Source organism: Lontra canadensis, unplaced genomic scaffold (assembly GCF_010015895.1).
Source record: "Lontra canadensis isolate GAN:19392208 unplaced genomic scaffold, GSC_riverotter_1.0 scaffold3, whole genome shotgun sequence".
Lineage (NCBI taxonomy): Eukaryota > Metazoa > Chordata > Mammalia > Carnivora > Mustelidae > Lontra > Lontra canadensis.
In genome coordinates, this window is record NW_022630997.1 from 38246995 (window position 1) to 38391173 (window position 144179).

The 144179-nt window shown below is 47.8% G+C and overlaps 1 non-coding gene and 1 pseudogene across 1 annotated transcript; one reads left to right on the forward strand and one right to left on the reverse strand.

The window, feature by feature from the left end:
- Window positions 1–21902: 21902 nt before the first annotated feature.
- LOC116858324 lies at window positions 21903–108135 on the forward strand (annotated as a pseudogene).
- Window positions 83899–84002, reverse strand: LOC116858691. Its single transcript, XR_004380990.1, has one exon. It is a non-coding gene; the product is annotated as a U6 spliceosomal RNA (small nuclear RNA).
- Window positions 108136–144179: the final 36044 nt, after the last annotated feature.

The window sequence follows — 144179 nt, forward strand, 5'->3', positions numbered from 1 at the left end:
ACTGCCTTAGGAGTCCCATTTACAGACACAGAAACTGAGGCCCATGAAGGTCTAGAGGGTTAGCCAAGCTCGTAGTGTGACCCAGTAGCCAAGTCAGCACAGACGCCAGATGCTGTGCCAGCATCCCTGAGGGGGGCCAGGCCCTCTACACAAGCGCCCCCTGCCTCTCCCTTCACTTCAGTCCCAGCTTCCCCCAGCTTACCTAACTAGGCCTCGCCATGTCCACAGCAGGGCTCTGGAGCCCACCTGCCACCTCTGTCTCCACCTCCAGGAGGGGACATCAAACCTCAGGGGTCATAGCAGCAACCCGTGGGGCCCGAGGCCCCAGAATCCATGGGGGCCACTTTCTCCCCCAAGGAGCAAGGCTCAGTCTGGGCCTGCACGGGCTGCATTTGGGGCCGCCTCCTCCCTGTTCTCTGTCCTCAGGCTGCTACTTAACATGCGCACGGGAACCTCAACGCTGAGCGTATAGATTTCTCTTTGTCTTTGGTGGTAATTATTAGCTGTCTCGGCGGGTGAATGCAGGCAGAAACAAAGGCAGCAAGGGTTGTAAAACCTTTTATCTCGATCAGGCCGCATTATTTGATAAGGTGCTAAGCTAATAGCAACGCATGTCAAATTGTGTTTAGACAGATCGAGGGGCTGGGAATGGAGGGTATATTTGTCTCCGGAAACCTGCACCTGCAAGGATAAGAAGGCAAGCACGCTGATATTCACAGCCCCATGCAAAACACAGACGGCCCTGCTTCTGGGGCTCCCAGCACAGAGGCTCCTGGGAAAGGGGGCAAAACAAGAGGCCGGGAGGGGAGAGAGTGGGTCCACGTTGTGCTCATTTCCATTCAAGACTCTCTCTGGATCTTTGCCCTGAGCCCCACAGTTCCCCACAGGGGTCAGCTGCAAAGGTAGGATTCAAATCCAGGTTCCCTGGTTCCCAAGCCAGAGCTCTTACCACAAGCATTAACTAAATCCCAAGTATGTAAATCTGTCCTTTATAAGGTTGACTCTTACAGATAGAATCCCTACCCCCAGGGACGGCATGGACCATATAGAATTAGTAGTGAATCATGGGCAGCCTTGAGAAGAGGTTCACAAGGGCTGGATCAATCAAGGAAGGCTTTCTGGAAGAGGCAGAGTTTCATATGGGCCTTGCAGGATGAGAAGGGTTTGGAACACAAATCTGGGGAGAAGCACCCCTAACCACCAAGCTCTGAACCCCTTACTGAGAACTCCCAGGTGGACATCTGCTTGTCTTCCTGGATCCTGCCAGGTGCTTCCTCTGGTTTGCCTTCCCAGACCCTCCAAGAGAGCCTCCCTGCATCTCTGTATGTCCACAGCACCCCCACGGCTGACCAGTCCGTGCCCTGGAAGGTAGGCGGGAAGGTGGTGTCAGAGCAACAAGAGAAGGTGAGGATGCACATGTCGCAAATAGTTACCAAAGCCTTAAAACAAAAGTGCACAACCATTGACACAGTGGCTTTGTGTCTAGGGATAGCCCCTAGGGAAATCATGGAGAATGCATACAGCTCTCAAGCCTTCAGGATGTCCACCACAGGACTGTTTACATTAGCAAAATATTGGAAGTAACCTGTAATTGTCCAACAATGCAGAATCAGCTGAAAGAAACACTCGGGACATTCTCGGGAAGCCATTATGAAGTAATCATTGATCAGAGTCCTCGCTGGGGTTCTCCCTGGAGCAGACCCAGGGCTCAAATGCAGGAAGGTGGAGGCAGAGGAGTGGGGAGGTGACACAGGAAGGCAGGCAGGCAGTCACGGCTATGTTTCAAACCAGCTACCAGGGTGGACGATCGGAGCCTAAGTCCTCTGGATAAACTGTTGGGACCAGTGTAACACACTTGCCTTGATGTACCACACTTGTCCCTGGGGGGAGGGAGTTGGGGTATCTAACACAAGCTTTCTTCAGTCGTGGACAGAGAGCTGTTGGGGGCAGGAGAGGCCAGTGTTGGTTGCCCAGCACTTGCAGCCCGCCACCAGGAAGCCAAGAAGGCTCCGGCGGCAAGAGAAAGCCCTCAGCAAACAAAACCCAGGTGCAGGCAGGTGGACTAGGGAGCAGCAGTGCACTGAAGTGGAAGGGCCAAGGGCACGTGGGCGTGGCGCTGCCTCTTCTGCTACAGTCTGTGCTTCCTACAGCTCTCAAACTGGGAAAAGCCAGGCTGGATAGACAACTTATTTCTTCGCTTCAGGACGCCCGTTGGCGCACCGATGCGCACTGGTGAACTTTCGAGCCCTCGACTATACACTGGGTCGGCGATACACCTGCCCTGAATTTTCCTCCTGAGGCGCACCCGTTAGTGGCTCTGGGGACATCGCTACCATCCAGAACAGAGCTGGGGAAATGCTGTCACAGCTGCCTTCTTAGTAACATGGAGAAATGGAGAAGGCAGTTGGTGCAAGAGGCTCCCATTTTCTTAATGTGTGTGAAAAGAAACTGACCAGCAATTTCTCTTCTCAGCTTTGATCCAGGATAAGTATCCTCACCCAAGGAGGCCTGTCCAAGAGCATCGAAGGCAGCACTGGAATAGTGCTGGGAGAAAAAAAAAATGCAGAAGCAATCTAAAAGCCCATCACCAGAAGATAGCTAAATAAACTCTGATGTATCTATGTACGGAATTCCACCCAGCAGTAAGAATGAATGACTCACAGCTCTAAGTACTGACATGGAGAAAACCCCAAGACTAATAGTTAGGTGACAAAATCAAAGTACAGAACAATACATACTGTGTGATACCATTTCTGTTGAAGAAAAAACATCCAAACACACTAAAAATAAAGCCGTGTATCTCTATAGGTACAGATAGAAATGTGTGTGTGCCCTTCGAGCAAGATCAGGAATGATACGCATCAAACCCGCAGCCGTGGTTCCCTCAGCGGGAGAGGGACAGAAGACCCTAGCCTGGTCCATATCGTGCTAACAAGAATGCATTCCTATACTGTGTGTGTAATTAAAAATAAATGAAAATGTTTTCAAGAAGGAAAAGAGAAAGCCTGGCAGTATCTCCACCAAAATACCAAAATATTTACAGGGTTTATCTCTGAGTGCTGGGATTAGGGGTGTTTTTAATTTTCTTCTGTTCGCTTATCAGTATTTTTAAATTTTCTACAAAGAGCATGCATGTTTTTGTAATAAGAGGAAGAAAACCTGAAGTAACATTTAATTAAGGACCCGCTACATCAGCCTCTGGTAGGAAGCCATCCCCTCCTCCAAGCAGAGTCTGTGTCTGCTGTTTCCTCGCACCCTCCCGAGCTGCTTTCGATTTCCACCCCAGGCTTCCTAGACATTACATTCTGGGTTGGACACTCCAAGAACCGAGGTGCTGGCTTTCCTGATCATGGCTGTGATTCTCTGCCTGTGCAATCTTGGGTCACACAACACCCTCTCTGGGCCTCAGTGCCATCTTCTACTGACAGGAATTCTAGAACCCGCACAGCCTTCTCCACACTGTGCCTGGAAGGCCTGGGAAATGATAGCTGAGCTTGTCTTGTATAGAAGGCCCTACTTGTGTACAACTCACGCAAGGAAGACAGCCTGACCAGGAGCCACCACCACCGGCCAAGTCCCGGGACCCCAGCCCCCACCGAGAAGGTTTCAGGTCAGCTCCAGAGAATCCACTGGAATTCAAAGTCAAGCTGTGCACAGAAACGTGAGTGATGCACATCAGGCCACGTGAGCAACGCGGGAAGCTGGGTCTCCCTTGAAGCAGGGCTCTGAGTGTCAGATTTTCCACTCTATTTCTCTGTAGCATGTTCTGCACATCCCAGTGCTAAAAATAACTGTGGTATGTGGGGGTGGGGGGTGCTGGGTGGCTCCAACTGTCTTTGGAGCCGGTTTGGCACAGCAGCCTCCCTTCATCTGGGCAGGACAGGACCCAGCTCCACAAAACCCTCTCCACCCCGCTCTCCTCGCCCACCCTTACTCTCCTGTCCATAACTTCACCTTCTGCCTTGGGACTCTGGGGACCATGGGAGGTGGCAGCCTAGAAATCACAGGGATGGAAAATCCCTAAAGAGGTCATCTCTTCCACTGCCTGGGAGGAGCACCGTCACCCGTAAGTCCTTAAGGATGACAGAGAAGACCCCTACATCTAAGACAGTTCCCTGAAATCTAATCCATCAAACAGCCCACCTTCGTCTCTTTGTGGAAAGTCATTCCCGAGCCTGGCTGGGATCTCTGCCGCTCCAACGGAGGCCAGTTCCTACAATTCTCCCCCTACAGGGACCTAAGAGAGAAGTGATGGCTCCAGTTCAAATCAAACTGAACACAAAGGCAGAGGCGCAGAGCAAGGGTGATGTCTACTGTCCTCAGTGTCGGGTCCTTCCCCACAGGGGAAACTCCAGGCACGCCAGCTGGATGCAAGGTAGCAAAGTGTCTACCCCACCCCTCCACTTTCCCTGGTGCCCCTATCCACCAATGCAGCCCTGATGCTGGATCCTGCATGGATCCATGCCCAGCCCAGGAGGCGGTCAGGAGACCTGGAGGACACCTGCGGCCTTGAAGAGCTTACCTTTAGTGCAGGGCTCAAGACAGGGGCACGAAAAGGCAACTAAAACGGTATATAACCTGTGGCAGAGGGAGGCATGGCCATCAGAGCATGGTCTCCCCGGAGGAGTGAGTTGTGAGCTCTGAACAGAGGCAGGGAGGTCTGAGGCCACAGGTCCCGTGGACACCAGGGAATGCTACGGAGGAGGACTCTCTGGGATCCAAAAGAGATAAAACTGAAAATGGGATTGAGATCCTATAAGGAAGCCCCACCTTTGCAGGCCAAGAGCAGAGATTTGGACTTCACTCCCTAGGCTACATTTCTTAGAAAGTATTCAAAAAGCGCCTGTTAAAAAGTGATTCTGTGAAAGGAAACGTGTGGTGTGTGGTGTGCAGAAAGCCAGCAGGGAGTGGGCCGCCCCAGAGGAGAAAGGGCAGCAGGCACGTGGCCCGGGAGGAGTCAGAAGAGCTGCCCGGCAACTCTGGGAGCTGCAGGAGCCAGGCCACTTCCCAGAGCCTCGGTTTCCCATCCTGTGGAATGGGGTGGCAGCCCTGGGGTGGGGGGCTGCTGGGAGGAGTCTGGCGCTGGTTCCATCCCAGCTCTCAGGAGGGGGCGCTGGATTCAGAGTGGTAGGATGGAGACAGATTGCCCTGTGAAGAAGCCAGCGGACAGTGATATGAGCCTGGGAGTCCCATCCCAGCACATGTAACCGAGAACTTGAGACAGGACAACATCCCTCCAACCTCTCATCCTTGTATTCTGCCTTCCCAGCCCCTTCCACTCTTCTCCTGACAACACAGAGCCTCCATGGGAACAGAGTACGGAATGGGGAGGGAGAAGGCGGGTGTTCCAGGCCTAGCTACAGCATTTCCAAACCGTGTGGCTCTGGGCAAGTTCCTTAACTTCTCTGAGGCTGTTTCCTCCTCTGTGAGGGGACGAGAAGGATGACGAGAAGGATGACGACAACAGTGACGCATATGAGGTTTTATCACATGCCAAGCCATGCTTTACAACTCCCTGTGGGGAGCTCTGCCATGATCATCCTATTTCATGCACACAAACTGACACAGAGAAGGCAAGAGAGCTGCCCGAGATCACACAGCAAGTGAAGAAGCCCGGACAGATCTACCGAAGAAGGTGCTGAGAGGATTGAAGAGGACGGAGAAGAAATGCTCTTGACACTGGAATTTGCTAGGTATCTTCCAACATTATCACGATGCCGTGGCAGGCCGCACTTTCAAAGGTGGCCACGACACCATTCCCATCCGCCAGGCTCTTTGACCACAAGACATTGCTCTCCTCCATAAGGAAGTGGGTTCTGTTTTGCTTCCTTCTTGAATCTGGTGGGCCCATGACAGCTCTGGGTCCATAGAAGGTGGCAAAATGGCAACCCCGGTTCAAGGTGCAGCCCAGCCCTTACCTAGCCCAGCTGCCTCCACTTTCTGTGTCCCGGGAGCCAGCTGCCATATGAAAAGTGCAATCACCCTGAGCCCACTGTGCTGGGAGAGACCCAAGTCATGCAGAGGGCCCTGGAGAAGGAGACACTGCCCAGAGAGAGGCCAAGGACACTGAGGGGCAAGGCATGGGAGGCGAGTGACCATCCCTTGGGTGACTTGCAACCGAGCCCACTGCCCAGCAGAGCCCAGTCACCCCATAGGAGAAGGCACCATAAGAATACATCGTTGAAGCCCTGAGCTGGGGGATGATTATCGCACATGAGTACAGAACCAGAACAGATGCCTCCCTCCCTCCTCTTCCAGTTTTAAGAGAGAAGGTCATTACGAAGAGATAAGGAAGAGGGAAGACAGAGACGGTGGGCCTCAGGGTTACCAGCAGCTGCTCTGCCTCTGGGTCCCAGCCAGGGGTCAGCCTGCCCAAGCGCCCTCAGACACTGGCCTATGAGTCAGGGGCCTGCACGCCAGGCACTGAATAGCACCGGCTCCTCTGATCTGCCCTCTCCCCTTCTGCTAAGTGAGAAACTGAAACAGCTTTTGCCTCTCCAGTCCCTCCACCATGGGGCTCATTCCAGACTGGGCCTGTCTGGCAGAGCCAGGACACTGTGCACCTGCTCAGACCTCAGAAGCCCTCAGGAGGCCCACACCCTACCCCAGGCCTCTAAGCCCCTGAGAAGAGAACCACTGCAAGCCCCTGGGTCCAGCCGACCCAGCCCCACTGCCAGCCAGTGCAGCTGGACAGAAGAGGCAGTGCCCTCCCAACCCTCACGCTGACACATGGTGGCTCTGTACCTCATGGGCTAACTGTGCCTGGTGCCGTGACAGGCCCTTGACATCCTCCCAGGCATCCAGAGAGGTAGAGATTGCTATGGACTCATTCTGCTGATGCAGAATCTGAGGCTCAGAGATGGTAAATGACTCGGTTAAAATGACACAGCTGTAAATTCACACACAGTTTAAACCTGGAGGCCTGATTCCCCGGCTCCCCCGCTTGTCCACAATACTAAGCTGCTGCGAGTGAGAGCATGTGTGAAACCACAGATACGTCACTCTGTGCTCCCCCAGCAACCTGTCTCTACATGGTCACCACACTTGCAGCCACGCACACACATAGGCACAGACCAGGGAGTCCAGCACGGACAGGTGCACAGGTAGAGACAGGCCTTACATTGGTCCACACTGATCCATATTTGAAAACCCACGTTCACACGGAGGCACACAAACACACCCCCAGGCACACGTTCCAGCATTCTTACACACAGACACAGACGCTCATGGTCTCGGCATGTGCTCACACACACACACCTACACTTCTAGCCCCATGGACTCACGTGCAGATATCTGCATTCATACATCCTCATCACACACACACACACACACACACACACACACACACTGCACCTTGTTTAATGATGCCCGGGAAATGAGAGTCATTATTTTTATTTAAAAAAAAAAAAAAAGGAAGAAGAAGTCTCTCAAATGCCAATAGATTCTGTATGTTTTTTCAGTGCTAAAAGGTTTCACAAGCAAAAGTCGCCCAACAGTGCCACCTGCTGAAGGCTGGCTGTTCTCCATCCTCGCCCCTTATGCTCTCCTGCCCTCAGAAGAGACCCTTCCTCAGTTTCCCTCAAAGTGCTCAGGACTCGGAAGATGGGTGGGGGAGCAGGGGCGGGGGAGTGAATGCAGATGGGGAGACAGGAGATACTGAGGCAGAGAGAAACGTGGAGAAGGGGAGAGGGAAGCCGACTTCCAAACCCAGGCAAGGAGAGAAAGAGGGAGGGAGAGCAGCCCTGTAGGGAGTCAGGGGTGGGGGGGTAGGACAGGAACAGAGGGAGGAGGCCAGCAGGACACAGGCAATTCGAGACAGAGAGCACAGAAAGAACCATACCTAAAGGATGAGTCAGGCATACCAGGAAAATAGATACGGGAGAGACGGGGAGAGAGCACGGCATGCAGGACAAGCTGTCAGCCACTTCCATGGGGTCCCCATGTGCAGCAAGCCTCACTGTGAGCCCCAGCCAGCCTCCCTCTAGAGGACAGTAGGGAATGGGAGGTGCAGTGTCCTTCCGGAGACCGGGATACCCATGACACCCTCAGCCCCTCAAAATGCTTGTCCAGCAGCCTCTGTCCCAAAATAGCTCAGCTCTCCCCGTCCCTGAGTCGGGATGGGCTGACTCTCCCTGAGGAAGGCTTCTCCTACAGAAGGGCTGGGCTGTTTGAGGAATATTGTGGAGGGGACTTGTCCAAGGTCACATGGCACAGTGAGAAGAGTAGGCCCTGGAAACTTCCATGGGCCAGGCACTGACCTCCACCTCCACTGTTGTGTGAGACCATGACAAAACCTGAGGGAAAACAGAGTTTGGGATAGAAAACTCCTTTGGGTCATGTCCCCAGCTTTGACTTGCTGTTCTCGGTGGGCCCAGGACAGTCCATTCACGGCAGCTCCTCAGCACTGCTCAAGGTGTAGCAGGCAGGGGGCTGGGCCCCAAGTGCCCTGTGAGAAGAGTCAGCCTCACCACCACCAAGTCAGTCATCAACCCTCTGGGGCTTAAGTGGAGTCAGAGCTGAACAAACAGCAGAAAACCCTTAAACAGACCCTCAAACCACAGGACATTTGTTCTGGAAGATGCTCTAAATCCCAGTGGTCCCTTCCTGAGAGGACACTGCCCAGAGGACTGGGTGTGCAGAAGCAATGGGAATTCCAGCCCTCTCAGGCCAGCCTGCCATGCCAAAATCTTGGCATCTTTGAAAACCAAGTCATCGAAATTCTAAGCCGGGGGCTCCCTGCAGGTGGCTATCTTGGGAGCTTCCTCCTGCCCTTTGAGGCCCTCCACACTGGGCCTTCCCTTCCCTCTCCCAGTGGGACACTGTCTCCAACAGAAAGGCCCCTGACAGGGCAAGTCGTGGGGCAATTTCCCTGCTAAGCAGCCTCCTGCGTGTCCCATAGCTCGGCCCAGGCTACAGGAGACACGTCTCTCACCTTTGTTAAAATGCACGGGACCCTCCCTGCAGCAGAAAGCCGCCCGCCAAGCACGGCACAGAGCAGGTGCTGGCTGGCATCTAATTTGCATGGGATTTGCATATGCTTCCTGACTTCTCAAAATACCAGGAAACCCTCCTCCACCTTATAACTTCTCAGCATTCAGAATCCCTCCTGACTTCGAATCATTTCAGTGCCATGGACTTCCATTTGCTTAGCTAGTGGTTAAGGGGTTCACTCAGAAACCAGGGAGACTCTAAAGTCCTTCAAAGGTGAGTCCTGGCTCCAACCTGGCTTTCCAAAGGGTCATGGCCCCCAGCCACTTTGGCTGCCCCTTCCCCTCCTGTTGGGCCAAAGCACACAGCCCCTTAAGGCACTCTGCTCTCCCACATCTATAGGACCTGGCTATAGTCCTATAGGATGCTGTTCCCAGACCCAGAATGCCCTTTCCTCTACATAAAAAACTATTTACCCTCAAGACCCAGTTCAAATGGACCTTCTGCAAAGCTCCTCCATGTCATCTTCCCTACCTCCATGCCTCTGAGCAGAATTATTGCCACTCAGTGAGTCCCAGCACTTTAGCTCATTAACAGCCAACAATTAAGGGGATGATTTATTATGTAACAGAGGGGTGTTATCTAGCACATATCTTTCCTATTAGACTGTGGACTCACTGAAGGCAGGAACTGTGGGAGAGGCAGCCACCACTGCACGCCTACAGCTCCTCGCCAAACACACTCTGATTTTCCCTCCTTAATGACTAGCCTAGACTGCATTAAATAGCACTGATACCCCACTCAGGGCTTTATAACATGCAACAGCACAAAACAGAGGGTCCTCAGAGACTCCGCTCCCTAGAGAGTCCTGTTTACTGTGGAGCACCCAACTCGTCACAGACAAAACCCCCAGTTGGGGGTACAACCCCAGCTAGAGCCTTGTGCCCACAGGTGAGTGAGGCAAGGGGACCAAGGCTGCTATTTAAGAAGCAAATAACCAAGCAGGGAAATTTACAGTCAGATAATTGGCAGCTCTGGTGCATAGTCAAATGCAGTAAATTAAGTGTTTTCCTGTAAATCAAGTTTATGATTTGCACTGGAGATGTAATTGTTAAAACTGTTCATTTTACCCGCAAATAGCAGTTGAAAGAAACCAATTTAGGAGTGACAGATTGGTTTTGATTCTAAATGTAGTGCTAAAACAGTTAATTTTAATAACATCCATTGGACAGGAGTCTGCCTGTTACTTAATATCATAGTCAACAATTTGAAAACTGCGCGATCAGCCACTGCTGCTTCCGCTAAAAATTAATCCAATTTTTCCCCCAAATGGAGGCATTTCTCAGCAGGAAGTAGCATCTCCACGCAGGAGGGCTTTCCTTATTCGCCAGGTTACGGCCTTCCCATGCTGCGGAAGGAGGGCCACAAGAAGGTCAGCCATAGCTGGAACAAAAGGCACACACCCCAGAATATTGGGACGGAAAGGGACCCTTCCCGGTGTCACAGTGCCCTGGATGGTGAGCAGGATCTCGGTCCTCTGCTTGTGCCTGCATGCCTCTGGTGAGGGAGTGTTCACTCTCATCCATGCCTCCTTTCCCCCCAGGGCATCTCTGAAACTGCGGAGATGTCAACTCCAGTAAATGGAAGACAGTCCCCAGGTGTCCACCACTCCCGTGTGGCTCTTTTCCTCCCCTGGGTCGTACCAGCCTGGCCCTCCCCAAGGCAGCGTGCTGTGACAGAGGGTCTTGGACAACAATGGGTAGTTAGTGGGTCTTTCTCAATGAACAGGACAAAATTTTATCTTCTACACCTGTCATCATCCTTGTCATCTCAAGACACACACACCCATCTGTCAATGTCCAGCGTTGGTTTGTGGTGTCCAAGATTGGCCCTGCTATTTTTGTTATAAGCTAATTTGGGTCCAAAGCACATGGTGGGCCTCCAGCTTCCCAGGACCTCCCTGTTTGGTTAAGGGGAGCCTATGAATTGCTTTAGGGGCTCAGTCTAATCACGAGCCGGGCTCTGCTCCTAAGGAGTCAAGTCTCCTCAAACTTCAGTGTGCATCAGAACTATCTGGAGAGCTAATAAAAGTGGAGTGCTGGGCCCCCACCCGCCCCCCAGAGTTCCAGTTCAGTAGGCCTGGACAGAACCAGGGAATCTGCATGTCTAGCAAGCTCTCAGGTGCACTGATGCTGTTAGCCCTCACTCTGAGTGGCACCTATGTAAGGGGTCCGTATTACCGTCAACACTACCAGCCTGCCACAGAGGAGGAAGCTGGGGCCCAGACAAGTGAGAGACAGAGGCGAGCACAAACAGCCCCCCCACACCCCCATGCAGCAGCTTCCTCAACAACTCGTTCTCTCCCAAGGCATTCCCAGAGCTCCAGATTCCCAGCAAGAAAGATGCACAAATCAGCCCATTTACCCAGCTTTCGTTCAATAATTTCAAGAGGTATTAAAAAAGAGAAACTTCCGTAAAAGAAGGAAAAGCCTGTTCATTTTCATGGCCACCACTTGGAGGAATGGTTTTCTGGAGTCTAGGCAACCGCTTGTAAGAGTCTATTATAAAGGGAGGTCTAAATCACATTTATGGCTCATACTGTAAGGCAAATGTAGGTATTAAAATTGTTCCTTTTAAATGATAAACACCCGCTGAAATGGCGCAATAGAGTCACATCAGAGACTGTTTTCACCCAAAACAAACTGACTCAGGAAAGGCAGTAAATAGCAAATTTGACTGCAGACCCCATCGCCGCTGTTGATCTAAGGAGTGAGGAGGGACGGGGCTATGCAGAGAAGCTACCTCGCCGTCCCCGTCTTCTCCAAGGCCTGAGAGGTAGGATTTCTCCCCAGAAGGGACACTGGCTCCTTGCTTTCTTGCCTGGTTTTAGAGACCAGGGCCTCCATTCTACTGTGCATATCACAATTGTTGTGGTTTTGATTTCGAGAGGGAAGTAATGGAAAAAATAGTTAATCACCCATTCATAATCTCTTAAACATTATTTTCAAGCTGATAGTTGCAAAACAAAATGCAATCTTTCTAGCATCTTCAAGCAATTACTTGTCATTTTCCAGTTTCCATAATAAAAGGAAATTAGGCTGGGGGGGTGAGGGGGAGGGAGCAAACTCCTGACTTTGACTTTTGAGAAGATGAAGGACAGACTTCAAGTCAGTCCTGCCCAGGTTTTCCTATCACAAAAGGCGGCAAATGCCAAGCCAGTCCAAGTGATGGGAACCGGGGTGGGGGCTTCTCTTGGCCTATCCCACCCACTCCCAAACTAAATGTAATGTGGGTCTAATTACCTGTACTTTGTTAAGCAAACTTGCTTCTGCCCACCCACTGAGGGAATTCAGGGGACACATCCACCTCTCTCTCCTGCCCTAAAAAGACTGAATAAATGAGGAGTGTTAGCCAGGACCCAATTTACCTCTTCTGAGCATCATAGTGAGAGCTTAATTCATAATAGATGGTTGGATGGAGGGATGGATGCATGCATGCATGCATGCATCTATGATTGGACGGATGGTTGGATGGTTGGGTGGATGGATGGATGGATGGATGGATGGATCCACAGACGAATGGATGGATGGATCGAAGGATGAATGGATAGACAGACAAATGGACAAATAAAAAATGAAAATAGACACTCTTTCTTGAGATTTCTTCCATGATGAGACAAAGCTTCCCAAACTCAGTGTGAAAACACATTTTTGATTTCCAATCAATTCATTCTCTAGTCTGTTAAAGATATTTTTTGTTTAAGATTCTTTTATAAAACAAGCTAAAATGTCATGGTAATGCCATGTTGCTGAACAAGTTTCTAACTCTTCCTCTCAATTTCTGTAATCAATAGTGTGAGGACGGTGCTGTTCCCCTGTGTCCAGCGCCAGGCTTGGAGAACTGCCCTTGGGCTCACCTTGAAGCAAGTCACACATGCTAATTCCCCATTTCCTCCAGCCACTCTCTAAGGTGGATGCTTCTAGCCCTACATTCCAGATGGGGAACCTGCGGCCCAGGGAGGGTTAGTGAGTTACCTAATTTCCAAAAGCTAACAGCTAGAAAGCTAAGCGTTATACCCAGATCTGTCGGGCTCCAAGCCTTTGTATTTGCCTGACTCGGGGCTCCAGAGATGCCTCCCAGCTAGGATGTGGGGAGGGACACTGTTAGGAGTTAGGAGAGGGGAGAGATGCTAGGCAGGAGGCAGGACCCCCAGGATCCAGAGGCAGGAGTGTGTGTGGTGTGGGACAAGGACCATGGGGGAGCCAGAGCAGGTGGGGAGAGGGGACAGGAGCCTCCCCCAGGCTGGCCTGGTGGCTCCTGTCCCTGGGCAGCTGGGCAGACAGTGACCCTCAGCCCAGAGAAGGGAGTGGGGAAAGAAGCAGGCACCGAGTCACTCCCTGCACTTGATCCTCGCCGTGGAGCCTGGGTTTCCCCATTTTGAAACACATGGAGAAGCAGTCGGCATTAAAAAAAAAATGTAAATCTGACAGAAGACACTCCCGTCATAGTATTTCTCCTTTACAAGAGTTTTAGAGACTAGAGGGGTCAGAACAGCTCCTGCTCCTGCTGAGCTGCTTCTGTGAAGCTTTGAGCACAGAGGGCCAAGGGCGCAGGGCAGCATGTTCACAGAGGCCGGAATGAAAGGGAGGATCAGGGAGGACGTGCCAGCAGCCCCAGCCCGCGCCGGCCATGCTCCCGGGAGCCCAGAGCACGGAGCAAGACGCAGCAGGGCACACGGAGGCCTCCAGTAAGATGCACAGACAGGATCGGGATGGAAACACAACTTAAATCTCACCATTCTCAGAGGGGGAGCAGCTCATCCCTCTCCTCCTGGACACCCATCCAGCTCTGTCATTTAAAGATCCTCCAAGGAGGGGCCTCACAGACCCAGAAACTCTTCCTGGCCCCCCAGGAGAATGCCCTGATCCAAAAGTCCAGAATCTCCTCCCGTTCTCTAACGGCAGGACAGTTCAACTCATATGAGTGAGGTCTCTAACCAGGGTCTGGGCTAGGGATGGAAATTCCAAGATGGAAGACATCCATCACCGGCCCCCAGAATGCTCCCAATCTGGGCAAAACCAGTTGCACAACAGAGAGATGAATATTTTGATAGAGGGAAGTCCAAGGTTATATGGGTACCCAGAAGAGAGGCCCCGACTCAAACAGGAAGGGTGGTCAAGGAAGGCTTCCTGGAGGAAGGCATACCTGAAGCGAGCCCTCTCTGAGCAAAGGAGGGAAGGTGGCAAACACATAGGTAACAGTAACAGCAACACCTTGGAATGAAAGATTCCATTTTGCTTTCCTGATCAAGAGAAAGAGATTTTCATAGTTTCTTGGAGCTGGAGTCCAAGCCCCTTATTTCTGAGTAAGGAGACTGAGGTTCAGAGAGGTGAGGTGCTAGGCCTGAGGTCACACAGCGAACTGGGAGGGGTGGGGGAGGGGTGGCTCAGAGGCTCTCCTGGCAGCCAGGCCAGCTCCTTTCTGCCCCACATCGTGTGACTTGAGCTATGCTCTTCCCCAGCCAGGCATTCCTTGCAGAAACTAGAGAGAGGGCTGCGGAGGGAGTAGAGGGACCACTCTACTCTCCACCTGCTGGACTCTCTCCCAGGAGCTCCTCTGAGGGAAGGCAACTCAAGGGGGCTGACCAGTCCCCCAAGATTCCCCAGGAGCACATCTGCCTCATGGGACACAGTGAAGCAGGGCAGAAGCAAGGCACGATCTTAAGGCCCTCATGGAAACAGGAGGCTCTGACATCCCAACATCACCCCCCAACTCGCCTGCCCCCCTTCTTTACAGCCACGCCCAGGGGCCAAAAGGGCACAGCTGACTCCCACTGGGCTCTCCTTTCCCCTCAGAAAATCCCAGCACATGACCTATTTGTAAACTCTGGCCGCTGGGCCCGCCTCAGAGGCAAACTGGCTGGACGCAAGCATCAGGTGACCCATTCCAGCCAGGACGCCCCACTTCTCTGGGCTGTCTGGCCCTGGGGGCTTTAGTGATCACAGCAACCAGAGTCCAGCAATAGCTGCAGCTAACTCACAGCCCTAAGAAGCTGCCTTCAGATGGCAATGCACCTGACCCCTACAACCCCGCCAGGCAGGTGCCGCTGGCACTGTCCCCATGGCACAGAAGTGGACACTGAGGCTCAGAGACGGGAGGTCACGCCTGAGGCCCCAGAGGTGGGGAGTGGCAGAGCTGGGAATCAAACCCAGCATTTTAACCCTCTCAATCTCAGTTCCCTGTCCCTGAAGAATGGGACCAATCACCTCCTGGGGCTGGGGAGGTAAGGGGCCTGGTCCAGACACTCGTGCCCTTGGGGAACCAAAGCTGGGGAGAGACAGGAGCACCTATGCTGGAGAGAAAGAAGGGAAGGCCCCGACAGCAGTGGGGTGAGAGCAGATAGTAGCTAGGGGTGGGAAGGCCATCACCACGGGGCACCAGGCCCGCAGGGACACCCGGAGGAAAGAGCACTCAATTTGAGGTAATTCTGAGAAGTAGAGCAGTCCAGTACGGCTGAGCCTTGAAGGGCAGGCAGGTGGGTCCAACCCACAGGGGCTGCGGTGGACAGCACAGGCCAGAGACTGCACGTGCACGGGCTTGGGGATGAGACCTCCAGCTGTACAAAGCACCTTATCTTTGGGGCTCCTGGCACCAGGATAAGGGCAGTGACACTGGAAAGGTGAAAAAGCAATGGCCGCACTTCCAGAACACGTACGTGCTAGGCACTGTGCTGGGTACTTGCCATGCACGGTGTCATTTAGTCCCCACCTGGACAAGAGGGAGGCTGGGTGGCTTGCACCATCTGACTGGGGAGGAGCCCAAAGCTCATAGAGCTGGGCAGCCTGCCCCCCGGTCACACAGCTGGTCAGGGCTGGGGCAGGACTTGGACCTAGGCTGTAGGGCTCTGCGTCTGGCTCTCCTCACCATCACGCTGTCCCCCCTCCACCCCAAAAGCTACACTGAAGCACATTGGTTGGAGCAGAGAAACCAAGGCACAGAGAAGGGAAGGGACTGGCCCAAGGGCACACGGTCAATGAGTGCAGCATCTAGGCCCCTCACCCAGGGTGGTGGAGAGAAGGGCTTCCTACATGCCTGTCTGAGGTTCGATGAAAGTGTGGGGAGCAAGCTGGATGCAGGCAGCGGGGGGCACCCTCGGTATCCGTGGGGGCCATGGTGAGTGGTGCAACCAGATTGGCCAGAGATTTGGAAAAAGGACCCATTCCTGCAAAAGCGAGATGCTGCACCTCTGTCTGGACACTCCATCCCTGCCAGCACAATTTGGTCTGTTCGGGAAGGAAGGGGTCCCACAGAGGAAGGGTGGCCAGGGGCCCTGTGTTGGGTAGAGCAACTAAATCATTCATCAGCTGCCACCTTTGGAGGCTCTGCTCTTTGCTGGCCCCGGGCCCACTAGCTGTGCAGCCTCATCCAAGCGCCTGCCTTCTCTGGTCTTGGTGAAAGGGCTGGGCCAGACCACCTCATTCAGTGACTCCCAAAGGGCAGCCTCGACCACAAGACCCAGGCCCTGCTCTCAGACACATATTGCACCAGTGCGATGCCAATACTCATTCCCAGCATGCTGGACGATCACAAACAGGGTGGTTCCAAACAACAGAAATGTATTCTCCTGTAGAGTTCTGGGGCCAGAAGTCTGAAATCAAGGTGTTGGCAGGGCTTTGTTCCCTCCAAGGCTCTGAGGAAGAACCTTGGCTTCTGCTGGCTTCTGGTCGTGCCCACCAATGCCCGGGCTCCCTTGGCTTCAGCAGCACAACCACCAAATCTGCCTCCACCTCCACGTGGAATTCATTCCTGCGCACCACCTCCTCCCATGGCTTCAACTCTCTCTCTCCTTATGACAACACCAGGCCTCGGATTTACGGCCCCTCCTGGCCCACTATGGCCTCCCCCTCATCCAGGAGGACTTCATCTCCATTTGCTTCCATCTCCGAAGACCCTGATTTCCACACCACCAGGTACCGGGGGGTTAGGACTGCAACATATCTCCCATTTTGGAGGAGGTGAAGGGAAACAATTCAACCAACAACACTGAGGCTCCATCCTGGCCCCAAGAGTCTCAGCTTCCTGGTGTGATGGATGGAGTCCACCTTGGGGGTCCAGAGACCTGGCTTCCTGATCCCACTGTCCCCAGTTTCCCACATGACCTTATTTATTCAGTCATTTAACTAACACTGACTACGTACCTACAACGTACTAGAGACTGTCCTGAGCCCTAAGGCATGCTAGTCCACAACACACCATTCCTAGAGCCTGCCTCCCTACAGCCAATGACCGAGTGGGAAGGCCAACTATAAAGAAATTAACAAGCAATCTGTCCTCCAAGCCTCAGTTTCCCAAACCTTATCCTGAGCCATTCTCTGATGGAACGGATGAAGCCCATACTATGTAGCAGAACAAAGTGATGCCAGAAGTTAAGAGATCTTCTGTGCCCCTAGCTGGATGTGTGATCTTGGGAAAGGTACTTCACTTCTCTGTGCCTGTTTTTGAATGTGGTTAATGGAAATGTCATGTCCAGCTTAAAAATATATCATCTATTTTTTATCACCTGAGAACATGCATGAGTTTGAGTGCGTGAGGTCTGGGCCCACTGTAAGTACTTTTAAGGACCCTCTGCTCCTCTGTGTCTCTAAAATATGATGCCATACCCTTCCTATCAGCTTTCCTGCCTCAGGACACTTGCACAAGCTGGTCCTTCCACGCAGAATTATCATCTCTGTCTCTTTTCTTTGTCTGGGAGATCTTTTATAATCTCTTCAGTTAACTCTCTCAGCTCCTACTTTAACTCTGGACAGAAATAGCTTCCTCCTCTGTGGGGTGTGTGTGTGTGTTTAACTGATTTTTGAATAGAAGTAAAAATGCCTCTTTAAAATTTTTGAACTGTTCATAAATGTAGGAAATAAAAAGGAAGTTTTACCTCCCACACAGACCCTCCTCAATATCCAAACTAGCCTCTGCTAACATTTCGTGTGTTCTTCCAAAAACTATATATATCTATATATATATATATATATATATATATATATATGCATAATCATCATAATAATAAGGACTTACTCTGGGCCCAGTCCTATTCATGTTTTATGTTTTAACACAGTGAATCCTCACAACAACCCTATGATCAGGTGCTATTATTAGCTCCTTTTGACAGCTGAGTAACTACATCCAGAGAGGCTGAGTGACTTTCCCAAGTCACAGAGCTGCTGAGTGACAGAGCAGAAATTCACACTCAGGTGGGCTATGCTCAAGGCCATGCTTTCAACCATCCTTTTTTATACACACAAGTGTGTTCTTATATACACTGCTCTGCTCATGCTTTATTTTGCTGAAAAAGCATCTCTGAATCTCTCCATATCAGCACAAAACCAGCTCCTCCATTCTCTCCTGTAGCCACTTGGCATGGAAGCGATATGTCTTCTGCCCCCAGGCCCCTGATGGACGTGTTGGTGGCCCCTAGTTGCTGCTAAAAACGTTTCTGCATTAACTCGAGCTTACGTCCTCTCTCCCTCAGGATACGTTTGCAAGCACATCTGTGGAAAGGGGCCCAGGGACAGCTGAACCAGAGGGCATAGGCTTTTCAAATGTAAATAGACGCAGCGGCCCTGTCACCCTCCAGAGGGTGAGGCAAGTTTGCTCTCTCACCAAGGCGGCCATGCCCACAGTGCCATGCCCCCACTTCTCCAAGCACACCTGAAGCAGGTGTCGGTCCATCAGCCTCCCTCCCCAATGTGGGCTCCCTTGGCGGTGAGGGGTGGGGAGTTGGGGGGACCTTGGACCAAGTTGTGGAAATGTTGAAGGAAAAACAGGACCTTTTAAGCAAAACCATTTAGAGTCTGTTTCATTCAACAAACTCTAAGAATTTTGTTCGCTTCTATTATATGCTCTGTCTGGGTACGGGAAGCAGAGACTAAGGGACCCGGCAGGCTGCATTGAGGAGGGACTTGGGCTCAGTGAAGGTGATGCTAGGGAGAGTGGCCAGAACACCAGGCTGTGAGCCAGGTCTTATGATTTTTCCAGAAAGCCAGAAACCTGGATTTTTGAGTGAATTTGCCCTGATGCTGAGCAGAACACCTGGCCCTTGAAGATTTCATATTTCTTAAGTGAATAAAGAAAAGAATGAAGGAATTTAAAGCTTGTCTTCTTCTGCAGCTCAGCCTGGAAGAGGGACCTTCCTCTCCAGTAAGATGTGCAAGACCCTGGGCTTACTCTGGACAGGTGGGCAGGGCAAGGCAGCGGCATCCTCCGGCAACCAATACACCTGCCCCAACACCGGCGCCCTCCCCCACCCCGCCTCGAGTAGATAGGCATCTCCCTGAAGGCTGCAGAGGGAGGCAACTCTTCCCTGTTTTGCGAGGTAACTTTTGGGTGTATAATCAGTTTTGTTCCGCAAAGCCCTGACCTGCCCTGCTCGCGCTCAGACCTCCTGCCTTGCTGAATTCCTCCACCACCCCCAGCAAGGGTACAGAGACCTGAGTAAGTGAACTGAAAGAATCAGCCACTATAAGTTGAGGGACAGTCACCTTGTCTCCCATCCTACCTTCAGAAGGCTTCAAGAAGGCAGGGATCAGACCTTACTCTAATTATGTATCAGTCAGTAAGACTAATTAATTAGTGCTCAGTGTGTGTTCCTAATCTCTGTGTACATGCTATAAGACTGATGGGGCAGGGGGTACAGTAGCTCATGGCCAGGGTGGGCTATGGATAAGTTTGCTGACCCTTCCTCAGGAGTCATCATGCCAGGAAGCAGGGGACAGGAACAAGCTGTGCCCCTAAGGCTTGCCTTTCTAAGGGGCACCCAGAAGCTCTTGGAGTAGAAGGCACAAGAAAAGGCAGGGGCTGGACAAGTTGAGGCTGAGAGGAGGCAAGTAGCATTAGACACATTCTGAAAGGAAAACACCTGGGCTGAGAACAGGAGCACAGGGTGCGTGGGGTGTGACTTCTATGGGCCTCAGTTTCCTCACCTATAGAGTAAAGGGCATATTTCCATTGTGACATCATTTACCTCACAAACTGGGAAACTGTGTTTAGATATAACCATATGAGATTGCTACGTTGTAGGTCAAAAAATAGATGGATATTGGCAATGCCTCCTGATCCTAATTCAGAATAATGACTGCAGGACCCTGGGCACAAAGCAAACTGGGACACGCAGTCAGCCACCCCATGGCTCATGACCACACTGACTGTTTCTCCCCACTTACTTGTAATACAAGACCCCTCCCGCCCCCCAGCCCCTCTGTCATTAGGCTGAGGTATAAAGATTAAGTTAATGGCGGGCGGAGAAAATCAGCTTTGTTGGCAAATTGTCTCTGATATTTATTTTGAACATTAAAACGAATCATTCCGACTAAAGAGGGCTGTAGTGCGCGGCCCATTAAAATGCATGCATTATGTATAACTCTCCCGGCTTCACCTCCAAGTATTATCAGCCTAAAAAGCAAACATGGTTTTTAAAGCCCCTTGTTTACGACATCCCGTGACAGCTGATTAATGGCCACAGTTTCCAGATCTGAAAGCTTAGTAACCCAAGCTAGAAAATTCAATCTTATTCTAATATAGGCAGGGGGTGGGGGGTGCGCAGCCAAATGGGAACAGAGCACAGCTCCTCAAAGGCGTCCTCACCGTGGGTTGTAACCACCACGGCAACATCAGCTGGGGTTTCTTGGGGGCACTGTCTTAGTTTCCTGGGGCTGCCGCAGCAAATGACCACAAACTGGGTGGCTTTTAACACAGCAGAAATGCATTCTCCCACAGTTTTGGAGGCCAGAAGCCTGAAACTAACATATTGGCAGGGCCGAGCTCCCTCCGAAGTCTCTAGGGGGTGATTTGGCCTCGCCTCTCCCAGCTTCCGGTGGCTCCCGGCGTTCTTTGGCTTGTGGGTTCATCCCTCCAATCTCAGCCACTGTCTTCACATGGCAGGTTTCTGGGTTGCTCTGCCTCTGAGAGGATCCTTGTCATGGGATTTAGGGTCTAGTCTAATTCAGAATGATCTCACCTTGAGACCCGTACCCTAACCACACCTACAAAGACCCTTAATTCAAATACAATCACAATCTGTGGTTCCAGGTAGACCTGTCTTTTGTTACAGGACACCTTTCAACCTGCTACAGGTCTCTTCCTTCTTCCAGAGTGTCCCCTTTCTCCTTAGGAATGTTGCAAGATCAACCCCACCTGCAGATCCAAAAGGGATCCCAGGAAGCTATCAGAACTGTCCACGGTGATGTTCTCCAGCTGCCACCCACCCTCCCGGGTCCTCTGCTGGGACCCTGCTGCCTCACCCACCCCTCTGTGTGTTCCCTGCCAGAGCACTCCCTCTCGAGAGCCCTGCTGACCCTGTCACTCCTCCCCTTGGCCCTCAGGGGCCCCCCAGGACCAATAAGTGTCCTCGTCATGGTCAGGAGCCCCTGTCCAATCTGCTCTCCGACCATCCTGCCCACCTTACTCACAGGATGCATCCCTTCTGGGTGGGTTTCAGCCACACTGTCCCACTTCCAGCAGGAGTGATGCACCCTAGTGTCCCTGCCTAGTTGCCTGAAGATCTCAACTCAATGTCACCTCCTCTGACAGAGTCAAGTCCCCCACAACCACTACCATGACATCCTTCACTTCTTCTTAGCATTCAGCACACTTACATCATTTATGAGTGGATCTTCTTAACTTTTCAACACTCCAACATGCAAATGTTGTGACTGGCCAGCCCAAAACTCTTCATGTAGCACTTACAAAAGCTCCAATCACAATGGGTCCCAACTACCATCTGCCTTCTCTCCTCTCTCCTCCCACTTGATCACTCATGGGGCTCCAGCCATAGCAGCTTCCTTCTGTCCCTCCGGAGCTTAAGCCGCAGCTTACCTTGGGACTTTTGCACATGCTCTACCTGAAATAAACTTCCTTCAGATCTTCCTGATCTGGTCCGTTTGCACCAAGTAGGACTCAATTCAAATAGTGCCTGTCACATGGTTATGGTCCATGCAGTGGAGCAGCAGATACAGAAGCTTCTGGAGGAGATCCAGGTGGGCATGAATTACTTTGACCTCCTGCCGCAGCCCATCACACGCACCAGAGATGCCATCGCGGCCAGACAGAACTGGATGTGTGGCAACGCCAAGTCCCCCCAACACTGTGAGCTGATGGCGGGCCACCTCCAGAACCACATCCCAGGTGACAAGGTGCACTTCAAGCTTGGCTGCACCTCATTGGCTGCCTCCCTGGGCCTTGACGTGCGGAAGTCTCTCCCTCACGGCCAGCACAAGCAGGCAGGGAGTAGCCGGGCACCCTGCAGAAAGGCCTGGTGCCCATCTATTGCACCAGCTTCTTGGCTGTGGAGGAGAACAAGCAGCTAAGGGCCACATGGCTCCCACAGCTCGGGAATGTTGACGGCTCCGTCACCCAGCAGCTCCAGAGCCCAGCCCTGGGGCTCAGCCAGTACCAGCGGACACTCATCAGAGAGTCCTCCCTGGTGGTCCAGCTAGTGCAGCTGGCCTTCCAGCCGCAGATCCAGACCCTCAAGATGCAGCACAAGGAGTCTGTCGATAGCCTAGCCCGGCAGCAGCAGCAGCGGTGGCAAATCTAAATGCCGCAAATGGAAGCCAAAGTCAAGTCCGTCCCACAACCACCAGTCCCACCTCCAACCCCCACACCCACACACACACACATGATCCCACCAAACACCCATCCAAATGCCTGGCTTCCCTGGGTATGGCACCTGTAGGGGAGACCAAGTTCCTGCCACTGTCAGCCAACCTGGGCCCTGGGCCCCATAATCAGATCCCACCTAAGAAGCCCCCATGGTTGGATCAGCCTCATTCCATTGCTCCTTGGGGCCAATGGCACCCTCCCAAGCAGGCCCCCTAACCCTACCATCAGGGCAGACTACCTCACTGCCCACTCGGGAACAATAGCCATGAGGGCCTGTGGGGCAAGCAGCACAAGGACCCTGGCTAGAACGGTCACCATGATGCCCCCTGGAACAGCCAGCCTGACCACAGCTGGTACAGCCAGTTCAAGGGCCCCTGGAACAGTGGCACGAGGGGCTGCTGGGGGGCAGAGGCCAGCAGTGCAAGACGCCCTTCCAAATGCGGCGGTTGCCACCCTCCAGAGGGCCCGTCCCGCCCCAACAGCAGCACCCACAGTTCAACCAGCTGTCACACCCCCACAAGTTGAACCACTCCCCACCCTGCTTCATGCAGGAAGACTCCATCCCTGGTACCCGTTGTAGTGGCTATCCAAGCCTCACCACTTTGGCTCCCCACAGTGGGACTTCCCTGCTGAGATGGGACCCCTTCACCGTCACCCAGGCCACCTTGTGCCTCTTCCTGGGATCAACAAGCACCCACCTCAAGCCCCAGCACCCTGACTTTAGCCCTCCTCCCCATGGTTTCAAGGGGCAGTCCCCCCACATACAGTGACAGGGTCCTTCCCACGTAACCACAATGACCCCAGCCTGGTCCCCAGCATGCCTTAGTTCCATCTCCCTACCAGGCTAAAGGTCCCACTCATGAAAAAAAGAAAAAAGAGACAAATTCACCAGTCAAGAGAAGCCTTCCCCTTTCCAAAATATCCCAGACAGACTACTCTTCCCTCCTTCGTTGTTTTCATAGAAATTATTAGCAAAAGTCCTCTCCCTGTTTTGGGGTTGTTTTTGCTTTCTGACTTATTCTCTGTGTTCCCCAACTAGGAAGGAAGTTCTCTAAGGACAGGGACCTTGACTGTCTCGTTCACTGACGTATCCCCAAGGCCTAGGACGCTCCTGCCCGGTTCCCACCACTTGTTGGATAAACAAGTGACCCAGAGCCCAGCACAGAGCACAGGACAGAACAAGCCTTAGCGAATTCACTCCCTGTGGCTTTCTGTGTGTTGTGGGGGAAGAATGTGTCCTTCCTAGAACTCCTAAGGTCATCTAGGTCTTGATCTAAGGGCAGCATGGCCAACTTCACACACACACACACACACACACACACACACACACACACACACAGAGGCATGAAATGCTTGGACAGCTCCCAGATTTATTCATTTGCTACTTCTTTTGTTCATTCATTCATTCATTCTGCATTCTGCAAACATTTACTGAGCCCTCGCTGTGAGCCAGGCACTGTTCTGGCCCTGGAGGTATGGTGGAAACAAGCTCTGAGCTGACATTCTGTTGGAGGCATCCCTATTCTCTCCGAGCCTATCCTAAGTGATCTACAGCAGAGGAGCAGAGCCCACTCTTTCTGAGTCTCAGTTTTCTCATCTGCCCAATAGGTAGCAAGATCTAGCCCACTGGCCTGAAAGTCTTAGTAAGCGAGGACAGAGAAACACTCTTTGGTTATGGGGTATGGCCCATAGTGCCCCTGGACTGTCCCTTCTCCCCCTGGTCTCCCTGCTGCTCACCAACCATGCCCACTCCCTCCTCTGCCCATGATCTGCAGTCCCCCTGGCCTGCCCAGGAGCATGGCCCTGGGCCTTAGACAACCTGAGCTCCAACTCAGCCCTGTGCGTGACCATGGAAAATCATCTAACCTGGAGAAGCCGGAATTTGCTCACCTGCAAGACGGTGACACTAATGTGTACAAACCACTGGTGGGAGGACAGAAAAGGATACGCTTCCTCAAGACCCTGCACTCCCCAGGCACTGAAGGATGTCTGTGATTCCCCCTGAAATGTCCCAGTTCTTCCCAGCTGCCTGCCTAACTCCTGTCTGTTCCCACAACGCAGGCCAAGTGCCCAGAGTCCCTCACACGCCCACCCTCTGTCCAGACTGCTCCCTTCTGTTGGCCCCTCTTGGGTTTCCTCCTGGGCACACACTTGGGGCAAGGACCAGACCCATCCTCAGGATTCTCGCAGTGCCCAACACGGCAGGCCCCACAACACTGGCTCAGCCAAGAGTCTGAGTTACTGCCTGTTCCAAGGCCACCTACTCCCCACTGGCCCTGTACCAGGTTCTGAGGGGACAACCATCACATAGCTCCCAGGCTGGAGGTATCCAAGAACACAGGTGCAGAAGCAAACACCTCCCACACAGAGCCATAAGCAGGAGGGCGGCATGTAGAGAATTCGGGGACCTCCCTGGAAGAGCTGGGCCTTAAAGGGGCTGCCCTTCTTGCCTGAGTGGAAACGTTTGCTTGATGAGTGTGTTCCTGGAAAGGCTCACAGGGGTTGGCATCCCCACTGGCATCTATGTCCGTCTACCAGGCCTAAGTCCTGATATATGACGACACCCTTAACTGGCGATGGCTGACTTTTGGTTGTTCTCTTCCCAGTTCTTGCTCATCTAATTAAAGATCTGTGAACCAATACACAAACAGGGTGAGATCAGAGGCCTCCTCTTCAGGGACTCTTTGATGTGGGGAGGAGGGTGACTGGCCTCAATCTTCCCTTCCACACTAAGTTTGTTTTGACAGACTATAAGTTTATTGCTTATAAATTTTCCAAAACACTCAAAAGACAGAACATTTATATTGAAAGCTCTTTCTTATCCAATATCAAAACATTTGATTATCACAATAGATGTCACTTTCCCTGTTTGTTAGAGAGGAAAACTGAGGCTCAGAGAACAACACTGGGCCCACGTTCCCTTGGTGCATCCGTGCGGGGCCGGGACTAGAACCCCGGCTCCCGCACCCAGAACACGGTCCTGCCTAGGGCCTCTGGGCCTCACTCCTGTGTCCCTGAGAGAGGTTACCCTTGCCCTGGGCAGGAGTCCTAAATGACCTCCCCCCTCCCTTCCCTACAGGAGAGCCTTTCCTGTCCCAGCAGATGGGGGTGGCGGGGGAACACCCCTTCTACCTTCCAAAGGCCAGGGAGGAAGGCCAGTGGAGCCAAGCATATAAGCCGAGCTCCCAGTGAGGTCTGAGAAGTGAGGGCAGCTTGGGGACCCCCCCACACGCTGCAGAGGTGGTCATTTAACTTAATAACTGTGAATTTGGGACAGTGGCTAAGATCTTAGCAGGGACACCCCCAGACACACACACTCTTTGTGTCAAGAACAACAGTTGCCTGCTTTCCATGTCTGTTCTTATCTAGTTGCTCAAACTTGGATCCTAGCGGTCATCTCACGGTATCCACCTGGGAATTCGGAGGGTGGGGGGCATTTGCACCAACCCCTGCTGGTCTCTGCAGGCCCCAGGCTGTGCCCGATTAGGGCATGCTGCCATGCTAACCAAGCCCAGAGCATCTGCAGTTGTAGGGCCTCACACACAGTCTGCCCTGCAGAAGAATGCAAACAGCCAGGCCCTCGGATGGCATGAGATCCAACCTCCCAGGCTGGCGCTCCAGGCTCTACGATCCTCCAACAGCAGCCTGGCTTCCAGCAATCCTGGCCAGGCTGTTCCTCATGTCTAAAATCCCATTCCCCTCTCCTTTCTCTGCATAACCAAGCCCTCTGTCAAATCCTAACACGCAGAGTTCCCCCTCTATCAAGAAGCCTGCCAAGATTTCCTCAGTCCCCCACGCCAAATCTCATTAATGGCTATAAGGTTCCATTCTCTTCTACTCACTTCACACTTACAAGTTTCTTATACTAACTCCATTGGTTACATTTTCATGTCGGCCCATTGTGTGAGTCCCTGAGCTATGAGCTCCCAGGAAGCAGGAGCTCTTTTATCAGTCTCTGAGTCCCTAGGGGATAGCCTGTTGCCAGTCACAATGCAGTTCTCAATCCATATTTGTTCTATGCCTCTAATTGGGCAGTCAGCTCTTGGCGATTTAGACTCAAAAGAGGAAGCTCGAATTAGGGCCTCAACTGGATTCCAGGATGGAAAGAAAATGCAGGTCCTGCCTTTAGTGAGCCACGTGTGGTAGAGCTTGAACATTGGGCCTCTGGCCAAAATTCCCTTTCTGCCCCTCCACCTACAGAATTCCCACCAGTCCTCAATGCCCAGCTCACATGTTACCCTCCCTGGAAGCCTCGAGGCAGACTCTTCATGCCCTTCTCACAACTTTCCAATATCCCGGGTTTGGACTGTTATGGGTTGACTTGCAGCCCCCAAAAGATGCCGACGTCCTAGTTCCCAGGACCTGTGAGTATGACCGTATTCAGGAAGAGGATCCTGCAGATGATCGAGTTAAGATGTGATCACTGGGCTGAGCCCTACTCCCCTATGGCTGGTGTCCTTACAGAAGGAGGAAATTTGGACACACACAGAAGGAAGACCAGATGAACACACAAGAATGCTACCTGTAAGCCAAGTGGCACCTGAGGTTACCAACAGCTAGCAGACAGGCAGCCTCTCTCTCCTGGACCCCAGAGGGACCAATCCTGGCAACGAATAAAGTGTACTATCTCACACGCTCAAGGCCAGCTTTGATTTCGGACTTCCAGCCTCCAGATCCACTGTGAAACAATCAGTTCCTGTTGTGGAAGCAACCTAGTGTGTAGTGCTTTGTTAGGGCAGCCCTAGCAAATTCTGACTCCGCCTCTCACTGGCTGGTTGGCCTCAGGCCAGCTAGTTAAAGCGGAGTCTCAGCGTCTTCCTCTTTAGAATGGGCACAACCCATCGACTGCAAACCCCTTTGCATCATCCGTCCCCTGTCTTCACACGTCCAGGCTACCTTCCCAGCTCTGCCCCGTGGACCGTGGGTGGGAGTGAAATGCCCGAGCAGACCCAGAAACCCCTCCCGCGGTCCTCCACACTCACTCCCCTCCCCTTCTGCCAGCAGACAGTGGTGGGGCCCTGGGAGGTGACAGAGCCACCAGATGGAAAGAACCTGAGTTCCTGCCAGACTACCAGGAGGCCCTACCTTGGAACATGCCTTAAACGTGCAGTACAGGAAAAGTTGAGGGGGTTCACATGCAGTGACCTACCCTGACTCATAGAAACACTGGTCACATAGTACTTCATGAGGATTAGAAATATTGTGGTAGGAAGTTAATAGTAAGTTCTAATAGCATTACACTCTTTCTAACTGCCCCACCACCTAACACAGAGCCTGGCATAAGTAAGGAAACAAATAAGCCAAAAACAAAACAAAACAAAAAAACACTGTATTGTTTCAATTAAAGAGCACTGACGTCAAGAGTGTTTGGCTCTAGCTCTGCCTCAACTTTAGGCAAAAAGCTCAAACCTCTGGGCCTCAGTTTAATTTAACTTAATTTAATTTAAAATGGGATTTTTTTAAAATATGCTACAGCTCACTCAGAATGAAAGCTTGTTTTGCCCCGATCCAAGACTGCCTCAGAATCCTTCTCAACACAGAGCCAGGGACAGGCCCTCCAGGTGAGCTATCCTGACCCACCTGCGATGTGATTCTGGAACTGACTTACTTTACTATCTGTTCTGAGGACAAGAATCTCAGTCCCCAGACTCAAGCTTATAGGAAACATCATTTAACCTCTCCTATAGATTATTTTCATTTTGAATTCTGAAGCCTTTTTCATTTTGAATTCTGGAGCCCTGATCCTGCTGGCTAGAAAGGTCACCCAGTCACTTAGACCAGGAGTTCTTCCCTCCCAGGCAGATTTCCCTGGGTCTACACAAGGTATGGGCTCAGGGAACCCCTCCAGGCCTCAGCAGGTCTGCACTCTGCAGCTAGAGCCCCTGTACCCAGCTTCGGCCCCTTCAGGTGTACAGCATTCTGCCTGCGTCCCACCCTGGGATTGGAAACCTCAGGGAGGCTGAAAATCACCCAGCTATCCCTCCTGAGCCTCTGCAGGGAAAGGCCCTACAGCAGCCACCCTCCACTCTGGTCTGAAGACACATCCTGGGAAGTGGGGGACCTCCCTTCCTTTCTTTCCGTGTTTCTCTAGGGGCTCTCCCATCCTCCTCCTTCCTCTCTCACCTCCCAACACCACTGCCTCAGGGTGCCTTGAGAAAGGAAAGCCTGACAGGATTGTCTCCCACACAGTTTCTCTTTCCTCCTGGCCACAGCGACCCCTGAAGGCAGAAAGCCCCAAGCGGCTGCCTGAGCTGGGGAGAGGGAAGGCAGATATATCTGGGACCGTAAACTGCATAGCCCCTGAGAACCTGCAAAACTGGGTTCTGGTGAAGGCCGGAGGCCGTTGGGGCAGAGTATGCACGGAGCTCTAACTTCTCTGAAATGCCACTGAGGGGCAGAACCAAACACAGTGTGTGGCAAGTGTTTTGTGTTGCAAGCTCTGGTGTCACATCTCAAGGGGCAGCCCACTCAGGTGGGATGTGAATCACAGTCATTTTATAATAAATGCCGACGTTTATGCATGAGTCACCTCCCTTACAAATGTCAGTCTCGCTCCCATTCTGACACACTCTCCTGAGAGGGAGTAAAAGGGTTAATGGTGTCTTACAGGCACTCACAGGGAAATTCCACAGGACCCAGCCTTAGAGACCCAGCAGTGTCAAAGTCAAGTGCCTCCAGGGCCCAGTTAGATTCTAAATGTATCCAGGGCTGGGGGTGGGGAGGCACACACCTATCACAGGGCCGACCACCATGCTGCCCCCGACCACAAGCTGGTTGCCGCAGGGACTTCCATTTTTCTAGAGAAGGCAAAAAATACGGACTTTTTAATACGCAACTTCCTGACTTTTAAATTGTTGTAGCTAGCTCAGAGGTTTTTTTAAGGCTGTGAGCCAAACAGAATCTAGTTGGGGTCAGCTTTGACCCATGACTTGTTTTGATGGCTGCTGTCAGGACTGAGGGAGTACAGGTGCAGTTGAAACTCCTGGGCCTGGCAGGGAGCTGGATGGATGGTCTGGTGCTGTGTATGTGGGCACTGGTGTGTGGGCAAGACTGTAAGGCTTAGGTGAGAACAGGTGATAGTGGCGGGTAGGGTTCTTTAAGATGCTAGGAAAATGTCACCTCCTCCTTGAAGCCTCCCTGCAGCGCACAGCCACATCTTCGTTAACCATGGGTCAGTGAGCACATGGAGGACAGCAGAGATGAATGAATGCCAACGAACAAACATGTGAATTCTAAGTGGACCATCTACGAGAGGCAAGAGCCCCACTTGCCCCTCTGTGCACCTGCTCCTGGTTGTGGTAGGCACTGCACACTCAGGGCGACGTGGCTGACCAGTGTGCTGAGGCAGGTGGGACCAGGCCTGGTGGTAACAGAGCCATTTCCCACTCCTTTGTGCAGAATGACCTCCCTGAAAGGTGAAGGAGAAGAAGGCTTTCTCCTAACTCCGTTCTACACGACGTGAGCCCTGGCAGGGCCGAGGAGCAGGCTTTATGAGGCCCAAACAGCTGGCTCTCCTGGCCGTCCTGGGGCAGCACTGCAGGGATGGAAGCTGGCCCACAGTCAGACAGAAGGAGGAGGCTAATGTCCCCTCACCGCCACTCAGCCTCGCCGGCAGATGTCACCCCCTAGCGTCAAGTGTCCTACAAGCTCTGTGCCTCAGCTTTCTCATCTGTAGACTGAGGGTGATTTAGGAACTTTAAAGCCAATGTGAACATGAAGTCAGACTGTCTCTACAGTACTTGGTCGAGGCCTGACGTATAGTAGGTGCTCAATAAAATGTACCGTTAGGAGTCTTAAGGTTCTAACTCTTCACACACTGTGTCTTTGACCCGGAAAGGACGTGAGGCAGCACCATCACCCATTTTAGAGATATGTCAACTGAGGCTAGGGGAGAGGGCCACCCCGGGCTGCCCAGCACTTCACCTGGTTCTGCTGAGCCAGTGTTTGCCACCTCCCATTGCTGCCCGGCCACTTTCTCCCACCCCTGCTAACACACAGTGGCACCCCATCTCCTGTGGCCCCTGAATGCTCCCTGGGGGTCGGTCAGCCTTGCCCCGACCCCCAGCTCTCTGACTGTTCCCCCATCCACCCCTCACCACACTCACTGTCTCCACATTGCTCGCCATGCAGCGGGCCACTGCAGGATACGGCAGCACCCACAAAGATTCACTGATGGGCCACATTCCCCACATTCCATCCTTAGGACAAGATTTCTCGATTTTTCTGATTCAGTAGGCCTGAGCTGAGGAGGTCGCATCTCCAGCAAGTTCCTCGGAGGGGGCTGAGAGCAATGCTGGGGGGCCACGTGGCTGCACCACAGGCAAAGTCACCTCCACATTTCACCCACGTGGGGTGTGTCCCTCTCTGCACCTGTCGTTGCAGGTGATTACTCCCTGCTTGGGGGGGGGGATGTCCTGTGCATTGTAGGAGGGGTTAGCAGTGTCCCACGGCCACTATCCACTGAACACCAGGAGCAATCAGATATGTCTCCAGCATTGCCACATGTCCCTGGGGGACCAAATTGCCCTGGGGTAGAGACCAATTACTCTGGAGTAGCAGTACTCCCCTTTAGCTGCACAACAAAATCACCTAGGGAGCTTTAAAAACTACACACTCATGCCTGGGACCTCCCCAAGACAATGACTTCATTGGTCAAGGGAGCAGCCTGGGCACGGGGGTGTATAAACCCTCCCGAACAGGTTCAACCGGGTGGCCTTTGACTCTCACTGGGGATGCCAGTGGTTATGGGGACAGGAGAGAGGCAGAAACTGAGGGGCTGTGATGGGCTGTGCTAAAAAAGACGGTCAATTCTGCAAACTGGTGATGTAAGGGACCCATGAGAGCCAGGCCAGGGACAGGCTATGATCTGCCCCCAGGGTGTCAGCCTCCATTAGAACACAAAGTATCCTAAGATTCTGGACAGTGACTGAGCTCTGCTTTCTTTCAGTTAACCCAGTTCCCAGATGAACCAGAGTTAACCCAACAGGACAGGGGTTCTGGTTAAAATAACCAACTTGGCCCTGCTGAGACCATCTCTTCACCTTTGAAACAGGAGGCCAAACCAGATTTAGGTGACATCAGGTCTCCTGGGCTTGTTCCCTGAGGCTCTTAGTCGGTGAAGACACTTTGACTAGCCACTGAAGAGTTCAATGGGGCCCATTTTTCAGCTGCTAGAAGCTCTCCCCATTTGGTCTCTACAAGGCTCACAGGCAGGTGACACAACAATCTAGGTGAGAATGGTGCAGAGGAAAATGTCCCCAGCCAGAGCTGGCCAGGAGCCAGTGTTTGGCCAGTGTCTGCCCAGCAGATGGACCACAGGCCCAAGGACCCACAAGCTTCTGGTTGGGGAGCAGGGGCTAAGTGTGGCCTGGAGGCAAATGAAGAAAGAGGTTGTGCCCTTGTTCTCATGGAATCACAGCATCTTAGAGCCAGACAGATAACCCAGTCCAACAAATGCAGACTGTGGAAAACCAAGTGCTGGAACCCCTGCCTCAGGACCACCTGGGAGCTCACTAAAGAGAGTCCTTAGCCTCACCCCCAGAAATTCTGATTCTAGAGGCCTGGAGTGATGCCTGGGAATCTGATTTTTCAAACTCTTGGATGCTTCCGATAGGGGGTTTAGGAAGAGCTGAACTCTAATATACCCTTCCCAAAGAAAAACTATTTTGGCCTCAACATACCCAGGGTGCTGGCAGCCTGTGCTCGAGCCCCGCTCTACCCGTGCAGACCTCTGGGTAGCACAGCATCTCATTTTCCCTGCACACAGAAGCCCTCTCTGTCCATAAGGACTATGCTGTCTTCACCTGGCTCAGAGAGCATGAGCCACTTGTCCAGCAAAGTAGATGAAGAGTCGGGACCAGAAGCCCAGTCCCCCTTTCTCCCAGGCCAGCCCAGCGCAGTTCCCCCAGCAGGGTAGGAGCCCCTGGCCCGCGCCCGGGGCCTGAAACGGCCCGGCTGGCTCCGAAGCGCACGAGGCTGTTTATGCAAGCTGACAGCTCTGATCCACCAAAGGCGCCTGCTTCCAGCTCAGCCTCTAATAATAGCTCTTCCTCGGAATCCCTCCCGTCTTGGTGGGAGCGGAATATTTAGACATATCAAAGATTCCTTCCCCTTCTTTCATCGAGCCAACAGTGATATGAAAGGAGTACAATGAAAAGACGGGTCTCTATGACAAGCTTCAGAGAGCAGCCAATTCCCTGACATCCCTCAAGACTGCAATTGACTCCACGCTCCTCAGATGGGAGTCAGTGTGGTTACATAATAATAACACCTTCCATCTCTCTGGCGCTATTATGGGCCTTCTGCCAAAGTGCTTTCACAGGCATTAGCTTTTGAGCCCACAAAGTATCCGGGAGGTGGGCAGGGCAGGGATCCTTCTCCTCCGATTACAAATAAGAAAATTGCTATGTGGAGGGGTTAAATGACTTGCCTAAGGTCATACAGCAAGTTAGTGGCTCAGCGCAGAGTCCTCAGGCAAGCAGGGAGGGAATCTGGAGAGCACTGAATTCTAAATGGCATTCCCTGAAAGACACAGAAGGGCCTTTGCTGGCTGGCAAATGGGCCCCACCTGCCTCCATGTCCTCTTTCCCTCACATTCCCTCCCTACCTGCACTCTAGTGACACAGGATTCCTCTCCGGGCCTCCAGACCCACCAACCTTTTAACACTTCGGTGTCTGGGCACATTCTGTCCGGGCCACCTGGCACATCCCCTTCCCCTGTCCCTAGGACTACTCCTTCTCATCCTCCTGCATCTAGCTCCAGCACTCCCGCCTCCTCCAGGGAACCTCCCCTGATCCCCACCTGGCAGAACCAGGTGCTTTCTCCCTGTGCATACCCCCACTCCGTCCCATATTGTGCTGCATTATAACTAGCAACCAGAGCATCTCTGGCACCAAAACTGTAAGCCCCCAAATTAGTCTACTTGGGCTGACTTCACCAAGTCCCACAGACCGAGTGGCTTAAACAAGAGCTATTTTGCTCACAGCTCTGGAGGCCAGAAGTCCAAGATCAACTTGCAATCAGGGTTGGTTTCCAGTAAGGGCTCTCTCCCCGGCTTGTAGGTGACCACGTACTCCTTCTCACATGGTCTCTTCTCTGTGTGTTCTTGGGGAGGGAGGTCTCTGGTGTCTATGCCTCTTTTTTGTAAGGACACCAATCCCGTTGGATTAGAGTCCCATGCTTATAACCTCATTGAATCTTAATTACCATCTTCAAGGCCTCATCCCCAAACACAGTCACTTTGAGGGTTAACATATGAACTTGGGGAGACACAATGCAGTCCTTTACACCTCTCAAGGACAAGAAGCAGGTCTGGCTATCTTTTAAGGAGACAGTATCTAGCCAGCCTGCTCCACAGCAGGGCTGGACAAATGTCCCATGCAGGAATCCCTTTTACAAGTCCCGGGCACGTCACCCACCATCTGCTTGACACCCCGAGAACAGGGAGCCTGCCATTCATTCTTAGATAAGGAGATAACAACTTAAAAGTCCCAACACCTAAATACAAAGCCCAGATGTTCCTACTGAAATCATCAAAAGAATCCATCCCTCATTCCCATTATTTGAAAATAACATCATTCTTCCCCTCAGTCTCTGCTTTCCTAGGCTCCTCACCCCAGCCACCCAGCTGCCCAGCAAGTGTCTACTCCAATCACCCTCTCATCCCTCTCCCAGACCAGTGTGCAGAGCTTGGATAGAACCAGATAGAACCACCACCACACCAGAGACCCTTCTTCCTCACTGCCAGGAACAGACTGCAGGACCTCTTAGGCTCTTAAAGGTTTATGCAAGGCTAGACCTTGGAGATGACCTGTCCACTTGTTCAATGACTGCCTGGTGCAAAGGGTCAACACAGATGCCACCTCCTCCAGGAAGTGCTCCTGATTCCTTCTTCAATGCTCCCAGGACACCAGCACTCCCTTCTCCCACATAGCACATACCCCCACGCCAGAGTACATTTTCCTGATCACCTCCTCCACCACAGGAGGGTAGAGAGTATGTCACATTCATCTCTCTGCCACGGGCACCCAGCCCAGCTGAGAGGTCTTTGTACCCACGTCCCAGGAACCACACAGCTGCACACAGGGCCTCACCACTTACTCACTGCTGAATTTTAACAAACACTCCAAGAGATAATGGTTAATTTCACAGAGCCACGAGTGGAGGCTGTTAAAATGTTAATATTATTTAAATTGTTTTACATCTTCGACAGTTTGAGCTGCAAATATAAATGTTTTCCTTGCTTTCCACAGAGCTGAGCTCACAGAAATGATTGATGAGGCGCCCAATGTGGAATTTCCCACTTTAAATTAAGAAATGCAACGTGAAGGTGATGAGAAAAATACTCCACACCCACGTGTTAATAGCTGGTGGCTCTGGGGCCCCAACTCCCTGGCTTGTGGCCGCGCTGGGTCAGTTGTCCCCCTGGCCCACAGTGGTCATGTGGGCGATGCTCCTCACTTCACCCTCCACCTTGCTAGGGCTAACGTCATCATATGGAGTCGGGGATAATAAGATCTGCCCCAACCTTCTGCAGCGGGCTTGCATGCAGGGGTGCTGGGAGTTTCCTCTGCAACGTGGTCCCAGAGCTCACTGCAATTGTTGCGAGGGTACCATCTCATACCCATTTTATACAATAACATGCACAGTCACACACCCAGAGCTGGGGGAGCCTATCTGACATTAAAGCCAGGGCTTTGAATCACCATATTTGTTTCAAGACTTTATTTATTTATTTGAGAGAGAGAGAAAGAGAACATGAGCAGGGTGGGGGGCAGAGGACACAGGGCTCGATCCCAGGATCCTGAGATCATGACCCAAGCAGATAACCGACTGAGCCACCCAGGCTCCCCTCTGAATCACCATATTAAGTAGATGACAAAGTGCCTGCTTCACGGGACGCATGGATGATTCAGTTGGTTAAGCATCCAACTCTTGATTTAGGCTCAGGTCAAGAGATCAAGCCCCGCATGGGGCTCTGCTCTAAGCATGGAGTTTGCTTAATATATTCTCTCTCCCTGCCTTGGGATGGTTGGGTGTCTCAGTCAGTTAAGAGTCCAACTCCTGGTTTCAGCTCAGGTCATGATGTCATGGAGCCCTGAGTCTTTCCCTCTCCCTCTGCCCCTCCCACTGCACGCGCGTGCACACTCTCTTTCTCTCTCTCTCTCTCCCTCTCAAATAAATAAAATCTTTTAAAAAGAAAAACAATCTCTCTCTCTCCCTCTGCCCCTCCCCACACAAAGAAAGTGCCTGCCTCACAAGAGTGGTAACTAATACGTGGTGTTTTGCCTCCCCACCCCCCCACCTCCCATCCTCCACACCCTGATGCTCCAAAAGCTGGGTGAGATTCCTCACTTCCCCGGCCTCTGCCTCACCACACTGGGAAATCTCCATGCCTGCCAGTTCTAACACTGGCCAAATGGTGAGAGCCCAGCCCCGAAGGCAAGCCTTCAGGCAGGGTGGGGAGCTGTATGCTTTGGGTCTCCATCTTTCCCTCTCCCTCTGGCCCCAGGCCTCAAGGCCCTCCAGACTGGATAGCACAGGTTCACCATCAGGCCTCATACCCAGGGGGGGAGACCTGGGCTCCCTGCTCAGTCCCCAGAGGGGGCCCTAACTTACCTCTCTGGGTCCGGCATGGGACTAGGTACCGCACATGAATCCTTCCCAGGGCCTGTCTCCACATGTTCTCTGCAAAGGAGGTACTATTAGCACTGAGTGGCATATGAGCCAACCGAGGCTCGGAGAGGCCAGGCCAAAGGACACACAGCTTGTGAGCAGTGCGGTCTGGTCTTAAACCTAGTTGCTCAGAACTCCAAAAAGCACACGGTTCCTCCTGCAGGGAGCCGCCTGGATTGGAGCCTTGACCCCTGTCACTCCTTCAGGACTTCATCTCTACCTTCTAAGTCATCATTCATTCATCCCATCAGTCATTCATTCGTGCAGCGCCCACTCTGGAACAGGTCCTATGCTAAACCCTGGAGGAATGGGGGTCGGGGGACACACTCATGGCCTCCCTGGGGCTGACAAGTCAGTAGAGGGTGACAAGCAGGGAAGCAAGTGGAGACAGTGTGGTTTGTGCCATGAGGGAGGGAAGCACAGATGAGGGCCCTCTAAGCCCAGCCTGGCATATCAGGGAAGGCTCCCTGGAAGAGCTTACATCTAAGTCTGAATGACAAGCAGAAGTTAGCCAGGCGAGGGGTAAGATGGTGATTCTTCTGAGAGCAAAGCAGGGAAGCACCAGGCAGGGATGAGGAGCAAAGGAGGCCTGGAAAGGAGAGAAGCCCTATAAGACAGGCCACAGAAGACCTGTGGGCTTTACCGCAAGTGAGGGGTCACGGTTTTCCAGCAGAGGCGTGAGCAAGCAGATGTGGCCTCTGGAACCGTCCCTTTGGCTACAGTGCAGAGAGGAAACAGAACAGGGGTGCTAGGGCAGTCCTCTGTGAGCAGACCACAGCAGGGGATTTAAGAACAGTCAGCAGGGAGAGCTAAGAGACTGGCCACTCAGTGAGTGGGAGACTGAGGGAGTGGGAGGTGCCAGGAGAAGCAACTGGACGGGACCCACCACCTATGGCCAGCTGTCCTGTGGCTCATCCTCCGCGGGAGCCCTCAGCCCTGTCCTGGCCAGGGCCATCCTCCCCTGGGCACTGTGACCACCAAGTGCGCTGGGAGTCTGGGGTTCCACCTCCACCTCCCTGCTGAGCTCCTGTCCTCCCCACCCCATCCCAGAGTGCAGAGGGCTGAGGGGGTCCTGACCTCACACACCCAAGCTCAGTGTGGCTCTAGCACCTTCAGAGGGACTGTGGGCAACGGAACAAACTTTTTCGAATGTCGGGCTCCGCACCTATCAAATGCAACAGTCACTGCACCTGTCGGTCGTCTGGGGGTCCAAGGAGATAAGACACGAAAGGCCTTCCAGTCTGCCCAGAACACACCAAGACTTCACTGAGTGGTGCTCTTGTTACTATCATGGCTCAGCCAAGCCTGCAGCGCCTTCTCAGACTCCCGCCCAGGGGAAGGGAGCAGCTCCTGGGGCCCGTGGCAGGGTCCGTGGCATCCCCTCTCCTGCCCCCTGCTTGCCAAGTGCCAGCGAGCACAGGTGGAGGCCTGCTCTCTGGAGTAGGTCAGGAAGGAGGGCGGAGGGGGGTGGCCGTGATGGATGGCTTTCGGCAGTTCTACGATGCGTCAAACGTTTAATGGAAGTCAGCGGAGTGAGCTGGCGCTTCCTGCACTGCGGGGCGCGGGTCTGGGGGCCCTCTTCTCCTATCTTGCTGATGTTCCCTGACGTTCTGGGAGCGTGGAAGGCACTTAGGTGCTTTGCTGAGAAGGAAGAGAATACCAAATGAAGCTGAGACCTCCTTTCCTCGTCTCTGACAAGGACACGTTGTTTCAGAAAAGGAGAGAGAAGTGGGCCAAGCACCCTCAGAGGCAAGACGGCAGAAGGGCTCCAGCGCCAGGAGCCGAGGCTTTTCCTGGCTGCGTGACCTCAGCAAGACTCAAAATGACTCCGGGCCTCAGCTTCTTCGTCCCTAAATAGGGATCATAACAACAATCCCTCCTTCACAGGGCTACCGTAAGCTTCAACAGGGCAATGTGCACATACAAAGAGCTGGAAGAGAGCTGGGCACACAGCAGGCACGCAGTAGCTAGCTGCAGTAACAGGGGAAGGAAACAGGTATGAGGCCCTCTGGGCTGCCGTCCTGCCCCACTGCTAACTAGCTGGGGTCACACCCAAGTGCAGTGTGGCTTTCCCAGAGAACCTTCTCAAGGCTGGTCGCCTCAAAGCCAAATTCATCCTGAGACGAGCAATGATGCCCAGATAATTGAAAGCAACATAGACAGGAGGGGTTGGCTTCCATCACCTCCCCTCCTACTTTCCTTTGTCTCCCCTGCACGGCAGTCCCCACAGGCTGGCTTCCCTGACCCTCCCCTTCTGCTCATCCTTACCTCCAAGTCTTTTCTTTACTCCCCTCCTTCGCCTACTCCCCAAATCCTTCCCGCCCCCCAAGCCCAGTTCAATCCACGCCTCCTCCCGGCAGCCTTCCAGCTCCACTTCCTGGGGAAGCACAGACCAGCAGCATCACATACCTTGGAAAGAACACAATCACGTGGAACGAATTGGGCCGAACAAGACGAGGCAAAATGGGTGGAGCTGTTGACCAGATATGCCATGCCTGAACTGGAGCAGGGCACCACACCCGACAAGCCATGGGTTACCCCAGTTTAGTAATACCCATCCTGTGGGGGCACAGTCTGGCTGCCAGGCACTACTCCTTAGGACCCATTTTGCAGATAAAGAAAACTGAGGCTCTGGCTGGGCAAGTGACACATGGATTAGAAAGTCAGTGAGTAGCAGTACCTGGATTCCCACAGATCCTGACCATCAAGTCGAGAGCCCACACCATTACCCCAGTCACAGGCTTTTGGGGCTCCCCATCCAGAATCCACAGAAAGGGAAGGCTGGAGCTCAGAAACACAGCTGGTCGGGGAAGAAGCCCTGGGCTCTTGCAGGGAAGACTTAGGCAAGTCACCCCAGCCTGCTCCGCACAAGGCCCTGTTTTATTAGGGACATCCCCTCCCCTGGGTCTTGACAATACTCGGCCTCTGACCAATCCTGCTACAATGATGGAACTCAGTAGGCCCTCAAAAGGATGTTTCCAGATAGGTGACAGTCAAGCCTCAGGCTGCCGGAAGGCCTCCTGGGCCCAGGCAGGCACACCCCAGAGCATCGCCCTGGGTGGAGGTGGTTCTCTGAGACCTCATGGGCTGTCCCGCCTCCTCCCAGCACGTGGGGTGGGGTTCACCCCTTGAGCTGCTCACAGCCTGGATTTCTAACAGCCCACTTCAATTCCCTCCCCTCCCTTGCCAGCACCGCTCTCTCCCCCAGTAAATAGCCCCCAACTGGCTGTCCTGAGAAACTGGGGCTTTGGGGACTTTCTTCAAGTGCCTTGTAAATGGAAGCGTCTCAGGCCAACAGCTCTCAGTGTTCAATGAGATTATATTTCTTATTTAAATAGCTGATTGGAGGATTGGTTTCAAAGTAAGGCGCTGTATGCCCATGGCCTCCTCTGGGCTCCCGGGGAGAAGCAATAGAGTGCGGCATTGTGCACCAGAGCCTCTCCTAGCCGCTCCGGCTCCCGTTCAGATGCCTCCGGGATGGGGGGAGCCAGTCGGGGTGGGGGATAAAAGCCGCCTCCCCTCTTGGTTTGGGGAACCGGAGATTATGCCTTTCATTCAAGAGCGCCTTCTCCGGGGCTCCCCACCACGCTCTGCACCAGTTGTCTCCCCTCTCAAAGCAACGAGGAGATAAAAGGCAATGTGTTCGCTTCATCCCACCTCCGGGGAGAGCTCAAATCGGTCTTTTGTCAGCGAAGGATAAGCGCCACCATTTTAGGAAGGGCCGTTGTTCAGCGTGCTCTGTCGGAAGGTTTTGTGCCAGCTCTTTCCCCCCACCCGTTTGTGCCGTCGTTTCCCTGGCCCCGTGCTGGGCCCTGGGCAGGCTGGTGCATGCTTTCTGATTCAGAACCCACACCCGGCCCTGAGAGAGGTGGCATCATTGTGGGTAGCAGGTGACCCCTGGCCCTTTGGGAAGGACGAGGTTTGCATGGGACCCAATTCCACCTGAACAGTGCCACGCAGCCCTTGGAAGGGCCCGAACTCTTTGCTTAAAGCAAAATTGCAATTAATTGTGTGTCAAAATAACATATTAGCAACAGCAGCATTGGACCATGTGCAATCCCTCTCCTTTCAAGCTTTTGTCTGCCCAGGACCAGAGGGGCTTGTCAGGGCATCTTTGAGACAGGCTGGCGGCCCCCGTCAAAAGCAGCTCCAGAATCTAGGTGACTGTCCCAGAGCCCTGGACAAGATAAAAAGCCAGTGGTGGCCTCACAGGATGTCCGGCTCTGTTTACAGGGCCGGGCGGGGCCGGCGAGCTTGGCTCCTGGCAACTGCGGCGCAGGGGCGGGTGGTTTGGTATGCCAGGCACATCCAGTGCCTCGTGCATCCAGGGACTGCAATCAGGTAGCTGATGGGGATGCAAGTCACATCGCCTGGACCATTGCCGCAGTGAACTGATTCATGCTGCTACTTTGAGGCAGGGAGAAGGGACAGCGGGGCCCGGAGACGAACCAGCCTGGCTTTATTATACAGCTGCTGTTTTCAAGCTGGAATATTCCAGCCTCTCCTGCTCCCTCTCTTTCTGCAGAGCCGGCGCTGGCTGCCTACCTGCAAAGACAGTGCTCATTCTGGCCCCTGGCTCTGTCTAAACAATGGCATTATGCAATGCATAAAGAGTACCCGGGCAACGGAGACAGGCATGGCTTAATTCGCTCAGTGCCCAGTGGCTTTTGAACGCCCCTGCATTCAGCCTTTATCCTGAGCGGCCCCAGGCCTCCCCTACCCTTTATTCCCCATCCCTCCCCATCACAAGCTTCCCTACACAGGCCTGCAATGGAGCTGATGGCCATGAAATGAGGGACACAAAGGCAAGGGGAGACAAGAGCGCTCTGTAACTGGGAAAGACTCTGGCTCTGGGTAAGGGGACCTAGCCATCAACTCACCAGGTGGCCTTAGCCCGTCCCTTCCCAGCTCGGAGTTCCAGGTCCTGTCTGCAAATGAGAGATGAGAACCAAGTCCCAGAAGGGCTTTTGCAAACCCAACGTCTATAATCTGGATAGACACAGCTTGAAGCCATTGTTCTGGCCTCACTATGGATCGTGTAGGTCCTCCAGTGTATCAGTGATATTCACCTTGACTGTGACCTAGGGCCAGGCCACAGGTCAGGACAGTAAGTGCCCAGTGATGCCCGTGGCATGCTGGTGCCTGCCTGGCCTGTCTGCAGCAGTCCCCATGGCTCAGCTGCAGCTTGCAGTTGCCCTGGAGGACTAAGAAGTCCAGTTCTGTGAGGTCCTCCAATTCTTAAAAGGAAAGAAAAGAAAACTTTATGCCAAGTCTCACAATTTTAAACGTTCATCCAATTTCTTGCAAACACTGTCAACTCAAACAAAACCTATCAGGGACCTTATCTGCTCAACAAGCTTTCAGATTACAAAGCCAGGACCCTACAGGGATACCGGGTGTCTGGACTCCAGGGGCACAATGCTATAGAAGCCTAGAGTTGGGTCACAAGTGTTCCTGGGACTGGACAAGTTCTAGAGGGCAAGGGTGCCCCATTAGGCTTTGAGAAGAGAAGAGGAAAGGAGGGGAGGGGAGATAGGGGAGAGAGAAACAAAAACTGGTCCCAATGTCGGGGCTAACTGGATGGCCCCCTTTCCAGAAGTAAGGGAAATATTCCTGTGGAGCCTGCTGGCTCTCACCTCCTCAATGCCCCTGCCACTTGACCAAACAGGGCCAGATGACAAGCCTGGCTCCCTCACCCCCGTGTGGCTGAGAAAGTGATTCTACCATGTAAGTTACCACCTGCCACCCAGACCCTGGCTCCCTACACGTCAGGCCTCAGTCTCCAAATCCTGCCCTCCTGATGCAAGCCCTCCCAGCAGAGGGCATTTGCAGGAACTTTCCTGTAAAGATCCCAAGACAAACATGAGAGCTTCAAGCAGATATCTGCCCACAGAATCACAAACCAGCAGCAATGTCCCATCAGCCCAGCTTATAAAAACATATCCTAAAGAAGAGAAGCCACATCTTACTAATATACCTGCCAAGTCTCTGAAGCCACAAGTTCATATTATTTCAACAAGAACTGAACAACTAATATTTACCAGCAGGGAGGGAAAGTATTAGGTATGAGAAGCTCCTTAAGGGCCAGGAGAAAGGACATACTCATATACACTTTCAGTTAGATAAAAAGGAGGGAGAAGGCAGTCTGGGGCTAAAAGCAACCATCTTTTGTACTGATTTAGGGATCACTATATTACAGCACCAGACTTACTGTCAAAAACATCTTCACAGACACAGCATTAATACAGGAGGCATGAGGCTAACTCCCTACTCATCACTGTTATACAAAATCAAAATCCTCTGTAGGATGTAGATCAGATTGCCACGGTAGTGGAGAGGAGAAAGAGGTGATATATAATCTGTCCTCTAAACACACATGTGGAGATCCAGGAAGGGTGTCCCTCCCCTCCAAATAAAGGGGAAGGGCATGCATGAAAAAAAAGAGGGAAGTTTGCAGAGGGCGGGAGGGATAGCCTGCTGAGTGAGTGGAAAATCAGCTGGGCAAGTGGTTCCCAACTCCAGGGAAATTCCGGCTGGCTACAGTCCAGGGGACATGCGAGGAGACAGTTGGAAAAAGATGGGAGAGGTTGACCAAAGGCCAATGATGATGAGCCCTCGGCAGACGGAAGTTTATGCTTTATTTTATAAGCACTAGGGAGCCACTGGATGTTCACGGAGAGAGGGATTCTGTGAAAACTGAGTTTCAGAATGAGCCTCCGCTGGCTACGCGGTGAGCAGACTGAGAGCTGGAGAGTGACCAGGAGACAGGAACAAGGGTTTTGGGGAGATGACGGCCTGAACCAGAGCAGGGGCGATGGGGTGGCAGGGAGGAGACAGACATCGTAATCAGCATGAAGAGTCTAAACAGCTTGGTAAGCGATTGGCTACCAGCCGTCAATGATGGAAGCCTCCTGCCGGGAGGACGAACAGGCTGGGAGGGGAAGAAGACGGTCTCAGAATCATGCTCTGAGTGGACAACCAGTCGAAAACCAATAAGCAACCCTGGTCTTGGCTGTGTGGGTTGGAGGGTCCTGGCACAGGTGAGGGGGTTGTGGAGCTGGGGGATACGAGGCAGCCAAATTCCAAAGGAGGCTCTGCGGAGGAGCCACGAGTCCACCAACACGCCCCAGAGCCCCACCCACCGGGCCAGAGGCTGGGCCGTGAGCTCCAGCCTCTAGGTCCTGGGAGGCCCTGAGTGCCTTATGGGGACTACAGATATTTGCCTGGTTTAGAGCCCTAACTGGGGACTCGACAACAGTTTCTCCACTGTGGTAATTGACACATCTTTCATGGCGGCTTAAGGAGGGAAACCGTCTCAAGTGATGGCACTTCACACTCAGTACTTGACATTTCCGAGGCACTCCACAGGCATTAGCTAATTAATCCTTGAGTCTGTTTAGCCCCCAAAAGAACTCCCAGAGGCTGCACTTGTACCCCATGGACAGGAGTTTCCCACCCTCCCGAGGCTCAGGATACCAGGCGTTGGGGTGGCAGCCTTGGAAATAGCCACTCGCCCGCTCCCTCCCCAGACTGCAGACTGCCAGCAAGGGAGCCTGAGAGAAGAGGCCTCCATGGTGCAGGTGTTTCCTGGGAAAGAGATGAGAAGGTGGGTCGAGGGCCAGGAGACTGACACGCACTCAGCCCAACCAGGTGCGGCCCCACTGCGCACTTTACTTTTCGCTGATCATTTTTAGTGACTACTCATTTCACCCTCAAAACGATCCTTGTCTTAGGTTGGATTCCCCCAGGAGGAGCCCTGAGACAAGGATTCAAGGTCAAGCAGGGTTTTAAGGATGCAATCCCAGGAAGCACAAGCTGGGGAGGGGAAAGAGAGACAAAGAAAGGACAGAAGCCCACGCAGGATGTGTTGTGGGGTGCAGGCAGGTCCCCCCACACTGCGCCCTGGAGGTTTACAGAGCGCGCCTCAGGAAGCTCCCGCCAACCACAGGTTGAGGGTTGCGAGCGGAGCATTAACTCCCTCCACCTGCCCGTGCCACCTGTGCCTTCAGATCCACCAGAAAGCCCTTCAACAAATATCCCCAGGTGCGTGCTTCAGACACCGCCAGGACGGAGAGGCCAGGAACTGTCAGAGCACAGAGACACGGACAGAGCTCCAGCAGCGTTGCACACAACAGCACTACTCCTATTTCCAAACAGGAGGCTCCTGAGGCTGCAAGCTGGGACCTGTGACCAAACTCACACCAGGAAGTGGTGAAGCTTGCGACCCAAGTCCCTTTGCCTCCAAAGCCTGGGATCTTTCCACTATGTCCCACTGTCTTCCAGGCCTGGCTTCTCCTCTCCTCCCTCCTTTCTCCTTGTCCTAGACCCACAAAACAAGGGACAGGTGTCTGCTAAAGATGTCGGCTCCCCCCCAGATCAGTGTCTCAGAACCGGACTCTTGAGCAGGTTTCCCTGAAATAAAGACTTAAAGACAAATCTGTCTGTTGACAAGGTCTGGAACCAAGCAGGTAATCCTTCCTCCGCAGCAGCGATTCCTCCACTCGCAAATCCCATTTTTTTACTTGGCCCTTTAATTCATTTGATAACTTTGTGAAGTGCAGATCTGCAGGGTTTCAAAGAGCTGTAAATTCTCCATCCCAACGCCACAGCTCCCGGCGCTGGGTTTGTGCTTTGTTTTTGCTTGCACAAGCTGGTGGTAAGCACTTATCGCTGGTTGGAGAATTGAATTTGGCAGGAGAGATTTCTGTGCATTTGGGGGATTAATTTGCCAAGCACCTTCCCCAGCAGAAATTCTAAAGACAACAGCCAAGTGTAGAGGGGTGCAGGCAGCCTGGCAATCACGAGCCAAACCCTGTTCTGTAGGTGGCTCTCTCCAGCCCTGAGAAGAAATGCAACATTTCCCTGCTTTTCACATCCCAGAAGGCACTGTCTCCTCCTCCACCAATGAGTACTGTCCCATCAGAGCCCAGCTCAGGAGGGAAAGTGAGGGTCAAGGAGGTGGTCGGGTGTCCAGGTGGAAAAGGGAAAGGTCCTGGGACAAGGTCCCCAACAGTGCAGCACATAATTAGCCCAGCTACCAGGACTGGAAAACTCACAGGTAAGCAGGTGTGGCAGTAAGTGAAGATGGCCAGCCATGAGCATCAGTAGGAGCAGCTACAGGCAATAAGCAAGAGAGTGACTTGAAGTCTTGGAAAGGTAAATAGGCAGAGATCTGACAGGTAGATTGGCAGCCATAATGTTGAGGGTGTGCTGGAGGGGCCCCTGGGTGGCACAGCTGGTTAAGCATCTGACTCTTGGTTTCAGCTCAGGTTATGATCTCAGAGTTGTGAGATCAAGCCCTGTGATGGGCTCTGCACTGAGCGCAGAGTCCACTTGAGAGTCTCTCCCTCTTCCCCTGCCCCTCCCACTCATGCTTGCTCTCTCTCTTTCTCAAATAAACAAACAAATCTTCAAAGGTGTGCTAGAAATGGCTTACACAGCCCTCAAAACGCAACTGTTACATTTCCAGAACATCTACAAGTAGTTGTTAAACACAGCCATTATTAAAAATTAAATTATATAAGCTTACCATTAAATGATCTATATTAAGAACAGAGTTTAAAAAAAAAAGCACTCAAAACTTATTACTTCCCAATTTTTCTCCTACATCTTACTATTGTCTATACTGTTGAGTGTACGTACATCTGTTGTGTCTGTACGATGGAGATTCTTCATCCTTAGGGCTGTTGCGCGTCTCCCAAAGTTGACCGTGTTGGTAGTATTTACACCATGGAAATTGGCAAACACTAAACACTTGGACTTCATTTTCTCCCCCTAGAAAACCCATGTTTAGTAGCATTTACTAGTACAATACTGGAAATTGCCGCCCTAAATCAACCCCTTTCCTCTCCCGGCACCACGGGTGTGCCTCATGCTTATTACATTACAGCTCAGGCGCCACACACCTGTATGGCACACCAGTTAGTAAAATACTGATGGACTTCCAGTTTGGTGGGCAAATAGCTACTGTCCCAATGCCCCTATGAAAAGGACATCCTTTCTCCAGCCACACAGCCCTCCCCCCAGTGCCATTAACGGTTAGTGCCTGAGCCCGTTTGAGCGTCAGCGGAAGCCAGTGTTCATGCAGTACACGTTGTCAATATGTGTACCATTACCTCTTATAGCTATCCTACGAGTTAGGTTTTATCATCATCCCCATCCTACAGAGAAGGAAACTGAGGATCTGAGGGAAAAACAACCCTCACCAGAGTCACACAGCTAACAAAAAAACAGAGCAGGGATGACCCCAAAGTTGGCCTGAGCCCAGCCAGTGTCCCCAGCCATGGGGCCACGCCATTTCTCACTGGCCTGGAGGTCTGAGGGCTAGTGGCAGTGGCTGGGCTCCAAGCCCTGGGAGATGAATCGAGTGAGGTGAGCGTCAGCTCAGGCTAGCTGAGTAGGGCCCTGGGCTTGAGGGGACGGGCATGAGAAGGGCTCACTTTGTCAAACAGTTACGCTTGTCTCATGAACAAGGCAAGCCCTGGGTAGAACAGCCTGATGGCACACCAGAGAGGGCCCAACAGCAAAGATATCCTGGGGGCAGAAGCACTGAGATCCAGCCTAGGAATCCTGAGGTCTCAAAATGAGAATGGCCCATGAGGGTCCCACGTGGTTCAAGAGTCCTGACAGCTGAGCCGCTAGAAGGGGGCCCTCCCTTCTCCTCCCCTTCCTTTCTATGCCTTTCTGAGTCCTTGAACAGTGAAGTATAAAACTCTAAGTCTCTCCTCAAGAAGCCTACAATCTGCACTAAGGAGAAGCTGCATGACCATATGAACAATATAAATACTAAGTATTTGATTAATGTAACACAAGTGAGGTCACAAAGCAGGTGTCATGGCCAAGAGAAAGCTTCCAAAACCAAGACAGATGCCCTCCTCTATAAGACATGCTATCTATTGGAAAACACAAAGGTTTTCCTATCACTATAATTCCCAGACATAGCGTGTGCCATTGTAAGACAGAATCATGAAGTTAGCAGTTTTCTGGAGGAAAAATACTGCTGCATAAAATTTGCAAGATTATAAGAGCCATCCTGATTTCAGAAATACTCATTTTAAGACAGAAAAATAAATCCTCATGTTCCAAGGTCACTAGGACAAGGGATATGTCAAAAAGCCAGTACCCTCAAAGCTTCCCTTTAGAGTCAGTCAGTCATTCAGTCATTCAACAAACAGGCATTGAGAAACCAGTGCTGGGGACACAGCACAGAGCAGTAAATGCAGACTTGCTCCCTGCTCTCCTAGAGCTCCCAACTGAGTGGAGGAGGTGATCACTGCCTTAGTACACACTTACAAATATGTACACAGTTACAAATATGTACACACTTACAAATACATACACACAAATATGTACACACAAATATTTACATGCTTACAAATACGTACACACTTGCAAAGATGTACACACAAATATGTACACACTTACAAATGCGTACACACAAATACATAGACACTTACAAATACGTGCACACTTACAAACAGGAGCATTTGCTACAGCTGTGCTGGAAGCTGCAAGAAGCTTAGAGAGAAAGGACTCTCTTTAAACAAGCGGTCAGGGAAGTCCTCTCTGAAGAAGGCCCTCTACAGAGGAGGGTGGGGCAGGGAGGGGGCTCCAGGGAAGGGGAAGGCATCAGCCCAGTGGGTGCAGAGGGTACAAAGGGAGCGTAGCACAGAACCAAGTCAGAGAGATCAGCAGAAGTCAGACCAGGCACAGCCATGTAGGCCATGGCAATGGGTTTGGCTCTAATCTGAGCTCAAGTGGGAGACCGTGGATAAAACTTTCATGAAGGGAAGTGACACATGCTGATGTAGGTCTTGAAGGATCCCTCTGGATGCTGGGTTGAGAATAGACCAATTGGGGGTGGTGGGAAGAGAGATATAGGGAAACCAGCGACAGGGCTACTGGAGGGAAGCAGGCATGCAGTGGTATCAGCTGGACTAGGGTCGTGGCCATAGAGAAGGAGAAAGTAAACTGATTCAGGATTTGGAGAGAGCCAAGACTATGTTGCGACTGACTGAGGATGGGGGAGAGGGGTGCTTTCATGGGTGATGCACTTGGGTAGGTGGAGGTGCTGTTAACAAGAGACAGTAGTATATGCACACCACTATCTGACTCAGGAAGAGACGGAAAAGCACCAGGACCAAAGTCACCACTTAATGAAGCCTTGAGGGGACCTGAGAGAGCAAGTTCTAATGCTAGACCAAACCCTTCTTAATTTATCTGTCTCCGAATCAGCAAGACACACAATGATCTGAGTAACAACATGCAAATAAATGCTGCACAAACATGTGAGATGGAAAAAACATAAGTCAGGTGTGGCCCTGGAGGCTTCATGGAGGAGATGATTTCTCCTCTAGATCAAGAAAGACAAGTAGCGGGATGCCTGGGTGGCTCAGTTGGTTGAGCATCTGCCTTTGGCTCAGGTCATGATCCCAAATGGGGATTCCTGCTCGGTGGGGAGCCTGCTTCTCCCTCTCCTGCTCTGCCTATTCTGCCTGCAGCTCTCTGTACTGCTGTGCTCTCTCTGACAAATAAATAAAATCTAAAAAAAAAAAAAAAAAATCTAGAAAATTTAAAAAAAAAGAGAAAGAGAGAGAAAGAAAGAAAGACAAGTAGCATCTAAACAGGTGAGGAGAACTGAGAAGACATGCCCTGGCAGAGGGGGCAGTGAGGCCAAAGTGGACAAATACAAACAGAGGAAGACATGGGAGCCAGGAGCCTATTCCATCTCTCCCCTCCCCTGGGCAGGACAGCAACTTTCTTGGGGTACCTCATCTGGTCCAAGGGTTGCTGGTAGAACCATGTCTTCCATTTCTTTTTAAAACAGCATTATTAAGACATAACAGACATACAATGAACTGCACATAACTAAAATGTACATTCCAAGAAGTTTTGATATATATAGACACCCATGAAACCATCATTGCAAGTGAGATAATGAACATATCCATCACCTTCAGAAATTTCCTGCTGCCCCTCCCTGAAAGCCCCCTGCCCTCAGTCCCCAACAAGCACTGATCTGCTTCCTGTCACTATCCATTAGTTTGCATTTTCTAGAATTTTATATAAATAAAGTCATACAGTATTACTCTTTTTTTTCCTGGCTTCTTTCACTCAAGACAATTATTTTGAGATTCATCCATGTTAGAGCATGTATCAATAATTTCTATTACTGAGTAATATTCTGTTGTACATCAACGCTACTGTTTGTGTATCCATTCATCTGCTGAAAAGCACTGAAGTTGTTTCCAGCTTGGGGCTACTACAAATAAAGCTGCTATTAACATTTGTGTGCATGGCTTTGGGTGGACATATGTTTTCTTTCTTCTTGGGGAAAGAGCTGGCTGTGGGCTGGCTGGATCATATGGTAGGTGTGTGATTAACTTTCTAAGAAACTGCCCAACTGTTTTCCACAGTGTTGTAGCAATTTACTTCCCACCCACAGAGCATTCCAGGTCCTCCATATCCTCACCAACATGTGGTGTGGTCAGTCTTTAATTTCAGCTACTCTGAGAGGACATGTAACAGGATCTCATTATAGTTTTAATTCATATTTCCCCAGTGATTCATATGTTGAGCACCTTTTCATGTTTATTAGCTATTTGTGTATCTTCTTTAGTGAAATATCTATTTAAATCTTTTGCCCACTTTTAATTAGTTTGTCTTATTATTATTATTATTTCAATTTCTTGCTATATTGGGATACAAATTCTTCATCAGATATACAGTGTACACTATTTTCCCCACTGGGGGCTTGCCTTTTTAATTCCCTTGATAGTATCATTCAAAAAGCAGAAGTTCTACATTTTTGTGAAGTCCAAATTCTATTTTTTTTTATGGATTATGCTTTTGGTGTCATATTTAAGAACTCTGCCTAAAAAAAGCTCACAGAGTTTTTCTTCTGTTTTCTTCTCAAAGTCTTACAGTTTTATGTTTTACATTTAGGGTTATCATCCATTTTGAGTTCCTTTTGTATACGGCTCAAGTTTTGGATCCAAGTTTATTTTTCTGGCATATGACTATCCCACTATTCAAGCCATTTGTTTAAAAAAGACTATACTTTCTGTGCCGAATTGTCTCTGCACCTTTGTCAAAAATCAGTTGTCCATATATGCATTGGTCTACTTCTGCACCCCCAAATCCACTCCATTGTTCTCTTTGTCTATCATGATGCCAATGCCACACTGTCTTGATTACTGTAGCTTAACAGTAAGCCTTAAAATCAGGCAGTATTAGTCCTCCAACTTTGTTCATTTTCAAAATTGTTTTGGTTATTCTAGGTCCCTTTCATTTCCATATGAATTGCAGAATCAGCTTGCCAATTTCTACAATTTTTATGCTGCGGCACACCCCCTTCTTTCTACTTGGAGCATTTGACAAGAAAACAAATAGGGAAAATCTGAGCTGGGGTTGGTACCGCAACTCTGAGCCAAGTAAGTACTCAGGAAGACTGAACTGAACTGAAGGAATTCATCTCCACCTCCAAGATGGAACAAGGGTGGTTTCGTACTTCTAACAAAGCATCCCAGGGCCAAAGGTGATGAATACATAAGGCCTCAGCAAGCTAGTACCCTGACTCTGGGCATGGAGCATTGTCTCTTGCTCCAACATTAAAACATACTCTCTTCCACTATGCTCTTTCTTGGCCGTTGGGTATAGTTCCTACCCATAAGGAGATCCCCTACTGTATCTGTATCTTCTATATCTGGGTAACCACAGAGCCCAGGACAGAAAAAATCCAGCCCTCAGTAGACGTCACAGGGGGAGCAGAGATAAAAGGAAAAGGAAATAGGCATGCCCACTGGGAAATCCAATGGAATATCAATTGCTGGCCATTGCTTTTGTAGTTTAAAAGCTGTTCGGTGGGTTTTCTAGAAATAATTATAGCTCCCATATAGATGCTAGGCTATGTGCTAAGCTCTGCTCTGTGTGAATTTTCTCATTCAGTCCTCAAAAGCATTCAGTGAGTGAGGAGTATAATTAAACCCATTTTCCAGATGAACTGAAGCCTACAGAGGTTGAATGACCTGCCCAGGTCATTGCCAGCAAATGGCAGAACCAGAACAAGAATCCAGGTGTGTCTGATCCCAAAGCCCACACTCTGGACTGAATCCCAGGATGATTCTGCCTTTAGGGATGGGAAATGTAAAAGCTCCATAAATGTGGGCAGTCAGATTATCAACACGACTTAATAAGCTGCTGCTATTAGCCAGGATCAGCCTCAGGACCCCTCTGACATATTCACATGTGATTCAACACTCAGGGAAGATGCCTGACTCTCTTCTCACCAGCTTGGGAAGCCACATCCTGATGAGAGGGAGAAGGCCTTCAGTGATGGATTTGATTACAGAAAGGAAAGACCTGGAGTGCCAGTTTCTGTGGTAAGAGATCACCTGACAGAATCTTAACTCCTAGAAGGTTCTCGAACTTGCTTAGGCACAAAAGAGAATTTATGGGCTCTGGTACCAAGTGGCCAGAGACAGTGGAGCACGGGGCCGAAGGAAGTCATGCTCAGCAGCTTCTCTCCAGGTGGCCCCTTTATGACCACGCACACTTCCAGAGTTACATTTCTCTTACTTAAAACTTTTCTTACAGAGAGTTCCATCAAAAAGCTCAAGCCAGACTCTTACTGTCTCAAGTAGGCCATTCCAGAACCCATCCATGAGACTACTGGGCCAGACCCAAGTTACACATCACTTCTGGAGTCAGAGGATGGCAGCTGGCCCAGTGAAACTCCCCTGCCAGAGAGCAGGCGAATGGTGGATCCCCAGAAGAAAACGGAGGGCTCAGGAGGCAGAACAACAGACGAACCCTGAATTCTGACTACGATCTGCAGGGCAGACCCACCCAGTCCACAAAGCATTAACTGATAATGCTGACTGCTTTGTCGGGCTCTGTGTTAGGGGCCCAGAGCTAGTGTATGAAGTTAAGAATATGCAGATCACAGCCTGCTGAAGGAGGAGGCAAAGCCACTCACATAGGGTCAGCTGGTAGCTCCTTTGGCATCTGATCTCTTGCTGCGGAGAAGCGAAAACCGCAAGACCTCAGTACACTCAAGAAGGAAATAAAGTCACAAGATTTATTATTTACAAATCCTAGAAATGGGGAGGTGAAAAAGGCAGGGGGAAGGGTGGTCTTCCGTGCCAGGGCAAGAGTGAGAACTTTTCATGGGCTCAACCGTAAGCTGTTGTTTTAAAAGGTGCCCTGAGAAAAGCAATGCGAGCCCTTGGGGCAAGAATCCTCAGCTCTGGTCCCCACCTAAGTGTCCAGACTTGGGGCGTTAGCAGGACTGTCATTCTGCCAAATGCCTAGGAAGCAACTCAAAACAGCTGTCTTCTCATCACACTCTTCTGATGTTGATCCTCACGAACTCAGAGACATGTGTCTGCTTCCAACACTGGCTCCTCCTCTGTCCTCTGCTAGTCAGTGCATCTGAAGGCCTGGCACCCAGCCCGTGCCTGCGGAGGGCACGGGCTTCCTTCTGCTCCAGCAGCGGTGCTCTTTTAGATTTATACGTTCCTGGGTGTTCTTCCCCAGAATCTGGGTCTATATTTAGATATGTACCACTAGGGACAACGAAAAGGGCAGGTGGAAGTGGAAGTGTCCCCATGCACCTGGACTGTATGGTCACCATACTCACTATCCTCTATCACGCAGCATGTGAACGAGGTCAGGAGACAATGCTTGGGCTGGCAACTGTACCCTCTCCCTGGGTGCCCTTGCAGAATGACACCTTGTCTCAGGTCCCAGTAGGGCAGAGGGGCTACTACAAAAGCTATTGTTGGCTCTAATTAACTGGGCAATTTAACACAGGACAGATGAGATGCCCACCGGCACATCCAGGATACATGACTTGGCCCCAAGCTCCCAGGTCTCCTCTGGCCCACCGATGTCCAACCCCAAACAGGGTAAGGCAGACCCCGCTTTTCGAGGGAGTTACTGGGCTGCCAGATGTTTCACAATGCAGCAGCAGCAGCCACTGCAGCAAAAAAGGCAAGTTCAAAGGTAATTGGACGAGGAATTTTAAGCACCACTGTTCCCGTGGCAAACTGCTTCATGAATACCCATCGGGATCTGTCCATATGGACAGCAGAAGGGCTCCTGCTGTTCTTTTGCTAATAAAAACTGTTGTGATTACATTTCCAATCCTCTCGGAACAGGGTCTCCGTGGGGCCGCAACACGGCGTGCCGAAAATGTGTCTTCCAGGCTGATAGGCAGCTCCCCTCCCTGCTACAGAGGGGTGCAAAGATCAGCAACCCCCGATGTGGAGGGAGCGTCCTTATGGGAGCTGGGGCTGAACAGGTGTGTGAGTGTATCTCTGACTGTGTAGTTTCACACATACACTACACACACACACACACACACACACACACACACACAGGAAAACCTTAATTAATGGAACAATCTTCCATAAGTGGTTCCAGTTACTAGCATTTTCCGGTTAATTAGAGGTTAACCTGCAATCACTTTTTTATTTCAACCTCCTTGTTGAAGTACATTAGTCTAATTTCACCCCTACCCTTGTGCCTGAGTTCCAGCCATTGTCTGTATAAGGAATCCCCTACCTGGCACCCATTACTTGTCAATCAAAATCCTACCCAATATTTCTTTCCCATGACAATTCAAACATTGCCTCCTCCATGAGGCTTTCCCTGATTCCCAGCCTGGGAGAAAATTTCCCTCCTGAATTTTCCTAGCGCTCTGGGGCTTCCTCTTATAAAACACTTACAATTCCTATCTCTTCCCCTAGGAATGGCCAGAATCCAGCAGGTCACCATCACAGACTTGCCTCTGAAACCCCAGTGCCAAAAGCACAGGACCTAGGTCTCAGTAAGTGCATGATAGCTGTTCATTAAACAAACAAATTAATGTAACCTAAAGGTTTAGGAGATTGGGATGGATCAAAATTCAAGACTTCTAGAATAATGAAAATTTTATAGTTTTAAAAAAACAAATTCCTGCTCTTCTGTATTTTCTTTGTCTCATAAAAGGACTAAAAAATATTACAAAGCTCCATTAATTGGAGGAATGGATAAAGAAGATGCAGTATATAGAGAAAGAATGGAATATTACTTAGCCATCAAAAAGAATGAAATCTTGACATTTGCAATTATGTAGCTGGAACTAGAGGGTATTGTACCAAGTGAAATAAGTCAGTCAGAGAAAGATAATTATCATATGATTTCAGTCATATGTGGATTTAAGAAACAAAACAAGACGAACATAGGGGAAGGGAAGGAAATATAAAATAAGATGAAAATTGCAAGGGAGGCAAACCATAAGAGACACTGAACTCTAGGTTTACTGCTTGTTCATAAAGCCAACTTGAGTCTGAGGCAGGCTCTGCTCCACATAGTAACTCGGGGACCCTGGCTGACAGTTTCTACCACCTTAAATCTGCAGCACCTAAAACTCCTGGCCTCCTCCACCACTGCAACAAGGAGATGGCTGTAGGGTTGCACACCAGATCTCCTATGCTTCATCCCAGAAGTAACCCCCTCACTCCTGTTCATAGCCATTGGCCAGAGGAGCACATGGTCCTGGGGGAGAAGATAGATCCTTGGTGAGATGGCTACCAGTGTCTCTGCCACATTTTAAGATGCTCCTCACTCCTACTCTTCCATCTAGTTATGGTAAATCCAGGCTCCTCTCCGTGAAACTGTCCTCCATAAGAAAGCCAACAGGACATCAGTGTTCCCACGCACAGGGCCAGTATTGCCAGCCCTCGCCATAGACCAAAGTAGCTCTCTCTCTGTGGCAAAAGAGCCTGGTTGGTGCCAATTCAGAAGTGAGCCAACCCAGCCATCTCCAGGCTCCAGAGCAGCCCCAACCGCCACTGCCATGGAACTGACATGGTTAGGCCCAGCTAAGCATTCTCTACTTCTCGGCTGATCAAGTCACCCTAATACGAAGAGCTATCCCAGCCAAACCATTACTCCAGCCCCTGCTATCCCTGCCAACAGCCAGCCTCTGCCCACTGTGGGCCTTTGTGCCTCCCAGCTCACGATGGCCGTCCCTCTGCCTCAGATGGCATCTTCCTAGGACAGATCCTCCTCACAGGCCACCAAGACCCTCCCTCTTGTGTAGTCCCCATTCTTCAGCCCCCAGTGCTGGTGTAGCAGGGAACAGCTGGAAAGAGAGACACATTCAGAGCCCATAAGTTCTTTGGGGGAGTTTCTGAAATATATTTTTATTCTTCCTACTTCACTGATCCATCTAGAGGCCACATTCCTCAAGTTCACAATAAAGAAAGCCTGAAGGGAAATGACTGACTTCATCAATAAAGTAGAGGATCTCCCCCTGCCCCACCTTCTCCAGCCAGAGGACAGCTTTGATCATGAGACAGGGAAGAAATGGAGTAGCTCCCACCCTTTTCTGATGCCCCCAGGTGAGTTATGTCAACTCTGAATGGTAAGAGAATGAGTGAATGAATGAATAAAGGTCACATGACAAATGCTTAATGAACATCCTTTCATGTATTCTTCATAGTGTTAGCTGATGTCACATGGCAGCAGATCTTGGTCTTTCCAAGAGAATTAGTCAAGATTGCTGAGTAAAGAACAAGAGATCTCCTCCCTTAATTTTTTTAATCATTCCTTATGCACCAGAATGTACAATACACATGGTCTTTATTTTCATTAGCTCTTTTGATCCTTACAACAACCTTACAAAATAGATTATTCTTTTTTTTAAGTTTATTTATTTATTTATTTGACACAGAGAGAGAGAGCACAAGCAGGTAGAGAGGCAGGCAGAGAGAGAGAGAGAGAAGAGGAAGCAGGCTCCCAGCTGAGCAGAGAGCCCGATGCGGGGCTCAATCCCAGCACCCTGAGACCATGACCTGAGCCTAAGGCAGAGGCTCAACCCACTAAGCCACCCAGGCACTGAAAATAGATTATTCTTACATTATTATGATTATCATTCCTATGATATATTATTCCTATGATTATTCCTACATTACATATTGAGCAAACTGGGCCTAAAGATGATTATAAGAATAGCCTAGCTCATCCAGCTTACAAAGGGCAGAGCCAGGCTCTGAGTTCAAAGGTCTGTTTGATGTCAAACATTGCTCAGGCTCTAAGAAATGTCCAGTTCTAGAATCTGATTGGAATTCAGTTCAATCAGAACTTCATAGGCACCTCTATGGATGAGCTCCTAGATGTGGGGAATATGGATGAGGGAATATGGATGAGTCATGATTCCTGTCCTAAAGGAGCTGTGATCCAGCAGAGGAGGTAAGATGAGGCCCTTAAGAACTGTGCCAAACTACATCCCCTCCCCATTGCATTCTGCACAGCATGGTGAAATGTTTATGTATTCATGTTCATCCAGAGGAATAAGAGGGGGTTTCCCAGAGAAGGGAGGCATTTAAGCCAAGTGCTGGGCCTCAAAGGAGAAATAGGATTTGTGCAGGCAGAAAATGGGGCAGAATAGAGCAGGGGCTATGAGATTGCAAAATCAGGACAACAATGATGGCTTAACAAAGAATCCTGATCTTGGAAGTCCACAGCCTGAGTTCATGTCCTTACTCACACAGCAACTCTAAGCAACTCCCTGTGTTCTTAGAGCCTCAGTGTCCTTAGCTATTGATATTGACGATGATGCCACACTCCAAACCCATCTAGAAGATGCTGTAGGTGACAGCTATAAAAGCACTGGGTAAATGGGGAAATGCTGAACAAAAGTTGCCATGGCTACACAAAGGGCACCCAGGGAAGCCATGAGCATCACAATGAGGCAAAAACCTCATTGTGGTGGATTGCCCCCTCTTGCCACCCTCCTCTCAGAGAGTTCAAGACAAAGGTTGAGTAAGGAGGGCCTGCTGCTCCTAGGGGATCCACAGACAACAAACAAACACAGTTGAGGCAAAAGTGGTGTCTTCTCTCCCAACATGATGACTAAGACCCAGTGACATGAAGGTACATGCTGTGTCTCCTAAAGATAGCCTGACTTCAGCCCCCCATGGAGCCAGGAGCCTGAGCCATCTTCCAGTGGTGGCTCTGAAAATAAAGCTGCAAACAGGCCTCCTACTCCCCTTGGCTGCTCTGGGCCCACAGGTGGGGTATCTGCACCTGAAGCATTGGTAGGGAGGGTGGAAATGAGGCAGTGGGCCAGGGGCTGACTTTACAGCCCCTGAGACCCTTCTGGAACCCATACTTGGAACATGTGGTTGTGTCTCAAGAGCACAACTGGGGAATGAATCAATGTCACTGACTTCAGGAAGTTTGCTTCATGATTTGGCTAAGTGCTGGCAAAATATCTCAGTTCAACCAAAGTATTCATTATTCCCACTTTCCAGATGAAAAAACCAAAGCTACTCAGATAGGAACATGATTGGGCCACAGTCACACAAATGGTAAATAGCAGACTCAGGATATCATGGCATCTTTCTACATCAGACCCACTAATATGGGGCTGGCTTCACCCTCAGCCCCCTCTTTCTTCACTGCCTCCATCAGCAGTACTTGCCTCTCCTTGAGCTTCTCTTCCCACCCCCACCAGAGTCCCAGGTGCCACCCCAGTCCTCCCAAAACAGGCAAAGGAGAGTGTGGAGTGTAGGATCCACGAGGGATGGGATTATATCTACTTTATGCTTCACTATTCCTTCAGCCTCTAGAATAATGCAGGATAGAGAAGGCACTCAATTCATATCTGTTGAATAAATAGCTCCTTTTCTTTCTCCCATAGCCCAGATCCAATCCATTAAAATTCCACAGGATCCACATTTCCAGAGCATATCCAGAATATTTATCTGAATGGCCCAAATGAAAAAAGACTAACCATACCAAGCGTTGGTGAAAACATGAGGAATCGAAACTCTCAAACAATACTAGATGGAAAACAGTTCGGCCATTTCCTACAAAATTAAACATACACCTAGCATAGGATCCAGGTGGCCCACAGCCAGCCATTTTACCCAACAGAAAAGGAAGCATTTGTCCATACAAAGGTCTGTACACACACTTTCATCACAGCTCAATGTGTGACAGCCAAAAACTAGGAACAGGCCAAAAGTCCATAAGCAGGTGAATGGGTCCACAAACTGTGGTATCGTGGAGTTCGACTCTGTAAGGAGGGGGATGAACATGCAACGACGGGAATGAGTCTCAAAATAATTATGAGTGAGAACAGTAAAAACAAAGAAAAGAGTACATATTTTTTGTATGACTTCATCTATACAAAATTCTAGAAAGCGTCAATCAACCTGTCATGGCAGCAGGATCAGTGGTTGTCTGGGATATGAGGGCTGGTGGACCAGGGGTGGGGAGAAGGAGCAGGAGGGAGGGTCGTCAAGGGCCACAATGAAGCTTTTGGGCATCAGGGACATGTTCATTGTCTTCATTATTAGATGGTTGCAGGGAGGTATACATCTGCCAAGACACAAGCAATGGTACACCGTACACGCAGTTTTCTGTGCATCAATTCTATCTCAGTAAGCTGTTTGCTGTTCTAAAAAAAATACATCCGAAATCCAACCAGCTCTTACCACCTCCACTGCTAACCACCCTGGTCCAAGGGCTACCACCTGGATGTGAACCAGCCCTGCTGAAATTTCTCCTGTGCCAGAATATTCCATCCTCTCTGCAGGAGATGTGGCTGTTCCTGCTCGCCAGGCCCACCCACCCCCAGCTGCTCTGCTAGTTGGCTGACAGCAATTCAGAGCTGCCTCTCCTCCAGAGCATTGCTCTTGGCTGACAGAAGTCACCTTGCTAAGGAGGTTACACCCCCATTGCAGGAACACCAACAGCCAGTAGCTTGCTGACTGACGTAGGGTACAAAAATCTAATCCCCTTCCTTCAAAAGCAGATGGCTTTGCAGTGTGGTTTATACTCCAGAGTCCCACCATCGAGGGTCAGGCCAAAGCTAGACTTTATCTGCAACCACATTCTTGCTTGGCTCCTTCCCCTCCCTTGTCCTAATTTATTCCCTTTCTCTATAGGTTTGTTGTTGTTGGTGGTGGTGGTGGTGGTAGTGGTGGTGTTTTAAGCAGGCTTCATGCTCAGCGTGGAGCCCAATGTGGAGCCCGATCCAGGGCTTGAACTCACAACCCTGACATCAAGATCTGAGCTGAGATCAAGAGTCAAGACACTTAGGTGACTCAGCCACCCAGGTTCACCCCCACCACTACCACAGGTTTTTCCTAAAGGAACCTCCCCCAGTAAATCCTGGAAACCTGAATACTTTCTCAGGCTCTGGGAACCCAACCTAAGACAGTCAGTACCAGTGTGGACCCAGGCAGCGATCTGAACATAGGATCTGGAGGGGATCCCCTGTGGGCCCTGTGGCCATCCGGAATAAGTGGTGGCAGTGCAGTTGCTAAGCCTTCCCCCTGGGGAGACAGCGGGAGGGAGGGAGGGAGAAGGCTACCTACTCATGCAGTATCTCTGGAGTTTGAGAGAAACAGGAGAAAAAGCATAAGGACTGGCAAACTGGTGGCTACTGCCGAACACCAATGCTTTGAGGAGAGAAAATGACAAGCTTGGGACAAGCAAGCATTAATTTAAAGCAACTGTGAGAGGCAGGGGACTTCTTCAACAGCATTTAAAGAGCCTCACTTCCAGCAGTTAGCAGAGTGGAGACTAAAACCAGGACAGAATTGTAAGAGAAGACTTCTCAGCCCCAGCAATTTGGATAGGCCAGATCAAAGCCCTGAGAGGAAGAAGTAGGGCCCTGCGATTTGGGATAGAGATATCCAAGTAGATACTCTTGAATCCCCAATTCTCCTGAACCCCTGGGCCTGCTGAAAAGGCCCAACCCCCACCCCCTTGCTTTAAGTCTGAATAGAAGCCTCAGCTGAGGGGAGATGCCTTTGAGGATAATGCTGGCCCTCTCCATGATGCTCCCCAACTCCTTTCCTGGCCACCAGAGCCATAACCAGGGCCAGACTGCAGTGCGGATTCACCAGCAAATGCTCAGTCTGCTAGGGGAGAGAGAGGTCGTGCGCTGAAGGAACAGTTAAGATCCAGCTCATAGGAACCAGGAGAGCATGTATGGAATTGGATGCTGAAAGAGGGAAGCGGAATCTCAAGCTGGATCAAGAAATGTCTATCAAGGAACACCTGGGTGGCTCAGTTGGTTAAGTGTCTGCCTTTGGCTTGGGTCATGATCCCAGGGTCCTGGGATGGAGTCCCACATTGGCTCCCTGCTCAGCCGGGAGCCGGCTTCTCCCTCTGCCTGCAGCTCTCCCTGATTGTGCTTGCTCTCTTTCTCTCTCTCTCTCTCTGACAAATAGGTAAAATCTTTAAAGGAAAAAAAAAAGAAAGAAAAGAAATGTCTATCAATATGGAGGCACCCTCTACATTGCAGGATTCAACACCCTGGCGAAGGAGCCCTGGATGGTGGCCTTCTATACGGCTGGTATGGCTATAGGAAGCTGCTGTCAAAGACTGTGAGGAAAGGGGTCCAAAGACGCAAATTGAAAATTTCAATTCAATTAATGTTGAAGGACCATGTGGCCCTTAAAGCCTAAGATATTTACTGTCTGGTGCTTTACAGAAAAACTCTGTTGACCTCTGATGGCTGGACGTGACTAATAATAACATCATGTCCTCAGGGACGCCTGGCTGGCTCAGTCAGAGGAGCAGGTGACTCCTGACCTCTGGATCATGAGTTCAAGCCCCGAATTGGATATAGAGGTTACTAAAAAAATAAATAAAAACTTTTTAAAAAATAACATTGTGCCCTTAAGAGTCAATATGGTATGATCTATGTATAGAGTCAAACAAGGTGAAGCGTGAGCAGAAGCCTGAGATTAGATACCCCAATGGAAAATCAGTCCTTTATTCAATTTCTAGACTTGACCCAGTTCTCAAACCCAGAACCCCAACTGATAAAGAGAACTGGTCCCCATAAGGTAGTACCTTGCAACAGTATATTAAGTATGGGTAGTAGTCATTCCCAACTGGAACTACTTTCATTTGCTCAAGGGAACAGAGAATTACCATATGGAAATGGAATGTGCAAAGCTTTTAAAGGACATTAGAGGGCATAAGCTAGTATAGATACCCCAAGACCCAAAGTCCCATTATGGCTCCTTCATTAGAGTAGAGGTATATGAGGGTTCAGATAAACAATGGTCATCGCCCAGTATCAGTGGTCATTTCTCAATTCCCAAATACATAATTGGAATATATCTGCTTAGCAATGGGGCAGAACTTCAGAATGATTCTTCGTCTAATAGAATGAGCTCTTCTAGCACAAAAGGCTATGTGGAGCTGAAGCTGCCCCCTTCCCTGGACCCAGATGGTAAATCAAAAATATTAACACTTCCTGGGGAATGGAAGAGATTATCATCATCCCCAAAGACTTAAAAAATGTGGAGGAGTTGGTCCCTCTGTCCTGTCTCCCATTTAACACAATAGTCTGACCTCTGTCATGGCAGACAACAATGAACGATGACAAACTTTACCAAGTAGAAGCCCCATTTGCAACTTCTGAGCTGGATGTGGTATCTTTTTTTTTTTTTTTTAATTTTATTTACTTGAGAGAGAGCATGCATGCATGGGAGTCAGGGAGGGGCAGGGGAGAGAGAGAGAATCTCAGGTAGACTCTGTGCTGAAAGCAGAGCCCAACATGGGCCCAATCTCACAAAATCATGACAAAATCATGACAAAAATCATGGCCAAAATCACCTAACTGACTGGGCCACCCAGGCACCCCTGGATGTGGTATATTACCTAGAACAAATTAACATAGTTGCAGGTAAGTGATATGTGGCTATTGATCTGGCAATTGCTTTCTTTTCCATAACCAGCAGAGAGGAGGACCCAAAGCAGTGGGACGAAGAGCAGTATTCATTCACAACCCTCTGTTCAGGACCCTTCTCATTTTCCTTCATTTTGTCAAAATATATCCATAGGGGACTAGACCATCTAGGCATTCCACAGAACTTACTTGTTCACTATACTGATGACATCATGTAAATCAGACCTTTAAGAGTAAATAGTAACAAGCACGACAACAAGTAAAGATCTAGAGGGTAGGACATAAACCCTACGAAGATTCAGAAGCCTTCCAGAATCACTGTTTTTAGAGATTTCGTGGTCTTGGGGGATATTGGGACATCCCTTCCAAAATGAATAGCAAGTTATTGTATCTTGTCCCTGGAGACTGAGACTTTCTTTTGGCTGTGTCTTCTGTGTCACTGAAGTCTCAGCACCCAGCACCACGACGCCTACCACACTAATAAATGCGTGCATGAACGAATGGAACTAAAGCAGCCCGGAAGTCAAAGCCTTGGCCAACACCATCCACATCACAAGCAGCCAAACCTGGAATTTGCCTCTTTTGAGGCCAAACCCTGGTACAGTTAAGTCTGAATAAATGAATAAATAGGAGAAGCAATTCATGCTTCCAGGTCATTCTCTATAAAGAATCATTTCAGGTTCCTCAGGTTCCTATGACCAACTCATACAGATGACTCTAAGTCGTGAAGGCTTTTAATGGGAAACAGAAACAATACCTTTGAACTGTCATGTGTTAGACACTATGTGCATCACATTATTTCATTTTAATAGTTCTCTCAGATTTTACTAACATCCCCACTGTACAGATGTTTAAGAGGTTCCCAATAAGCAGGAATCTCAGACCCAGCTGCCTACAAGGATGAGTAGGTAGAAAATGAGCAAGGTGTCCCCAGTCACAGGCACCTGGGAGATGTGGAGATGGTGACAAACTGGAAAGTGTGTGTCCTGTCACAATAACCAACACATGAGGTGAAAATTTCTCCTGATGATTGTTCAAAAGAAGCTAGAAATCACAACTTTGGGGGGAAATCTCCTCATTGGTGACTGCTAACAATTAATTCAACAAATTACAAAAACCTGTGAGGGCCAAACAAAATGCATGTCAGAGCCTTCTACGACCCCTGGGCCATCAGTTTTCAACTTCAGTGGTCAAGGATCCAAGCATCAGGAGATATTAGAATAAAACCCCTAAGGTCCTTCATACCCAATATTCTGCCATCCTGTGGCTCCAAAGCCCTTCAGTGCTCTGATCACCAGGTCTGTGGGGAGAGGCCTTCTCCTCCCCTTCCCCAGGCATGATCTCCCCCAACCCCATCATTTCTGTGTCCACCCGTCTAAGAGACAGCCTCAAGCCTTCCGGGTGGGCAGGTTAACTCAGAGCTTTAAGGATCTAGTTCTACTTTATCCAGGGATGGTGAGAGCAGAGCATTCCAGCCCAAAGGAGGAAAGATTCCTAACATCTGACCCTGTCATTGTTCCTCATGCCTTTCAAACTTCCACACACTCTGGTCTCTTTTGTCCCTCAGCATGGCAAGGTGGATGTTACTACCTATCTGATAGGTACAAGAACTGAGGCTCAGGAAAATTCAAGTTTGCCCAAGGTAACACAACAATGTTGCTGGGACCAGACTTGAGTTTCCTGAGATGCTTTTCTAGGGCTCTTTTCACACAGCCACTTCATCCAAGACAACAGATGCCCCTGGACAGGCCTGGAACAGCCACATGGAGCCTTCCAGCCCAGGGTCGTCTAGCCAGCATCGTCCACCATGTATGCCTAGGAGCCACAGATGGTTCTGCCGACCCTCCTGCCCACACCCTGGGTCCTCTGGGAAGCTCCCCACCCCCAATAATATAGCCCCCAACGTGCTGGCTTCCACTGCAGCCATGCTATCTGTCCCCAGTCCCCAGCCTGTGCTGAGAGGTTCATTTGCCTACTGAAACCCTGGGCATTAAAAGGGTCAAGGAGGATTTTGTAACCACTGACTGCTGCTGTTGCTAAGAAACAGGTCCTTTAAATTCAATTTACAAAAAAGATAGAGTAAGTGAGCGAGAGCAAGGAAGAGATGCTCGAACATCTGGTTATCTTCCCTGGCTGTCTCCGGTGACTATGAAAATGAGATAAGTACCTTCTGAGACGCATGCCGACCCTCTTCAAGCCACTTGCTAACTTTCCTCTGAGCTAATATTTTACATCAGCAGTGGGACAGGGGGCAGGAGGAGGGGATGGCAGTGGGGGAGGGGGCCCTTGCTGGAAACTTGGTGGGTTTAAGACAATTCCAGCCACCTTTTCCCCTCCAGGCATGACTCAGTTGCCTAAGACAGTGAGCTCCCTGGTTCTTGAGGCCAGTGCCCCTCACCCCTACTTCTACTGTCAGAATAAATTCTGCACATAAGCCCAATCTTCTTTGCTTTAGGATTTCCACACAGGTTATGTTAGCTCTTATGCAGTAAATATACTTTCCCACATCACAGATGAGGAGGGGAAGAACATGGTAGTTGGAAAATGCACCTGTATCAGGAGTGGAAGGGGTATGAGCCACAACTGCCAAAAGCAGGTTCAGCCACTCACTTCCCTCTTCAGGCTCACACAACTCAGCCATCTGCTGCAAAGTAGAGTTGGAACATGACTTCCCACAGTGTGTACCACATACAAAGAGTGTTTCAGGGGAAGTTACTAGGTGTTTGGTTAAAAAAAAAAAAAAAGAGTTATCTGGCCAAAAAAGTTTGGAAAACAAGGGCTAAAGTGAAATAGGCCTCCCAACTAGGAAATTTCTCGGAGCCTTTCATGCTTTAATGTGCTATAGGAATCTCTGAGCAGTTCGCTATCTCGATTTGGCTCCCACCAGAAGCAGGCTATGATACAAGGGTTTGAGCACAAGTAGTTGATTTGGAAGGTGATCCCGGGGAACCCTGGTAGGGAAATAAAGAAGAGAGGCAGGGAAAGGAAGGTGGCCATGATGGAGGAGTTATCAAGTAAGTCACCTCTGCGGGCAATGGGAGCTTTGTCCAGGGAGCTCTCTGGGAGATGGCATGGGATGCATGTCTCAGAGTTATCCCACCTGAAAGCAAGGGAGCTGGAGTATTCATACTCCAGCTGTGGCCGGTCATTGGTCGAAGCCTGCTCTTGCCAGGCTGGGGAAGGGCATTAGTAATCCTCATCAATTGTCAGGCACTTCCTGTCATTCCCCGGGCATGAGCAGAAAGACCTCAGGCAGAACTGGCAGTTGGAAGTCCAGCCCAGTGCCCTAGCCTGGCAGCAACTGGGAGAGACAGGAGAGACCCGGACAGTGTCTGCTATGGACAAGGGAGAGAGCTGTCCTTTCTAAGGCTTAATGACCACAAGACTCTTTAGAGATCAGCTCCCAGAACTCATGGTCCGTGGAAGAGTTCATCAACCTAGGAGCTTTCTGAGGGCAAGGCACCTCAACGAGTCTGAGGCAATAATCTCACAATGGTCAAAGAGATACATTTGCTCACCATTTCCCAAAAGCTGGACAGATGAATTCTCACAAACATGAGGCAAGTTTGGCTCTGATCTGCTCCCAGTTCACCTTTTCTGCCCCATTTCTGAGACCCTGCTCCCTGACCTAGGTTCCAATCTGACGATCCCAGCATGACCTCGTACCCGTAAGGTAAACTTCTGCTACAGCAAGTCTATCATATTCTTAGGGCCCCCCACCCCAGGTCACTACCTCCTTCTGAGGTCCTTAAGTTAGCCAAAAACAGAGAAACTATCCTAGAGTGCCTCCTCCACTCACCCCTCTCCTTTCACTGGTCACCCGGACCTGCAGCCTTGTTTTTGAAAATAAATAACTATAGTAATCCCAAGAGAGGCAATAGCAGGATGGTTAAGAGCTTAGGTACCTGAAATCAAATTGTACCTCCACTACTCACTACCGGCATGGCCTTGAGCAAGTTATTCGATCTCCTTGTGCCTCAGGTTTCTATAAAACAGAAATAATAACAATACTTCCATCAAAGAGTTATTACAACTTCTTAGTTATTATTAGAATGCAATGCACAGTGCCTGAGGACAGTAAGTACTCAAGAATGATGTTATCAGGAACAAAAATGACAGCACCTAATGTGTATTGAGGGTTATCAAGTGCCAGATACTATGACAAGCACTTTGTATGCATTAAATCACTGAATCCCAATTATCTACCTACCTGCCTACCTATGTTATCATTCTCCTTCTCTCTATGTAGAAATGAGGCTCAGAGCAGTCATGCCACTGGCCCAAAGTCACTATGTGGGTAAACAACCAGGAATGCTTGTCTGATGGTGGAAGCTCAGAAATGCAAAACAAGGTTTGCTGCTGCTCAAAGACTACTACTAGGTTTGTCTTCTAGGCAAGGATCTTTCTCTTTCCTCATCCCAGAAAGCTATAGAAAATGAATGGCTTCCCTTGGGCCCCAAGATAAATACCTGATCTTTGGAAGTAGAAGCTTTTTACCTATATCCTCTCTGCCAATCAAAGCCTGTCCCATGCCATTAGATTCCCTTTTTCCCAGGAAGTCTTCCATGATCCTTCCCACACCCAACCACAAGGAGGTCTCCCTCTCCCTAGGTAGAATACTATCTATATGTGACATCCCTTTGGTATGTTGACCTCCTGTTATCTTTGTGTAGGTCTCTGCAGATTTGATCTTACGAGAAGATATGGCTGCCCATAGAGGCAGAGGCATTGCCTTAAACCCCAGGCTACATTCCTGAGTCCAAGTGTGTCTGGTACTCAGTAAAGAGCCACACATCCCAGCACTGAGAGAGAGATGAGAAATTATCAAGCACTCTCATCCCTTCCCTGCATTTTACAGAGAGGGACAATAATCTGCTTCAGTCACCCAACCAGGCAATGGAAGAACCAGACTCAAACCCAGGATTCCTGACTCTCAGGCTACAGCTCTCACTCTGAGGATGCAGAAGACTGTTTCCAGCATGATTCATGATCTTGAATTAATCTCTAATATTTCTAGCAAGGAACTTACATCACCCTGCCTCCCTACCACCATCACCCATCAGAAAGGGGACACTGAGTCCGCCTCTCATCTCCCTGGCCCACTTGCTCCTCCTCTCCTTGTGACTTCTCTGCAATTATAGCCCAGTGTCTGGAGGCTTATATCCCCCCCACCCCTGAGACACTGGTATGTCAGCCATTAGTCTCCATTCTCTGCACTCTCAAATGAGAGAACCAAGATTAATGAAGCATTTTCTCTCAATCAAGAAGCCATTTCAGGCTGTGCTTTTAAGCCCAGTGAGTTGTGCAGATGAATTAACACCATTTGACCTTTTTATTTTCCACGGGAAGATTTGTGGTGCTCCCTTCTACCCCCACCCCATCTGAAGAACAAGCATGCTCCCAGCCACTTACATTCAGCAGCCTCAAGTGTGGGCCCAGAGGGAGGGTATCCTGTCCCAGCACTGCAATCAGATTACTCCTCAGAGTGGCTGGGAGAGGGCGAAATCAGTGGATGTCATTTCTGGGGGCTCCTCAAACTCAACATACCCACATCTAACAAAATGCAAGAGACCCTCCTCTCTCAACAGGCAGACAGAACCTGGGAAGGGGCCCCAAAAGGCAGCTCTTGCCAAGCCAAGTCCTCGACATGCAGTGGGGGAACCAGAACTGAGTCTGAAGCTAAGTCAGAGCAATATTTGAAAGAGCTAACAACAAAGCATAGCATGCACACTAACCTACCAGAGCAGACACCTGCCATAAACCACCATAATGCCACCCAGGCACATCCCAGGGGCTACTGGCTGCAAACAGAGCATTTCCTCTTCCCAAGAAATAGGAAGGGTTGGGGTGTTGATCCAGAAAGAGAGAGAACATGCAAAGAGAGAGGAAGACCAAGTAACATGGCAGAAGGCTAGAATCCAAGTCATAGAAACAGTCAAGGGGCATTAAAAAAATAAAAATGTCTTGTCTTAAATTTTAAGTTATGTTTTTGCAAAATAAATCACTCCTTCACAAGCTTTCAATGGAGGTTTCTAAACACTCAAGTGCCTGAGAGAATGGGGTATGTGTGTGTCTTTGTGTGATGTAGCAGGGGTGGGAGTAATGGGGAAAGGGCTGAAGTCTATATCTGACCCCCCACATTTCTGGACAAGAATGGCGCATAAGGGTCCCTAAGTCATCACTAGACTAAACTAATTCAGCAGAAGCTCAAAGCAAGAGATGACCATGAGCAATGCAGGCTTTTTTAAAACTCTTGGGGTCACATTTGCTTCTAACAAATCTATTCAAGGTTCAAGGAACAGTCCAAGAAAATCTTATTCGGATCTAAACAAGCAGAGTAATCCAAAGTGACATCTGAGTTATACAAGCAAGATTGAAGTCACCCTTTCTACTACCAGCATCTGCCCATACCCCCATTATGTGGCTAAATGCCACCCCAAACCAGGAGGGCCAAACCCTGGAGTCATCCTTGACCTGTGCCCTCACTGCTAGTGACCAATGCTATTAGATGCCTTCCCAATATCTATTCCCCACTTTTTCCCAACTAATAGAGCCATAATTTGGTTTGGGGACAATGTGCCCAGTCCTAGAAAATGGATAGCAATCAGTCTGAGCTAATTGTGTAATTGTGACAATCCATTTCTCATATTCCCTGCTTCCCTTGCATCTAAGAGTGGCCATGTGAGTCAGGTCCAGCCAACATAGCCTAAGCAGAAGTCTGTTGAGGATGATTCTGAGCATTTAGTTGGCTCTTCTGATAGAAGGAACTGATGGGGCACTGTCTTCCTCTACGTCTGGGGGAGGGAATGTAGAAGAGATGTCTGGAATTCTAGTAGCCATCTCGTGACCACAGTGAGAAAGCCCAAAGAACATCATAAAAGTAGGTTCTGACAGTACACACAACTGAACCCTGCCTACAACCACCAAGACTCAGAGATATTCTGATATGAGAAAATGAACTCTACTTTTGTAAGTTAAAAGTAATCAAGTGTTCTGTGTCTTGTACCTGAACACATCCTAAGTGATCCACTCCCCTTTTCACATATCCAAATTGTCACCAAATCCTATTCCCTCCGTCTCCTGAGCACATTTCCCTGCAAGCACCTGGTCTTCACCTCTGCTCAGCCCAAGTCCTTTATGAGGACACTAAAGGAGTCTTCCTAAAACATAGATCACTGTGAAGCCCAGCTCTTGTTACTTTAAGAGAAGCTTAAATTCAAGGTTCCTTATGACATTTCCCCACCTGCCTTCGAGCAGGTGATTTGTAACTTAATAAATATTTGTCTCCTTTTTTCAAAAAAAATGGCATTTAGAGCCCAGAGCAAGTTAGAGAAGTATAGGGACAGATGAGCCACAAAAAAGGAGGCATTTTTGGGCTGTGCCTATGGCCTGCCAGAGCCGTGTTAAGGACTGTGGACTTAATTCAATATGAAGCCATTGAAGGACTTTATTCAATATGAGCCTGCAGACGAAGGAATGGAAGGCAGAGGCAGGGAAGGCTATAAAGACAGCCACCTGTTCCCCAAGACAGCTCCCTGTTCCACTCCTTGTTTCCAGGGCCCCCAGTGCACATGCCGCCCTCCCATGCAGACGTCCGCATTTGGGCTGTGTGAGGGCCAGGAGACATATGACTCACATAAGATCATCCTTCTCCTCATTGTTTCCCTTTTCCAATAAGGAAAAAAAAAATGACTTTGGTCTCTGCCCACAGCTGTGCCACTCATGACATTCATCCCAGTGTGACAAGAGAGGCCGCATTGGCCAGAAGTGGAAGGACAGAACCATCTGGACACCTGCCTGAGCTCATGCCTGGGCAAGCTTGGCATTTCCCAACAGACATGGCAAAGCATCTCCTGGGGAGTGGGTCAGCTCAGAAAACTCCCTGTACAGAAAACAAAGCTTCGAAACCCCATCAGCAGGAGCTAAAATCCATTCCTAAAATAAACAGAACCCAGCCACTCACTGTGTCTCCACAGCTAACTCACAACTGAAACAGCCAATCAAAGTATCTTTTTTTATTTGGTGCTTCTTTCATAGCTTGTCAATAAATATTTTCAGTTTAAAAAAAATGTTTTGACTTCCTTGCAGGAATATGTACTCTCCTTATATCAAAAAACTTCTAAAGCTTTATGATCAAATTTTTTAGCAAACGGATAGAAATCCAAAGGGGAAATACATTGTGAAATATGCAAAACAAGCCTTCCCACTCTCCATTAAAAAAAAAAAAAAACAACACAGCAGCACACATGCAACTCTCCAACTCATTCTCCAGAGCCCCAGAAACCTCCTTGCCCTTGGCAGCCAGGCCGTGGAGAGCCCCCCCAAATCCCCACCATCTGGCATTTTTGTCTGCAAAGCACAGGCCCTTCTACCCTGGGCTGCCTGCCCACTCTGCGGATGGAGGCCAGGCGCTGGCGGGGACTGCCTGGGCTCTGCCTCCCTGCTGGGTACATGCACAAGCACATACACACACACACACACACACACACACACACACACACACACGCACGCTCTAACACTAACACTCTCAGCTCTGCTTCTTCCTGGCCCTGAATGGTGTGCTCAGGCCAGGCCTGCCACTCTGTCCTGATTCCGCCTTCCCCACACATCAGCCAAGGGGGTCCAAATGTCAGAGAGAGGATGAGGGAGGAAGCAGCTAGACTGGAGGGGGAAGAGCAAGGCCCTGGGGGGGGTAAGTGGGCAGGTGGTAGAGAGGGCTTCATTTGCTGAACCATCTGTCAGAAGCAAAGGAAAGGCACCCAGCTCCACAGCCCAGGACCCGCATGCACACACATTCGCACACACTCACACGTGCACATGCCCACACGCACAATACACAACCACATGCATACACACATAGACATCCACACATGTGCACGTACCCACAGAATCCCACACATAATGATAGACTCAAACAGGGCCGCCTAGGTGGCTCAGTCAATAGGCATCTGCCTTTGGCTCAGGTCATGAGCCCAGGGTCCTGGGGTCAAGCCCCGCATTGGGCTCCCTGCTGGGCAAGAAGCCTGCTTCTCTCTCCCACTCCCCCTGCTTGTGTTCCCTCTCTCACTGTGTCTCTCTGTCAAAAAAATAAATACAATCTTTAAAAAAAAAAAAATACACTCAAACACACATCCTCGTCGACATGTGCACACATAAATGTACATAAATGGGCACCTACACACATATACACAAGCATATGCACAAATAAATATATCACCTATGGAGTCATACACACACTCACACTCACGCATACAACCGTGCACACAGACACAACCATATGCATGCATATTAAACCAACACCCATATGTAGTCAAACACACATGAACATACTTACACACATGATCACACACTCCCACACTCATCCATTCTCTCTCACATGCATCCTTATACACCATGCATAAGTAAACAATTATGTATACATACACATGCCCGCAGACACACAGTACACATGCACAAAGGCACATGCACACACATATATTCCTGCCCATGCTCTGCCACTGCCACCCAATATGGACATACCCCTATCCACAGACAATCTCTCACATGCACACCCAAGTACGCAAATGCTTGCATACACAGGGACATAAATACACAACGATGTTGTCCTAGTGAGGTCAGGCTGCTTTAATCAAATACCACCGACTGGGTGGCTTCAACAATAAGCACTTGTTTCTCACAGTTCTGGAGGCTGAGAAGTCCAAGGTCAAGGCACTGGCCGACTGGGTGTCTGGTGAGGACTGTCTTTCTAGCCTGTGAACAGCCGCCATCTAGCTACATCCCCACATGGCAGAGGGAGCGCTTTCGGGTCTCTTGCTTTCTTTATAAGGGCGTCCATGCCATCATGACCTCATCTAACCTTATTTACCTTGCAAAGATCCCACCTCCAAACACCATCACACTGGGGGTTAGGGTTTCAATGTATGAATTTGGGAGGTTGAGCATACATTCAGTCCATAGCATATATACACACACACAAACATACATGCACACCCACACACAGTCACACACATGCACATACCCCTGCACATTTGTGTAGGTAATCATACATGCATATGCTTATACCAACACAAAGACTCACGTATACAGCCAAAACAGACACATTCACACAATTGTCTACTAACACATACACACCCACACCCTATACATGTACACATGCTCACAAATACAGACACAGATATATGTCTACTCATGCAAACATATCCGTATAATCCCACATGCAGAAATACACTGATGCACACATATACCTCCTCACATGCACACATATATCCACACACATTTCTGCAATTACATAAGTGCATACATGAGCACACAAACACTTAATCACATGCACACACATATATGCCCATTATCCCTCTCTCTCTCTCTCTCTCTCTCATACACAGACACAGACAGCCTGCTGGCCATCTTTTCTTCCCATTAGGAAAAATCACATTCACTGCCAATATGCAGAAGACTCTGATATGGTCACACCACTAGGTCTCCAGGAGTGAGAACAGCTGCCACCATTCCCCACTATCCCCAACATGAACCCACACTTACCCTCCCCCGCCTTTACCACCTCAGCACCATCTGCTGTCCCCCAGGGGGACACCTGGTTCAGTGGCCTCATAGCAGAATCACTCAGCACTGTCCATCAATACTGACCCTGGGACCCTGATTCAATTGATCTAAGGTGGGACCTGGGTACTGAGTTGGGATTTTTAAGTTCTACAGCCTCTCTGGCATAAATCCCCATCCCAGCTCCATAACTTCAGAGTACGTAAGCAGGAATTACCTTCTCCATCTCTAAAATGGGAGAAACAATAATGCCTATTTTATAGGTTGTTCTATGGATTAAATCAGATAATCCATCCAAATCACAGAGTGCATAAATGTTAGCTATTGCTACTATTACTAGTTTTAATAAGACCACAGTATATTCCTGGGAACTGTTGAGTCCAAATTTAAAAAAAAAAAAAAACTGAAAGTAACCCCTGAAATTTGTATGACCCAGAAACCATCTGAGCCCATCTGGTCAACCTCCTTCTGACCCCTATCTCCTGCAGGACCAACAGTGCATTGGTACTTCTACCATCCAGAAGTCAGCCTGAGGGACTAAGCATCACCCTCTTCCTGATTGTTGTTTTCTTCTCCTCCTATTTTCTTTAGTACAATAATGACAAAAACATCCTCCTACACATGCCTGAGGCTGCACAATCTAGAGCGGGTTCCCATCATGCAGGTCTGCCACCCCCCTGACATGTCAGAATTATCCAGTCCCCACTGTTGTGATGAGAAAGCAGAGCCACAGAGAGCTTAGCAATGTGTCCCAAATTAGTCACCAAGCAGCAGATGTGTCTGGTTCCATGTCCAGAGTTTTCTCCACTGATATCCTACCAGGCCATTACTCCTCCACCTCCATTCTCTGTGCCCCCTTCAAACTCTGTACTCCCTTTCCCTCCACTCAGAGGTCCTTCACAGCCAGGGTGGCCTGCCACTCTCGTCAGGAGAACAGGGGTGTCACAGACTTGATGGGTAAGCGTTTAACACCATGGTGAGAAGTAGTTGATTATAGCCCTATTCCAGAAATGCTTAAAATGGAGGGAGGAAGAGAAGACAATCAATATTGGTCAATGGACCTCGACTCACACTACTAAAAGCAGGACCTAGGGGAACCTGGGTGACTCAATCAGTTAAGCAGCTGCCTTCGGCTCAGGTCATGATCCCAGGGTCCTGGGATGGAGCTCTGCATCAGGCTCCCTGCTCAGCGGGGAGCCTGCTTCCCCACCCCCCGGACCCCCACCTGCCGCTCTGCCTACTTGTGCTCTCTCTCTACCTCTCTCAAATAAATAAACAAAATCTTTTAAAAATAAGATAAAATAAAAGCAGGACCTAGACAAGAAGGAAGAAGGGGACAAGACCAGTATTTCTGACTACCTCCTAGGCCAGAAGGACTGTGAAGACATAACTTGATATTGTAGGGAACATAAAAGAAAATGTGGGTTCAGAGTACCAAGTTGGCTTGAGTTCCAGCTGCACCATGTCCTAGCTATGTGATCTTACTGTTGTAGCTTCTTTAAAGGGTACAGTGGGGTCTGATGAGGTCAGACCTAGAATATATGATCGTCTGGTGCTGGAACACCCGAAGAACTCAATAAACCTTGGCTATTTCAATCTTATTAACTATTATCCATATTTCAAAGCTTTATTAAAGAATCATGGTCCAAGTGAGGACTCCAGATTATTTCAAAATATATTCTATTTTGAGTGAACTAACATGGTGTCCACTGGCTGGACTCTGTTATCAGGCGTGAACTCCCAGTGTTATCTCATTCTGTTCCCCACATATAACCATGGAGATGGCACAGCTCCTCTTCCCAAGGAGTTTAGAGGCTCCTAGAGAAGAAAAAAAAGTTTAGGGGGGCGCCTGGGTGGCTCAGTCAGTTAAGCAGCTGCCTTCAGCTCAGGTTGTGATCCCAAGGTCCTGGGATCGAGCCCCTCGTCCGGCACCCTGCTCAGTAGGAAGCCTGCTTCTCCCTCTCCCACTCCCACTCCCCCTGCTTGTGTTGCCTCTCTCGCTGTCTCTCTCTCTGCCAAATAAATAAGTAAAAATCTTTATTAAAAAAAAAAAGTTTAGGAAGAAACAATATAAGGAACTAGATGAAAAATGAATAAAATGATCCATGCCCACATACAAATAAGGAAAATGAGATTCGGAGAAGCAAAATAATTTGCCTGAGGACATGCAGCTGATAAAGGGGAGGGCAGGGCCTGCAACTCAGGCAGGTCCCGATGCCAAATCTCAAATCTAATGCTCTTTGCACCAAACATAAGAGCTCTGGGGACTTGATTTTTAGAACAAATAGAAACTGTGGCAGACTGAGTGGTGGGTTCTGATAGAAAGAGTGATTTAAACCCCTGAGGGACTCAAACTTGAAAACAAGGAGTCTTGGAGAATGACTAACAAGAATCAAATGGGAAGTTTTGAAACTCCCATCCATAAACACAGCAAAATACATAAGCCATCCAGGAGTGACCCTCAAGGAGATAACATGGCATTTTCAGAGAGTCCTCCAAGAGCTAAACAAACAAACGCACCGTATTTCTACATTTGAAGAGGGCCTATTGAGAAAATGTTTATTTTTCCAACTTAGTGCATGACTTTAACTGATTCTAATCAAAATCCTAAGGGAATTTTCTTTAAAAACTATAAAAATGCCTCTAAGTTTCATCTGGAAGAATGAACAGAGTTGGGCAAGAAAATATTGAAAAAAGAAACCCAGGGACAGCTAGGTATACTGGCTACGAAAACTCAGTCATACATGTACGAAGTTCAACATGGGTATTGGTGCAATACCACACAGATCAACATGACAGAATATGTAGCCAGAAACACACTGGCAAATGCAAGAACCTTGTGAAGCTTCACAAACCAGTGAGAACAGGAGGGATTGCTCAATAAGCAGAGTTGAAAAAACTGGACACCTGGGGAAAAAATCCTGTTAGAGCCTCACCTCACAGCATTATACCTTTAAACACACACACACATACACACACACACACACACAGAAAATGTAGTTGAATATCGATCTGGCATCTCTCTAAATATAAACATCAACATTAGGATGAACTACAATGGAAAACATCAAGATTCAACTATGTACAAATTTGAAACTTCTGAAAGTCAAAAATCAATATATGACAATGGTTAAAGCTGGGGGATGGGTACGGGGGTGATGGGTTTAAATTACACTGTCTGGAAAGCCTGGGTGGCTCGTTGGTTAAGTAACTGCCTTCAGCTCAGGTGCTGATCCTGGAGTCCTAGGATCCGGGATCAGGCTCCCTGCTACTCAGCAGGGAGTCTGCTTCTCCCTCTGCTTGCTGCTTCCTCCTCTAGTGTGCTTTCCGTCTCTCTCTCTCTGTCTCATTCTCTCTCTCTCAAATAAATAAATAAAATATTTTTAAAATTAATTAATCAATTAATTAATTAAAAGTACACCTATAAGTACTAATTTTAAAAAAATTACATTGTTGGCTCTGCTTTTGCATATGTTTAAAAACATCCACAAATAAATAAAAATATTTTTTAAAAAGGAGGGGGATGCCTGGGTGGCTCAGTGGGTTAAGCGTCTGCCTTTGGCTCAGGTCATTATCCTGGGGTCCTGGGATCAAGCCTCACATTGGGCTCCCTGCTCAGCAAGGAGCCTGTTTCTACCTCTGCCTGCCTCTCCCCCTGTTCATGTGCTCTCTCTCTCTCTTTGACAAATGAATAAATAAAAATCTTTAAAAAAAAGTCCACGGTTATAAAGAAGATGTGGCATATATATGTTTATATTTATATATAATGGAATATATATTGTATACTTATATAATGAAATACTATGTAGCCATAAAAAGAAGAATGGAACCTTGCCATTTGCAACAACATGGATGGATCTAGAGGGTACTATGCAAAGTGACATAAGTCAGAGAAGGGCAAATACCATATGATTTCACTTACATGTTGAACATAAAAATAATGAACAAACACAAAAAAGCAGAAACAGATCCATAAATACAGAGAACAAACAGATGATTGACAGAGGTGAGGTGTGTAGGGGGATGAACAAAATGGGTGAAGGGTAATGGGAGGTATAGGCTTCCAGTTATGGAATGAATAAGTCACAGGGATGAAAGGTAAAGCACAGGGAATACAGTCAATGATATTGTAATACCATTGTATGGTGACAGGTGGTAGCTATACTTTTGCAAGCACAGCAAAATGTCTAGAGTTGTCAAATCACTATACGGCACACCAGAAACTAACACCAGAAATTAATGGAATGCTGTGTGCCAATTATGATTCAATTTTTTAAAAAAGTCCATGGTTACAAATTAAAGTATTTAAAAGTTTAAAAATTTAACATAAATTTAAAAGGCAAACAACCACCAATATAGCATATAAACCATTATTATTTTTAAGGTGTAAAGAGCTCCTCCAATGACTAATACTCACTAAAGCATCAGTAGGTAAGAAGTGACCATTAGTGAATTACCCCTTCATATCCAATTCCCCTTCCTGCTTCCTCATGGGCTTTGATTTCCATTGAAAGACCCACAAGGTTCTGGGGAGGCTGACTCCATCCCCCATATTAAGGAGATCATGTGACTTGGCCACCCCAATCAGTGCATCTCATTCCCCAGCCATTGTGATTGACTAAGGAAGAGGCATGTGAGCAAGCCAGGCCCAAGAGAATCAATCTGAGTTTCTGAGATTAGGGACAAGGAAGCTCTTTCTTTCCCCCATGGACCTCAGTAGAGCTCTGGGAGCTTCTGGGAGAATGTTGGTATCTGCAGGAAGCACCATCACCAACCCCAGAATAAAGCCAACACTAGGAAGGAGAGCCAAGAAGTCAGTAGAAAGAGAGAGAGGGGCTCCATGACTATTTTTTGGTTTTGTTTTGTTTATTAAATTCAGGACCGAGTTTCATGTAAAGCTGAATGTACTCCTGTTTAAATGTATTGAACAAAAATCCCATTTTTTTTTCTGGGTTTCTGTTACTTGCAAACGAAAGCAATCAAACAAAAATGAGCTAACTAAGCCTGAACGTGTAAAGATCTCAAGCATGCCCCCAAGCAGAATGCAGAAAGCAGAATTCTCACATGGCCCCTAGGTGGTCAGGGAGGCCCAGGGAGGGCCAGTGTGGACACTGGACACCCTCCCTCAGACGCCAAGTAGTAGTAGAGACTCATCTGAGCTCTGATTGCTGCTCTGACTCATCTCCTGTCTTCCCACAGCCCCCTTCTCTCTCATCTCCAGTTTTCCTCTGAGGGAATAGACTCAAGGGTCACTTGGGCCCCTGGAATCCCCATGTCAAGGCATACCTCCCTCAGTGCCATGAATTGTCTGCCCAGGAAGACAGTGAGACACCTGGGGGCAAGTGTGTTGGTTGAGACCCAGACTCTCCAATCTGAAGGTCCTTTCTCCTGGCCTAAGATTGGAAAGCAGATTGGGGAATCTTCCAGCACATGCAGCCTCACTGGGAGTGGTCAAGAGTGGAGGCTACCTTCACCAGCCATCTGAGTATGGCCTTTTCAATCTGACCAGGCCAAAATGGGACCTTCTCCTGTCACCCAGACAGGACCAAATTCTCAGTCACAGATCATTAAATCGGAACACCAAATGAACAAACCCAACAGCCAATGCATTCATCCACAGTGGTAGCCTTCCCTCTGTAGACCGTGCCCATACGCATGATCCCTCCAGGTATCTCAGTCCCTGAAATGGTCTAATAAGCATGATATTGGGGCCAATGAGGACTCAGATCCTCCCCCAGGCATGGGGGTGCCTGGTGATCTGAGCTGCCCCTGCTCACTGCCTGTCCCTTCTCTTCCAGTCCCCTGAACTCGGCCCCCAAAATGTATTTTGTCAAGTTTGATTCTAGAAATCCTGTTTTTCTAAGGCAACTCTTTTTCATAATCACTTTTCCCTATTTTTTAATTATTTCCTTTCCTAGTTGTTATTTTTACATCTTAACTATATTTTGAGCATATTTGATAGAGAATAGAAAGGATAAATGCAACAAATTTAAGTTAAAATATACACTAAAATGACCACCCCTCAACTCACCATTCAACTAAGAGCTAGAACCTCACCAATAACTTGTATCTGCCTCTCCCATCCACATCATTCCACTGCAAAATAGCCACATCTTGCATTTTTGTGTTTTTTCATTCCTTTATGATTCTTTGCACTGTTTGCACATATGAATGAATTATACAATTAGAGTTACACTCTGCATAGTCTTCTACAGACTGGCATATTTCACTTAATATTGTTTATAAGACATATTCATGTTGTTCCAAATTGCTGAGGTTTGTCCATTTTAATTGCTGCATGTTATTCCTCCATATAAAAGTGTATCCTGCTGTCTATGTCCCTCCGCCTGTCTACAGACACTGACGTTGTCAAAGATCTTGAGGGCTTTGCACCATACTAAACGTGCTTCTATAAACATTTCTGCACACTTCTCCATACATGTAATGCCTAGACACAAGAGGCTCTCTGGGGTCTATACCTGGGAAGGGCATGGCTGGGTCAATGGATAGCCAAATATTCAATTTCACAAGAAAATGTCTAGCTGTGTTCCCACAGTCTCTCTATATGTGGTTGCCAATATTACTGTACCCAATTATTCACTCCCCAACCTGTGAGGGGATTGATAATAAACCTCTACTCCTGCCTGTAGCGCGCAGTGTCTCGCTGTGGATGGAGCATAACTTCCTGCCATGTGACTTGCACATACCAACAGAATATGACAAGAAGTGACAAGTACCTTGTCTAAGCAGGAACTTGAAGAGCCACCACAAGGATCTGCCTTTGTTCTTTTTCCCCTCTGCTGTGAAATGATCATGCCCTAGATGGAAGCTCTTCCCCGACTCTGGATCCTTGGATGAAGATACGTGGAGCAGAACTGTAGCCATCCTCAGTGACAAAAATTATGAAAGAAAAATAAACCATTGTTATAAGCCACTGAGTGCAGGGGCTGTTTGTTACTGCATCATAATACAGCAAAACCTGCCTGATACAAGATACTCAACAAATATTTACTGAGCATCTCCCACATGCCGGGCATGGTGCTGGGTTCTGTGAAAGCAATGATGGCCAAGATAAACAAGGTCATGGCTTCCTGGGGTTCACACTCTATACAAGCAGCAGGTCCCAAAGGCCCTCAAGATTTTCACATATAACTCCCAGGAACAAACTCATCAGTTAAGACTCCTTCTGTCAGAAGTGATGCACTTGATAAAGAAATATGGAAATTTGTGGATATTTTTTTTAAGATTTTATTCATTTATTTGCCAGGCAGAGATCACAAGTAGGCAGAGAGGCAGGCAGATAGAGAGAGAGGTGGAAGCAGGCTCCCTGCTGAGCAGAGAGACCGATGCAGGACTCGATCCCAGGACCCTGAAATCATGACCCGAGCCGAAAGCAGAGGCTTTAACCCACTGAGCCACCCAGGCACTGCAAATCTGTGGATTCTTATAAACAGAAAGTCCAGGCATTAAGCTTGAAGTAGGGATGGATCCAGGAGCAAATGATATTCATTGGGGCCCATGGTTGCATTCTCTTTCTCTCTCATTCTTTCTCTTTCTGCTGTTTTCCTATGTGTTTGTCTCCATGGCCAGACCCAAGGCAATCCAGGCTACACTTCCCTAGCTCTAAGACCACCAATTCAAACAAAGTCCTGGGCCTGACTCTCAGAGCTAGATCAGCCCACAAGCCCATCCCTGAACCAATCAATGTCCAGGGAGATGGGATACACTGATTGGTCCAGACCTGGGTCACATGCCACCCCTGGAGCTGGTGAGGAGGTCACCCTACCCAAATCCCATGGGCCAAGAAGAGAGTAGGTGGTAGATACCTTCAGGAAAAATCACGGCACTCTTACCAGAAGGGAAAACAGATTCTAGACAGGCAAACCATCAGTTGTCCCTACCAATGATACACTGAAGCTGGCTCCCAACAGCTCATTTAAAGACGATAGTACACATCCCTTCCAAACTCTGCATTCAGTGACATCACATTGGTGGTATGAAATCAGTCACTGTGGGGTGTTTACACCAAAGGAATAGGCAGGCACTGTACCTCAGGGCTGTAATTTCCCTAGAGAGCCAGTTGTTCTGCATTTACCAGCACACCACTGGCCCTAACTCTGTTGCAACCTGAAAGGGGTGTGTGGATGTGTGTGCAAGCGTGCACACACACGCATGCTTGCAAGTTTAAATTTGCTTTCTCTGCATCAGAAATCACAAAAGCAGGCATTGGTTATAAACTCCAATATAATTTGGTGAGCTGTACCTCTTCACTTGGGCTATTAAATCATTTCTCCTCCAAAGGTACACATGTTGCGGCATAAGGAGCAAACTGTTGACAGATGGTGGAGAAACTTCACAGGCCCATAATTGAGACTTATTTTCATACATTTGTGCCAGTTTGAAATCTAATTGCCAATAAAACAATACTGTGATACTGCCACATCTAATACCTCTGCCACTCTCCAAAGTTACACTTGAATCCACTAGTAAATTCTAATCTCCCAGAGAAAAATATTTCCCCCTCTCCATCGGAGAAGCAGAGCTATAAATCCACGTACAGTGGTTCATTTTCAAATACGAACCTCCTTTCCCCGATCCCCAAAGAGCCCTCACTCGGCTAATGTTAGTGCCTGCCTGAGAGCAGTAGATATTCTTTGTTTACTTGACAGAAGCACAGATGTGGCTTAGTGAGTCTGGGATGAGGTCTTTTCGAAAAGAAATGCTTGAATGGGCTAAGTTACCCTCCCTCTTTGGAGTGACCCAGTGCCATGTCTGGAGATATTTCGCCTTGATCATAAAAAAGTGGCCAGAGGCCCATCACTTTTCACTGAGTAAGGGAAGGTGGAGGAAACCAGAAACCCCCACCCCCGCCACCCTTGCTTTTCTGTTTTCACTCTCCTGATGAAAAGGTTTGACAATAGATCAGTCCAGATCAATTGAGACTGTAAATAAAAAACGGGCTTTCAGTGAGATGGAGAGCAGGGGCTGGGTTCATTTGTGTCTACTGAAAAACACAACCTGTCACCTCAAACCACAAGCCTGCTACTAGTAGTCACGGCCATCGTTCACAAGTCAGAGCTTTGCCCAGTTCACAAAGAAATCATTATTGCGGGCTGAGTCTGTACCAGGTCTGTCCCAAGGCCAGAGATGGTGCAGTGAATATAGCAAATATGGCCCTTGCCTCCACGGTCTTCATGTAAGCCCTGGGGCGGGGGGGAGTATTATTTTCCCTATCACACAGACAGTAAGCTGAGGCTCAAAGTGGTCAAATAATTCTTCCTCCAGGATGCACAGTGAGTAGGAGAGGAGAGACTCAGCAGATGCAGATCATCTGATTTACCTCCCGGTCCAGCTGTGTTGATACAGGGATTCAGTGAGAGGGGCACCTGGGTGGCTCAATTGGTTAAGCATCCAACTCTTGCTTTCAGCTCAGGTCATGATCTCAGGGTCATGAGATCAAGCCCCGCATGGGCTCTGTGCTTAGTGCAGAGTCCACTTGAGATTCTCTCCCTCTGCCCTTCCAACCCCTGCTTTCTCTCTCTCTCTCTCTCAAATAAATTAATAAATATTTTTTAAAAGGATTCAGGGAAATAGTTAACTATGGAATATTTAAAAAGTTGGGTTTCCTTTCTCCCATTTCAGCCCCACCTCCACCTGTGGTCTTCACTCTTCCATCTGGGACTGCATCTCCCTCACCAGCCACACACAAGCCTTTAAACAAGGGAAGGTCGTTATACAGCTTCCTGGAGCCTTCCCTTTTCCATGCAAAATAATCATCAGTTGCTTCAGACATTCCCCAAACCATAGCCCAACACCTAACCACTGCTTCTCAAACTGTAGTGAGCACAGAAATCATCCAGAGAATTTGAAATGCAAACCTCAGCTCGGGAGATCTGGATGGCACCACCACCCCACCCCCCACCCCACCCCCACCCTAGACTTGCATCTCTAACCAGCTCCCCTGGGGAGTACGGATGCTGCTGGTACACAGACCACATTTGGAGGAGTAACCTCAGCGCACAGACCTGCTCTGTCCGATATTGGTAGCCACTGGCCACATGTGGCTACGGAGCATTTGAGGTGTTGCCAGTGCAAGTGAGGAGCTCAGTGTTTATTCATTTAATTGTAATTATTTTAAATTAATTTTAAAAATCTAAATTTAAAAAAAAAATTTTAAACTAAAACATTATAATTAAATTTAATTAAAATTAAAGTATTAAATATTTTCCCATTAAACACAATTTACTGTTTTGGTAGGACTCTATTTGATTCTAACCATTGAAATTTAGCATGTGAATTGAGATGGGCTGGAAGTGTGAAAAACATACTGGATTTCAAAGACTGAGCACTTACAGGGAAAGTTTCCACTATGTCACTAATAATTTATTTACATGGGTTAATACTGAAATGAACATGTTTTTAATATATTGGGTTACCTAAAATCTATTATTGGCTACTAGAAATGTTTTAATTTTGGTAGATGATAGATAGAGTGAGTGAGTGAGCTCATATTGTATTTCTATTGAACCGCCGGGTCTAGATCATTCGTCAGCCTGAACACCTTCTGTTTGTCTGAGCTCCAGCTGATCTACAACCAACTGATCCATGGTCTGGACGCTGTACTCAAACCGATGCATCCTGAAGTTATTGGGTTGTTTTGCATGAGTTTGAGGGGCAAACACATCACATCAACCCCACTGTCTTTTTGTCCCCTGATATACATCAGCTCTCCCCTAATGCCCACATAAAGCGGTCTAGCTTTGTGAGCTGTTGCCATTATTCAGACAGTAGAGTTTGCCCTAGTCAGTTTCTCATGCTTGTTTCAGCCCATTCTTCCTGCCAGTCGGGGTCTCCCCTGCATCTCAACTCCATCATTCAACATCTCTCTCTCAACTTCACAGCTTCCTCCTGTTTGATAAGTTTGCCCTCGTGTCTTCAGTGGGGCCAGCAATTACATTGCTGAAGGGGACAGGCCACATCTAGAATAGATAATAGTAAGGAACAACTAACACGCTGTCTACACTCAGGAACTGTTTAAAACAGAGTCTGGTAAGTCCTTCCGTTGGAATGACCTACAGGCATTTTTTTTCAAATGGTGTTACAGAAAAACATTTAATGACGCAGAACATTGCCCTTAATGTATTTAAGTGCTAAATGCATGTAACATAACAGTATATAAAGAATACTATTTTCAAGTATTTATTTACGTAAGTGGAAAGAAGACTGGTATACAAATATATCAAAATGGTATACACAGTTCTCTCTAGATGATGGGACTGAAATCACTTTCATTTTCCTTGCAGAATGTTCTGCTTGCATTGTCTTATTTAATACGTAATTTAATATTTGGGGTCACTGGCATTTTATTTTATTTTATTTTTTTAATATGGAATGCATCACAAATTTGCATGTCATCTCTGTGCAGGGGCCATGCTAATCTCTGTATTGTTCCAATTGGAGTAAATGTGCTGCCAAAGAGAGCATAATGGGATCATTGGCAGTTTACAAGCGGTGGAAACTGAGTCTCAGAGAGGTTACCCCATCTGTCCTTGGCCCCTCTGCTGAAGCACGGGACCATGGGGGGCTCTAGTCTCCCACAGGCAAAGACTCAGGCTCTTCCCCCAGACCTGCTGCTGCCCTCCTAGGCGGTGGGGCCCAAGAGGGTCCTGTAAGTACAGGATATCCGGACTTCAGCAAAACGTCTAATTATAGCCTATCTTCCCAGTTGTGCTTTAACTCCACCCCCTTGACTAGTTGAGGACATGGCTTCAGCTCTCCTTCCTCTCTCTCCCACAGAATCATGTTCCTCCTCTCTACAGGATCACCCCTGTCAGCATACAAACAAGCTCTTTAAAGAAAAAAACATAGCCTTTTCTAACCCTCTTTTTCCCTCCAGAGACCATCCCACTTCTCGCCTTCCTTTTACAACAAAAATCCCTGAGAAAGGAATATACGGGAGTATTCAACAAATGGTAGCAATCACTAGGTGCCCCCATCAAACATGGCAATGAGTTGATGGAGTGGTCAGCATTGCTCAGAGCCCATGTATCAATGCACAGAGCATTCTGCCATTTTACATCACACCCCTATGGCAAGTAAGAGCTAGAATGGCAGGAGCAGCTTCAAACCCATGGCTCCTTGTTCCCAGAGGAAATCTACATAAAGAATACAATGAGACCCTCAGGAACCAAGCCCCAGCATATATCCCATCTCTTTAAGAAGAACAGCAACAGAACTAGTCAGAAAACAAAGTCAAAGATACAAGAGAAGACAATCTTCTAAAATAAAGAAAGACCCGAAATTGCAGATCAAAGGAAATTTGTCCTCTCAGATTAATTCACTAAGAAGTCAATATTCGAATGGGCAGAGAAATAGAGTCAGCTACATGGGGACACAGTCAGGCTGCCTCCATGGTATTCTTTGCAACAATCAATGTCAAGAAATAGAAAAACAACCCTTACAGAAATCAAGGGGTGGGGGCACACAGAATGTGAATCAAAATTTTTATTAACCCAGCAGAGGTGTCATTGTATATAAAGACAACAGAGCAGTTCTCAGAAAGGTAGTACCCATCAAACCCTTCCTAGTGATAAAATCTAGCCAACCCATAAATGAATCCAAAAGAGGTAAAAAGAAGAATTTGTGAGTACAAGGCCTGTGCTGTACAAGACTTGGCAGGGAAAAAAAAAAAAAAAAAAAAAAAAACTGATTGCAGTTAACTACAGAGCAAAATCTAGGGAATGTGACAAACTGAGGTTACAAGAGAACTTGATCTAGTATAGGCCATGACAATGCCAGCGAACAAACATAACATAACCAACAAAAATCAGAAGGCACAGGGAAAGGAGGGAAAGATGGAGGAATTCTGAGTATCCAGAATCCCTGCTGGGTGATGGGAGGAGTCAGTCCTTCTACTGTGGCTGAGCTCTGTTGGTAGTTTCCTAAACATTGTGCCATCAACTCCTCAGGCTCTCCTGGTCCCAGAGTCCTCCAGATTCAGCTTTACCCACAGGCATTTAAACGACTTATCTACACTTCTCTCGAGAAGCCAATTTCCCCAAATCCAGTTCAGTGGCCACATTCTGATTAAAATGCTAGACCTAAACAAGCTGGCTAAAAGAGCTTCAAGCATCCTAAGAGAAGGGGGCAGGGGGTGTCTCCCCCCAGCGCTAGTCTTGTCCCACCTGAGATCTTATCCTCCCCTCAACTCTGGGCACCCTGCCCATTCAAGCCCTACCATTCTGCTCAAGAGACAGCTTTGCCAGTTCTGCACTCCTCAACAGCCCCCTCTCCCCACCTTCCCTTATGCCTCTGACTCTAGGTTGAGGAGAAGGGGCCCATTCCTCAGTGCCTGCAGCCACCTGGAGACCACTGTCCCCTGCAAACATTCCAGAAAGTCTCTTCTATCAGTCCCCAACCTCAGCACCATCCTCTTCTACCATGTTTCCCAAAACGTGGTCCACAGATACTAATCTCACAAAATGCTCCATTGAATAAGGGCACCATAGTCCCATATATTTGGGAATCATAGGTCCTATACCTCTGTCCTGAGAAACACTATGTACAAAAGTGTGTTAAAAGTGAGAAAAATCACATAGTATAGATACTGGCATTTCCCAGACTTCCTCCTCCACAGAACTCTTGTCACAAAACATTTGCTTGAATTGGCAATCAGTGGGACACACTTTGGGAAACTGTTCTATCACCCTCCATGACACTCTCACTCACCTAGTAGCCTCACCACCTGACACAGGGTCTCTTCCTGCTTGCCTGCCTTCTCCACAGTCCTTTTCCACTTTGTCCATTCCGCTGGTATAGAGGAAATTTCTGCTTGCCCAGTATCCTTTATCCTTCCTCTAGTAAAAACATCTCACCTTTTTTTTGGTACCATCCTACCCTCAGACCATGTGATTCAGCTCTAAAGGTTAAGTGAGACTCAGGCCTGGCCAACGACTGCACTGAATTCTCCTGGCCACAGTAGTCAGGTCACTGATGGGCTGGGAACAGCAGTTAGGCCAGTAAGAACCAGCTCCAAAGCCCTTAGCTGGAGCTTTCAGGGAAAAGGTGCTCTATCTTCTGCTGGCATCGCCCAGCTAATAGGATGTAAGCACAGAGAAGCTGGTGGTCATCTTCCAGATAGCCTGCCTGAGAAGTAAACCAACACAGAAGAAAGTGAAGTCTCAAGATATTCCAGAGAATAAAATGGATCCGCCAATGCCTGGTTTCTTATACTTCTCACTTATAGGAGTCAATAAATCCTTCCTTTATCCTAATCTAGCTATATTGAGTTTCTGTTCACCGCAACAAACTCAATCATAGTAATAGCTAATATTTATCTAATATTTATTATGTTCCAGGCACTGTTGTAAACGCTTGACACAGATTTTCTCATTTAATCCTAACAAATATTAAGAAATAGGCATTGATATCACTGTGTTTCCTACAGATGAAGAAATCAAGACACAAAGAAGTTGAGTAATTTGCCAAAGCCCACACAACCAGTAAATGGCAGACCCAGGATTCAGATCCATGCATCTGCCCCTGAGCCCACCTCAACCACAAAGCCATCCATTTCCATCATTAAGGATTCCAACCAGTGAGGCGTACTCAGCCCAAACACCACACCCAATCCTTTCCTTAATCAGGAGAGAGTTCAGTAGCTGATTAATTCAGGAGAAGTTGGCCTCAAGTAATCTCAGGCTCAGCTGAATTCCCTCACTGTTCCTCCAAAAACCCTTTCAACCTACTTCTTGTCAATTCCCAACCAAATTCCCCGCCTCAGCTGTTCTAAATTTTCTCTCTTACTTTACAGAGGCCCTCTGACATGATGTTCTTCAACAGCAACCTTCTCAAACTCAAAATTTTTCTTCAATTATCCTTCACTTGTCCTCCAACACAACTCCCCAAATGAGGTCTGGCACTAACCTGGATGGGGGTCCTTGTCCTTCTACTGTCCCCTTCCCTGGGATCTCACTCTCTCAGTTTAATCATCCCAAATGGAAAAATGACTTACTACATACACAGTGAGATACAATGAGATAGATACAATGAGACATTCTAATTATAGGATTCTATCATTATTACATGATGCTATCAACATGAGGAAATAATATGCAGTGTAAAAAGCAGACAACAAAGTTGTGCATGAAGTAGACTCTAATATGTAGAGATAAACGGGTAAAGAATAAAGACTGAGAGAAAACCCACAAAAACACTATTAATGCTGTCCATTCTCAGCAGAACAATGGGTGATTTTTTTTGTCTTTCTGCACTTCTTTATTTTTCCAATTTTCAACTTGTATTACTTTTAAGTGAAAAAATATTTCAAATATATAAAGAGACTATAAACAATTTAATTAATCAAAACTCCTTTCGATTACTATTCTTTATTTCCTAAGCCCCCAAATTTTTCGAGAAAAGACATCTGTACTGATGCCCCCACCTTCCTCTCTCCTAAAACTCCCTCACTTCTCCCCCTTTGTTTTCTGGCTTTTCTTCACAGCATTCTCTGAAGAAACCCCTCCTCCCCCGGGACTGTGCCAGGTTAACTGGCACATTTCTGAACCTCTGCATCAGGTAATACTGCTAATCACCATTCACTGTGTCAAGGGCATTTTTTTCTTTTTAGTAGTGACACTAGTATAACGAAGCCCCTGAACCCAGCCCCCAGCGTTCACCATTACTGACTTACACAAACCCAGTTCAAATCATCTTAACTGGTTCACGGGATGAGGAAATACAGAGTGCCATAGCTTCAGAGACATGGCTGTTTCTAGGAATTCAAACAATGTCACCTGGACCACAAAGTGGGTGAGCGGGGGCGGGGAGATGAGAACTCTAGCTGCACCATCCACTACAAATAGCCAGAAGCAAGACGATGGCCCACATTCCCTCTACTCAAAATAATCACACTGGATGTTTTGGTATATTTGTTTCATTTCTTTCCCTTATGCACATTTTACCCTGCTCACATGCAGGTGTTCAACGAAGCCAAGTACTGCATCCTGTAAGGTGCCAATACAGACACAGATTTTCATCAGCTTCATCCCAAGAAGTGACCAGTGCACCGACACATCATCTACAATCCCCGCAGGAAGATGTCTAGGAGGGTGTGCAGTGCCTGCCCCAGTTCTCTGCAGCTACAATTCTGCAACAACAGGGCTGTCCAGCAGAACTCTCTGCAATGACTCATGCTGTACAATATGGTAGCCATAAGCCACATATGGCTATGAGCCCTTACAATATGGTTCATGTGACTAACCACACTGTTAATTTTATTTAGTTTTAAGTAATTTGAAATGTCTAACAGCTTTATTGACCTACTATAACATTCAACTTTTTAAAGTGTACAATCAGTGGGTTTTAGTATATTCACATAGTTCTATAATTATCACCACTATCCAATTATATTTTTAATGTAATATTTTTTTTTTCTTAAGTAAGCTCTATACTCAACATGAGGCTTGAACTCATGACCCTGAGATGAAGAGTCACATGCTCTACTAATTCAGCCAGCCGGCTGCCCCACCACTATCTAATTTTAAAACATTTTCATCACTGCCCCCAAAAGAAACCCTTTACCTGTTATCAGTCATTCCCCTTTCTCCCCTCCACCTAGCCCTTGATAAACACCAATCTACTTTCTGTCTCTATGGATTTGTCTATCTGGACATTTAATATCAATGACATCATACAATTTGTGACCTTAAGTAACGGACTGCTTCCATTTAGCATAATGTTTTCAAGATTCATCCATGTGGTAGCATATATCCACTCTTTATTCCTTTTAACTGCCAAATAACATGCCATTGTATGGATATACCACTTTTGTTCAATGATAGACATTTCAGATGCTTCCATCTTTTGGCTATTATGAATAATTCTGCCACTATGAACTTTCAAGAGGATGTACTCTTGGATATATGACTAAGAGTAGAATTTCTTGGTCATATGGTAACTCCATGTGTAATATTTTTGAGGAAGTGTACAACTGTGTTTTCCAAAGCAGCTGTGCCATTTTACAATCCCACCAAAATGTATGAAGATTCCAATTTCTCCAGATCCTTGCAGACGCTCGTTATTGTCTGTCTTCTTTATTACAATCATTCTAGTGGGTGTGAAGTGGTGTCTCGTGATTTTAATATGCTTTTCCTTAAGAATGAATGATGTTCAGCATCTTTTTATGTGCTTATTGGACACTTGTATATCTTCTTAAGTGTCTTTGCATATCTTTTCCCCATTTTTAAACTCAGTTATTTATCTTTTTATTACTGAGTTATAATAGTTCTTTCTCTATCCTGGACACAAGTCCTTTATCAAGTCTATGATTTGTAAATATTTCCTCCCATTCTGTGGGTTGCTTTCATTTACTTATTGATGCCCTTGGAAGCACAAAGCTCTTTTATTTTTTATTATGGCCAATGTATCTGTTGCTTGTGTTTTAGCATCCTACCCATGTAACTATTGCCTAACCTAATATCACAAATATTTAATTTTGTTTTATTCTAAGAGTTGTAGTAACTTTTGTAAGTGTTATCAGGTAGGGGGTCTAACCACTCTTCTGCATGTGGATATTCCATTTCCCAGAACCATTTGTTGAGAAGAATATTCTTTCCCCAGTTGAATTATTTTGGCACCTTTGTCAAAAATCAATTGACTGTAAATGTGAGGGTTTATTTCTGGACTCTCAATTCTATTCCATTGATCTATATGTCTACACTAGTACCACACATTCTTGATTACTGTAAGTCTGTAGTACATTTTAAAACCAGGAATTGTGAGTCCTCTAACTTTGTCCTTCTTTTTCAAGATCTTTTTGTCTATGCTGGGTTCCTGGCATTTGCACATGAATTTTAAAATCAATTTGTCAATTGGTGGTAAGGAGAAGCCAGCTGGGATTTTGACAGGGATTATGTGGAAGTTATGGGTCAGTTTGGGATGTACTGCCATTTTAACATTTCTAACAACCTTGAACATGGGAAGTCAGTCCATTTATTTCGGTCTTATTTAATTTCTTCCTATAACATCTTGAAGTTTTAGTTGTACAAGCCTTACATTTCTTTGGTTAAATTTATTCCTAAATATTTTGTTCATTTTGACTCTATTATAAATGGAATTGCTTTCTCAATTTCATTTTCAGATTGTCCACAGCTAGTGTATAGAAATTAACTGATTTTTGTGTTTTGATCTTATAGCTTGCATTCTTGCTAAAGGCAAGAAATCCTCTCTTGCCTCTTCCCACTTTCGATGATCACAGGCACTCTGTGGCTTATGGTTGCACCACTCCAATTTCTGCCTCCATCTTCACATGGCCTTCTTCCCTGTGTCTCTGTGTCTTTTCTATCTCTTAGCAGGACATTGGATTTGGGGTCCACTTGAATAATCCAGGATGATCTCATCTTTAGATCCTTAATTAAATCTGCAAAAAAATAGATTTAATTTTTCCATATAAAGTAACAATCACAAGTTCTGGAATATGGACACATTGGGGAGGGCAATCTTCAACTCCCTACATCTTTTTTTCTTTTTTAAAGATTTACTTATTTATTTACTTATCTGGGAGAGAGGGAGAGGGATGGAGTACACAAGTGGGAGGGGCAGAGGGACAGGAAGAGAGAATCCCAAGCATAATCCATGCCCAGCACAGAACCCAATGCAGGCCTTAATCCCAGGATCCCAAGACCATGAGCTGAGCCAAAACCAAGAGTGAGACACCCAACCAACTGCACCACCCAAGAGCACCTTGACCCACTACATCTTCTATTCCTAGTTCGTTGAGTGATTTTAATTTATAAAAGTGTGTTGGATTTTGTCGAGTGCTTTTTCTGTGTCTACTGAGCTGATCATGTGGTTTTTGTCTTTTCATTCTATCGATAAAATACACCGGTTGATTTTTCAGATATTTAACCAACCTTGCATTCCTGGGATAAATCCCACTTGATCATTTATATGATCCTTTGTATGTGTAGCTGGACTTAATTTACTAGAATTGTGTTTAAGATTTTTGCATCTGTATTTATAAGGGATACTGGTATGTTGTTTTATTTTGATGTGACATATTTGCCTGGCTTTTGCATCCACATATTATGATATCTGGCTTTATAAAATATGCCAGGAGTGTTCCCTCCTCTCTTCCTACTTGAAAGAGATTGTGATATAGGTATTAATTTTTCTTCAAATATTTGGTAGAATTCACTAGTAATGCAATTTGGGACTATTATATTCTCTGTGGGAAGTTTAATTACTAACTCAATCTTTTTACTTGTTATAGATCTGTTCAGATTTTCTATTTCTCTTGAGTCAGTATTGGTAGTTTCTGTGTTTCTAGGAATTTGTCCATTTCATCTAGATCATCAAATTTGTTGATGTACAGTTGTTCATAATGCAGTTATAATCTAGTTTCTGAAAAATCCATCAGGATCTTATTCTCCTATAATCTATTTATTTCTGTAAGATCAGTGGCGACATTCCTTTTTCATTTTTCACTATAGGCACTTGATTCTTTCCCTTTTTACTCAGTCCTAGCTAAAATTTTGTCAATTTCATTGATCTTTTCAAAGAGCCAACTTTTTGTTTCATTGACGTTCTCTACTTTTCTATTTTTTCTATTAAGCTTACTGAGATATGTTTCATGGTCTAAAAAATATTCTAAACTGGAGAATGTTTCATATGCACTTGAGAAGAACATGTATTTTGTTTTTGTTGGATTGGAGTATTCTGTAGATAGTTCCTTATTGATTTCTGCCTCATTCTATCTGTTATTGAAAGTGGGGTATCGGAGTTTCCAACTGTTACTTTTGAATTGTCTATTTCTCCCTTTACTTCAGTCACCTTTTTGTATTTGAGGTTCTATTGTTAGGGGCATATATTTTTATAATTGTTATACCTTCCTATCCTTTTATCATTATTAAATGTCCTTCTTTGTTCCCTGTAATTTCCATCTTAAAGTCTCTTTTGTGTGATAATACTATCACTAACCCAGCTGTCTTTAGTTTACTGTTTGCATAGTCTATCTTTTTCCATCCTTTACGTTCAACCTATGTGGTTATCTTTCAATCTAAAGTGTGTCTCCTTTAAGATAGCCCACCAGTTTGCTTTATTTTTTCTTTAAGATTTTATTTATTTATTTGACAGACAGAGATCACAAGTAGGCATAAAGGCAGGCGGGGGGGGAGGGGAAGCAGGCTCCCTGATGTGGGGCTCGATCCCAGGACCCTGGGATCATGACCTGAGCCGAAGGCAGAGGCTATAACCCACTGAGCCACCCAGGCACCCTACCAATTTGTTTTAAAGCAAATACCAAACATGAGATCATTTCACAATACCATTACCACACCTAAAAACTCATGAAGGCACTTAATACCACCAAATTCCCAATCAGCATTCAGCATTTATTTTTAATTTCCACCTCATGGGCTCCTAGTCTTCTAGGTGTCTAGGTGTCCTCCTGGTCTTCTGCTATATCTCAAAGCACTCTCCTTTCTCAGGTGCTACTCTAGCCCAAACCTCCCAAACCTGTCTCTTTTCCCCAGAGGCACTGTTCTAGGCAATCTGTCCTCACATTCCCTCAGGCATCTCATCCTGTCCTAGGCTCTCTAGGCTCAACACAGGAGACAGACCAGATTTGCTCAGAGCCAGGGGTTTCACACTTCTAACTGACTGATGGAACATCTGCATGGGAGCCTCCACCCTCCAAACTTCACATTTTCCCAATTTTAATGCCTCATCTGGCCCCCAACTATGCTCCCCTCACAACTACTCCATCCTGGTCATTCACATCATCCTCCCAAAAAGCTACACTCAAAACTCCTGTCACATTGGTCACTCGCCTTCTACCTCCACATGTGACCATCCTGCCAATTCCACCACTACCTGCAACTGCCAAAGTCTCTCTGGTAGGTCCTTGGGGTTTCAGGACTCATGATCCATCCATCCTGCAAGAAATTCCTATCCTCAGACTAATGCTCGGCTTGCCTCATCAGCAATGTCCTCAATGAAAACTTACTTTCACTGGACCTTAGGTTTGTGCAGGGTTTGGTATATCCTATTTGAGTCACAAAATGCACAAAAGGAAGTGATGGCCCAGAGAAGTTAATTTAGTTACCCAAGGACACATAGCCATCAACTGGGGGAGTTGAAACCTCAACCAGGTCTACCCATCTCCAGGTTGTTCCATCTAGGTTAGCAATGTAAAAAACTTCACCAGGCTTCTGGAGAGAACGAAGACAGCTAAGCCATGGTCCCTGCTTTCCAGGGATTTATGAGTCTGATGGGAACCAAGACACAAACAGGAGAAAAGTATATTTTGTTAAAAGTATTAAAGCTCAGCAAGACAGCAACAAAACAGACAAAGGTTTCCCCAGGTGCCTGAGGGTACCATTCGCTATAACATAATTATCAATGATGGGCCTGGGGGCTATGTCGAAGAGCTGTTCCAATCAGCCATGGAGAAGCAGGACCAGGAGACCAGCCTATAAGGATATGGCTTGGATAGGGCAAGAGGGGAAGGAGTCTGAGGCAACAGTAAGAAAGGTTAGGGGAGTGTGGTAGATTCACACTGGGGAGGCTTGTGCTGCCAGGATAAACCTTTTGTACTTAATTTAGCAATGGTTGTGTTTCCATTTGTTTAGAAACTTCATATAGTATAAGTTCATAAAAAAGGATTGGTGCAGGGGCTCTAGGGTGGCTCAGTCGGTTAAGCATCTGCCTTTAGCACAGGTCATGATCCCAGGGTCCTGGGATGGAGTCCCCGATCAGGATCCCTGCTCAGCGGGAAGCCTGCTTCTCCCTCTCCCTCTGTCTGCTGCTCCCCCTGCTTGTGCTCTGTCAAATAAATAAAATTTTTTAAATCATTTTTAAAAAGAAGGGCTGGAAGATAAAGTCAGGGAAATTCTCCATATGGTAAACCAAAGAATAGGTACAAAAATAGTTGAATTAGAAATATAGTGATTAATCTATGGGCCCCAACATTTGAAGAACAGGAGTTCAAAAAAGAGAAAAGAGAAGGGAGGGAATCCTCCACAGCGATGTCATCTGGTAAGGAAGGACAGGCATTCCGGGCAGAGGAAACAGCATGTGTCTGCCTAAGAGAGCATGAGCTATTTAGGGAACAACAAGCAGTTCTGTGTGACAGGACAGGATTCCTGAGAGGAAGGGCAGGGAGATGAGATCTCAGAGGTACCCCCAGAAAGGCCTTGCATACCACACAAAGGTGTTTGATCTTTAACCAGCAGGCTTTTGAGGAATTTTTAAGCAAAAAAGTAAGATGATCGGGTTTGCAGTAAGAAAAGTTTGGTCTATAGTCCAAAATATGGAATATACTCTGTTCTGGTCAATTGACATGTAACAAATCACCCCTAACTTAGTAGCTTAAAACAGCAATAGTCTTCTTTTTGCTTATCAATCTACCATTTAGAAAGGTTTCAGTGGGGACAGCTGTCTCTGCTCCACGTAGCACCAGCTGGGGAGGCTCAAACTCTGGAACTGACTCAATGGATTGCAGGCTGGAATCACAAAATGGCTGCCGCAGCTCCTACCTCACACCCCTTTGGGAAAAGTTACAGAATGGCCTTCCCTAGGTTCCCATCAAATGTCTCATTGAGTCTTGGGGTATCTGATTTATCTGATTGGGTCACACAGGTACATCTGTGAGCCAATCACTGTGGCCCAGAAGATGCAGTTCACTGATTGGCCCAGCTTTGGTCACATGACCTCCCAACCAACTTGAGCTAGGGAGGAGCCCCACCCTAGCATAGACTGAGAGTGGCGAAGGGGAACCTCTCCAAATGATAAGCTGTGGAGAAAGAGGGATGGAAGCTGGAAAGGCAAGCATCAGGTAGAAGAGGGATGGAAGCGGGAAAGGCAAACATCAGGTATGCATGCTTTCCCCCTCCACCCCCCCCCCCCCCCCCCCCCCACCCCCCGGCTCCTGGTTCCTCCCCTCCCCCTCTGCCTGTTCTTCCATGGAAAGAAGCTCACTGTTCCCATGTCTTGCTGGGTGGAAGGAAAGCTAATTCCCCTAACTGGAGAGCTCTGTACTCAGAAGGGCCATTTACACTCTGCTCAATACGACTGATGAAGCATAAACTAATTAATTCTTAGAGTGAGAGCATCCCTATCAGGTTTTTCCCAAATAGTAATGAATCATTATCAGCCAAAACCTTAACATCTGCTTACTCAATCAACCTACTGCTAGTCACATGCTATTAATGTCGTTTGCCATGTTCTGCATCCCCAGACCCCAGAGTCTCATTAGGCTGTGTAGCCAAAGGACCTCAGGCTGGCAAGGGGGTGAGGATTTTACTCTGGGCACTGGGGTACAGCTTGTTGGGATGGCTGAGGAACCAGTGAAAGAATGACCTATTCCCAACTCTTAGAAAATCTCAGAACCAAAGGGATCTTTGAGCCAAATGATCCTTCAGTCTTTTCTTACACACCTCTGACGGCAGTGAGCTCATAACCTCCCAAGGCAGCATATTACATTGTTCTGCTCATCTGACTTGCATTTCGTGGTCTGTACCCAATTAGTTAGAGATTAGTTACTTAAATCCAAATTTGAGGCAGCTTGAATGAAGATGTCAAATGCTGAAAGAGAACATGATCAGCAAAGGGACAAAAAGGCAGGAAAAAAACAAAGGGCTAAGATGAGCATGCAGAAATGCAAACCATCCCATTTTACAGAGCCACAAATTTGACATTAGACTTTCTTGTGGCCAAAAGGAAGAGGGGACTATGATTAATTATAAATTCACATCAGTAAGAGATAGATAAATGACAGAAAGATACAGACCTCAAAAAAAAAAAAAAGTTATAACAACTTGTTGCAGAAGTCTATTTTTCCTGAAAGCCTTTGCTCATATTTAACCAAAATCTAATTTCCCTTCAATCTCTAGACATCAGTTCAACTCAGAAACACTTAAGAAATCCCAAGGACCGGGACACCTGGATGGCTCAGTTGGTTAAGCCGCTGCCTTCAGCTCAGGTCATGATCCCAGGGTGTTGGGATCAAGTCCCGCATCGTTCTCCTTGCTTGGCAGGGAGCCTGCTTCTCTCGATGCCTCTGCCTGCGCCTCTGCCTGCTTGCTTGTACTCTCTCTCTCTCTCTCTCTGGCAAATAAATAAAATGTTTAAAAAGAAAAAAAATCCCAAGGACCGCCTCATTCCAGAGACTTCCAGTGTGTGCTGGTGATGGACAAGACATTGGACTACGTGTTCTATAGAGTTCATCTTCCCCACCTTACCCATGTGACCTTAAGCACAGCCTGAGCCTCTGTCTCCTCATCACAAGAGAAACAAATAACCCTGGAATATCTACTTTACAGGACAGGGAGATGTAAATGATGCAGAGCCCACCTTCATCCCCCAACCCCCCAGTGGATTTTGTGCCACTCTACCCTTCCAACTGTATTGTTAACCACCCCCTTTCACAAACGCTCTGCTCAAGGTCAAATTGCCTGGTGTATCCCGTTTCCAGCTTCTCAGTCTTACTTTGCTCAAGCTGGGCAGTCTATCTGGAATGGCTTTCTCCCTACTCTTACACCCACCTCGATCTCTAAATCCTGCCCACCCTTCACATCCCAGCTCAGGTGCCAGCTCCTACAGGAAGTCTGCGGTGAGTCCTGCAGCTGCACATTATATTTACCTTCCCCAAACCTGCTAGCTTGTATCTGCACCTCCCTCAAGACCAAGGTCTCCATTCAGAAACTTCCTGTGCTTTCTCAGGAAATTTAAATATTCCTCCAAATCTCAACTCCTGAGAAAAAACAACGAAGAAAACCAAGAAAAGTATCATATTCTCCTGTGAGAATCAAATCCTATCAGTACAGAGGCATTACTAGTTTGAAGGAATCTGCCAATGTCAAGTCAAAGCAAGAGCAGGAAAGACTGACAGGCAGAGTTGAAGGTTAAGGTTGACATGAGTCAGTCTTGCTCAAGGCTGTTGTGTTATCAGTGTGTGTTTGATGCCCTTTTTGCTGCTAATGGTGAGTTATTCTTGCAAATAAAATAAATATTAATAAGTTTATATGCACAATATATTTTACATAAATCCTATGAGTGGTGTTCCAAGAAATAAATTTTGGAAGACAAGGAATTCCTTAGTGTTTTTAACCTTGCTAGGAGATCTCAATGTGACATTATTCAGACACTACCCAATTATGTTCACTGGCATTTTCCATGTTTTAATACACACTCTAGGCTACAGTTCTACTCTACTAACTTAATATCTCTTATTTCTTCATCAGAAAGTTTAGTTATATATAAAAACGTATAAAGAGAATGAAGAACATTGGAAGTCTTTTTTTTTTTTTTTAAGATTTTATTTATTTGACAGCCAAGTAGGCAGAGAGGCGGGCAGGGGGTGGAGGGGAGGAAGGGGGGAGGGGAAGCAGGCCCCCTGCTGAGCAGAGTCCCAAGACCCTGAGATCATGACCTGAGCCAAAGGCAGAGGCTTTAACCCACTGAGCCACCCAGGCACCCCAGAACATTGGAAGTCTTAAGAATAACTTAGGATTTTGCAAAGTCCCTGAAATTCTCATGGTTTGGCCCCTGTATCCCAAAGATTCACATCACTACATGTAGATGCTCCTCCGTTCTCCTTTGCATTACAGTTATCTACACAGCGTCAGCTCCTCTAATGGGCTGCTGGGTTGGATAACAAGATTCACACCTGGTCAGTGCTCATCTTCTCTCCACCTCCTGCACTGCTCAGCAGGGACCCCACACACAGGAAACCAAGACAGTTTCTCAGAATACAAAGAGTGGGGGCTTTGGGGAGGGTTGAATGTCAGCTTTGTCACCTTCTCATTGTCTGGACTTAATATGTGGCTTACATGTTCTAAACTTCAGCTTCCTCATTGGAAAAAAATGAGGGTATTAATAATGCACACCTCAAAGGGCTGCAGTAGGAATCCAATAAGATAATGTATATGGAACACACCCAGTGCATATTTTACCTTTCTTTGAAATAAATGTTCAGAGCTCAAAGAATCCATGACTGGGTGGATGGATGGCTAGCCTAGTGACAGAAACATCAAGTGCTTCCCATACCACATTCCCCACTCCTACCCCGAACTCCTTCCCCCATCACCAGAGGGAGAGTCTAAACCGAAAGAATTTAATGAAAGGCAGTGACATTCCCTGGGTTGCAGAGAAAGCAGCCCTCAAAAGCTTAGAGTGCTTTTTGTGATGCCACAGGCCCCAGGAGGGACAAAAATAAATCCCACATTCCTCAGCAAAACTGAGGAGATCTGCTGTATCTCACACAGCAGGACCACAGACCAGCTAACAGAGGTAATGTTGCTTTTCAAATTCTTCTGTATAGGTTTAGACTGTGCTTTGGAAGGAAAGAAGGAAGGAAGGAAAGAAGGAAGTGAGGGAGAAAGGGAGAAAAAAGGAAGAAAAGAAAAAAGGAAAGAATTAAACAGTGGGCTCACTTAATAGTTCCTCACCCCATGAGGAGACCCACAGCCCCACAGCTCTCACTCATGGGAAGAGAGAGTAAATGGGTGACCTGTGCCGTGTCTTTTCTTCTTTGGCATGGAACTCCTACTCAGCTACACACAAGCCTGCAAGGCTGGGCCAAGTCAGACATTGGATTAGTCATGACTCCTTCAGTTGCAAGTGACAGGAATCCAGCTCAAAATGGCTTCAGCAAAAATAAATAAATTTATTGTCTCCAGTAGTATCCATGGTAGACCTCGCTTCAGCCTAAATGGAATACAGGAGCTCAGATCTTTTCTTCAGAGCTCTCTCCCTCTCCCTATCTCTCTCTGTCTCACTGTTTCTTCTCCCAGCTTTCAGCTCTTCTCTCCTCTGTTTTGAATTCACTCTCAGGGAGACTACCTCCCCATGATGTCTCTTGCATGACTCACCTCCCACCAGCTTAGCAGACACTAAAAAGAGAACATCTACACTAGGCACTGGAAAATGAAATTTTTTTAAATACCTTTATAATAGCATCATGAAATATAAAATACTTGGTAATGAACATAAAAGACTTCTACAGTGAGAACAAAACATTGCTGAGAGGAATGAAAGAAGAACTTAAAAAAAAAAAAAAAAAAGGTTAGGGGGGAAGATATACCATACTCATGGTTTGGAAGATTCAATATGGATAAGATGTCAACTTTCTCCAAATTGAGCTACAGATTCATTGACGTTCCAATCAAAATCCCAGCATGTTGTATTGAACAATTGGAAGGGTAATTCTAAAAATTATATAAAAATTCAAAGAACTTAACTAACAAAAACAGTCTTAAAAAAGAACAAAATTAAAAACATTTATACTGCCTAACTCCAAGGCAATATACCAAGGTACTGTGATGTTGGATTAAGTATAGGCAAGTGGATAAGTGAAACAGAATGAAAAAGCCAAAATGGAAAGTAGAACAGGAAAAGTAATCTATAATGATAAAAGTCAGAATAATGATTGTCTTTACTATGTGTACTGGGAAGAGAGTGGTATTGACTGGAAAGGGACAAGAAGAGTATTTCTGGGATTGACTGGAAAAGGGCCTGAGGGAACTTCTGAGGGTGATGGGAATGATCTATACCTTTATCTGGGTGCTATTTACACAAATGTGCATACATTTGTCAAAACTCTTCACATTAAACACCAAAGACCAGTGCATTTCCCTCTATATGAATTATATCTCATTGTTAAAATTTTTAAAGGAGCTTCTCTGTCCTAAGTTGGGGGTTTTTTTAAAGATTTTATATATTTATTTGAGAGTGAGAAAGAGCACAAGCAGCGGGGAGAGGGAGAAGCAGGCTCCCTGTCCAGCAGGGAGCCCTACATGGGGCTCGATCCCAGGACCCCTGGGATCATGACCTGAGCTGAAGGCAGACACTTAACAGACTAAGCCACCCATGGCCCCTGTCGTAAGTTGTTTTTTTCTTTTTTTGAAGATTTATTTATTTACTTGAGAGAGAAAGAACAGGGGGAGGGGCAGAGGGGCAGAGGGAGAGGGACAAGCGCAGGGCCCAAAGCAGGGCTCAGTCTCATGACCTGAGCTGAAATCATGAATTGGATACTTAACCCTCTAAACCAACAGGCACTCCTCTGTTATAAGTTCTAATAAGTTCCCAGAGCTATCTCTCATTGCACAAATGTGGTCACATGTCCATCCCTGAACCAGTCACTGGCCATGAGAAGAGAATGGTGTGGTTATCCAGGCCTTAGTTATCTGTCTCTGGAGTTTAGGCATGAAGTCAGTACCCTTGAACCACATGATTTGTGGTGCCGTATTTCCCCAAAGTAAAAGTCAGGATGTTCATCCCTTCACATTTACAAAGCTGTGAGAACAAAAGATGGGAGGGACACTCAGGCCATTGCATTCTACCTTCCCCCTCTAACTGCAGTCTCACATTGAAGAGAGAAATTAGGTCGAGGATAAAGCCAAAGTCAACCAAAGAAGTAAAGGCCCACTCACTTCACATGTCTACTAGCAAGAGTTTTTCTCTAAGAAAAGCCATTCAAAATCTCTCCAACATGGCAGAGTGTGGTGGCACAGCAGCAACTGTAGGAAGTGGCCAGAGGACTGATTCAGGCAGAATCCCTGACCCTCCACCAAAGAGGCGATCAAAGGAGGGCACACAAAGGTACTGAGAGGGCAGAGGCCTAGCATCAAGAGAAAGAGGACATCGTGGACAGGAACTTCTTTGTGATCTAAAGGCAAATGGCCAAAACCACAGACTCCACTAGCACATCACCCAGAAGGCCGGAAGAGATAAGTCACACCTTCGTGGCCACCAGTCCAGGGAGCAGACCAGACTACTAGCTCCTGGATATGGAAGACACCATGCAAATCCAAAGCCCGTCCCTCTGTTATCCGGAGAATGCAATAAAGCCCTCAAATACCTGGGTGCCATCTTGGAGAGAAGAGAAAGAAGTGAAAACTCTGAAAGACCATTTACTTAAAGAGTTATTCATTAATCCCAAAGGAACTATTTAAGCCAGCTCTGAGAGGAAAATAGGAATGAAGAATGGGAACATTTTCACTGAAAGCTGATTGAATAGGCTAGTGGAGCCTGTCAGCTGATGTGAGGTTTCCCTGCCCCCCTGTAGGAAAGGGGCTCCTCAAGGCGGCCAGACACAGACATTAAAGGGGCTACATTTTGAAGCATGTTAAAGTGAGGAAATCTGCACGTTCTCTCACAGAGCTCATTTAATCTCAATGTCATCAAAGCAAAATTATGTGCCCAGGGTCACAGGGCTGAGACCTGAAAGAGGTCTATCATGTGCCAAAGCCACAATCTTTCCTCTGCCTTATGTACCCTCCATATCTCAGTGCCTTCTGTTGCCCTGTCCCACTGTATCTGAAATCTTCCCCCCACCCCAACCCTGACCACGCTTTGTCTTGGCAATGTTTCTGCCTAAACTGTCCCTTTCTTGCTGTGTACCTACTGGGGTGGGGGGGCAGGGGGGAATGGCAGAAAGTCCCAGAAACCCCACACTCCAGGCTTCCTATTCTTCCTCCAAAGGTACACTAGACCTCACTGCAAATAATCTCCCATGGCCTGAGAAAACGAAGCCAAACTCCTCAACCATACATTCCCAAACAACCCCCACCTGACTCCAAACTGCTTTTCCTCCTGTTTCCACTGTTCTCACACACTCTCTGTGTCAGACCTGCCTACTCTTGGCCCCGAGCTCTCTCTCGTCCGTGCACCTTCACTTGTCACCCTCCCTCTTTCCATTGCATCCTCTTGACCTGGAGGCCTTCCTCAAGACTGTCTCACCCTCAAAACTCCTTTCACTGGGAAATTGCTGCTGGATAGAAAGAGTTTTGAAGAGTTTAAAAGTTTAAAGAGTTTAAAAATCAGGCAGAACTGGATTCAAATCTTGCCTATTACTTGTTTGACATTCGGCAAGTCAAGTCATCTCTTTATGGCTCAGTTTGGCTCATCTGCTAAAGTCGAATGGAATGGCTTACCTTATGAAGTTACCCTGGGAGTTCAATTGAGATAATGTGTGCCAAGTACATGGCAGGGTCTGGCACATGGTAGGTGTCCCAGAAACGTCCATTTTCTCTGGCTACATCCTGAGGATCTTTCTAATTTTTACCTTCCTGCCCACAAAGGGCTAACTCACAGTGTGAGTGAGTCTCTCTTGGTCCATTCCAGAAGTAGTAGTACTCTACTTACATCAGAGTAGTGTGACAGAGTACAGCAAGTACGGCTTTTAAAAGTGTACTTGGAACCAGACAAATCTGAGTTTGAGTTTTGGCTAGCTGCTGAAGCTGTGTGCCACTAGGCACATTTCTTATCCTCTCTGAGCCTCAGTTTTATGATATGTAAAATGAAGGTAACAGGGACTGACTCGAAGGATCATTTTTAGGATTAAATGCATGCATAGTTGGATTCAGTAGAGTATGATACTAGCCGCACATTTAAAAAAAAAAAAAACAGCTTTCAAAGTACTGCCTTCATCCATGCCCTGATGAATTTCACATTCCTGTTTTATAATGACATCACAGGAAGACCCCTCAGTCTCCTTTCATTTTCAGTATCTAAGTGGAAATGTCAGTCTGGTTTAAAATCTCAATCACCAAGGCACCTGGGTGGCTCCTTTGGTTAAGCGTCTGCCTTTGGCTCTGGTCATGATCTCGGGATCCTGGGATTGAGCCCCATGTAGGTCTCCCTGCTCAGCAGGGAGTTGGCCTCTCCCTCTGCCTCTGCCCCCTACTCATGCTTGTTCTTTCTCTCTCCATCAAATAAATAAATAAAGTCTAAAACAAACAAACAAAAAAAAAACCTCAATTGCCTATCTCATTTAGCACTCACATGCTTCCCATACCACCCAGGCAAGACCTTTGGTCTGCTCTTCCATCCTCCTCCCTCTTCCTCTCCTGGGGCCCTTTCTCCTTGGGAGCTCTTCAGGAGGCCCCACCAGAGGGAGAACTCTCCATTACACACCCCCAAGGGCTGCTCCAAGTTGACATCCTCCACTTCCCCTCAACTACCACCCTTGGTGGTCTACCTGAAAGCCTCTAGCTGCTAAGCTTCCTTCCCTCCATCCAGGGTCTAAGCAAAATGGCTGAAGCCTGGCTGTGTTCCAAAAGCTCCACTCAACTCAAGAGCAACTCATGCAGTTTTATTTTGCCAAAACACTATACTCTCTCCAACCCAGTGTCTCTCTATATTTGCTTCCTATTGCTGCCATAATGAATTACCACAAACAGTGGCTTAACACAACACAGATGGATTGTCTTACACTTCTGTAGGTCAGACATCCAGCACAGATCTCCTGGGCTAAAATCAAGGTATCAGCAGGGCTGTGTTCCTTTCTAGAGACTTTAGGAGAGAATCTGTTTCCTTACTATTCCCAGCATCTAGAGGCCACCTGCATTGCTTGGATCATGGCCCCTTCCTCCATATTCAAAGCCAGCAGTAGCAAACCAAACCTCTTTCACACCTCTTATTTTTCCTGCCTCTTCTTCCATCATCCCAGTCATACCATCTCTCTCTGATGGCCAGAAAGGCTCTCCAACTTCCAGAACTCAGATTAGGCCCAACTGGATAATCTAAAATAATCTCCCTGTCTCAAGGTCTTAACTTCATGACAACTGCAAAGTCCCTTTCACCATATAAGGTAATTCAAAGGGTGCTGGGATTAGGACATAGACACCTTGGGGTGAGATGTGGGGCATTTTTCTGCCTACCACACTCTCCGATTATCTTTTCCTCCTGTTCAAATAAGCACAGGGAGCAGATCAGCAATTCCCCTGCTAAGAAGCAGCTAAGCCAAGAATTAAAATGTCAATCTTCTTTTATCCAGGACCCTTCTATCTCTGTGAGTGATTCTCTTAGAATCCCTTATATGGAGTGGGGACAAATGCCCCTCTAGCCTCCCGCGTGAGAAATGGGAGGAAGAAAGCCACATTACTACCCTCCTAGTACACCCCACTCCCATTAGAAAAATTATTCAAATATTTAAATATTCTTGAAATAATTTACATATTTCTATTTCCAATAGAAATACAATGTAAGACTACGTAACTTTAAATTTCCTACTATTCAAATCAAAATAAGCCAAAAGAGGTGCCTGGCTGGCTCAGTTGGAAAAGTGGACAACTCTTGATCTTGGGGTTGTAAGTTTGAGCCCCGCGGTGAGTATAGAGATTACTTAAATAAGTAAAACTTTTCCAAATGAGCCAAAAGAAACAGGTGAAATTAATTTTAATATTCTATTTCACTTAACTCAATATATCCAAAATATTACAACATGTAATCATATAAAAAGTTACTGAGATACTTTACATTCTTTCATTGTGTTAAGTCTTTGCAATCCAGTGTGTATTTTACACTTACAGCACATCTCAGTCTGGAATAGCCACATTCCAAATGTTTGTTTATTTTATAAACTTTAAGATTGTATTTATTTATTTAACAGAGAGAGACACAGCAAGAGAGGGAACACAAGCAGGGGAAGAGGGAGAAGCAGGCTTCCCGCCAAGCGGAGAGCCTGATGCAGAGCTTGATACCAGGACCCCAGGATTATGACCTGAGCCAAAGGCAGACACTTAATAACTGAGGCACCCAGGCGCCCCTGCCACATTCCAAGGGTTTAATAGCCATCTGGGGCTGGCAGCTACCATACTGAACAGTGCCACATCTGGACTTTCATCTCTCTAGGCTGGGACAGTGTGAAGCCAGGGCCTGGGCCGCAGTAATGGATGGAGGTAGAAAAGCCCATGCAGTAGCTTCTGGGGAAAGTCTATACCTCTCTGCTTTTGATGTTCTTTATAACACAGGTGTTTTCTGCCTCTTATCCCTACATTTACTTGGCCCATTCCCAAGCAATGGGAAAGTCTCATTCACTGTGCTCTTAAATACTGAAGTGATTAGTACATTGTTTGTATTCATAAATGTTACTATTATCCTACATAATGTTGAGTACAGGGACAGACACACAGTAGATACCCCCAAAAGAAGCTGTTGAAAGAATCAGCTTTTATTCATTCCCCAAGTGTTATTTCCCACATTCCATGAAGTCAAGCCAATACCAGGCCCAGTACCAAGCACAAAGTGAACTCAATAAGTATATTCCACACCACCCCCAACAGGGCCCAGTCCTGAGCACTGACCACAGCAGATGCTCAGTAACAGTGTACTTTCACTCCACAAAGAAGTTAGAAGAGAGGGTTACAGTCTAGAAATGGAAGCTAGACTTCCTTCCTGAAAGTACGAAGCCATAGCCAGCCAGTCAGGGAACTTAGAAAGTGGATGGTGATGTGGAATGTCAAAGCTAAAATAAGGGGGTCTGAAGGGTTATCTCATCAGCCCCTTTGTTGTACAGACAAGGAAGCTTAGGCCTAGAAATGGAAAGGGACTTGCAAAGCCAGGAGAGCAACCCAAGTCTCCCACCACGGAACCTAGGGCTCAGTTCTGGACTAAACACTCCGAAATGCTCCCCATGGCTTTTAGTGCAGACAAAAAATAATGTTCTGATTTGGGGGATAAAGCGGTAATGAGAAGTGGGTCTGAAAGTTACATTGACTCTGCCTCCAATTTCCCGTTTGGTCTTGAGAAAGCCCCTTCCCTTTGGGGTTCCCATCTAGACGGCAAGGAATAAAATCCAAGCAAATGACACACTGCTGAACTTCTACCAAGATTTCATAAAATCACACAGACCACCCAACACAAGACCCATTTTTCAGATGGGAAAACTAAGGCCCAGAGATGGAGAAAAGTCTTGTGTAAGATCCACTAAATAGCAGCAGATCTTCACTTAGGGATCTTTCTTCTCTGCCAGGAAGTGTCTCCCCCAATGAGGGCACTCCTACCTCTTTACTCCTGATTTCCATAGCAGAGGCAACTACCTTTGAAAGGCAGAAGAGGAGAAAGAGGCATCTGGAGGAAAGGGAGGCAGTCAACTGACTTTTCTAAGCAGGGCTCTGACTCTGGGGATAAAAAAGAGAGTTCAAGAGCCAGGCTGAGGTGAAAGCTGACAGCCAACAATCAGACCTAGAGAAAAATGCAAATGAGAGAAAAACGCAGCCAAGGAGGAGAAATGCAGAGACCCAAGGCTGGTTACACTAAGCGTGCATGCGCATGCACACACACACACACACACACACACACACACACACGCTCAGCCTCGCATCCCGCGTCATTCAATTCCCCTGCGTGTTCTAAACCTAGATGATCAGATAATAAGAGGTTGAGTGGTATGCATAACATCAAGTTGATTAAATTTGTTTACTGATAATTCTTTCAGGTTCCCATGAATATCGTGTAATTTCCTTGCTGTATTTCAAACAGATTTGGGCTAATGCATTATTGACAGCACCCTTGCAGACCATCTCGACAATGTCATTCAGGATAATTATTTCACAACAGATTTCCAGAGCCCCTGGTTCCTGTTGGGATTCACTTGGGCATAAATTACAGAGCCGAATATTTAATCAGTGTCCCCATTAGAACCCCGCGGCTTATTTTTAGGAATGGAGGAGGGAGAGCGGGTGGGGGAGAGGGTATTTGTCTTATTACAGCATGAATACATTTCTTCTGTTCCGGGTGGGTAGGGTTTTTTTTTTTTTCCCCCCAAAGCTCAACCAAGCTGAAAAGCAGCCTGAAGCATCCTTGCCTTTTTTAGAAATAAACACAAGCATTAATCTTTTGACTGCATTAAATTAAATATTAATGTTAACGGATCACATAATGTGAAGTTAAAAAAGCGATTAACATTTATATCACATTCTCTCTCCGTGACTTTTCCATTACACAAATTAGTCCCTCTCTTAAGCATTAACACCTAAGCAATGGTACCTTGGAAAGGTAGGAGCAGGAGGCAGGGGGCTGTGTGACTGTTTCTGGCATTTCTTGAAGAGAACGGTGGCGGGGGCAGGGCGGGGGGTGGGGGGATGTCAATGAGCAGCTGCTGACCAGACCGGCCTCCTCGCTTGCTTGCTCAGCCAGAACCAAGGTGTGATGTAGTTGCTTCCTTGCAAGGAATAATCTCAGGGCTAATTAGCAATGCCAAGGGACGCTGTGCTGGACCCAGCAGTGTTTACATTTCCGGCTGTTTGTGTTGTTCCAGCAGCAGAATCAATCAAGCAGCCAGCCTGTGCGGAGTGCCCACTCCTAACCCATGCCTCGGCTGCCGGCTTCCCACTGCAGTCTGGCTTTGCCACGGTCACACCCCGGGAAGCGACCCCACCGCACCACCAGTGGCCTCCCACCTGCCGGCTCCAGCCACCTCTCCCCTCACCCTCCAACAGAGTGAACTCTGTGAAGTTGGCCATCACCCCTCCTTTGTAAAGAGTGTGTCCCTCTGTTGTTAAGACTTCCTTTGACCCCTCTTGTTACTTGAAATTCTGTGTTACCCACCACCCGCCCATTAGAAGCCACCCAAGCACTGGGAGTCCTCCCCGGCCTTTCTTCCTTCTTCCTCTCCCTAGTCTGCTGACCCCCAGTTCTGGCTGCCATCCCCCAGCCCTCCCCCACTGCCTAATTCAGATCCATGCAGGGACATAGGCCTGTTGAGTCCCTGGCTGGCTACATCAAGGATCTCCCTCTAGCCCCAGGTTTCCCAGCCTACCGCTGCCAGAGCGACTGCGCCTCTGATGGCTCCCAAGGCCTCCAGGATGAAGTCCGCCTGCAGCCCGCACGATAAGGGCGTTCACAACCAGCCCCAACTCCGAACACTGGCCCCTGGCCACTCCCTATCACACGCCCTCTGTTCTAACCATATGAGACTGAATCAGCATAAAGAATTTCTGTCTGGAGAGTGGAGAAATGAGGGCAGAAGACCTTTCAGCCTTCACAAAACAGGACTGGGCCCCTATAATTTGCCAGAGGGTGGGCAACCTCAAGGAATCCAATCCTGGCTCTCTGCTTGGAGGAGGACTCTGAGGGGACCGGCTCACTCTGCCTGGGGTTCCTGCAAGGTCAGAATAGAGTGATCCAGGCCACTGGGGCTGATCAGAGAACTTTCATGGAGGACAGGCATTTGAGCTGGACCTTAAAGAAGTAACAGGATTTCAATACACAGAGGATGTTCATCTTACGCATTTATCTGGCCTGACAGGCACTTGCAATGAGAGGAGGGAAATGGGATGGGGCGGCAGGAGAACAATCTCAGAGGGTTCCATGGCCTTCTTCATCCTCCCCGAGAGAAGCAGCTGAGGCCCCAGCCTGAGGGAGTTCCTCCAGGTCGGCTGCTGCCTGTGAACTGCCGGTTCTACCAAATCCACTTCTCAAATCCAGGACCCAGAGTTCTTTCCTGTTTCTACCACTCACTCAGAGACAGTAACTTGAGTTCCAATCCCAGCTCAGCCATTAACCAGCAATGCAATCTTGAGCAGGTCCTTGGAAAAAATGAGTTTCTTCACATGCAGAAAGGGGTTAGCAATAATGCCCCGCATGGGTACACAGGAGATCACATAGGGAGAAGGGCACTGTGATCAGGATACCCTGTTGGTGAGCCACCATGCCCCAGCCCAGCCTCAACGCCCTGCCCTCTGGCGCCTCTGGGGTCCTGGACTCCATCATGCAAGTGTCCCGCTGGAGTCCACAGTGAGGTCAGTGCCCTGCCTGCCTGGCAGGCACAGCTCTGCCTTCTAGAGCTTTGGTGTGCAGCCCAGTCCACAGCCTACCTGCAGAGGCCCTCTGCACCTCCATGTCCCCCTGTCCTTGCACGCTGCAGACAGAGGCTTGGACAGGGGGCCGTTTGTGCGTGTGTCCCAGTGAACTCTGCCGACACCCGCTGCCCTACTTTCCTCTCCTCCTCGCTCTCAGGGCACCACAGGAGCCTCGTTCATCTTTGACTTGCAGACTTGGCTGCCACTGCTCCAAGATCAAAACATCAGAGAGCCAGACAGGACTGTGGTTCTCTATTGCAGGTGCTTTTTGTTGCATTTTCATTTTTTTACTAGTACGGGAACAGTTGGTCCTTGAACAACGCAGGGGGTTACGGCGACCAACCCCCTGCGCAGTTGAAACTGCACGTGTAACTTTTGGCTCCCCCAAAACTTAACTACTAACAGCCTGCTGATGTCTTACCAATAACATAAATAGTCAATTAATGCTATTTTGTATATGTATAATATACTGTATTCTTACAACAAAGGAAGCTAGAGAAAAGAAAATGTTACTAAGAAAATGATAAAATACATTAACAATACTGTACCATATCCAAAAAAAAATCCACATATAAGTAGACCCATACAGTTCAAACCCATGTTGTTCAAGGGTCAACTGTATAGGCTTTAAAAACTCGAACAATACCAAAGGGAATTCAGTGACAAGTGAGTCTCACTCCTATCATCCCCAACGCCAGTCCCTAAGGGCCCTTTCCAAGAGGGATCTGCTATTGCCAGAGATATATGACATAAACTCAAACATGTATTTGTATCTTTTCACACAAATTTTAATATATATATTGTTCTTCACCTTTTTTTTTTTTTCACTTACTTTGAGAGATGAGCCCAAATCAGTACAAACACATTGTCCCCACTCTCTCTGACACTGGAGAATAGTTAATGGCACAGATGCACCATAACTTCGTGTCCTCCTTGTTGACACGTGGCTGTTTACAGTCTGTACTGGTGCCGCAGCAAACCGCCTTGCAAACACACCACAGCACACAGCAGGGGCCACAGGGGACCAGCAAAGTCACCCAATCCTGTCCACACCCCAAGGTGCCGCCTCCTCCATGAAACTGAACACCGACCGTCCCTTTGCTGAGAAAAGAAATGGTCCCCAGAGAGGTTCTGTGACTCACCCAAGGACGCTCAGCTAATTGATAGCAAAACAGGGTGAGGATCCATGGAATTACTTGAATCCGTACTTTTAAAAAAATCATTCAAACTCTCCACTTTACAGAGAGGGGGAAACTTGAGGCCCTTTAAAAAGGAGAGCATCTCCTCAAAATCCTAAAGCAGTGGTTCTCAAACTCAAGCACCAGCATCCCCTGGTTCATTAAAACAGAGGGCTGGGCCCTACCACTGGAGTTTCTGATTCAGTGAGTCTGCCATTGGGACTGAGAACTTGCATTTTTCACTTGTTACCTGGTGATGTTGACGCTGTTGATACAGAGAACTCCACCCCTTGAGAACCAATGTCCTAAGGGTTCCTGGTATTTGGGTGAGGTAAGGGAGGCCACGTGGGTTCTCCCCATCCAGCCAGCCACCCACCCATGATTTGAATGCAACAGCAATACTTTTTTCTGCTGTGTGGATAAGATTAGCTTTCATTTTTTCCTGGTGTTTGACTGTTTCAGTGCTGTTGTGGGGGAATGACTGGAGTACATCAGAGTCCTTATCGTTTGACAATGGGAAGCTACCTTTCATTTCCCTGGAGCTCAGTGGTCATCCCCCATGGGGGGCAGGGGTGAGGTGAAGACCCTGGGACACAAGGTGTGCTGTCAGAGCAGGAAAAGGGCCTTTCCAGCCAGTCTCCTCCCCACTGGACACACTATCCCATGGGGGGGGGGCTGGTGAGGAGGGGCATCACAGCCCAAGTATGTCCCAGAAAGGCATGGCAGCTCCCACCTTAGCTGCACTGCCAGCTCTCCCTCTGCCCTCAACTGTGGCTGTGATTCACTGGTTGTCTGGACAGCTGGATTCTGCCCTTGGCCTGAACTTTTTGACCAGCTGCCTTAGAAGGCAGGGAAAAGTCCAGCCATCACTGATACCCTCATTTTCGTCCCCCACCCAAGTTCCCAAGCAGCCTGTTGATGCCATCGAAAGATCTGGGCCTCAACTTCCTGGAACACAAGTCCCTTTCTTGACACAACAAAAGACAAAGAAGTACCAGTCAATGCAGAAATATCCCAGAAATGTGCCAGTGAAGGTTTCAACATCCTCATGGTCCACTGCATGGGGATGTAGAAAAATGCTGGTATTTGTTATTGACGTATGTTACGTTAGGGCTGAGTCTTCCTACTAGGGAACACCCTACTTTGTGAGTCTTTGGGAGGCAGAGCCCTCCTCCTAAGTCAGAAAACAATGGTGGCCTGATAGTTGTTTCATATTTCCATTCTCCTCTTTGCAGCTGAAGCCCAGTGTGTCATGCTCATGACTTGAAGAGGCATGGTCGGGAGAAAAATGCATACCAGAGGTAGAGGCAACTCCCAGGTCCTAAGGGCATCACAGTGGGGACAGAAGTAGCACCAGCTTCACACCAAGATACCCTGCAGCTCAGTTCAGACTGTGGTCCTGGTGCCCAGCCACTCTTATCCTGCTTCCCCAGCTATCCTGCTGATGTTCTGATAGGTCATATTCTTGTTCAACAAATTCCTTTCCTACTTACACCAGCCTGAAGTCATTTCTGTTAACAGTGAACTTGGACTAACATCATACCAACATCAGAATCCTCTGAAACCAATGGGGCTCCTGGGTGGCTCAGTCAGTTAAGTGTCTGCCTTCAGCTCAAGTCATGATCCCAGGGTCCTGGGATCGAGCCCCACGTAGGATTCTCTGCTCAGTGGGGAGCCTGCTTCTCCCTCTGCCTGCTGCTCCCTTGCTTGTGCTCACTCTCTCTCACTCACTCTATCTCAAATAAACAAAAGAATCCTCTGAAACTGAGGAGAAATTTTGTCCTGAACTTCCCCCCTACAAAGTGATTAGAGCAAGCCATTCCATCCCTGGAATGTGGAAATCTGCAGCCTTCAACTTCGCTTGTTAGTAACAATAATCTCTTTTGCTTCAGCACCAATTTTGTCCTTTTCAAAGCTGTCCCCTCCCCCATCCTACTCACTATCACCAAGCACAGATGAGGGTGAGAGAGGCCAAGGGAGAGGAAAGCAGAGAGAGACTGGGACTCGGGGTATTTTTTTTTTAATCACTACTATTAACAACAATAATAAAAGACACTATTTGTTAAGAGTTGGCTATCTGCAAGCACCAGCTAAACACTTCATTATACGTTGTGCAACCCTGCAAGGTAGATGTTTTGTTACACGTTCTAGTAATAGGGAAACAAGATCAGAGAAGTTAGTTAATTTGCTTAAGAGCATCCAGTTTTTAAGTAGAGAACTTGGACTTGAATCCGGGTCCAAAGCCAGAATTCTTAGTCATTATATTAAGTGGCTCCTGACTCTTCTGCCTCTGCTTACCTTTCTGACAAACTTAATCCCCTCTGAACTCCAGGGTCACCAGCTGCTCTGACGTGCAACACTGAAGTTTACATTCTCCGGGAAGAAACGGAGTGCCCTTGAGACAAGGTTCTCTTCAGCCAAGCTCTGCTTGGGAAAGGAATTTAATTAGAACCCAGGTGTCTCAAACCCCAGCATCGAAGCTGACTGGACAGGCTCACATCCAGCCAGCCACGGAGCCCTAATTTTGCACTCTCAGCATTAGTAAATCCTCTCTCTGATTCTTTGGTAGTCTTGTGCAAGGTGGCTGGCTGGACAGGTGGGCACTGCCACATTATTAATTTGGATGCTGATTCACTGCACCTCCTAACTGAGAAGGATTCTAATTATAAAACCCTGGAAAGTGGCAGGTCCTGGGAGCTGACAGAATCAGCCCCTTACTGCTCCTTCCCTTGCCTTGCCCCTGCAGTACGGAAAGGGAGCACAGGGCGGAGAGAGTGCTGGTCAGAGAGGGCATGTCTCTGCCGGTGGAGGGAGGGAGCAGTAGGGTCTGCTGCATAGCAGAGAGCGGGCTGAGTTCTGGGCAGCTCAGCTGGAGAACCCAAATAGCTGACTCTGCCCTTTCACTGTGCTCTGAGGAGGCGGAGCCACACCCCACCTTCAGCCCAGTGGGACCAATTAAAGCATTTACAGTAAAACACAGGAGGGGATGTACCTCCCCGGCTCCATCTTGCCACGTTTGTTGAAGGAGCGCCTATGACATTACACAGATTAATACTCCACTGAGCAAATTAATCCTTGGGATTTCACTCAGTACCTGTGGCTTATAAATTTTAATTGGCTCTAAACCACCACCTGAATTGATGTGGGAGTGTAGTGATGCAAGGCAAGACATCAGAAACAGTGCCAGCCACACGTGTAGCTTCAGGAAGGAGAAAGGAGGGGGACGCCATATTCCAGGTGCCAAAGGGGTGAGGGAAGGAGAAAATCTTTCAGTGGCCTGCCAGAAGTATTTCCCTGTGCATTCAAGGGGGTGGGCAAAAGGATGAAGAGGCAGCCTTGGCCTCCTCCTTCCCTCTGCTTGTCTCAATCTTGTCCATCATTCAAATCTCTCCGGAATTCCACAATTCGGCAAGCTTTGACTGAACATTTGTATGTGCCACATCCTGGGCTGGGCAGTAGGGAGTCAGTGTATTTAGAGATCGCTGGGTTGTAAGAAAGGGAAATTCACGGAACTGGCCCCACCCTTGCCCCGCCCTTGGTTAGCATGGCTGTGAAGATGCCCAGGTGTCACAGGGAGAAGAGAGGGCCTCAAGGGAACTAGAAGGTGATCAAGCCATGCTGTCGGCCTCTGTCCCTTTCAGGAGCGTGGTCCTCTTCCTTTCTGTCCATACACCTGCTGTGTTCCACTCTCTCCACAGACAGGCTGCTCATCTTCCCACACAAAGCCTTCATAGCCTCCCAAATACAGCAGCCTCAGCGGCCACAGTTAATACCCTCAGTCACTGTGTCCCAATGCAAATTTCCAGGAGAAAGATGCTGACCAGCCCAGGCTGCATCTCTCCTCACCATTTCTGCCCTTTGCTAGCTAGCCTCACCAGTGGCTTCTACTTATTGAAACTTCCTTCTTGGCTTCTAGGACTCAGCTGGTGCCAGCTTTCCTCCAACCTCTGATTACGCCTTTTCTGGCCACTACCATCATTTTGACCCTGTTAACGCCCTCTGAGCACTGCTTCGACTCCACCCACCTGCTATCCCTGAATGTAGCTCCACTCTGGTCTCCTCTTGCCACACCCATCTCTCCCTGCCACGAGAGGTGCATGGACCCACCCAGACAGCATGGTTCTGATCTAACTAGTGCTGTCCAATAGAACATTCTGCGGTGATGAAGTCTATATGCACTGTCCAGTGGCAGCCACTAGCTATGAGTGGCAAATGAGTCCTGGAAACATGGCAACTACTGCTGAGGAACTGAAGTTTTATTCATTTACTGATTTTTATCTTATTTTCATTAACTTTGCCTCCCAAAGTCTCCCAGCCCTGCCAGACTTCTCTTCTAATCCCACCCCCGCCTAACAGCAGCCTGAGTCACTCTCCTTGACTCTGTCACCTGTATTTCAGAACGAAGTCTGGCTTTTCAGCTTAATAGTCAAGGTTTTCGTAATCCTGCTTCCTCTCCCAGCCTTCCTCCTTCTTCTCCCCCCTGCACATACAGCAATATCTGCACCCACCTTTTTTTAAAAGATTTTATTTATTTACTTATTTGAGAAAGAGAGAGAGACAGCCAGAGAGGGAACACAAGCAGAAGTAGGGGAGAGAGAGAAGCAGGGTCTCTGCTGCACAGGGAGCCCAACGCAGGGCTCAATCACAGGACCCTGGGATCATGACCCGAGCTGAAGGCAGACGCTTAATGACTGAGCCACCCAGCTGTCCCTGTACCCCTTCTTTATGCTCTTTGAACAAGCCCTGCCTTTTCTCACTTCAGTGCCTTGCAGACTGTCCTTTCTGCCCAAAATATTCTTCACCCCACCTTCACTCCAGTGCTAGCAGACTCTTATTCATCCTTTGAGCCCCAGGTAGACTGAACTTCCCTGATCCTCTTCTGTCTCCAAGTTAACGTGTCTTCTTCCATGCCCACATATCAAGGTCAGGCCTATACAAGCTTTGGGTAGACTGGGGCATGTGTAGATTTAACACTGAGATGATATTCGCATCACTGCTATTTTTTTTTAAGATTTTATTTATTCACTTGACAGACAGAGATCACAAGTAGGCAGAGAGGCAGGCAGAGAGAGAGAGAAGGAAGCAGGCTCCCTGCTGAGCAGAGAGCCCGATGCGGGGGTCGATCCCAGGACCCTGAGATCATGACCTGAGCCGAAGGCAGAGGCTTAACGCACTGAGCCACCTAGGTGCCCCATCACTGCTATTTAAATAGTAACTCCACCCAAGGTCCCCTATACGTGAGCATCTCTGGAGGCCCCTGCAAAGGCATAACTTGTCATGTTGTACAAGTGTGGACTTGAATCTCATTCTGGAAGGCTACTGTGCAGGGGAATGTACAGCTATTTCATGAGACTGACCAGCCACTCAACATCCATTTCTCGACACATGTTGCTTATTTTCCATTCATTATTTACGAGAAAAAAGTGATTTTTTAAAATGGAAAAAACTTTGTGGAAAAAAATGCCTCTCTCATCTGCTAGCCAAAAAAAGCTCTATAGCATATATATAAATATATATATACATATATATAGCATATATATAAATATATAAACATATATATAACATATATATGCATATATATAAATTTAGATATAAATTTAGATACAAATCTAGCTCTACAGCATATATATAAATTTATATATATGCATATATATAAATTTAGATACAAATCTTTTTTTTTTTTTTTAACCAATCCTACAGTGTTAGTTCAGGTATACTATATAATGATTCAACAATTCCATACATTTCTCAGTGCTCAAGGCAAGTGTCCTCTTAACCCCCTTCACCTATTTCACGCACCACCCCTCTGGTAGCCATCAGTCTGTTCTCTGTATTTAAGAGTCTGTTTTTTATTTGTCTCTTTGTTTTGTTTCTTAGAGTCCACATGAGTGAAATCATACGGTATTTGGCTTTCTCTGGCTGACTTACCTCACTTAGCATAATACTCCCTAGCTCTATCCGTGGTGTTGCAAATGACAAATTTTCATTTTTTTTAATGGCTAATATTCCTGTATGTGTGTGTGTGTGTGCATTCTTGTGCATTCTTTATCCATTCATCTATCAATGGACACCTGGGCTGCTTCCATATCTTAGCTATTGTCAACAATGCTGCAATAAACATAGGGGTACATGTATCTTTTCAAATCAGTGTTTTCACTTTCTATGTGCAAACAACCAGTAGCATAATAACTGGATCATATGGCAATTCTATTTTTAATTTTTGGAGGAACCTCCATACTGTTTTCCACAGTGGCTGCGCCAGTCTGCACTTCCAACAACAGAACAACAGTGCTGGAGGGTTCCTTTTCCTCCACATCCCTGCCCATGGATATTTCTTGTGTTTTATATTTTGGTCATTCTGACATGCGTAAAGTGGTATCTCATTGTGGTTTACATTTGCATTTCCCTGATGATGTCTGTTGGCCATCTGTATGTCTTCTTTAGAAAAATCTAGACAGTCTTGGGATATAATTTCTAAGTCCCATGAGTCTCCCAGTGTTTCTCAGAGGGAGATCCCTGGACTAAAGCATCAGTGTCACCTGGGAGCTGTTCCAATATGTAAATCATGAGCCCTCCCTAGTCTTGCTGTATCAGAAACTCTGGGGTGGGGCCCAGCACCCCTGCTTTAACAAGCTCTCCAGTCTCTTTCTGTATTATGAGAGCTCCTGAGTGGGGGTGCTCCGCCACCCTCAGCTCTCTATGCCCAGCCCCTAGTCCAGTATTCTCCTGTGATGCTCGGTGTGTGTGCACTGAATGAGAAAATGAATGCATACATGAGTGGATGAACAAAAAGTTAAAAACAAATAGAAAAGAAATTGAGCAACAGATGCAAAAGAAACTAGACTAACTTCTGCTTAGGCATTCGCTCAGACCTTCTGGTCCAATGAATAGGAAGAGAAGTGTGAATAGACCATACAAGCATTGTAGATCCCCCTAGACCTGTTCCTCTCCCATCCCCCCATCCCCTCATCTTGTTCTGAGACCTGAGTGCCAGTGCTTGGTCACTCAGCCTCTCCAACTCAAGTCTCAGGTAAAAACTCCTAAGTTCCTCAAAAAAGAACCCAGGAGCAAGGAAGCACTGGGTCCTAAATGGCCTGTGCAGGACCCATAAATTAATTACTTAATATCATTTACAGAAGGCCAGTTGGTCTCAGGATGAATGGAACTAATGCTGTTCCTGGCATCCAACTTAAAGATTCAAGGCGCCAGAAATACAAAGGAAGGCTTCTTTCAACTTCCAGACTAGGCTGCTGAATAAAGCTGGAAGGATGGGTTTGGGGGAGGAGGGCTATTCAAAGAAGGAAGAAAGGTTTCTTTGGTGAAGAAATATTAATCTCAATATTCACACGGCGTTAAAATATATGTTTGAGATCTCTAGAATGAGATGTTCATAAATAGATAAGCTCTAAGTGGATGATTTTGTAGCCTTGATTTTCCTTTACTGAAATATAATTAACACTTCCTGAAACCAGCTAGCTTGGAATAATTTAGTTCAATTGTAAGTATGCAAAACACTTAACAATTAGCTCCATGAAATGAGACCAGCCAGCGCTGAGCCGACTTCATTAATGCCCTAAGTGCATATGCCCTATTATAAGAGCTTTCAGAAATATTGTATAAATCTGAAATGCCCCCATAGAATGAAACGGGGAGGGAGTTTCCGATTATTTCCATTCATTTGAAAGCTACATCTCATAAACGCAGCGGTCTGAAAGATGACAGCAATTGGTTTTAATATTTTTACAGCCGCTTCGAGGTGGTAAAAAGAAAAGAAACCAAGGTATTGTAATGGGGTCTTTAAAGGCAGAGTGATTTAACCTCCCATAAAGAGGGGCAGCTTGGGCGGGAAAAGCTCATGGGATCTCAGAGTCAAGGGCCCTGGGCTCAGTTGCAATGCCTGACACACGTCCTTCATCTATATGGGTTTTCTCACCTGTAAAATGGGGATGACCAGGGATACTATCCAAATAAGTAGCCATCGGTGCAGCACAAGCCCAGAGTAATCGGAATGAATGCTGGAGGAAACGACCAGAACCGCAGGCAAAGTGGTATCGTCTGCACACCTAGTACCCTTGCCTGTTCATCCTGCTCGAACATCAGAGCAGCAGAATGAGAATACAGCCCTCAGAGAGCTGCTGAGAGCATTACAGGAGATACTGAATGGGACAGGGCTTCAAAGGGGGAATCTGCCTCTTCAAAAACAGATGGATACTAGCTGGAGGAAACACCAGCTCAGGCTACTTTTATCTTGGAGCTCTGAGTGGAGTGAAAAATGAAGACCTTCCAAAGCAGAATTTAAAAAAAAAAAAAAAGTGGGCAATTTTCAGTGTGTACATCTACCAAAATACTGTTCTAACCCACCAACCCAAAACAAAGTGCAATCCATGTGATTTTGCTAGTCCTGAAATAAAGCCTGTATTCTTGAGCAGTGTGGAGCTCTACAAACATGAAGGCAAGGACAGAGACACAAATTCCAGACTGCAAGATGCCCATCTTTCAGTCACACCAGTGAGCTCTAGGACGACATGTGACCGCGTGGGGTGCTGACATCAAAGATCCGCATCCAAAGTCCTAGGATGGGCAGCCGTAACACCTGGGTCCCCTGAAAACCAAGGGGGCAAGTTGCTGGCTCCAACTCTGAAGAGCGCTGGCTGAAAGGGAGTTCTTCCCCACATCTGGCCCTAACCCTGCCCTGGGCACTGCTGGGCAGGCCAGCTGCCCATTCCCCAGGAGAACCCCAGAGACAGGAGGCACTGAACACAAAACCTGCAAGTCTGCTTTCCCCAGACAAGGGCTCTCCTGGGGAAGCATGGTGCCGTGCATCTGAGTTGGAGGAAGTAGTCAGCAATATGAATTATGTTAGAAGCTACTGAGTACCTAGCCATGTCAAGTATTTTCATGTGTAAAGCTCTCTCCTTTACAGACGTGAAAACTGAGGCTCAGAGAGGTCAGGTGATTGGCCCAAGATCCCACCACTAATGAGCAGTCAGGCTGGGATTCCTGCTTGCCTCTTCTGCACGGAAGCTCCTGCACCCGTTCATCACGCTGTTTATGGAGACACATTCAGGTGAGGTACCTAGCACAGTGCCTACTCCGGAGGGGGTGCTTATAAATGCCTATGGAATTTGAGTAGAAAATACTAAATACAGATCTTGTATTGATTTCTTACTGCTCCTATTAACAAATTAACACAAACTTCATGGCTCAAAACAACATAAATCGGGGCGCCTGGGTGGCTCAGTGGGTTAAAGCCTCCGCCTTCAGCTCAGGTCATGATCTCAGGGTCCTGGGATGGAGCCCCACATCGGGCTCTCTGCTTGGCAGGAAGCCTGCTTCCCTTCCTCTCTCTCTGCCTGCCTCTCTGTCTACTTGCGATCTTTCTGTCAAATAAATAAATAAAATCTTCCCTGTAATTTAGACATTATTACCTCCAAGTTACAAAGTAGGAACCAGGGTTTCAAGTTACATGATTTGTTCAAGGCCACAGTTAGTACATGGTGGAGCTAGGATTTGAACTTGGGACTAACAGAGGAGGAACTGGCCATCCTGATTGTTGGTTCAGGAATTATTTCTACCAGATGGTCTGTGCATGAAAGAGAAAGCACTCGGGGCCCCTGGGTGGCTCAGTGGGTTAAAGCCTCTGCCTTCGGCTCAGGTCACGATCCCAGAATCCTGGGATCGAGCCCCGCATCAGGCTCTCTGCTCAGCAGGGAGCCTGCTTCCCCCTCTCTCTCTGCCTTCCTCTTCCTATTTGTGATCTCTGTCTGTCAAATAAATAAATAAATAAAATCTTTAAAAAAAAAAAAAAAAGAGAAAGCACTCTGGAAAATATTCATAAAGAGGTCTTAATATTAAAAGGACACACAAGGAATATAAGTAAGAAAGCATTTGGAACCAAATTCTAGTTCTGCCATTTGGGCCTCAGTTTCCTTATCTGTAAAGTCTTAAGCATCTTGGGTTAGTCGGCATATTAAGTGGAGACAATCCAGGTGGAGCATGGTAACAGTGTTCCATCTACTTTAGCTGGGCAGGGAGGAAGGCCAGGTGTGGCCCTAAGGGTCTCAATGCTGGAACTAATGCCAGTCAACCTCAAGCCCCTCCTTCCCCTGTCTGGACCTGAGCTCCCTCTCCCCCCAACCCCTCAATGTGCAGTGAAAAAAATGGGCTCAGCAGCTCTGCAAGCAATCTCTCCCTCTCTAATTTTCAGTGAGAAGATAGTACAGGCTTCCTGACTCTAGACCAAAGGCCTTCCTGGTACTGTGAGCATTCTCATTTCTCAGTCCCAAGGCAGCCTCAAAATGGATAGAAATTCGTAAAAGGGTCTTAAAGAATCTTGCTCAGAACCACTTTTCACAGATGCCCTTCACGCCTCTTCCAGCAGAATCGTTTATCAGGCACATGAAAACATGAGAGCAACTACAGGGTCTGGAGCCTGGTCCCAAATTGTGTTTTACGTGAGGATTAATGACTAGTGTGATCAACCGGGAAAGGCTGGCTCTGGCGGCTACACGATGACATCATCCGAGCAGCTCCTTTGTCCCTGGTAAGAGAGCTCCACCCCTTACCATCTCATACCCTTGGGAGAGTCCAAGGCCAGACTGCCGTGTCAAAATGTAGCAGACAACAACAAGCAGGGTGCTACAAGACCAGCTACTCCATGGAAAGAGGCCCGGAGGCCTGCCCCAGGTCGCACAGCCAGGTAGCACAGCCACTGACTGTCCGCTCAGGGCTACTGTGACCTTGGGCAAGTCACTTACTCTCTCTGTGCCTCAATTTCATCGACTCTAAAAGAGGTAAAAATGAACCTATTTCATAAGGTTGTCATGAACACTAAATGAATTAAAATATGTAAGATGCTTATATAAAGTATTCAGCCCACAATAAGACTGTGTGTTATTATTAATAACTACCTTCCTACAGCTTGGCTCCAAGCCTCCCGGATCCTGTACTCATGCTTCCCATGACATCAAAGCATGTCCTTCTGCCAGGTCAGGGCTCTGACATTGCCCTCGTCCTCTCTCCACAGCTAACATGGATGTCCTGGGCCAGCAAGGACCTCAAGGTCTCCCATTCTCCTAACTTACCCAAATAAGACTATTGCTTCATCAACACTCTCCCTGGCAGTTTCTGGGATCACTAGAATACAAGAAGTTAGAAGAGCCTAGGAGTTAAACACTCTCGGCCAGAATTTCCTTCTCTCAGTAGTGATGAAGGCCATCAGGTACAAGGGAGAAGGGAGAAGGCCCTCACCCCAGTTCCAGAAAGCTGGGCTCTCAAAGCCAGAGGGAAGGCTGTTCCTTGTTCTCCAGCCCCGCCTGATTCCTGCAGAGCTCTAAGAGCTGGCTGCCACATGGTTCCCAGCACAGCTGCCCTTGAAGGAATCAAGAGGACTATATGGATGTAGTAGGACACAGTTGGCTCTTATGCTGGCCAATTAAGGACTGTCACCTTTGTCACTTTGCCCATGAAAAGATCCGATGCCAAGGTCTGCTTTGATGTCTAATACTCTCTCCCTCACACACACAGCTTGTCTCTTCAGTGAGCACACAACCCCAGCAGAGGGGAGGTCCACAGGAACACAGAGGAAATGGCTGGCAGGGGCAGCCACAAACATGGCCCCACTCGGCCATCTGGGTCAGCAGGGCTCTCAGACACACATACAGCACCCTAGTTCACTCGAGCTACTATAAAACAGGGGCACCTGGGTGGCTCAGTGGGTTAAGTGTCTGCCTTCAGCTCAGGTCATGATCCCAGGGTCCTGGGATCAAGCCCCACATCAGGCTCCTTACTCAGAAGGGAGCCTGCTTCTCCCTCTCCCTCTGCCTGCTGCTCCCCCTGCTTGTGCTCTGTCAAATAAATAAATAAAATCTTAAAAAAAAAAAAAGGCTACTATAACACAACACCACAGACTAGGTGGCTTATAAACAACAGAAACTTATTTCTCGCCTTTCTGGAGGCTGGAAATCTAAGAACATGGTAGCAGCACTGTCTAGTGAGGACCTTCTTTTGGGTCACAGACTTCTCACTGGGTCCTCATCTGGTGAAAGGGGTGAGGGAGCTCTCTCTGGCTTCCTTCATGAGAATATCAATCCCATTCTTGAGGACTGAACATCTTGCAAAGGCCCCACCTCTGACAATACCACCTGGGAGATTATGATTTCAGTACACGAATTTTGGGGGCCACAGACATTCAGACCACAGCACATGATGTGATGATGTGGCCTACAAGAAGGCCAAGAGTCTTTGTGACCTTGGCATGGGAAAACCACACAAGGAAGACTAGGAATGTATGGAGAAAGCAGAATGAAGCTCTGGAAATGAAGGGGGAAGATGGGAGGGGCATGCCCAGGACTCCTACTCCCCACCACTCCTTCAGGAATGGAAGGAGCCAGCTGAGACAAAGGCCACGGGAACTTTACTTCCCAAGCACTCCTTGGCCAGCAAAATCTATCTCTACACAGATTTCCTGGCCTAAATGGTAAGAGGCCAGCAGGCCTGGGTTCATCTTTAGACTGTGCCACTTACGAGCGGTGTGACCTTCTACAAAAGTTTAACCTCTCTGGACTTCATTTTCCCTATCTGTAAAATGGGTGAAAAACACAAATTATCTCATTGGGTTGTTCAGAGTACTAAAATGGATAAATATGCAGCACCCTCTTCCTTCCCATGGTCTCTGTTCTACAGTTCACTCGCAGTAATATGAGCCACTGCACACTGCCGTATCTTCAACAGCCAACACAGCCTCGGCACCCAGGAAGCACTCAGTAAATGCCTCATCAACAAATAAACATGTCACCGTTTGTGTGACAGGAGTCAGCAGGCCCATTTTTCCTGGCAAGTTATGAGAATTAAATGGGATTCCAGGTGGTATGTTCTCCCACAATGCCTTCCCTCCCTTATGGGCTCAAAGTGATCTGAGTTCAGGAAAAGCCCACCAGCAAACTGTGCTCTTTGAGGCCTCCTTAACGGTACAACCTTCCTGCCCAAAGACTTGAGGAGGTGGCCAGCGGCCCATCAGGAGAAAATGTTGCTGGAGAAACTGCTGCTGGTTCTGCTCTCCTGCCCACAGCCTGGAGTGAGACAAACAGCTTCAACTGACCCTTGGCCTGTGGCAGAGCAGTGGTGTATTTGCCCGTCCGCAGCCCCAGCCGCAGGGGCAGCTCTAAGTGGCCCTGCTTGTACCACCTGTTCTTCTCTGACTCGACTGGAGTTGGATACCGGCCTAAAAACATCAAGGATCTTAAGACATCTCTGCTGGCTAACCAGCGAACTGTCAGGTTTTTTCCTCTTAAGAATTTGGACCAAGTTAGACAGGGATAGGCACTGTGGGTTATGTAGTCATGGCCACAGTGGGCCCCACAGCAAACCATGCCATCTGCAAACAAGCTGGGGGGTGGGGGGCAAAGAAGCCATGAGTAAGCAAAGGAATCCTGCCTACAGAGCAGAAAACAGCAGAAAGGCTGCTCAGAGATGGTCAAAGGACAAAGACCACACAGCCCAAGAGAGATGGGAGAACAGAGATACAGACGGAGGGGAACTGCCTCCCTCTCTGGTGGCCTCCTTGACCCTACTGTCATAAGCCCCACTGGCCTTGCTTTCCATCTACAGGCCCCTGTCCTTTTCCAACCACCATGTTCTGCCCAGCACAGGAGCGGGTTCATATGGACTGTAGTCTATGCAACCCAATGGTCCCCCCTACAACAATGGGCATGGTGCTCCCAAGGGGCAGGGTTGCCTCTTGGCCCCTCTTGTCCTAATGTCCTTCTTTCCATCTTTCCGAGGGGCCCAAGCCCCATATCTCACAAGGACTTCCCTGAGTTCCTGGGCAGTATGCAGACTAGGCTGCCACAGAATTCAGGGCATCATGGCTCAGCTGTCTAGAGATATGAGGAAGCATCTGTAAAATACTCCTGGAGTTACTGCCTTTCAATGAGAACGTTCGGTGCAGCCAGGACATGATAGATTATTTGTTTGGGTCCCCTAGAACTGAAAGTCTTCTCACCAAGTGAAAGAAAAATATAACTCCTCAAGGCACTGCATCATTAGCCAAGCAATCGTCTGGAGTCAAAAGACTTGGGTTCAAGTTCTGATTCCACTACTTACTAGCTCTGTGACCAAGGGCAATAACTTAAACTCTCTGTTGTTCAAGTTTCTAACTGGTATAGTTTGGAAAGGACTCAGTGAGATAATGCATCTAATTTTAAATATTGGAAGAGGTTGTCTACCCATCTGCCTGCCTTTCCTTCATCGTAAGTGACTGGCAACAAACAGGTATTAAATAAGTGTATTGTGAAAGCTAACCCCTCCTCATCCAACACAGTGGCTGGCTGTGATGCCCAGTGCCATCAAATACATGTCACAGAATCCACTCCCAGCTGCACTAGACCAGGAACCCTTGGAGAAGAGGAGCTGTATCTTATTCTTCCAGCCATCCCCCAATTCCCGGCACCAGCTTTAGTACAGATTGGAGGAGTGAAGAAACAAATGAATGGGTTCCTTACACATGTCCAGCTCTGGAATGGTTCAGCTATGGTTATCATGAAAATGCATTCTCTAGGTTTGCTTCTGTCGCCTAGGAGAGTCATGCGTAGGTATGGACTTGGACCACGCCTTCTATCCACCTAAGCTGGAACACTCCCACTGTGGATGATGTATGTGTATGTGATTGAGAGTCAGCACCAAGGGTGCCCAGCTTCCTGTGAGTCCTGGGAACAGATTCTCAGCTGGAACACTGGCTCCCTACCAATCTCTTTCCATACACACACAGACACATATACAGGGAAGGACATGTCCAAGCTGGCCTCACCTAGAAAGTCCCAATCCTCCTAGACAGTTGGGTGGAGGCCAGGAGTTGGGGACCTGGACCAGGTCCCATAGGGATACCTTGGGGTCCAAAGGTGGGTCCTTTTCTCTGAGGGTATATCCTATCACGTGCAAAATGCCAACACCAACAGAGATGGATCCCACTAGACTGCCTATTCAAGTGACCACGTGGAATCTGGGAGCCAGATTCTACAAACTCAGAGACCAAGAAAGCAAAGGGAAGTCAAGGATCAAGGAGATTCAGAATTCAGACCAAGAGCTGAGCCCAGAGGAAGGTTAGGATACAGGAACTGGCCATGGGGTAGCAGCCTTTCTCCAAAGAGCCTCCCATCATCATATGGCTCCCCCAGCCCACCTCCCCTCAGAGGGACATCATTATACTCACCTACCGATGACAGGTTAGGAAAGTGGGAAGTGGAAGATAACATGTGATCAGTCACCTCAACCTCTCATTCATCCTCTGGTGGGATGGATGGCAGGGGCGATGACCTGCTCAAGAGGAGTCAGCCACAACTCCTTGCCCATGGGGGACTGGGAGGACAGAGGTCCAGGAATGCAGAAAGGAAACCAGCCCATCCCTTACCACTTCCTCCCCACATATTAGACTCCAGGAGCATGGAAGTGCTTCAATTTCTCAGCGTACCCCATGCTATGCCATGCATCCATGCCTTTGTTCTCACTCTTCTCTTTCCACAGGATACCCTTCAAATATTTCTTACCCTGCCTGCTACTACAATTCAGGACTGGGCCCAAAGGTCATCCCCTCCAGGAAGTTCTTCCTGAGTGCCCAGGAGCTTAACAATTAGTGAGCTAACCCATGATAGCTCTCTACCCCCGTGCTTGCCTTACCTCTTTCCATTTTGTACCAAGAGTCTCTGTAGATGGATGGCCCTCACTGGGCCAAGAGCCCCTTGAGGGCAAGCACTATTCTCACTGGGCCAAGAGCTCCTTGAGGGCAAGCACTATTCTTTGTCATCACTAGATCACCAGCATCTATCACACAGCTTGATGCTCTAGTGAGTGCTCCATCAGTGCTCGCTGAGCAAGTTCTTAATACACAGAAAACAGTGGTTTGGATCATGGAGAAGAGAGGGGAAGGAGAGAGAAAGAGGCTGGATATGAGCATATCGAAATTTGGTCGGATCTCCAAGTGGAGACAGAGCCACAGAGAGAACTCAGGGCTGGTGACAGGTTTGGGGGTCTCCCATGTGGAGGCGGTAACTAAAGGCATGGGAGCAACTGGAGCTCTTTGGCTTGACAGGTAGCTTAGAGGGGAGGATAGAAACCCTCATGATGCTCCTAAAATTGTTCCTGTCACACACAAATCCTCTCCCTCAGTGTGTCCGCAGGATGTCAGCTGTGATTTTTACTGTTGCTCCAGACTGGTCATGGGGACATAGCTAAAAGCAAAGAAGTGTCAGTATCATAATCTAGAAAGTCACTAGTAGCAGACACCTCCCCAAAGGTTTTATCAAGAAACTGAAATAGGCCCTCTAACACTAGGCCTCTGTACAAACCATGACAGACAGACAGACACAGTCTACATAAGAGACAGGAGGGGAAAAAAAGAGGATCACTGGGAAACTGGTCTGAGAGAGAACATACTGTTTCAATGAATGGGGCTCAAGAGATGCACTCATAGAAATGGGAGTTGGGGGTTGCCCACAAGAGGGGAAGCTGGCATTTCCCTCCCCAGCTGGATGCTTGCTGAGCTGCATTATCTGGAGCTCCACCTCACACTGCCAGGAGAGAGGAACCAAACCCAGGGAGGTAGTGATGCCAGGTGAAGCGGACATGGGTCCCCTAGAGCCTGGGGATTTACATGAGCATAGAACAAGGCATCCACTTTCCCCCGGAGATCGCTCAAGACAGAAGGCTTGGAGGAGCCCATAAGGAGGGCAATGGGGTAGAGTGCTTAGGAAGAAAGAGCGCACCCACAGCCCAGATCCAGAAGGCACAGTAGGCCTCAGCTGCTCCTGTGCAGACACATGAGGTGTAGAGAAGAGAGGGTGGGCCAGAGCCACAGCACAGCCCAAGAAATGCTGCCCCTCAATCCCCCACAGAAAGGAGGCAAGTGTGCACCCTTCATGGGGCTGAAGATACCTGCTGCCTCTAAGGGCATCCTCAGGGACGGATGGCGCTGGCATAAGCTAGACTCTGCCCCTAGGATGCCAGCTTGCCATCCACACAGAGACCACCAGGTCAGCCATGGCAGCAAGCCGAAGTAGAGATGCCTCCCCCGCACACAGGGACCACTTCTCTAGGAAGCCTGCCTCCACAGCCCACTGTCCCTGCCCCCAAGAGGTGGGCCCCAAAGCTCTGCAACAGGAAGAGAAGCAAGAGCATAAACACTGCCCCCTCCTCACCTGCATCAGCAGGCGCAGCCTATAGTGGGCCAATGGGAGAGTTTCAGTTCAGACACACACTGCAGTTCTGACCATTTAGCTATGGCCTCCGCTCCAGCTTATGTTAAGGGTAATTTGACAGCGTCTAGCAGAAAGCAGTGACTAGATAAACACCAAACCACTGCACATCTCTACACCACCAGGTTGACACTAGTCAGTGAACCAGTCACACGGAGGTCAATGTGAAAGCCCTCCATAAACTGATAAAGGAAAGTGGGAAGAAGTGGGAGTTCTTGGCCCCCCACCTTGGTTTCTCAAGAAGATAGAACTTAAGTCAAAACCTCCTCAGTCTTAATTACCAAACAAAAAAATAACCAGACGAGCTTCTCACTGTATGTCTTTATTTATACTGTCATCTGCTCCGGCATTTTAATATCCAACTTTCCGTTGGAAGACAGATGCCTGGGTGTTCACACCCTGTTCTAATGGCTTAATACCCTGGGTACTGGAGCAGGGAGGGGGCTGCAAGGAAGGAGGGGGGATGAAAGCCACCGCCACATTGAGCACAACTTTGGAGCAAATGGGTTTGAATATTCATTAAACAACATTTAATTTAAACACCCAAACTCTGAAAGCAGCAACATATGGCCTGTTTTATTTTACATAAACTGAATAGGAGGTTGGGCCATTCGTTTCTGCAGACATAATGTTCATTACCAATGAAGAATGCTTCCCTTTGAGGACACCCCTGCACTATACTGGGCCTACTGCTTCACGGCCCCCATGGGCTCAGGCGAGCCCACTCATGGTGGCACAGCGACATCAACCAAATCCCCATCACCCTTTGGGGGCAGATTAGGATTTCATTAAGGAAAAGAGAAGACTCTGAAGGCCTCCTGGCCCCTTGGTTTGTACCTTGGGAAAGAGGATTGGCAGAATTCTCACCCTCCTAGATTGGGCCTTCTTGGTGCCTGGGGGCTAGGTGGCAGCATCCAGATGGCATAAGCCTGACCTCCTCTGCCTGTGCGTGCTGCCATGCACCAGTCACACCAGGCCCCAAGGCTCTGCCTAGAATCTACGATTGTGCACATTTCTACAGAAGTCCCTGAGTACAATGAGTTGTGTGTGAGCATACATGTGAGCCTGGGCATACACTTTAGTGGGGTGGGCCCCATGTACTGCATATGTGTGTGTCCACGTGCACATATATGCAGTGTCTCTATGGGTGTGCCTGCAGCTATGTATGTGTGTCCATGTGCACACCAGGTCCATCTGGAGAGATACAAGGTGTCCCCTGTAACTCTGTGCAAGTAGAAATATTCTAGTAGGTGTGCAAGTTCACACATCTACAATGCATGTGAGTGACAGTGTGAGTATGTGTATAAGGGGTTTTTGCTTTTTTTTTTTTTTTTTTTAAACAACGGTCACTCAGTGGTTCTTAACTTGGGGCCCACAGACATATCCCATGGCATCCGTGAACAGAGTGCAGGGGGGACCATAAACTTGGATGGGGAAAAAAATGATATCTTTATTTCACTTACTTCTAACTTTTTTTCATCATGAATACTGACAACAAACCCCAGCGGCCTGATCAGTTACAATAACTGTGTCACCAACAGAAATCAGAGATATTTTCATACAACACCCCAGATGTTACAGATCTCAGAATGTCCTTTATGCTCTCAATCGCTACTTTGAATTATAAGGTATTAGACCTGCCACAAGATACTATTATCTCATTAATAAAGAAGCATATGATACTTCATTACAAATTATTTAATATTTTACTAAGTGTACTTGAACAGAATTGGTTTTCTTTATAAGCTGATGTATTTCATGCATTTAGAAATATTCTGGGAGGGAGTCCCTTAGTCAACAGCCCACCCAGGGGTGAAGAAAAGGTAAAGGACCCTGTGTGGGGGGATGGAAGGCGCTACCTGTGGTCCAGGAGGCATTCACAAGACATCACATGGACAGGATTGCAGAACCCTGGCAGGGGTGGAACCAGCACCTTCCCTCTGAGGGAAACCCTCCCGAAGTAGATTGTGTCCACAAGGGAAGAGGGGCTAAAAAGCCAGTAAAAAGCCTCTAAAAAGACAGCTCTCTCTCCATAGTCCCAACTGTGCCAGAAACTATGCAGATAGCCCAAGCTGGCATCTCCTTGGCACTCCCCCTCCAGGACTATGGGATAGGCTTCCTGAGGAGCAGGGACTTGCACAGGGCTGTGGAACATGCTCCCAGTGAACAGCCACACCAGGCTCACCATCCCCGCCCCTGGTTCCTCATCACTGCCTATCCACCCAAGTACCAGTTAGGCTTCCTTCAATGACCAAGACAGAAAAGCCAACTCAAACTCCCTTACACGAGAGAGCATTCATTAGCCTCCCTAACTAGAGTCCAGGTCAAAGGGTGCTTCGGGTAGGTTTGAGCAGGGGTCTGCCCTGCTCCAAATCTCAACTTTGTCCTCGGGCTGGCTTTCCTCATGGTAACAAAATGTGTAGAGCGGTTCTAAGTTTCATTTCTGCCAATCACACCACGTGGAGCAGGAGAGATCTCTTCCCAGCCATCAAGGAGAAGCCTTCCCACCAACTGCAACTGGCCTAACCTCCATCAGCTGCTTTGGCTAGGGGCAATTCCATGCACCGATCGTTTTAGGTCTGGGTCACTGCAGGTCACCAAGCCATTACTATTCCAGGAGCCAATGCCATACTTTTATTAGCTTAGGCCAGTGAAGGCCCATTCCCCCCACCCCCAAGAAAAACAAGTGGGCAGAGTGGTAAGGGGATAAAATGAATGCCTAGTAAGGCGACTGGAAGATCCTCCAACATCTGTCTTTCTGTGAACTGCTAGCAGGCATCTCAGCTTCCAACCGAACCAGCAGTGCTGGGGCAGGGGCCATCTCATGCATATTCACCAGTCCCAAAGTGACCAGTCCCAAAGTGACCACTGAGAAAAGCACTTTGTATGTGCGAAGTCACCATGACATGCCCTCAACCAGCCACTGAGTACACTAGCAGCACCTTTCAGTCACTGCCACACCACCCGAGGGGGCTCCCCTCTCCCAGAGACCAGAGTTCTTCAATAAGATACTGTCTGGAAGACAGGAAGGCTAGGGAATTCCTTTCACAGGCCTCAGCTTCCCCACATGATCAAAGAGGGAACTAGACAAACTAAACCTCAAAGTGCTTCTCAATTGACAGTGTGCACATTACAGCAAGGGCAAGAGGAGTTTTGTAGACCCAAGAGCCCCCACCATCTCCTGTCAGAGATTCTGCCACAGCCTCCTGGCTGGTTTCCCCACTCCACTCCCACCCCCAAGACCAATCTGCTCGTCATACAGCCACCATTCAGTTGGTCAGTAAGTCATTCAGCAAATATTTACTTCTCCTCCTGGCTACCAGGCATTATTCTAATCACGGGGGATATAGCAATGATGTACACACAGGAAAAAAAAATTTTGTTTTGTGAACACACACACACACGCACACACACACACACACAACCCCTGCCTTCATGAGGCTTCCTTTCTAGACAGAATATAGTCAAGAAATGAGGAAACAGGGGCACCTAGATGGCTCAATGGGTTAAGCCTCTGCCTTCAGCTCAGGTCATGATCTCAGGGTCCTGGGATCAAGCCCTGCGCTGGGCTCTCTGCAGCGGGAAGCCTGCTTCTCCCTCTCTGCCTGCCTCTCTGCCTATTTGTGATCTCTCTCTCTGTCAAATAAATAAAATCTTTTTAAAAAGAAGATAAATGAGAAGACAACAGATGTGAATGCTGAGGAGAAAACACCAAAGTCAAGAAGAAAACTTGAAGATTACAATCTTTGATAAAGTGGTCGGAGAAGGCATCTCTGAGAAGGAAACACTTGAATGAAGACCAGATGAAAAGGATGAAAAGGAGAGCATGACCCGCAAGGTTAGCTGGGGCAAGAGTGGGCCAGGCTGAGGGAAGAACACGTGCAAAGGTCCTGGAGCAGGAACAGGGCTGACAGGCTGGAGGAGCAGAGCTAGTGGCTGGGAGGGTGATGGGAGACCAGGTTGCAGGCCACGTGGATGACGAAGAGACGGCATCTCTTTAAGTGACATGAATAGCCCCTGGTGGGGCTTCTGAACAAGAATGACCTCATGCAGCTCTCATCCTCACAGCGCACTCCAGTTGCTGCATGGAGAATACATCTAAGGAGTAAAGGTGTAATCAGGAGTGCCTTGAAGGGGTCACAGCAGGAACAGGGTGAGAAATGTGCAGGCTGCAATCAGAGGAGCCACCAAAGTGGTGAGAAACAATCAGGTTCAGGATAGATCATTTGAAGGAAAAGCCAGATGTGGAGATGAACTGGACATGGGAGTGAAAGTGGAGGCTATGTGCCATCCACGGGTGGGGGCAGCCAGCGGAGACTAGGAGAAGCAGGACTACCAGGGCCTCAATTTCTTGCCAGTGCCCTCTGTGAGAGGCACATCTGATGCACCATTCCTCTGCAAAAATCTTCCAGGGGCTTCCCCTTGCCCTCTAAGTCAAGTCCAACCTGGAAACACCTGCTACAGCCCCTTCATGGGCCAACCCCTCCCACCCTTTTGGCCCCATTTCTATACGCTCCCCAGTCCTGGCTCTCCTACCTCCTACAAATCCACCTACCTTCTCTTGGCATCTGCTCATCTCTCTTCCTGAAAAATTCCTCACCTGCTTACAACTCCAAGCCCCAGTCGCCTCATCTGTAAAAGGGGGAAGCAGAGTATAGTACCCAAAGACTTGCAAGAGACCTTCCAGCTGCCAACAATCTGCAGTCTGTGGCCCCGAGTTTCCGTGTCCTCCCTTGCCCGGGCCCGGAAGATCAGCAGCAGAGGCGCGCCAAGAGTGTCCCCGATACAGGCTGCGGTCTTCACCAAGGGCCCGCCTGGAGGACAGAACCAGGCTTGAAGAGGAAGAGCATGGAACAGATGTAGAAGAGCCTGAGTAGAGGTAGAAGCAACAAACAGCACAGTCTGAAGTAGACAGGAGCCCCAAAGCCAATATGCTGTGGTACAAGCAGAGCCCTCCACCTGGGGCACCCTTCCCTTCCATCCCTGCTCGTCCTTCAAAGCCCCTGGTGTAACTCCGCTCAAATCCCCTCTCCCTGAGGAAACCTTCCTGCTGTCTCTGGACCTCCCCGCTCTGCAAGCCAGTTGGTGGTAGACACATCAGTCTTCCCTCTCACCTCTATGCTCATCCACTCCCACTCTTGACAGAGTCCACTTGGAGCCCCACACACCACGGTGTATCTTAAACTTTTCTTGGAATCAGATCACCAATATACTCTGTGTAAGGTATGAGCTTCCTGCCAGGGCAACACATCCTTTGTCCTGCGGGGAACCTGGTCTTTGTGTGGGGAACAGGCCAGAGGGCCTGTGATTAGGGCCACACCACCAGCCCCTGGCCTGCACCTAAGCCAGCCGTCTCCTCTCACCTTCAGGATGTGGAGAAGCCAGAGACTCTTCCCTCACCCTCCCTCACCTTCCGCCCAGGGATGTTATGAGAATTACTGGGATAACAGATGAAGTGCCTCCAAGGAAACGGGCTACATAAATCCAAAGTGTTGTTATTAAATTCCAAATTTAGCCCTCGGGATCAGTGAGACATGACAGATCTGGGCTGGGAGCAATCCCAGCTGTGTGGACAGGAAGTCCCCATAAAATCAGAGGCCATAATATACAGGCTCTGGGGGTCAAAGAAAACCCTAAAAAAATCCCCCAGGCTTACACCTTGCAGAAGGCCCAAAGAGCCTCTATAGCAACCCCACAAAGTAAGCAGCTAGCCTCTGCTATACACCAGCAGTGACAAGAAGCTCACTACTCCCAAAGTCAGCGCCTGCCCTCTTCCATTAGCTCTGGGTTTCAAAACTTTCCTCCTGTCCAGACACACCAGTGCGCCGTATTTTCCACACTCCGGGACAAATCTCACCCTTTTCCCACATTATAGCCCTTGACCAATAACACCTATCTCTGCTCATTTCCAGCTAAATACCTCCAGACCACACTAGATATCATCCTGATACTCTTTCTGAAAGCTCGGCTTCACAGCTTCCAAAAATAACGTAACCCCAAGAAGCAATCCAACAGGACAGGGCAAAAGAGGACTCGCTGCTCCTTCACTCTAGGCGCCCACTTCCTATGGAGCAGCTGGAGGCACCAATTTGTGCTTTTTTTAGCATCCAAATCACACCATGAAATCATATAATCTCCATTTAAGTTTCAGGCCATAATTCCTGCCGTATTATCTATCTGGCTAGTTATGGCCCTGAAGGACCCCAGAAATGATACCCAAACTAGGTGGGTGGGCCTCCGGGGAGCAGAGAACCACAGCACAGGCATGAATGCAGCCTTTGGAGCCAACACTGACCTAAATACAAGGCCCAGCTCTGCCACTGACTGAACAAGCTTCAGCAAATGACTAAAATCCTGAGTTCCAATTTGTTTATCTCTGAGATGAGGACAATAATGTTCACCTTGCAGAAGTCTGGTGAGGACACAAGAGAATATATACAATGTGCCTAGCACACTGAGCACTAGATACTCAATAAAAGGCATTATTGTTACATCCAAAGTCTCACAGGAGCCCTGACAGAAGTTTCCAAAGACAGAAAATCCAGGAAGTGACAGCACAGTCCACTGAGTTTCAGTGGGTGCCAACACAGTTCAATGAGGAATGAATAATCTTTTCAACAAGTTTTACTAGAACAAATGAATAGTCACATGAAAAAGAATGAAGTCAGACCCCTTCCTCACACCGTCTATAAAAATTAACTCCAAATAGATCATAGACCTAAATGTAAAAGCTATAACTATTAAATCTTTAGAAGAAACCATAGGAGTAAATCTTCATGAACTTTCGGTTAAGCAACAGTTTGTTAGCTTTAACAACAAAAACACAAGTGACAAAAGAAAAAATAGATAACCATCAAAATGTAAAACATTTGCCTTTTAAAGGGCACCATCAAGGAGCACCTAGCTAACGGTCCATAGAACTTGTATGCGGCTTTTGATCTCAGGGTTGAGGGTCTGAGCCCCACGCTAGGTATAGGATTTACTTAAAAATAAAATATTTTAATTTTTTAAAAAATAAACAACACCATTAGAAAGTGAAAAGACAACCCACAGAATGGGGAAAAAATTTTGCAAACCATTTACCAGATAAGACTTTGATCTTATATACATGAGGAACACTTCGAGCAATAAAAAGACAATCCAATTTTAAAATGAACTAAAGACTTTCTAAAGACATAGAAATAGCCAATAAGCACATGAAAAGATCCTCAACACCACTAGTTACTAGGCAATGCAAATCAGAACCATAATGAGATACCACTTCACACCTACTTGCATGGCTAAAATCAAAGGTACAGATAATAATAGGTGTTGACAAGGATGCAGAGAAATTAGAACTCTCATACACTGCTGGCAGGAACAGAAAATGGTGCTGCCTCTGTGGAAAATAGTCAGGGAATGCCTCAAATGTTAGAGTTACCATGTGATTCAGCAATTCTACTCCTAGGTATATATCCAGAGAAATGAAAATGTGCATCCACACAAAAACTTGTACATGAATGCTGACAGCACCAGAATTATTCATACCAGCCAAAAAGTAGAAACAATTCAAATGTCCTTCAACTGAAGAACAAAGTCTAGTACAACCACACAATGGAATAGTATTTGACAATGAAAAGGAATGAAGAACCACTACATGCCACAACATGAACTTGGAGAACCTCATGCTCAGTGAGAGAAGCCCGTCATAAAGTCCTGCACGTGATAGGATTGTACTTATGTAAAATGTCCAGCAGAGGCTCACCCACAGAGACTTTCAAGCAGATGAGTGGTTGTCAGAGGCTGAGAGAGGGAGAATGGGGAGAGACTGCTCATGGGTAAGAGATTTCCTTTTTGGAGTGATAACATTCTCTGTGAATATACTAAAAATAACTGAGTTGTACACCTCATAAGGTGAATTTTATGGCATGTAAATTGTCTCAATAAAGCTGTATTTTTAAGAAGGAATGAAATATTGATACGTGCTATCATACGAAGACTGAAAACATGTTAAGTGAAAAAACCAGTCACGAAAAGGTCACCTATTGTATAATTCCATTTACAGGAAATGAAAATGTCCAGAACAGGCAAATCTATAAAGAGAGAAAGTAGGGGCATCTGGGTGGCTCAGTCAGTTGAAGGTCTGCCTTGGGCTCAGGCATGATCCCATGCTCAGCAGGGAGCCTGCTTCTCCCTCTCCCTCTGCTGCTCCCCCTGCTTGTGCATGCTCTTGCAGTCTCTGTCTCTCTGACAATTAAATAAATAAAATTTTTAAGAGAAAGAAAGTATACCAGTGGTTACCAAGTGTTAGGGAGTAGAGACGGGGGGAAACAGGGCATAACCCCTAAGGAGCACAGGGTTTCATTCTGGCACAATGAAAGTGTTCAAAAACTAGGTGGTGGTGATTAGGTGCTAGATTCTGTGAACATACTGAAGCTCACTGAATTATACTCTTTGAAAAGATGACGATTATGGTATACGAATTATGAATACAGTAGTTTTTAAAAAGAATTTTTTTTTTTAAGTGGCAACATGGGGTGGTCTGGAAGTGATGTGGAGAAAAGGCAGAAGTCTTAGCAACATGAGGGATGACTGCTGTGGACCCCTCAGCAGCCCTCTCTCCTCACTGCCCCTCTGCCCCAGTTAAGTGAAGACTGGGATCCATGAGCTGGCAGGACCAGGGAGGGACCCCTGTCCTGAGTGGGCCAGTCAGTGTCACATTCCTGTGAAGTGATAAGTAGGATGCAGGGTCTAACAAATGGTGCTGGATGCCTGGAGTGGGAAGGAAGGGAAAGGGCCGCTGTGAGAAAGAAAGGAGAGCACAAAAAGTGCCTAGAAGGAGAGAGTGGGAGCGAACTCCGAGAAGGTGAAGGAAGGAGGGAAGAACTGATTTGTACTAGAATACTTTCTTAATCCTGATCGCAGGGAGGCCACCAGAACTACCTACACCTCGGTTTTTAAACCTCTCAGCTTTCCGGTAAATTCCTTTTGCTTGGGAGACCCCTGTTCAAAGAGTCCCCATGAAGCATCCATTTCCTTCTTCCTGCCATGGCAGAGACTGGTAGCTGTCCCCCAAAGTCATTCTCCCCACCTTTCCCCCGACTAGAGCTAGCCTACATTTCCCAGCCCTCTTGCAATTAGGTATGCCAGGAGACTGAGAGCCAGCTAATGTGACAGGAACAGAAAAGATGTGGGTGACTTCTGGTCAGGTTGTGGAGAATGGGTGCCTCTCCTCCACATTTTCCCCATTCTGCCAGGCAGATGCAGATGACCATGAAGCCCTAAAGATGGCAAAGGCACAGAATAGGAGCAGCCCGGGTTCCTGACTCACCACCTGCAGGAGAGAGCTTCCTGCTGACCTGGAATACCCCCACCGTAATTGGCAACCATTTACGAAATGGAGCCAACACTGTGAATAGCAAAGCAGAGGAAATGTCTAGGTCTTCGTGACACTGTTGATCTGCTGCATCCATCAACCCTGAACACCCCTCTGCATCTAGATGGCTTCTTATGTAAGCAAATAAATGTCCTCATTGTTCAAGACACTTTAAGTGGAGCTCTCGTGTTCTGTAGCCTCAGCTTCAGCCTTCAGGCCTCTTACCTAATACACCACATAAACCAGAGACAAAGCCAGCTCGGGGAGCAACAGTAGGCATCTCAACTCTTAGCTTCTCAGAGGGCACTTGTGTACCCGTGATACTCTGCAAGACAGCAGAGGGCAATGAGGTGAACAGCATGGAAAAGTGCCCCAGACAAGACTGCAGTGCTTTGTAACCTTAAAGAGGGAAGAATGGTATTGAGAAAACGGGACAGCCATTTGCAAAAGAATAAAATTAGACCTCTTACACTGTGCACTTAAAACAAAAATCAACTCAAAGTGAATTAAAGACTTGATGGTAAGACCCAAAACTATAAAACTCCTAGAAGAAAACCTAGTGGGTAAGCACCTTGGTATTAGTGGTGGCAATGATTGTTTGGACTCGACACCAAAAGTAAAAGCAACAAAAGCAAAAATAAACAAGTGGAATACATCAAATTAGCAATGGAAACCATCAACAAAATGAAAAGGCAACCTATGGAATGGGAGAAAATATTTGCAAGTCATGTATCTGATAAGAGGTTAATATCCGAAATATATAAAGAACTCATACAACTCGAAAGCAAAAACAAAACAAAACAAAAAACACAATCCAATTTAAAAACAGACAGAGGAACTGCATAGGCATTCCTCCCAGAGAAGACATACAAATGGTTGATACATTAAAAGGTGTTCAACTCACTAATCAAGGAAATGCAAACCAAACCAAACCACAATGACACATCACCTCAGAATGGCTATCATCAAAAAGACAAGAGTCTGAGGCGCCTGGGTGGCTCAGATGGTTGAGTGTCCACCTTTGGCTCAGGTCATGATCTCCAGGTCCTGTGATCAAGCCCCATGTCAGGCTCCCAGCTCAGGTGGGAGTCTGCTTCTCCCTCTCCTTCTGCCTCTCCCCCTGCTTGTGCGCTCTCTCTCTCTAATGAATAAAGTCTTTAAAAAAAAAAAAAGAGAGAGAGAGAGACAAGAGTTAAGTGTTGGCAAGGATGTGGAGAAAAGGGAACTCTGTGCACTGTCGGTAAGAATGAAAACTGCTGCAGCCACTCTGGAAAAAAAGTAGGGGGTTTCCTTAAAAACCTAAAATTAGAACTACTCTATGATCCAGCAATCCCATTCATAGGTATGCATCCAAAGGAAATGAAATTACTTTCTTGAAGCAGTATCTGCATTCCCATGTTCACTGAAGCATTATTTACAGCAGCTAAGACATGGGAATAACCTAAGTACCCGTGCACAGATGAATGAATAAAGAAAGTGTGGAAGACAAATACACACAGTGGAATATTATTCAGCCACTAAAAAAGGAGGAAATCCTGCCTTTTGAGACAACATGGATGAGCTTGAGGGCACTATGGTGGCATTAGAGCAAGAAAATACTGTATGATCTCACTTCCATGTAGAATCTAAAAAAACCCCAAACTCACAGAAACAGAACAGATTGGTGGTTGCCAGAGGCAGGGGGTAGGGAGTATAGGAAACTGGTAAAGGCAATCAAAAGGTACAAACTTCCAGTTATAAGAGAAATATGCCCTGGGGATGTCATGGACAGCATAGTGACTATAATTAACAATACTTTATTGTGTATTTGAAAGTTGCTAAGAGGGGTCTTAAAAGTTCTCATCACAAGAAAAAGAAAACTTGTAACTCGAGGTGAAGGATTTTAACTCAACGTACTGTGATGATCATTTCACAACATATACATGTATCAAATATCATGCTGGACACCTTAAACTAATCCTATTAGATGTCAGTATTAGCTCAATAAAATGGGGAAGTGAGAACCACCTAAGGGTATTTTGGTTTTTTGTTTTAAGAGAAGGAAGAAATGACTCCTGAGTAGCAAATGGCTCCTTCTGCTATTGGAAGGGAACTGAGCTCAAGGTGAAAAGGCCCAAAGCTCCATCCTCTGCCCACCACTGTAGAGCTGTGTGAGCTGGGGAAAGTCACTCTGTGCCTTCATGGCCTCATTCATAAACAGAAGAAAATGCAGTGCTACCTGCCTACAAAATGGAGGTGCCAGATCAGCGAAAGAACTTTCTTCCTCCATGGAGCCTTGCTGGAAAGATGCATCTTGTTTAAGACCTTTCCTCCACGAACAAGAGATGCAGTTCAATGGTGTTCGCCTATGAGTTGCACAATTTCTAACCAAACTTTCTATCATCCTAGATGGGAGCCAGCACAGTGCTGGACTCAGAGCCTCCCTTGACTCCCCCACGGCCCTGTGACATGAAGGTCTACAGCCCTCTGAAAACACAATTCCAGAGACTAACTGCCCAGGCACAGCAACTCGATACAGTGAGCTGTAGTAGGCCAGTCCCTGGATTAATGGGGTGAATGCTGAACCCCCCTCCCCCGCTGTCACAGCCCCTCCCTCCGAGGCAATGTATATTCGGAATACACACTGCAGCTGAGAAAGGGTGTAAATTTTTCCTTCTTCCAAGAAATGCAGAATAGAAGTCTATAGCAAACGTAATGTCTATAGAGATCTGTACTTTTTAAAAAATCCAATTTGATAAGTTCCACCTTACTGCCTTGCACCAAGTCCCTGGCAAGGCCTACTTAAGTGGATACAGGAGATGGATGTCTTCCAGCAGGGCTTGCAGCTGTCCTGCAATCCAAGATCCTTGAGTAGGACAAGTCTGTCTCCTGGTTCCCCAGGACAAAATTTTATGAAAGGTCCTGAAAGCCACCACTCTCAGTGTCACCCCTCATCCCAGAGAGTAGGGAACTGATGCCCACAGGAAAAAAGGGACTTGCCTGAGGTCAGGAAGTATGGCTGAGACAGAGCTAAGGCCTGAAGAAGGTCTTGGACCCAGCACTCTGGCACCCCACCCAAACCATTCAAGAACTGAACCGAGCCATCACACTATAGGGAGAACAATGAATCATAATCAGGCCACTAGGATTCGAGTGTTCTTCCTCCCAAATAAATTGCAAGCCCCTTGGCTGGGGCAGCGTACAAAGGAGGAATGTTATTTGCGCTGGATCTGCAGAGACACTGCGGCATGGATGGGTAGACATCACCACGCGCATGTGAACAGCAGAAAGCCCTGCCGGTTCAGCTTCCCTACGAGGGCCGAATCCTATAAACAAGATTACCACCCCCATTAGACCTTCTCTGAGAAGAAAGAGTGACCTCTCCAGTTGATGTGGCATCAGGCTTTTTTCATGCTTCCGCAAGGATAGCAGCCAGGACAACAAAGCAGGCGGCTTCCAAGTCTGTGCCCACAGTGCCCCCTCGTGGGAGTCTTTGTGGCTTATCAGCCCTCTTCATGCCACCAAAGCAAAGGCCAGTGATTGGAGCAGTCCATAGCACCACCCTTCCTTGGGGAGCTGCCAGCCCCTCTGGAATGTCCTCCCCTTCCCCTAACTCAGTGAGTGGTTCTCAAACTTCAGCCTGCATCAGAATGGCTTGGAGGACTTGTTAAAACACAGGTTGCTGGGAACCCACCCAGTTTCTGATTCAGTAGTCCTGGGGTGGGGCCTAAGATTTTACATTTCTAACAAGTTCTCAGGTGCTCTGACAACAGCCTGTTCAGACCCACTGCCTCTGCTAATCTCTCTGCACCCATCAAGGCTCAGCACAAATTCTAGCTCTTTGAGATGTTCCACAAATGTCCCCAGGCTTATCATACAATGTCAAAGCTATGTAACTTTGATCAAGTTCCTTAAGCTCTTTGAGCCTGTCTCATCTGTAAAATGTGGGTTAGTAGTTCCCTCATAGAGTAGTTACAAAGGGCAAATGAGATACAGATAGACCCCTCAAAAAACCTACATTAGCACCTGTTTCTACTAACCAAAAGAAATCCAGAGGATTTTCACTTTTGCAGGGGAAAAAAAAGCAAAAATAACATTGCTTGTTTTGCAGCGCTCCCTGAGCAAGAGGCACCACAAGCCCCTGGACCCAAAATACACACGGCATCTCGGCATCAAGACGCTTTATCTCATTGTACTTTGGGCATCCATTAGCAAGATGTTTTCTAAAATGCATCCTCAGGCTGGCAGGTTATTTTCTGGATCTGAGAACACTCCAAAATTTTCGCATATACACGGGATCACTCTAATTTCAAATACCTGGGAAAACCTAGAATTCATGCAACAGGGTTCCTGGCACATAAAAAACAATAAAGGTTAGCTCTTCTGTCATTATTTTACTAGCAGTAGCAATAGTAAAATTACTGTTCATCTGCCAGCTTTTATTTATTTGACCGACAGAGATCACAAGTAAGCAGAGAGGCAGGGTGAGGTGGGGCAGGGTGAGTTGGGGGCAGGCTCCCCGCTGATCAGAGAACCTGATGCAGGGCCTATCCCAGGACTCTGAGATCATGACCTGAGCTGAAGGCAGAGGCTTAACCCACTGAGCCACCCAGGCGCCCCTCATCTGCCAGCTGCTTGAGGGCAGGGACCATTTCTCCTATTCAACAATTCACAGAGGCAGGAGGGACCTCAGGGACCCAGGAGTCCAAAATACCCGTAACGTAGCAGCACCTAGGAAGTTTATCACAACCTTAGACTCTTGGCTGCCACCAGAACTCACCTGGGAAATTGGGGCAGGAAGTCTGGGCATTTGTATTTTCAACAAGCCCTCAGATGCCAAGTTTGGGAACTATTCATCCATCCCTGTACCTCATCTAGACACAGGGAAATGGTAGCTCAGTAAAGTCCCTTGCCACCCATAACCCCAGGTGGCTAGAGGCTGAGCAAGGATCACAAACCAGGTCTCCAGATTCTAATCTAGTTCTTTTCCATCAAGCTACATGGCATGGATGCCATCTCTTCAATGCCTGGCCTCTGGCACAAATCCCCGCTCCACTATGCATGATGAACAAACAGCTTAAGTATCCCCCATGCAGAGGAATTCAGCATGTGACAAGGACACTCAATACTGTAGTTTTTATTCAAACAAAATGTTGAACAAGAAAAACCCTTAGCCTGAAGTACAAGATCCTCTGTAACTTGCTCCCTGCTGGCCTCTGTAGTCTCATTTCCCTTGGGACCTTAATGGTACCCTAACCCTCAACCAGACTGTTCACACCCTGGACCCACACTGCAGAGCTCCAAAACTCAGGAAAGCCTCTACTTTGTCAGCACAAATGAATCAAGCATACCTGTGCCCTTAGAACCAAGTTAAAGTCTATTTTCGAAATGGAGTTTTTGGTACCAGGTGCATTATGCAAAACTGCTGGAAGGCACCAAAGTCACCAGAGATCTTCCATCTCACCCATAAGCACTCTGCTCCCATCCTCCCCAACTCTTCCCCACCTGTACCCCATGAGAATGACTGCATTCATTTCACCCCACAGCTGCTACTTATTCCCACCTCCCTGCATTCTAGCTTTTACCACCTTAGATCAGAAAACCCTGCTCCCATGCATCCAGATCAGGTTGTTAGTGATATTCCTTCATAAGCCTTCCAAGACCCAGTCAACCTTCAGATTCTCTTGCCTCGGATTCCTATCATGTAATTTAACACAATTATGCACTGTCTGCTGCTTCACAGTGAGGAATCAGGCCATGAGACTGCAGTGAGTTGTTAAACCCCTTGAGCTTTGACAGAAGGGTTAGTTCATTCATCTCTCCAGGCCCCCCACAGGAACCAGGGTGCACAGCAGTCTAGCCAACAGAAAATTCAGTTGACCATCTACCCCTTCAATTATCCCATGGCAATGGGCACCTTGTTGAGCACACAGTGGGTATACAAATCACGAGTCTTGTTCACCTTTAACCTTTACATGCCCTGCAGAGAACTGCTCAATTCGTATTTGACTGAATAAAGGCACAGGGATAGACTCTGGAGTCAGGGGCACCTGGGGGGCTCAGTCCTTAGGTGTGTGTCTGCCTTCAACTCAGGCCATCATTCCAGGGTCCTAGGATTAAGCCCCACGTGGGCTCCCTGCTCAGCAGGAAGCCTGCTTCTTCTCCCACTCCCCACTTGTGTTCCCTCTCTAGCTGTCAAATAAAACCTTCCAAAAAAAAATTAAAAAATAAAATTCTCTAGAGTCAAGACAACTGTGCCCTACTCCCAGGCCCACCACTTAACTGCTCTAAACTCTCCTCCATAGGCCCAGTGAGATCCGTCTCTTAGGGTTATTGTGTAGGATAAAGGAGAAAATTTATACAGAATTTAGATGGTACTTGCCTTGGCTCCAAGACTATGACCTATTAAGATGCTGTTTTTAAGAACCCAAAATAACTTATCAGGAAATAAAGAGCAGAACAGTGTTAAAAGCTGCTTGACTGCTTGGGCACATGCAGCAAACTATAAATGCAACTTGGGTGCTGTGATAAGAGGCCAAGAAGCACCCCAGTATTCACTGGAGACTGTAAAACCACCCCCTTCAGAATCACTTCTGGCCTCTTTTCACCACTCTTTAAAGATTCCTGCTTCCTCTCACGAATCCACAACCTCCCCCCAGTGCCAAATTAAGGAAAGGAAGGTACTCTCCCTCCCTGCTGACTCTGCTTAGGAAAGGCAACTTTGCATTTTCCCAAAGTCCCTTTCAAAAAGACTGTTGACAGCAGGGCATGGTCTGGTTACTGTCAGGGGCAACAATGCTGGATCTCTACGAATCCTCAGGTTCAACAGCACAGACCTCCCACAATTTTGAGTGAGTTCCTGTGTGTCCTTCCTTCCTATCACCCATTGCTTAGCACTGCAGTTCTAAACTGTTCTTACAGGTCCTCCACCATCTGGGCCTCAAAATAGCCTCTTCAGTCCGGTCAACAGAGCAGGTACCCTTGAGTAGCCCAATTTAAAGTTCATCCATGGGTGCCTGGGAGGTTCAGTCAGTTGGGCGTCTGACTCAGGGTCTGCTAGCTGACCTCAGGATCTTGGGCTCTCTGCTCAGCAGGGAATCAGCTTGAGATTCTCTCTCCTCCTCCCTTTGCCCCTCCAGAGACCTCCCTCTCGTGCATGTGCTCATACTCACGTACTCTCTAAAATAAATACATCTTAAAGAAAAGCTAACCCGGAGGCACCTGGGTGGCTCAGTCAGTTGGGCATCTGCCTTTGGCTCAGGTCATGATCTGGGATCCTGAGATGGGAGTCCTACAACCAGTTCCTTCCTCAGCAGAGA